General features: G+C 42.3%; 1 protein-coding gene across 5 annotated transcripts; it reads right to left on the bottom strand.

Moving 5' to 3' along the window:
* Nucleotides 1-1,827: 1,827 nt before the first annotated feature.
* Nucleotides 1,828-112,238, bottom strand: slc8a3 (solute carrier family 8 member 3). 5 transcript variants are annotated; one of them, XM_071498478.1, is made up of 8 exons: nt 111,944-112,079; nt 100,968-102,835; nt 39,197-39,303; nt 11,649-11,666; nt 9,371-9,495; nt 8,817-8,916; nt 5,771-6,043; nt 1,828-3,314 (listed from the first exon to the last, which is right to left on the bottom strand). In XM_071498478.1, exons 2-8 carry the CDS (start codon nt 102,746-102,748, stop codon nt 2,938-2,940), a joined length of 2,781 nt encoding a protein of 926 aa, XP_071354579.1. In that variant the 5' UTR covers nt 102,749-102,835; nt 111,944-112,079; the 3' UTR covers nt 1,828-2,937. The 5 variants fall into 5 exon arrangements, with proteins under 5 accessions (XP_071354579.1, XP_071354581.1, XP_071354580.1 ...); XM_071498479.1 differs by having other exon boundaries at nt 2,449-3,314; nt 5,771-6,040; nt 111,944-112,210; XM_071498482.1 differs by lacking the exon at nt 1,828-3,314 and adding an exon at nt 5,458-5,667 and having other exon boundaries at nt 5,771-6,040.
* Between the last annotated feature and the right edge of the window lie 8,631 nt (nt 112,239-120,869).

Consider the following 120,869-nt stretch of genomic DNA (forward strand, 5'->3'; position numbering starts at 1 on the left):
CCTGACACCCACACCGGCGGCTCCCGGCTGCGTCTTCACTGAAGAGTTTCAATCCAAAATAAAACATCACTGACATCCACTCATTACATAATGACCAGAAGCAAAGCTGTGATGTATAATCAAATTATCAACAAAACAACAACATATCTGAAGATGTAATCGTCTTGATTTTCTGTGTTCTGTGTTTTTACTATTAAAGCTGCACTAGTAGATTTTTCAAAATTAGCACTAAATCAGATGCCTATGTATAACATGGAAGGTGTTGCTCATAGTTATGACCTCACAGATTATTTTTACCCAACTCTGCAGTTACACACAGCTGAATAGAGCATTTGGCCTCTTTTAGCTCATTGTTTTGGGCTAAAAATGAGCTGTAGTATTGGACTTAAGTTGATCAGAAGAACGACCTCTATGCTAACGTTGTTCTGTAGCTGCTAATTGCATACTCTCAATAGGCATTTGCTAACACATTAGCCATCGCAACTTTACAGAGAGCCTGAGTGAACCTATAATTTGTTGGTTTTGAAAACTTTATTCAAAATAGTGCTGACACATGTAATAATGCAAAGTACTTAAAATGCAGCCCTGGAATATAACCTTGTTTAACAATATGTCATGTTATTTCCTACATTTCTCTATACAGGGAGGGTAATTTAATAATAAAATATTGTCATTGTTTATTTGATATTTCTGTTTTTAGTAACGTTTAAGCCCATAAGTCCTAGACAATAACAGGTTTAATGTCAGCAGAGTGAAGCTACTCAATGTTGGTTTAAATGACTACAGCTAGTTTTTACATGGCTTTACTAACATTAGGACGAGACGAGCAATGTCGTCATTTTTAATCAGCAGAAATTAGAGCTGGAAAAATTGCATAATTAGAGAACATTGGTGTTAATCATGGATATGAAAGAAACCAAGTTACAGTGATGTAATGTACTGGTACATTTTTTCATATAAGAGCTGTAGCTTTTTATATGCTACTAAATGAAGTGTTGTTTAAGTCTGTTAAGATCACAAAAGTTTTAACTTATTAAATAGTTAATAGTACATTTATTTTAAAAAAGTTGATTGTGAAACCTGATATAGATGAAATAAAACCATTAATTAGTTTGCACTGAGATACAGAAGCAGCTTTAATCTCGTGGCAGCAGGACTTCAGCTTCCTATAAGTTTAGAATATAAAAGATGTTATTATTCAAATTATTTGATTAAATGACAGCAAACACTATTACTGATTTATCTTTTGAGTCACTTTTCAACCTGAAGTGACACAATAATTACTGTTTTTAGACCCTCACATGGGTTTTCTGCTTTCCTCTGTTTAATGTTAGTGTATCCTGAACATCTTTAGGTTGTGAACTGTTGCTCAGACAAAACTTGGTGTCTGAAGACGTCATCCAGAGCTGTGGGAAACCGGGATTTACCCTTTTTACAAAGTTCTTACGTTTTATACACAAAGCAATTCATTGAGGAAATAATCTCCAGCTGAATCCGTAATGAAGATGACTGTTATTTGCAGCCCTAGTTGTGTTTTCAGCTCGTTCGGCTTTGGCCAAAAATCGACTAATGCAGCTTTAAAAACATTTATCCACGACTTTGGAAAGAGGCTCTTCAGTTTTTCGGCGGCTGAAATGGCTGCTCAGTGTGGGCAGCTGCAGCAAACGCCTCCTCCTCCACAGGCACTCTGTTCAGTCCATAGTGACACTTAATATATGGGCCTTTTGCACATGTACAAGTAGAAGTCTCCATAAATAGAACTATACAGCAAAGTGCATGGATGGAACAGTACAAAAATACCTCTGAATTTATCTCTGCAGCAACACGTTGTTTCTTGTTTTTGTTTTTTGTTTTTTTTCATTTTTCAGATTTCTGATTGAAAAGGTGAAAATTCGAGTGAGACCAAGATATCAGTAAATAAATAAAATACAATGTCATACTTTTACCTAGGCAAGATACATAACTCTTAGAAATGTGAAGACATCGTTCCAGTATATAGTTTGACCCCCCCCTCCCCACCCGCTTAGCCACAGCAATCCTCTGTTGTTAGAGCAGAAGGTGACCACATTTAAACAAATATTCAAAATATACAGAAAATATGGAAATATATTATATATAGATACGTATAGAGTACGGAAGTAATGTCCAGGGCAGTTTGACCATGTTCACTGTGTCCACCTCCTCCTCCCCTGCCTGTTTGAAAGGTGATTCATCTGCCAGTATGAACTGTCACTGTCGCTCCTCTTCTTCTTCGTGTGATTTCTGAGAACTCTGCAGTGCTCCTTAGGAAACTATGCAAAAAAAATAAATACTATGAATCCATCCCACTGTCACTCAACAACATATTTCCATTTATGATATAATCTTTTTCATATTTCTTAACATAGATCAGAAAATAGTTCTTTGATTCCTCTTTTGTGTGTGTGTGCGCGCGTGTGTGTGTGTGTGTTTATTTATTTTTTTGTTGGATTTATTTTTTGCGTTTTTATCCCCAAAATACTTTTTAAAAAAAGTCGTTCTCGTCAGATGTTGAGAAAAATATAGACCTCTGATTAACTCAACTCTCTCCGGATATAAGACTGCAGTCTCTTCCAGTGGAATGCAGGACCACCTCTCAGCATCGGCGTCTTCTGGATTCGGTGGCAACCCAATCCCAACTGTAAGCACACTCGCACTGGCTCAGGACAGCTCTCGTGTAAGCTGTCAGCACTAGAGGGCAGGATACACACCTCCAAGCATCCTTACAGAGGGGGTTGAGGGAGAGAGAGAGGGAGAGGGAGGGAGGTGTCTGGGAAAACCCCGGGTTTACCTCTCCTGTTCTTCCACACCTTGCAAGACTGACCCAAATTCCACAGTGAGAATTCACTCTTTTACCTCTGAAGTTGTACTTTAGACCCCTGTGTGTTTGTTTTCTCTCATGCTGAAGTCTTTCCTGTTTTAGAAGCCCTCTATATGACAGTAGGCCTCCAGGCTGGAGAAGAGGATGTAAAGGAACCAGAGGCTGAAAAAGAAGGCTGATGTGGCCAGTCTGTGTCCCCGGGGCCCGCCCAGTTCTCCTCCGATGTGGGCCCGGCGCCGGTAAAGCAGCACCGAGACGGCCAGGAAGGCGAAGATGGTGAAGAGAGTGACAGAGAAGGCCAGCGAGCCGGCTTCCACCACGAACGGCTTCCCTTTCATGTGCCAGTAGATGGCCGCCACCGACCAGGCCATGCCGATCCCCAGGAAGACGTTGACGGCGTTGCTGCCGGTCACATTCCCGATGGAGGCGTCTGCGTAGGTGTCCTGGACGGCTGCTACCTTACTGGCAAAGGTGTCTGTGGAGACAAAAGTCAGTTCCCAAGACTTTAACTTTGAGCAAATAATTTTAAATGTGAGCTAAAGGTTCATTCTTGACTTTATGAAAATTATTTGAAATGAATGGTTCAAGATGCATTTAGCAGCTTGCAGCTAATGTTTCAACCATATCTCATGGTCTTCATCATCAGATGGAGTTTACTCAGTTGACTGAAGTATGAACTTGGGTCACATGATAGCAGGTGGTGTTTATGGGGCAGGATGATTGTGAACCCAAAGATCTTTGGCATAGACTGAGGCTGACCTAACTCCATCTGCTGGTGGAGACCACAAACGTGGCTGAAAGCTCCAAAAAAAAAAACAACAAAAAACTAGGAAGTGGACCAGATATTTTGTCAAACTATTTCAAATGACTTTCTAATATATTTCTGATAGGATTTGTTAGGGAAACCTACTACCTATAAAAATGAGCCTGACTGGCATGGGCACGTAGATGTATTGATCCTGTCATAGGACAAACTCATCAAGGTAGAAAACACGGTGTTTTAAAGCCTCTGTGCGCAGGAGCTAAGTTTCGACTCTGGTGACTCCTCGTGGTTGCAAATTGATGACTTAGTAACTGGAAGTAATTTGATTACCTTTTCAGTAAAGTGTAGTGTAAGCTAATTATGATTCAGTCATTGCATTACAGTTAGTAATCCCAGTACTCTGACATTTGATGGTGGCCTATTCGCTGTCTTATTGGAAGTTGCCTTATTTAAATTTTGTGAGTTGTTGGTAGTTGTGCGGACATCATCTCTTTTTGAGTTGGGGGTTGGCGGACCTATAACTGAGCCTCTGAGGTCAGGACTTCCAGAGAGCTGCTGGATGGTTAAATTGCAGGGTTTTGTTTTCTGTTTCTATGTGTTAGATTCAGAAGAAGATGTGTGGGTGTGGATGATTTGGAGCTCCCCCCCCCCCCCCCCCCCCGATGCTAATGAATCTGAGTAATGAATGTACCATAATGAGTAATGTAACACACTGCTTCTGCTGCTGAATATTTAGGGAAAGTAGTCTTATTACTTTTCCACTGGGTAATATGTGATGAGCAGAACCAAAAAATACAGAAAAGCTTCTGTCATCAGAATAAAAACAGATGTAAAAAGACAGGACAATTACAAAAATTCTGCACACGGGGGCTTTGAACATCACATTACTGTTCAGTCCTCCACAGAGATACTTTACAGTTTTTAGTAAACAAAGGAGATCATCAGGACGATTCATGTCACATCATTTAAACTGTAATTATGAGAAGCCAAAACTGTTTATATCAGCCTCTTGCTGTAATTATAAGCTGGAGATATTAGGGATATTTGACAGCTACACTATCTCCCACTCCCACAGACATGCCAACATCCTACAACCTGTGGCATCTGAATAGAATCTGATATAATACAAGGATTCAATTCATTTGAAAGGAGCTAAACTCTGTTTTTCAGTATGTGACGCACCCAAAGTTTGTAATTTAAGCTGAATATCTGCTGTGATTTAGAGTCATACGGCCTCTGATCCTAGCAAGTACACAAGTACACAAGTACACAGAAGCCTACACACTAAGTTGCTCTGTGCACGTCCTCTTTTAGAGAGGTGAAGAAGAACTGATAAATAGTAAATAGTAGTAGTAAGTTTAGCCGTTAGCAAAATGTCAGCAATTTGTCAATACGCTACACTGGGAAGTCTGTGTAGCACTAGTGTTGGTACAACTAGAATAGAATTATTAGTTATTTATTTCAATATTACATTTTTTAATGATTATTTTCTATGACATTCATGTATCTGTTTAACCTGTTTAACCTGATCCAGGCCATACAACAACGGAAACAATCATCAATCACATCTGTACAGGGTCAGTAGTATACAGCTGTTCAAGTTTTTTCGGATCAGTACTCAGTATCGGCTGATACACAAATTCATGTATTGGTATCGGTATCAGTATCGGGAAAGAAAAAATGGTTTAAAGTGGGAACAACCATATTAAAAATAATACTTTCATTTTCCTTCCACTGGCAAATCTGCCTCACAGAGTCAGTTGGTGTGTGAAGGCCGGCAGTCCTCTGTGCTTCGCTCTCGTCTGTTCATAATATCTATAATATGTTTTCTATAACATCTTTTCTCCCCAAATAAAGACAGAGTAATGATTTATTAATGCCGCACATAGGACCTTTAATAACAGAAAACGCTGACAGAGTCTAACTTCTTGGTGACATATTGTTCCTGTCGGGTGAAAATGTCAGTTTGGAGGAAATAAGAATATCAGCCGTCTTGATGACAAAGCATGTTTGTTGCTTGAGAAGGTCTCAAAAGCTTGTGAAGTCACAGTTTTCTTAACCATAACTATAAAAGAAGAATATAATCCATCAACTGATGAACAGATTTACATGTTACAAACGTGAACATATTGACAGTGACATGTCCTCTCTGCTGCTGCTGGACTCACCTGGGACAGATGTCCCGAGCGCCACAAACACCACAGCAGTGACCGAGTCTTTGAGGCCGATGGTGCAGCCGAAGTGAGACGCCAGGTCACCGATGACGGCCGTGAGCAGGCCGATGATGATGATGGAGATGATGAAGCAGGCCCAGCCGTTCATGTAGTCTGTGGGAGGGACGCAGGCGAACAGGACCTTCCAGAAGACGGTGAGGAAGTGCATGACGTAGTCGAAACAGGACGGCAGCCGTTCTTCCCCCGTGTCCTCTTCGTCCTCATCTACTGGGTAGAAGTGGAGCCGAGCGGGGGCGGGGGGCGGCAAGGAGGGGGTGAAAGGTGGGACAGATTGAAGTGTAATGGGATGACAGGAGAGAGTGGAGCAGCAGGGAGGACGAGGAGATAACAGAATATTTGGGCAAAGATAAAGAGAGAGGGGTGACAGAGGGGAAGTAAATATTAAGAGACGGGATAGGGGGCGTGGAGGAACAGAGGGATGGAGGACGAGGAAGCAAAAGAGGGTATGACAAGGAAAGAATGATGACAGATGATAAAGCACAAAGTTGAGAGAGAGTGGAGAGGGAGAGAGATGGAAAACAGTGGCGAGATAGAGGATCGATGAAGGAGATAAGGGAAGACAGAGAGGGGAAGGAAGAGAACAACACTCACTTAAAATGGCACACTGACTTATTTTTCAGCCTGAGACATCATCATACAGTATCACTGCAGCCTGAGGCTGCTGTTATGTACACTCAACTTTGAATGTGCAACGAATACATATCCAGATTAATAACTGCCACAGGGAGAGAGCCATTTGTAACGAATTAAAAGAGCTGCATGTTTTTGCAAATGAAGTTTAAGATAAATATGTTTCACTGTCACTTTAGTTTATAGGTTATAAACTTTGGTTTACTCTTTCATATTCTAAGTCTTTAATAATTCAGGGTTTGGAAACTGGTTTCTCAAACTCTTCTCCACTAACTCGCTTTGTGGGTGAACAGCTCTCAGTATGAGGTTAGCCTGGGCTCCAGGCTTTTGGCTGTTGGTTTACGCGTGAACAGCTCTCACATTATGTCCCAAATCCAAACTGCAAACTATTTGTAAGCAGGTTTTGAGAATGTCAAGTGTTCACACTTCAAACCTGTCAAAGCAGACATCATGCACACTGTAATAAATGGGGTCGATTTTAGAGTGTACTGTTGATGGACACTACTCTTAAGAAAAACATTTTTTGTTGTATTATTTCCTGTTATATAAGTATATAATGATTAAATATATTGATTATATATATTGATCTTTGTAAATATAAAGCTAAAATGGTACAGAAATAGTTTGTAGTATGGATTTGGGATCATAGACTATATATAAAAAGTTTGGGATACAGTCTCAGTGTCTTCTGGCTGAGTTCACACAACGTCATTGTTCAATCCTGCCAACAAGGTGCAACAAATGCACCAAATACACTAAAAGTGCTGCATTCAGTCTGGTGTATTTGGTGTATTTGGTCGATGTTGTTGATGACCAACAGGTCAAAGGGAGATTTCCTAAAACATACAGATTTATTTGTTCTGTCAAAGTGAGTTTGAAAAAGAAACTGAACCTCTGTACACTCTCTGGATAAAAGCCTCATTTTCTAAGAGCTGAAAGTGTAAATGTAAGCGGCTGTCCTTTTAATTTGGAGTCCTGGGCGTCCTCTGTGTCCCTGCAGCTCACAGGAAACTCAGCGGACATTCACAGGGACACAGTGCTGATTCAAAGTGTCAGGCCATGTGAGCTGCATGCATTTTTCAACCACTAGTGGATCATGAAAAATAAAAGAGCACCGCTGGATTAAATATTTCAGCACCAAAGTGATGGGCCAAGGCCTTGGCGACGCTCACTACATGGTGGCTGTGACTGCGGCGGACGGACGGAGCGGCTGCTGCACTGCAGGCTGCAGGAGGATCTGATGCTGCGGCCGCCGCCTGACGTGATGGATGAGCTTCTCTCTCACATACATGAGATTATTCCAGCGCTTCAAGAGCTTTGCTTTCCACTGATATGAGTTTTTGGGAAGGAAGTCAGTGATAAACAGGACTGTGAGCTGATGATATTCTATAGCTGTAAGTTTGACAGTTATGTGGAAAAAACTGTTCAGTCCTTGTATTAAAAGTTTAGTGGATAGTTTGACAGTTTGAGAAATACACTTCTCTGCTTTCTTGCCGAGGTAGATAAGAAGATTGCTACCACTCCACTATCTGCACAGTAAATATGAAGCTGCAGCTAAGAGACAGTTTGCTTAGCTTAGCATAGAGACTGGAAAGTCAGCTAGCCTGGACCTGTCCATAAGGTAAAATAATCTGCCTACCAGACACCTCTAAAGCTCAACAATTAACACGTTATTTATCTTGTTTGTTTCATCATCGCAAAAACTGTTGGTCTTCGTGCTAAGCTAACCATCCCTGGGCTCCACCTTCATATTCAACAGACGTTATCATCTCAGCTAACTGTTGACAAAAAGCAAATAAGTGCCAAAAAAAGAACATTCATACTGTGGGATGATAAATTCTTTAACGAATGAAATCATCAAGATGAGCAGCTCTTTATGGCAAATTCACTCAGTAGTCATCATGTTGGCAGAGAACAGACGGCAATATTAACAATATGAGTCATTTTTGATAATAAATAACACGCCAAGACAATCTGACTCATCTATTATAAAACTTTCCAACCAGGAGGCACTTATAAATGCAAAAGTGATTCATAATTGATAAATAAATAAAAACAATAACATGTAAAGAAACTTTAATGAAAAAGAAGCTAACTCATATTGTGCACATATATTTGTGCCCTAATTTGTTTCTGCTCCTCATTTACATGTGTGGATGAATATGAAACTGCCCTGGGTGTTCCCCTGCAGCGCCCTCAGCATCACGCCTGACCACATGGAGCCACTTCTTGTTTACATGAAGTTTGCAAAAACATCTGAGTGGATGAAAAAAATCTTATCATTTACATAAGTGCATCTCTGTGCGGCCCCTGGAGTCAGAGCAGAAAACACAGTGGATTCTTACATTACCTGCGCTGACTGTGATGGCCTCCATGAACTGGTCTCTCCAGGAGTTCGTTCCCACCACCAGTGCCAGGTTGGTCTTCTTGATCAGCTTGTCCACTGTGCTCTGCATGACACAACACCAAAACAAGAACCAAATCCATCCATTATTTATTCTCAGTGTCCAGAATCTGCATTCAGAGAGACTGATGGAGAGAAATACACAAGCTCCACCACATGATGGCAGTGACATCCAGTTCCAGGCAGCACAAACCTTTTATTTGATGCATGATAAAAACCACTCACCAGAAACAAATATGGTGGGTATATTTTTGGTTGAGGAGGTTAGAAGATGCATATAAACCGTATCTCCTACAGCAAAACATCTATGTGGGTTGGGATGCCTCTGAATAGCATCCCTCTGAAATTAGAGACATGCATCTGCTCTTTCATGCAAGGTGGCAGCTGGTTAGTTAGCGCCATCTCCTCTCTGTGTGACTGCCCGGAAAACACCAGTTTCAGCTGTAATTATCAGGGATCTCAGGCTGCGTTGGCTCTGTTTGAAGAGGAACCTTTCCCACCTTAAACTCGTATGATTCCTCAATAATGACTTCCAGCTTGGAGTGTTCCCCCAGCACCGGTTTTCCCATCTCCGCGATCCGCTTGGCTTCCTCCTCGTCAGATGTCAGCTTCCTGTCTGGCACATCTGGGGCGGAGAGGGAGCAAAATAAAAAGGAAATCACAGTGAGAATGACGGCAATCAACATAAGAGGATGCTCAGGTGATTATCATGTGTCATACTGAGCCGCAGTATAAACATCAGAAGGCTGCTTTACAGGTGACAGCTTGAATTTATTCAGATTTTATAATATTCAGGTGATTTGTTTCATATGCAGCATTTAAGGCACATCTGTAAACAACTGTGAGATGGATTGTAGTACTGTTTACTGCATTAACACGTAGTACAAGAACAGCCTTGTTATGTAAAGGTTAGACAAACTTACATGCTTGACTGATCAACACACAAACACTGCAAAGGCAAATATTGGGTGCAAATCTTTTTCTTTTTGATTTCCCATCATTCACTTCTTCTCCACAAATGTTGGAGGTTACAATGACTTTCACAGTCGACATGTTTTAGGTTCAGAAATACAAATACACAAAATACATGTTTTCTCTCTATCCCTGATTATACTGAAGCCAAAGTGCTGACATCCACCACTGTGAAACAATGTGCTCTGCTATTAGACTGAATTCATTTTTTCAGTCTGACACTGTCTCCATGACTCAAACCAACTGTCACACCATCATCTTCCATTTTCTCATGAATCAAAGAAACATGTTGATTTAAGAGTTTTTATTCCTGTGAGATGACAGTTTGTCCAGATGCACGTACAGTATCTCGACGTTAATGTTCTTCATCCCACTTCTCTGATTGGTCCACTGTGTCTCTAACCAGCGAAGTCCTTAATGGAAACAGCACTGGACCAGGCGGAGAAATGATAGCTACTCGGTGAACTGGAACCAGCTAAATACAGTGGAGCACAAAGCACTGAACATGTGGATGGAGATCTAGCTCCATGACAACTGAGCAAACTCCTGATGAAGTCTGTGTGATAAGGTTGACAGCAAAAAAAAAAAGTAGGATTGGAGTTTTTTTTTTTATAGAGAATGAGCTTTAATGCTTGTTTGCTTTTTAATTTGGGTGAACTGGCCCTTTAAGACCAATACTGTATCAACATTAATCCTCACCACAGGTTTGCACAGCTGAGCCAACTGATGAAACCCAGCGCAATATGGTAACAAGCACTTTCAAGGCCTTCCATTCACTGTCAAAACTCTTCCAGGCCTTATTTCAGGTTTTCCATATTCGGACTGATTCCTGAGGACTGTGGACGTCCTGATCAATCCATCTCAGTGCCTATCAGACGTGTCCTGTGTGGCTCTGCTGCAGAAAGAAGCCACAGTGCCTCCCAGAGTTCCCGAGTGTGCTGTGAAACTACAAAGAGCTCCATAACATCAATTCTGTGCTGTCGAACTCTATCAAGAAGAGGCGGCTGCGCATCCAAAGGCCTCTCATCCTGCTGTGTCTGTGACACCCCCGCTGAGCCACCTGGTGCAGAGACCTTGTCATCTTTTATACGAGGGCCCCGAGTCCCAGCCTGCTGCTCTTTGCTGACAACACGCTTACCATTAAATATTAACATTGCCATTAAAGATCACAGCCAAGTCCCCTTGATAGGAGGACGTGTCGGCGAGCGCACACACACAGAAGCATGCATAATATACCGGTGCATGAGTGCCTGCACGCACACACACATACACACACTTTAAGGCTAAATCAATTACACACCCAAGACAGTGTGTACCCTCAAGTCCTGACGGGATTTCTTTTGCTCATGTTTAAAATTTGATTATCCAGCCATTCCCCTGCTCCGTGCTGCACCGCTACATAACAGTTTCCTTGACAAGGATGTTGGGAAAAATCACACAAAGGTAATTAAATTTCTAATTTGGGAACTGCAGGTTTTTATCTTGACGGTTATCAAATGTTTGTACCTTGCTCTTGACTTGAGAACATAATTTATGGATTTATGATTAATTAATCTTCTGATTAGCATGCAAATCCGTCATTAAGAGCGGGAGAGGTCAGCAAAAGAACATGTCGTTTTTGTAACAATGATAACAGAGATGCCATGCAGTTTATTTATGTCAAATCTGATATATTAAAGTCTCCATCTGCAGCAGAATGAAGCATCTAAACCATCACTGATTTCACACCGTGCACAGGGACCCTCAGATGTTCACAGAGGAGGGAGGTTAGTGGAGATGCTTATCGAGGAAGAGTGGACAACTTACCATCAGCTAACAACAGGGCTGTGGAGGAGAGGACACATGGAAGAGGCAGAAGAAGAAGAGGAGGAGGAGGAGGAAATGGAGAAAACAGAAAAAGCAATGAGCAGTGGAAATTGAAGAAAGAAACACTGATAAAGGATAAAAAAGTAAGTTAAGAAGAGGGAGAGAAATGTGATGGCCTCAGAAAATGCCCGGGTATTGACCCAGAGGTGTAAAATGTGTGGCACTGATTATGTGATGAACTGAAGGAGAGGAAAGAATATGGTATTCTGTCGCTTTTTATGGGCACGAAGGCAGAATTGAGGTTTATTAGAGGGAAAAATGTCCAATAGAAATCAACAAATGGTCGAATATTTTACGCCGTGAGTTCCAGATATGAGTATAATACTAATTCAGAAGTTTACTGCTCCCAGCCGAGTCAGATAAAAGAGTCTGGAGATAATAATTACACATGAACCCTTATTCACAAAGGTCACTACGATGTCATGTTGGATCAATGTAGGACCCCATCCTAAATCAGACATCCATCACATCATGATTGCAGCTCAAAAAATGTATTTACTCTTAGTATTAACTGAGCTTAAATAAAAAAATAAAATAAATTTCTCTTTTTTTAATCTTTCTATTTGTTTCCTTTTGCCCTTTTAACTTTTTTTCTTTAAGTCGCTGCTCGTTCTTGTTTTATTCATGCAGCTGCATCTCTATGTTCATTACTGAAAACTGCTAGGAGCAATTTAAAAGAAATAAATAATAAGTTCACATGGAAAAAAAAACAAAGCAAAAAACACAGAGCTTGTATTTAAATAAATTAAACCCCTAAATGTCAACAAAGAAAAAAATAACACGAGGTATACTGCAAATCGTATGCTAATAGTTAATTATAAGGAAAATAAAATTGCATAATTAAACATCTTACTCAGATCTTTTTAAATCAACCCTGAAGCAGATGAATTTCTTATTAATAATATGAATCATTTTTTAAATCCAGTGATCAATAATTCAAAATGCGAGAGAAAATCTGAACCGCAGGAAGTTGAAATACATCAAATACAGTGCAATTACTTCCTGGTTCCTGTTTTCATCATATAAAATAATATTTTTAGTGTCGCCTCAGTTGTGTAATTTGTTGTCCAGAATCCTGTTGGTGGATAAAACATGTATCATCTACAAATGTTGAAATTTAGCAGTGGGTGAGCTTTAAACTGTGTTACGTAAGAGCCAGTGTTGCCACTGTCAATATGGCAGAAGGGAGGATGACAGGATTTTATTTGACAGCTTCAGTCGGGGGGGGCTGTGAATAAACAACAACAAAACCTGCTTCAACCTGCCACCGAGAGCTGCCAGCCAGTCTGAAAGCCTTGTTAGCACGTTAGAGAGTTTAGTGTCTTGTGAAGGCCTAAATGCTGCTTCAGAGGCTTTTCTATTTATAGATATACTGTAACATTATAAAAGAAGCTGTGGATTCTTGTAATGTGTTTGATCTTAATAAGCACCGCGGCACTGAAAGTGTCAGACTCACAAACTATCTGGAAAATATTAGTTATTGGAAGCTGAGATGAAAAGACAACGATGGACTCAGCTATAAAAAAAAAAGCAACATCACTAAAACTGTGAAAATAGTGTGATTTACAGTGTGAGGGGACATTAAACACACACACACACAAAAAGACATGCTCAGCTCATTTCATCTGGACTATATAAAGAACGAAAGAACATGATGCAATGCAAAAAATCTGGACACACTGACGACACTGCAGTCGCTGACAGAGGTAAAATTTGACAAACCAATTAACAAAAAAACCAAACAAACAAAAAAAAACATGACTAAAACTAAAACGCTGCATGTTTCATATAAATTTAAAGCTGAGATCAAACCTCACAGAACTTCCCTCGTTCATTATTTGTCCTTGTGATTAGAAATTCAAAAGCAAATCCAGGCTTTGTTTGACTCTTTTCATGTCAGGGAACAATCAGTGAAGAAATTCTGGTCTAATACACTTTTTATGATGAGAAACTCGTCTTCAAACAAACACAGCTGGGGAGATTCTGCCAGTGGTTTACACAGTCAGTTTCTATCTTACTGCTAAAGCCTCATTATTATTGCTCCTTTTAAAATCCTATTTGATTTTAGTCCCATTGTTTTACTTAGGATTTAGCGCCTGGCAGGAGAGAGGTGGGTGGTTTCAGGAGGTGGTTCAGGTTGGAGCAGGTTGAATTTCCTCTGTGAGGTTTCTTCAGTTTTTTTTCTCATGTCCTTTTGAGCAATGTCTTCTTCTATCGTCTAAGAAAACTGCTGCTGCTGAGGAGACATTGTAAGTGATGCTGGACTACACTAACAACTGTGACTTTTCCACTGGAGCAGTCTGAGGTTGAGACCGAAAGGTTGGATTTAATGGAAGTTATTCAGCGAGAGGATCGATCTGAATCCCCTCGCTCAGATTTTCCACTCAGATCTGAGATCCTGGGCGAGGCTGCTAATCATCCGACGACAACCCTCCACACAGTGAAATAAAATATGCTGATGATAAACCTGGTGTAGATGCTCAGGCCCCTTCCTCAGCATTTAGATTGTGACTCTGCCTGATTGTTTATCTGCGCGCTGCAGCTGCAGAGCAGATCAGTGACACAGCACAACACAACACACTCAGAAGCCCATGGCAACGTGTAAACCATAACTAAATGATATGATTAAGAATAGAAAGAGGCTCTAAAAGTCATCGAGCGAGGAAGATAATTACGTGACAGGATACGCTGTGAGTGGATGAAGAGAGAGGCCTTTCAGCCTCCTCAGACTCAACTCTTCCCTTTGACGTCTTCATCATCGTTTCCCCCTCACATTCATGAAACAAGGACACACTTTCTTAAAGGCATCAGAGGCTTTGAAGGACGAAACAAAGCTGTTCACATCTTCGTGAATGGAGCGGCTCCTTCCACTGAGACAGGATAATAATTAACCTGTTTGTGTTTGGAGGCAGCTTATCAACTTCCTAAATCAAATACAGTCCACAGTTAATCATCATTAGTAGCTAAGTGCATTAATTGCTGTGGGCGACTTGCTTCATTATCATTAGTACTAGCCGAGCCGCGCTGGTCTGAAGCCAAGTGTAAAGCCCAGCTGTGGTGAGTCTGAGTGTCCACATACCAACATCAGTAATAACAGGGTGTCATTGGGTAAAGGCTGGAGAGGGAGCAGCTCACATGAGTCTTCAGATAAAGAGATACAAACATATATAAAGGCTCACAAGCACATACAAAAAGATTCAGGGACAAGCACACACAGAAATACACATCTAACAAGAACAGAAGAGTTCATTTTTGACACGTGTTGGTTGTTTGCTTAATGTTTAGTACATAAAATGTCATAAAACAGTGAGGAACGCCCACCAGTTTCTCACAGCCTGAAGTGATGTCATCAAATATCATCGTTTGTTTGACCAGAACTAATCAGTTTCCAGTGATGTGCAACAGAGAGAAGCAGAAAATCCTCACAACTTGAGAAGCTGGAGGAATATTTGCCGTTTGATAAGTGATGTAAACAATTCAATTTATTTGCAACGAAAATATCAGTTTGCAGAAACAGAGCACAACATGTCTGCAAAATATTATCCTTGCTATCAGAAGCTTCAACTAAAAGACAGAGGTGCTGTCAACAGTATAAACAGTCTTATTTACAGTGTGAAGGAAACTTTCACACACCCGCAAAGACACAATCCACTGATTTAATTCAAGTACTTTTTTAAAAACTTTCGCAAATACCTAAAGAACATAATGCAATGCAAGAGAAAATCTTACTGTAAAACACTGTTGTACATTAAAGGTGCCCTGAGGAGCGCCACAGAGCAATGATTTAATTAGAGAGGTCTCTGTGTTTGTTTAGGTCTGCAGCTTTATCAGCACACAAGGACACAAATACGGTGGTTTAATGTTATCCTGCTCATCAGATACACACCGAGAATCATCCATTCAAGAAAAACAACAGCATCAATTGTTGGTAAAAATAAAATAAAATAAAAAATGACTTATGTTTACATTTCAGGACTTGTAGTGGCTGTGTGATTTATGGTCTTTCAGGGGCAAAGGCAGAACTAGCTCGACTGTTGTTATAGAACGAACCACGAAGGAGGAGGAGAGGCTGGTGGGACAGGTGACCGCCTCGCTGTTCACCGTTTCCTACAGTCAGTGTTGGTTTCTTTATACCATGACGACAATCATTCCCCAACCTAAAGCAAGTAGCTCTAATAAAAACTATTTATATACAGTACATATTATTTTAACCATGACAACCAATGTTCCTTTACCTTAATCAATAATTTAGCTGCACCCAAATAGATGCTAATGTTGCTCTGTATCTGCTGGACGTGTAAAATAGGAAACAGTTGATAAGATCAGATCAATAAAAGGTCATATAAAAGGTTTGAATGCAAATATAACTGAGTTTGTGTTCAATAAAACTCTACAAGGTACCTTTAATTTTCTGTAGATTGATAATCAATTAATCGACTTGCACACATGCACAAATATATATACACTCAGACAACAAACACACAAATCTACACACACACACATACACACACACACACACACACACACACACACACACACACACACACACATATAAAGACAAACAGAGGTGTTTCGGAGACAGACTTAAAGTACAGACTGCACTCACAATCCAGAGGGTTGTCATTGTGCCAGCATTTCGATAGGGAAGATTAACCAAAGGGATATAATTGGAGGGGAGGAGGAGTGTGTGTGTGTCTATATATATATATGTGTGTACGTGTGTGTGTGTGTGTGAGGGGGTAGGGTGGAGAGTCTGTGTTTAAACGTTGTCATCATCAGCGTGTTCTCCTGCGTGCTCGGCCTAATCAGATCTGTCTCGTTACAAAAGAGCGAGTCCTCCTCTGGCTCTCGCACACAGCCGAGCTCTGAGTCACAGCGTCAATACGCAGCTAATGTTCGCCTTCTCTCTCCACAGCTCATTAAGACAGAATCATCATTTGACTTATCAGGGCTATTCTGGTCGCTGAGGCCAGGGGCGGATCTGGGCCTGTGCCTGGAGCGGAGCGCGTGGATGGGCGGAAGGATGGATGGAAGGATGGAAGGGTGGAGGAAATAGGTACAGAAGTAAAGAGAATCTGGTGGAGGCAGAAGATGGCTGGATGGATTTATGGAGAAAAGAGGAACAGGAACAAGAAATGATGGAGAGATTTCTGGAGAAAGAAGAAGAGGGATGGAAGGGATTGATGGTGGAAGGAATAGAGGGATGAATGAAGGGAGGAAGCAAGGATGGAATAGGGAAGAGGTGTGAAAGGATGGGAAGTGGTGGGGTGGATGGATGGATGGATGCTAGGTGGGGATTGTGAGGATGGATAGAGGGATGAAGGAAGGAGTGATGCTGGATGATGAATGGATGAAGGGACTGACTGAGAATCTGGTGGCTGCAGGATTATGGGCTGATGGAGGGATTGACAGAAACAGAAGCGGAAGGAAGAAAGAAATGAAGGGGGGAATATCTGATGGGAGAAATATTAAAGAAAGGAGGGGGGTGTGGAGGAACGGAGATGTAGAGAGTGGAGCGACAGTAAATAGATTTATGGATGGATAGAGAATAGCAACAGGGACAGGTGGAGGGATGATTGATTGAGAGATGGGAGGATGCAGGGATGAGTGCAGGTAGGAGTGGAGGAACTGAGGTAGAGAGAGCTGGGAGAAGGGAGGAGAGTTTGAGTTATGGAGGAGTGGTAAATGGACTGTACTTATAGTGCTAAACCTCAGCAGAAAAGTGCTTCACAGCGCCTCTTACTCACCCACTCACACACACTCACACACTCATGGCGGCACAGTTTCTATGCAAGAAGGTAGATTAACTATCAGGAGGAGTTTGGGGTTCAAGGAAACTCCTACATGGGGCCGGGAGGAGCCGGGGATCGAACCAGCGACCATCTGAGCCACAGCCGAAGCAAAGAACAGGATACAGAAAAATGAATGAACTAAAGGGCAGGAGGAGGGAGGGATGAAGAGACTTGTAGATATAGGAAAGGAGTGATGCAAGAGGGGCGAAGGCAGGTGATGAAACTTAAGAATGGGCTGCTGCACGGATGAGTAGATGGATGGAGAAGTGGACAAAAATGGAAAAAAGGAATGACTGCAGCTTATAAAAACAGAGGGATGAAATGATGAAGGGATAGTGGGTTATAGGAGAAGAGCAATAAAAAGATGAGGGAATCTGAAAAAGTATTAGGAAAGGAGGGATTGTAGGATGTAAGGATGGAGAAGGAGGAGTAGGAACGTGGAGGCTGAACGAGATGATGGAGGGATGAGAGGACAGGAGCTAGAACGGAGAGATGCAGACATGGAGAGATGGAGGTGTGAGTGATGTTTCTCTGTCCAGTCCAATTAAAGAATCTTCAACAATCTGCCGCTGCGAGGACGACAAACACAAACACAAACAAATGCATGAGTGAGGATATTTACACTCATACCACACATCCACCTACAGACATACTGACACACACACACACACACACACACACACACACACACACACACACACACACACACACACACACACACACACTGCACTGGGACCTCAGCAGACAATCAGAGTGTTTCCTGCAGCTCAGAGTGAGGCGTTAAATAACAACGGTTCAGGACTGCAGCTGAGCGGCCGCTGTCTCCAGTCTGCACTGCTGCTCCACACACACACACACACACACACACACACAGTCAGCCTGTGAGAGAAACGAGATGACAAAGACGGATGCTTCAGCTGCCTTTATTATCTTTCAATATGCAGGCTGTGTAACGTGTCCATCATCTTGTTATGCTGTATCCATGTTTCTGACGGCGTTGGAATCGGAAGGAGTCAAAACGCTGAGAACACGCCGTACTTAATCTTCTGAGGCGGTGCTGCTAGACTGAATGAACTGATAATTTAACTGAATGCTGGATGATTTCACTCAAGCATCCTGATGAAGGTCTTTCACGGCTGAAAAGTCATGTTTTTAATCTTGCTGAGCTAATTAAAGCCGCTACGTGTAGCATTTTGACATCAATAAATCTTTAACACATTCATTCTGAGATATTAGGGTGATTACTGTAAACAAATACAATCATTGCCAAGAAAATTGGCAGCGTCCTCCAGTCACAACACTGTATTTTTACATTGTTTGCCTGTGAGTTGAGTTTGTGGCACTAAGACTGTTCCACATTACTGAGCCTCTCACAGTTTAATCCTCAGTGAAGCGCCTTTAAAATGACATTTTGACGTTTCATAACATTAGAGACAGAGCTGCTAAATATGTGTTTTTCCTCATATGAACAAGTGTTTCTTCTCAGCTTTAGCTTCTCTTGAAAAACAATATTTTCAGATTGTGGAAAATATGCTTATTTGCTTTGCTGAGAGAATGAGAAGATTAATGTTGCTTCCATGTCTGTACAACAAACATGACGCTACAGCCAGCAGCTGGTTAGCTTAGCTTAGCATAAACACTGGAAACAGGGGGCTTAACTTTATAGTTTTAAATTTCTTTTTTGTGCTGAACACACAAGAGAGATATAATCTGAGTGAATTTAGTTAATTTAATGCAGAAACAGGCTAACTGTTGCTTCCTGTTTTTAGTCTTTATGCTAAGCTAAGCTAACTGGCTGCTAGCTGTAGCTTCATATTTACTGCACAGACATAAAAGCGGCACAAGTCATCCAATTTAACTTTATGTTTAGGCGCATTTCCCTGAATATCAAACTATTCCTTTAAGAAGGAAATGAGAAAATAAAATGTACCGACCATCAGTCTGCTATTAGATTCTATATTTGGTTTAACCCAAATAAATATCAACATCACTACATTTTCAGCCATCAACAGTGCAGAAAATAGACCCAAAGAGAAGGAACAAGAGAAAGATGGGTAAAAATATGGATGAGTAGAGAAGTAGAACAAGTGAAAGATCAAAAATAAAGGAATAAGAGAGAGGACAGGATGAAGGCAGCGATCCAGGGTGAAATGAAAGAGAAGGCTGTGGAGGGAGAACCACCAGAGGAACAAGACCCTTGTTAATATGAGAAACTGTCCTGAGTGAAACACAGCATATGGGCCGATTAGGAGAGTCTCTGGTGTGTCCAGAGGCCGGCTGGCTGGCTTTCTGTCTGTCTGTATGTCTGTCTGTCTGCAGGCTCTCCCAACCAGCAGCTAGCAGAGATACACACTAATGCATATTTTCCTCCAGTAGCAGAAACCATGGAAACACATGTATTGTATGTTAAAAAGAAAAATCAAATACTTAAATAGAACAAATAAATACCAAAACACAATATAGCTGTAACTGCTGTAGGCCTATATTGTTGTTGGGGGTTCAACAAGCTTCCCTCCCCCCTCCCCCTTCTCTCCGCCTCCCTCTCCCTCCATATTTCACTGCTGTTTTAATGCATCACTCATCCCAGGGCTCCTCGTCTTTCTCTCGCCTCCGCTCTGTGATTCGTCCGGTCCAGATGTCACGCTGGACACGCTGCGCTGGGTGGACCGAGTGGACACGAGCTCCCTCCACTTGTTAACAGTGTGTTTATTCTGCAGCCATATCAGCCTCGCTGCCGTGTCAGCAGCAGGCAATTACAGAGCAGATCACCCACCCTGATAATGTCATCAGACCAGGCCTCGCACACAAACACACACACACACACTCACACTGACACAGACGTGTATTTATACAGGTCACAAGTTCACTGCTCAGTCATCAGCATGTATATTCACACACTTATAACAGAAGTGATGGAAAGTAATCAAGCGCATTTACTTTTAAGTTCAACTTTGACGAACTTGTATTTAGATTTTATGTGACTTATTACTTGAGAGATGTGTTGTACTTGTAACTCCATTAGATTGGTTTGACAGCTGCAGATATTTGTGGCTTTTTAGATTCAGATTTTATACGTAAAACCTACAACTGACTCATAAACTCATACAAAAATAACATTGTCTTGGAGTTTTCCAAAAAAAGTCCATTGTCCACTTCTGCAGTTAAGGTTTAAAATTGACCCAGTTTTGGTCAATGTTGTAGCTAGACAGCACAGTTACCCCAGTTAGTTTCACTCACAGCCCATTGTTAGCATTGTTTCTGTATTATTGTTGGGTCACTGGATCAAAACGACCCTTGGGTGGTTTTCAACCCATTTGCACTGGCTAAAGATCACCTCTTATTGTGTTTGGTCATGTCAACCCTATGCTCAGTCAATGTCTAACCCAGTGATTATTAGTGTGAATCATTTAGGCACAAAAAGAAAAACTCATGGTTTGTGTTAAAATGACTACTTCATTAAGGTTATGTGTACTTCATGAGTACACTAATAGCCACATGGTTAAAGTTAGGGGATAATCACACTCAAGAAACAATACTGACTTTCAGTAGGAAACAGAAAACAACCTGCGTTAGAGTTTTGATTGTTGCTTGCCAAGAGTTTCAGCAATTATTGTGTTTACAATACTAGATGTTATAATATGTCCTCTGAGCGGTGCTACTTCTTCAGAGCAGACTAGACTCTACGGTGACTCGGTATTGGAAATTAATGATATGGTTGGGCCCAACTTGGGGCTAGCTGGTTAGCATGCTAACTTCAGTAGAGGAGAAAAGGGGAGCATTGGCGTTGCTTTCCCTGCTGGAGACAGCTCGTCTTGAGTAAAGGAATACAGGTTTCTTCTAGACCGGCAGGTAAACAGTTGTCAATGCTAACGTTGGATAAGTAGCAATCGCAAAAACATCTATTGCGCCTACGTTTTGAAGACTCCTTTAAAACAACATCAGAGACTAGAGATGTAATTGGAACGGCCACTAGAGACATTTGAACGTAAACACATGTCGTTTTTGGAGATTTAACCACTGATGCTGTTGTTTTCCTTGGGAGGAGAGTCCATACACAAATACTAATGCAAACTCTCCAGCAGAAGGGCTCTGTCTGTGCTGGATACTGTGCTGAGGTCATCAGGGAAGGAAGCGCCTCTTGTCTGCTGTGTGATGTATTGCGGCCACTGTGCTGACATCATTGATGCAACCCTGAGTGCTGATTAACAGCCCTGCCTGGTCGAGGTGCACAGATGGAGCCACGGCCGCCTGCGAGTCGTCTCATCGGCTTTTCACAGAGGCAGAGCCCCGAGGATCTGTCTGAAGCCCTCAATATCCACTTATCATACGCAACATTAATATCTGCAACATTATCATCCATATTCCACTGAGGACTGCAGTGCAACGGAAGTAACTTTTATTTTGTCAGTACTTTCATGTCTTACCCTCTGGGTATGAGACAGCTTGAGTATGAATATTTTATCATGTGTATTTAAGAATTTTGTTCCTAAACGAGACATCCTCTGGAATGGCTGTTACCACAAAATTAAAACAAATCATTCAGCAATGCAAGTCTTCTGTTGACACAAAAATAACCACTAAAAGCTACTGTTTATTCTGGAAATACTGAACAGTGATTTCATTCTATCTTTTACCTATTTACACCACTGCAGTTCACATGATCAGATTATGAGACAGCGGGTGCCTGGTTCAAGACATGTACAACCCTTCTTATACAGAGGCAAGACACCGATACTGGGAGAGACACAAAACGACTACAAACAACATGTTCAGTGTCTCTTTCACTGACGTTTTGCAGGAGAACCTGAACTCTCCCAGTGCTGCTGCTGGTTCAAACGCTGCACCTGAACTTCAGCATTTAGTTCACGCTGGAGATGAAGAGAGGCCGTGTGACGGCTGTTCAAAGCTTCCTGCCGCATCAGATCCACACTGACACCCCTCTGCACACACACAAGACAGCACACACACTGTACAAAATATTACAGAAAAAAGAAAAAAGGCTGAGATGCAGGTCTTATTTCATTGAGCAGATGTGCTCTGTTGTTTTCTTTTTTTAATCATATTTCTTTACAAATGTTGCTGTATTTTAATTAAATGTTACTGAAGCCTCAGTATGTGGTGCAGCTGCAATATGGTGATGGTGCTCGATGAAGAGTCAAATGATTATTTCTTTTTAGTTAAAGTTATAATCTTAAGATTTTCACCCAATTTCTGATACTGTTTATAGGCTATTTGGCATTCATTTGTAATTAGGTTTAGGTTTTATGTATTTACTCTTTTCTCTGTCTAGTAGTTTTGACTGTTAGTGGCAAAGTCTGGCATTCACAGTTAGATTTCAATTACATTCATGCAAGAGGGATTCATAGGAAATGAATGTAATTCAGCGTAATTTGATTTACAAACGTGATCAAGACATTATTACTTTTAAAGGGGCTATTCCTACGTTTTCTCTGACGTCGAACGTGATTTGACAAGAGCTTCGGTCACAGTCGCGTTTACAAGTTGCAGGTTACAATACGTCCTCTGAGCAGTGCTATGTCTTCAGCGCAGATTGGAGGCTTCAGTGAGTCGCATCAGAAAGTGACGAGATGAGCCACAGCTGCCTGGTTAGCATGAAGACTTGATGTAGACAAGAGTTAACACTGGTGTTGCTTTCCATCTCTGGAGACAGCTGTGTGTGAGTAAAAGAATGAAGTTTGATGCTGGACTCACAACGTTTCTTTTTGACTGGCAGGTAAACAGCTGCTAATGCTAACGCTGGCTATGTAGCAAGAGCAAATAGCTTGATTAACTGAGCTCAGTGACTTTCCAGGAAGAAATGTGAGCAGTCAGTTCAATCAGAGGCTCTGGTCTGTGCCAGCCACAGCTGTTCACAGACACACAAACCTCCATTCACACCTGTGAGGCGACTTCTGAGACGCCAGAAATAAACTATTCTGGTCACAATAAATCAGCAGTAGGAGAGAGAGAGAGAGAGAGAGAGAGAGAGGTGGAGCATTGCTGCTGTAAGAAAGATGCAAAGCATCTGACTCGCCCCTCCTCAGAGCGGGAGGTGTGTCAGTGCGGAGCGAAGTTGTTCTCGGGGGGAGCATGAGAAGGTCATCGCTGACACCAACATTAATGAGAGCCCATATCGAAGGTTGGTGCCCCTGCTGGCCCTCACCTGTGCGTTCAGACAGGCCTGACACCGTGGTGTGGCAGGTAACAGCGCGGCTCATCCATATCTCCATGCTGAGAACAGCCCCCACACACCTCTCAGGAACAATTACTGCTCTTCCAGCTCCTCATCACAGATGGTGAGAGCTTTCAGAGCGACTCCCCCTCTCTCCCTCCTCACTCCTCTATCTGGGGCTCATTGTCTCTTTGGTTGACTGTGTCTGTCTCTCTCCACCCTCTCTGTCTTTTTTTATGCTCAGGCTATTTCTGTCGCTCCCTCCTCCCTCCGTCTCTACAGCCATCCTCCTCCTCCTCCTCCTCCTCCTTCAACACGTTCCCTCTCTCTGTTTCTCCCAGCTCGAAATTCAACAGTTCAATTTAAATCCATTACACCTAAGCCCCTGACAGAGTGTGGCATCCATGGTAACCGTTACTAGACAACAATCTCTCTGCGACTCCACTTCCCCAGCGAGGCCACCGGCGGCAGGGAGATGCACCGAAGGCATGTGAGGCATATTGACACAAACGCTTGTGTCATTCGCTAAGTGACGGCCCCCGTCCTTCAACTGCAACCCCAATCTGGGAAGGGAAGAGATCGCAGCATAAATCACATCGACCTGACGGAATAAAAGGCATTTGTTTAAAAGCAGCATCATGGTGATTCAGAGGAGAGGAATGAATCTAATTCGATAACAATACGCCAGCCTTCTATTACCGTTCCCTGTGCACGTCCGCCCCTGTAACCCTCCTATCTGCTGTGCATGATGCTGAGTAAATGTGGACATGAATGCAGCAGCAGCAGCAGCAGCAGCAGCAGCAGAAGCAGCGGTGGTGGCTGAAGTAGCCCCACTTCATGGCCCTGTCCTTGAAGACAGAGTAAAGACACAGTAAATCACCAAAACGTCGTCTCACATCCTACTCTAACTTCTGTACAACAGCACAGTAATCACAGCAGAGAAAGTCAGCTCTGACCTCCACTCTTAGGAGGCGGTGCTGCAAGTATACACTGCAGTTCCACCATTGTCCCCATTCATGGAAAGTTGGGCAAACAATGTACATAAAGATAAAGATGCACAAGGAAAATATACAAGCTTATAATCACAATCAGGGATAATTAAAGGGACTGTTCATGCAGTGCTTCCCACAATAACACTGCATCGCTGAATTACCATTTAATTGCATGTTGATACAATCAATGCTGCTTTGACAGTTAGCTCGGCGCTAGCAAAGGGGGGAAAAAAACATCCTGTATTTCTTCTCTGGAAAGGAATGACACTGCAAAACAAGACATCTGCCTTGTATAATAAGTGACAACAATTCGTGCAGAAATGATTGGTGCCATTAAAGCATGACACATAACTGACTATTGTTGAGGTTATCTGAAAAACATTTTTTTTAAATATATTTAAGCTCTGATCCTTAAGATTTTCATGAACTGAAACCACATTTATGATATTATTTAAGGTCAGCACTTTGTCTGGAAGGGTTAGGATTAGGCTCTTCTACATTCATTACCATTCAAATTACCTTCACATATAAGGGATTCATGAAAAATGAGACCTGCATGTCATCCAGCTTAATTTTTTATCTCTCTGATTATGAGCCTTGCAGACCTTAGCAGTTCATTAGTGAGTGTGATAAGAAGGAGACTTCAGCTGGACAGCTAATGTGGGCTGCTGATCAGTCTGTAACGTTTGTGCCTGCTGACATTACTGCTTTGAGCAAAGACGTCATTGGCTGTATGAGACTAAGTTATCCAGAACTTATGGTATTCAAATGAATTAATGCAAATACAGGGGGCACCACGAGAAACCAAAAAATATAATGTTGTGTTTTCCCAAAGGAGATAATTTCATTTAAGTTGGACTTTTTTTCTGCTGCTGCTGCTGCTTCGCATTAAAAGCATTCAGCTGGTCGGCAGTGACCGCGAGCGTTCATCAAATACCGTGTCTGCAAAATCACTTTCAACTCAGTATGCAGCAAAATGAATGTTTTTTTATATTTGTGTTTGTGTTTTCTGTTACCTGCCTAGGAACTAAGGATGTATATTAACATTTTTGCTAATAATCTGGCATGTTCACATCATGTATTTAGTACTGATGTTCATTAACATGCATTACCCCAATAAAATAAACCAATAAATACCATAAATAAATAAAACAAAGACATGATTTTTAGTATTTTTCATCAGTTATAATATCACAGTGAGTGATGAGCCACTATGAGCTGTTAGATGAAGTCAGGTTGTAGTTGCTCATGACATGATGGAGGCTGCACAGCAAACACATCCACCAGTTGCTCCTCTTCTGTTAAATTAGCTGCTGAAAGAGTGTTTAGAGATCTGGGACCTGCGGTATTAAACCACACTTGTTGACACCAGTAACCAGTAACCATGGCTGTCACCAAATTAATCAGGATTACAACTTTAATAACACAAGTTCCCAACTTTTAAGGGTCTATTTTTCAATCAAAGGAAATCCAGTAATGTAGAAAGTGCATTAACTCTTCATCAGCTTCATTATCATGTCACACCCTGTCTGACATTCCTCCTTGTGACCCCCTGGAAGAAGTGGAGCTTTAATGAAGTCAGGGTCTGTGAATGCATGAATAGCACTGGGCTCCCATTTGAATTAAATCTGTTCATCCGTGCCAGTGTGATTTCTCTGTGGTGCTGAGGCGACCGAAGGCCCTCTGAGTCGTGACATTTGTGCCATGGATGGTGGAGCAGGCAGGGAGGTGAACACCCATCTGCCTACATCGCCGACCGCCAAAACCCAGTGCAACACGTAGGCTTCCACTGTAACCACCAAGGTGGGAGGAAAAAGAAAAGCATGCAGCGCAGGTCAGATATGTTTGTGATAAGGTCTCCCCACATGTTCCCTGTTGGGACGAGTAAAACTAGGAACACACACCTCCAGATCCTGCAATTAAACACATGAGCAAACACAGACTCACACACACAAACAAGCCTGCTTCCATATCTCAGACTCACTGAACGAGTCCTGCAGCTCAGGCCACCTGACACACAGTCCTTGGGGCGTACTTTTCCATTACATAATAATCTTTACTTACAGCCATGTCTTGCATGGGGACTAGTATCGGTGTCACACCATCCTAATTGACACATTAAAGTAATCCCTCTCAGATTTCATTATTAATTGTGTCATCTGTATTTAAAGACAGCCTTGAAAATAAGCCAAGAGGGAACTTTCCTGGGACTTTGCTGACAACGGAGAGGAGGTTTAAGAGATTTTAGAGTGAGGATAAACTTTTGTTGCCTCTGGACAGAGCCAGGCTAGCTGCCTCCACTTGTTTCCAGTCTTTATGCTAAGCTAAGCTAAGCATTTGCTGACATTAACTTCATATCTAATAGACAGTAATGAAAATGGTATCAATCCTCTCACCTAACTTTCAGCAAGAAAGTGGGAAAGCACATTTCCCAAAATATTTAACGTTCAAATAAAAGCTACCTGTAGCTCACCTGATCCAGTGCATAGTTCATATTAAAGGTCCCATGTTGTATAAACTGAGATTTTAATGTCTGTTTTTGATTATAACGCAGGTCTAGGTTCTACATTAATACTGTGAAAGTATCAAAGCCTCAGTCCACAGAGAAACACACACACAGCCAGTATTCAGAAACCTTAAAAACGAGCTGTCAGGACTTCTGGAACTTTGTGATGTCACAACAAAGCAGTCACTGCTCTCAGCCATGCTGAAATCTGAAATAAACCTGAAATCTGCTATATGTTTATTCAATCAAAGAGAAAACAGCCAATCAGGCTCATCAACCTGTTGTTACAGCAGGTCCAGAGAGAAGCCTGGGTTTTTCGTACACAAATATATCTTCTTATGGATATCAACACTCCAAAGAAGACACCAGAAAGGTGTTATATGTGGGACCTTTAAACTGAAAACAATACAACTCAGAAAAAATTTTACATTTTCATGTCTCATGTGAGGGAAAATTAATTTGGATTCTTTCCTCTGTATTGTTTAACTTTCCAGAAACCCTCTTAAATCTTCGGTGTGAATCCACCGCCACCACTGAACCGAGCCGTGGTTACAAAACAGGCCGAGGTCATGGGGTCACGTCTCTGAATCGCCTGTCAACAGGTGCTGAGGTTGCTCCATCTGCGGCGAGCGACACCTGTTCCCCATCGCTCGCTCACCAAGGTCCTGCTGCTTCTGCCGTCAGTCGCTGAAACAAGGGCAGGGCTCGCGAGCCTCTGGAAAACTGATTGTAAAAAGCACCAAGAGACAGCTCAAACGACAGGTATTAGCAGAGCAGCGGCTCCTGTGTGTCATTAGCTCAGGTAATAATGGATTTCTTTGCGGGAGGTTCTATTGTGTAATGATGCATATGATGGCATAAGCCCTTGTTTAACGACATATTAGGCCTATAGTGAATACAGTTTAACCGAGACTTAGGTAAAATGTGTCATTTGATCAGCAAATGACGGCTAATCCGCAGATCTTCAGATCACCACTTCCTGTCTGTCCTTGTGAGGCTTTCAGCAGCTGATTCTCTGTGTGACTGTTTGAAATACTCCGTCCACACACCTTTCCTCACTGACGCAGGGTAACAGATGTGTCCTTACATGCTGGTGTCACTGTGGGAGGCTCCACTGTACAATCAAGTGGATGGTAGCATAATCCATCCCACACACATCTATACAGCACAAATGATTCTTTTAATGTGAATGAATTTAACATGGAAACACAATAAAGGACAGAACACGAGGGAATTTTCTCTAAAAGCTACAGCAGCGATCGTCCTCCAGGCAAAATGACTGAGGTCAGAGTGATGCTGAACAGACCGATCCAGTGTCTGTGCTGCGTTACTGCCTCAACACTTCTACACTGTAAAATATGTTAAACTGCTTCAACTTAAAATCTAACTTTGCTTCAAAAATGTGAGTTAACTGAATGAAAGTTAAATATTTAGTTCAAAGTTCACTCAGGAGGAATAAAAAAAAAAAAAATGCTCAATACTAATCTTCATCATGACTGGCACCATTTTCATTATTATGACATGTTTTATTTTAACATGTTCTTAAGTTTCCAACATGTTGGAAACTACAAAAAAGTTGGGTCTCAGGAGAGTTTTATCTTCCAAACAATTCATACCTGCAAATCTGCACAAAAAGATTTGTGATTAATTATTTATTGTATAAGGAAATACAAAACGTAACAAAAATGCAACACAAAATTACATATATCTGGAGGGATGGAACATATGGAAAGTATAGTATATAAAGTATACTAATATATCAGGAGCCCCCCCCCCAGCCCCATCCCCATATAATCAGTTGGTTGAACTCTCAGCAGCACTTTTCAAATTAAAAGACGTCAAGTCATAAATTTTGAAGTGGCCTGATAATAAAAACTAGATATTTTAAGTTACTGACTTGAAATTCATAAAACATTATAAGTTTATTATGTATATTATATTTGCATTTATATATATTTACATTAAGTTAATGAAAAAAATGTTCGTTGATTCCACTAAATTTCAACATGGAGTTTTACAGTGGATACTTCAAATGCATATACACAACACTCCTCCTCCTCGGATTACTGTGAAGTTGCCAAACCAATCAGCAGCTTCACTCTGACCTACTGGCACATCCACTGGGAGATCCCCAGTGCCATCTGTAATGGCTGGTGGAGCTGGTGATAAGGAAACAGGGTCTTTATCTCAGCCCAATTAGGCAGCTAATTGATTCAATACCAGTCATTTAGAGTTCCTCCAGGCCCAGGATTGAACACTTGAGCCCTTTGAACAGACGTGAGGTCCCTGGAGGAGAGCAACCAGAGAGAGACTGCGTTCGACCGCACAGAGTCTGGAGATTATAATCTGGGTAGAAAGAAGCTTAATGAGTTAAAGAAGAAAACCATCAGGGGAAAATCTGAAGAAATAGACTGATTTTTAGAGTGTTTTTAGCTCATCAAATTTATCATTTAATGAGGCTGATCATTTTCAGAGTTTAACTAATGTTTACATCAATCGATTATTGTTAAATCTAAAGGAAGACGTCTAAAAATAGTGAAAAACGTCTGTTACAGCTTCTCAGAGGCAACGAAGACCAAAAGATATTGAGTTTAAAAATGGAGAAAACCTTCAACCTGAGAATATTTTTTCTTAAAAAATGAGTAATTGACCATCAAAATAGTTGCTTATTAATTATCATTGATCAACAAGGTGATTATTCAGCTAACTATTAAAGCTCTAATCATTTCATTGTCCAGTTAGTAATATTATAATATTAATGGATCACAGGATTGTTGTATCAATGTGATGATGTTCCTTAAACTTTAGATTTTTCATTCAGTGGATCAGTCAGAAACAGACGATCCTATTGGATAATTAGATTTCTGTTGAATTTACCGTTTATGATCCTGCTGTTTTTCACCTGTTCTGTCATTTTTGAACAAGTCTGAAAGAGACATCTCTGATCTGCCGCCGCTTTCATGGCAAATAAAGACAGCGTTCTGAGAAAGTTGATTTACAATATAATATATGATTCTAAGCAGTGGGGAAAGAAATCCTAACATTGTAATGACTGTAAAAATTCATTTATTATAGGAAAATTTAATCTCCACATGCTGAAGTTTATGTTTTCCTGCAGACAGATTTTACATTTCTGCATGTTGAGCTGATCTGCTGTGCACGCAGTAAAAGACTGAAATGAATTTGAATGGATGAACTGAAAGTGTACCAGCTGAACACTGTCTAAAGATTCCTATAATTAGTCACATTGCAGATCACAGATCACCAAATGTTAAGTGTTTTCCAGGAACATTCCTAAGAATTTAGAGCAATGTATCAGATCCGTGGAAAATTATTAAGAAACTACAGGAAGTGTTACTAAATTTACTATATTATGATGCAACTTAACAGTGGTGGGAAAGAACTAAGTATATTTACTCAAGAACGGCGTTTCAAATACAAGACTAACACAATAATACAAGCAGAAATGTTGTTCTAATGCTAGATTTGTTTCTGTATTTTTTGTCCAAATCACTGTGTCATAAAAAAACTATGAAACCAACTAATTAATGTAAAGTTTAGGCACTGAGATGAGGTGTCATGGCCGTATTTATATCCACTGAAGTGGTTCTATTTACAGTGATGGAGGTGGCCTTTCATTTCCCATGGTGCTAATCCACCACTGCCTCCAGCTTCCACTCTTTGTGAGCAGGCAACTTAACACTGTTCCTTGACACAGAGGCGACGCTGAGAGGAAGAGATTCATTCGAGGTCAGATTCGGGTTGACTGCTAACAAAGATGATGATAAGTTTGACTTTTAAAGCATCGCAAAGGCCACGGTCATGAAACTCACTCAGTCAGAGCCCGTGACCCCGGCAAAGGGAAATGTAATGAGCTCTAAGTTCAGGTGTCGCGTGCTCCTGGTTCTGTCATGTTGGAGGAGGCAGACATTATTCATGAGCTGATGAGTTGGAGGAGGCCGTGTGGAGGTTCACATGAAACCTCCAGCTGTTACTCCAGGTTTCATGAGGTTATGATAGAAAACCAAACCTCAGAGGGAAGCTGCTTTAATATTTTATCAATATTTAATACTGAAATACACACGTAAACCCCTTCCTCCTCTACATTACACATATTTACTCTTGTTCATGCAAGCAGTGAGTAAAGACAATCACTCCACTGTGCACACACACACACACACACCACACACACTTTGCTTTCTAAACTTTTTGACCTTTGACCCATTATAATAAAGCAGAGTCTGTTTGTGACCTTTTAAATCATTTTACAGGGCTAAACAAGTAAGAATTTCACAGGAGAAAAATCACTGAAACAAACAAATTTTCATAAATAAAGTGATTTTTTTCTTTTTCCTACACTGTGTTTATTATTTAACAAGACGGATTTTGATTTTCTCATTTAATTTTCAGTTTTTGTTTTTTGATTTCATTTTTCAATAAATGATAAGGAACACAAAATGAAACTGGAGAAACATTAAGTGTGCTTTTACAGCAGACAAATAACTTTAATTTAGCGTAACGAATTTCACTTGTTACCTCTGATCTTTTCAAGTGAATCTCAGATGTCTTCAGATCAGTTGCCTTACATTTTTGAAGCATAAATAAAGTAGATTTTTTTTCTTTTTCATCTGAATCATCAAGATCCCCTCAGATTTCTCTTGTGAGCCCTTCAGGTGGTTGGGAGCCAGACCTCAAAAGCCTCAGCAGTGTTTCCTGGGATGAGCACAGTGCAGCTCCGCCTGTGTTTCTATGTGTTACTCAAACGCTCCTCTGTATTTCTTCAAGCAGAGATCTTTGGTTTGGTGGATTAGAAAATGATTAAAACCACTAGAGCTATTTCCATTACTGCTACTGCTACCACAACTAATGGAGCTTTTAGTGTAAACCGGGCAGCACCACCCCTCAGTGGTTTGCACTGTCACCAGTTGTGGTGTCACCCGGGGCCTTTGCTTGTTTCCTCCGTCCTTAACTAACAGGCACAAAACTGCACTTGACTGAGCCACTGACCTGAACATGAACCTGACTGGTGTTAACCTCATTCCCTCGACAGTAACTTCACCAAAACTTGTTTAACATAACTTCATTTAAAGTCAACATTTCACTGATTTTAGCTGGATTTTTTATTGATTATTATTTTACATATTTAAACTACCACAACCAAACTGTTACGTCCCTTTTTCTTGTGGTTGCAGCCCTTTCACCGCCCTCCCACCACCATAACCACCACCAGTGTTGTAGTCACATCTACGGCTGCCCAGAGGCAATCTCCTCAATGTCTTTTTATGGGATTTTCTCCCAGTAAATTGATTTAATTGACAAAGTCACAGCCAAAGATCTTAAAGAAATACTACCACTGCTGTCACTGGTATTAAGTACAAATACAGTCGAGCTGCTGCCATTGATTCTGCTGCTGTTCCACACCAACAACACCCAAATAACAAGATACACCTGGACCACACCTGGACCACACGGTTGTGTTTCTCCAGCCCCAGTATACACCCTGGTCCCACGGCCCACATCCGGCCCATATACAGCATGATGGTCAGATGCTAATTCAACATCTGGACCAATATATTGCTGCCTGTATATTTTATATTGTATATTTGTATATTATGATATATTTTTACATTTTATATTTATATTTATCTTTCCATCTTTGCCTCTTAATCTTATGTTATTCTTTATTCTTTGCTGTCACATTTCTGGACGTGAGTGGTACTACTGTTAGTACAAATACTACGTCCACTGACATCCCACAAAAGTATATTTCACAGGCTGTGTTTCTGCTACAACATGTAGGAAACCATCCACTGAGGAAGGAATGAGGCTAGAAGACGAGACGGAAGCTGGATCCATCAGCGAGTGTGTCTAAAGGTTGAGGCGATGATGACGACTGTGAGCGGCACCGCGTTCATTTAAATTTTAGGTGAGCACTGTATTTAATTTGTGGCTCAGACTGATTGAAGGCCAATCTAATTTCCTGCAAAGTAATTTTGCTCTTTGCCCATTTACATTTCCCCAAACCCAGTCATACCTATTTTTACTCCACGTGAAGATGGAACAGTATAATGAAGACATCATTTTCTTACAGTGTGCTTTCAGTAATGTCCATTCAAACTTCATCTGTCCTGACTCTGCTGCTAATAGAGGACTTTAGAGTTGCTTTGGTTTTAGCATCGCTCCATAATATGACTCACAGCTCATTTGGAGGTAATGAATATGCGTGTGTGTGTGTGTGTGTGTGTGTGATGGAGAGAGGACTGGGAGAAGGACCTGGCCAAGCTCAAACAATAGCATGTGAAGTGCCCTTAGATGCCACGAGAGCTCACTGCGAGCGAGGAGGCTGACGGGTGGCACATTTCCCCACGCCTGGCATGATTTGAATAGAAAGTGGCAGGGGGGGAGATGGTGTACTGCAGGGGGGTGGGGGGGCAGCCACACATACACACACACGCAAGTGATAGTCTAACATTTCCATCACATACACAGGAACACACTCGTGCACGGAGGACTCGTCTTCATTCAGTTTTATGCACACATGGAAGAAACACACTCACACAATGCAACACGCCTCTGTACGTGAGTGATGATGACGCCACCGACTTTTTGCAGTGTCATTTGAAGGTCCCACGCTTCCAAGCCTACCCAATACTCTCCACCTCCAGACCACACTCCCTCTCCTCTCATCTACTCATTTTTTCAGACCCTTTAGAGCTGATATTTCTCTCCTCTGTCCTCTTCTCTTTCTTCTGTTTCTCAATCCTTCCATTCTTTATACTCTTTCAGCTGAAGTGTGTCTACTTCAGACCTTGCTCTGATTGTTTTTAGCCTCAGGAGGAAAACTCTCCATGTTCACCTTTTATTTAGTGTGTCTCATTCTGGTTAATGTCAATTACTCATAACATAACAAAATAGAAAAATAAGTAATCCGGTATATTTTTGCTTCTAGAGCTAAAAAGAGTTGCTGATCAATTGATTGGTCGATCGACTGAGTTCTTTATCAAGCAAAAAAGCAAAATGTTCACCAGGTTCAACTTCTCAAATATGAGGATTTAGCAGAGCCACACAAGCAACATGAAAACTTTTATAACTTATATTATTTAATTTATTTTATGTCCTTTTATTAATGAATAATTAACACTACTGTGATGATCCTGTCAACCACACTGCTCAGTGCCACCAAGCTACAGAGCAACATGATATTCGCTGATTTCAGTGCAAGGTAATTTTGCTTGTGCCTCAACAGAGAGGTCAGCGACTTGACTGAAGGCACTGGGGAAGGGCAGACACACGCTGGCATAATATCATGAACTCTGATCCTGTGGTTCCAGCCTCACCTGTCACTGTGCCGTCCTGTATTAACTGTAAGTACAGAATGAACTGGTCTACAGTCTCGTGCTGTAACAAATCAGTATTTATGAGGTCCTCTTGTCCTTGTGCTGTTTGTGTCATTGTGGATATATGATTGATGTAAATTACTAAAGAAAAAAAAAGGACATAGTCACAGTTTTCTTTGGTTGACCTCATAATGAAAAAGTATGGTTAATCTAAGTTAAACTGCTGCAGTGTGGGTTGATTGGTGACTCTGAATTGCCTGTAGGTGTGAATGTGTGCGTGATGGACTGGCGAGCTTGTTCTTGCAGCTTTGTAATTTATCCCATTCTACAGAAGTCCTGTATATAACTGTTCATTAATATTATATTAATATCTAATCATCATTTATCCACAGACCAAGTGGGACACGTATGTGTTTGAACAAAGCTGAAAAGGAGTCAGGTCGACCTGAAAATACAGGTTACCTCTGGAAATGTTGACAGCTGCCCAAATAAAAGAAGCCAAATAAATGTTTCACAGTTTGAGTAAAAACTCCACACGTCTGGCACAAACATCAAACATGCCTCAGCAGCCCAGTCACTTAAATAAAACCCTGTTCTGTCCTCGACCATCGTGGAAGTGACTCTGCAGCGTTGTGCAGCAGCAGCAGCAGCAGCAGAGTGGCTCGCCGGGCCACCTCACCAGAGGTGCTAATGGTATTGACCACTTCAGTATAAGTTAGAGAAGGGCATCGCTGTAGCCGGCAGTAAACAACTCCCGACTGACAGGTCAGGGTGACTGTTGGCTTGATTGCTTTCATTACTCACACACTGTCCAAAGTCAGACCTGCCAGCCTGGGACTCTCTCACATCTCCCAGATTGTGCCATCAGCATCAGAGCTGTGAGCAAATCTAGAAATGTTCCAGTGTGTGATGTAACTGCTGGTAATAAATAAAAAGATCAGAGAGTTAAAATGAGATCTGACAATTATTTTTGTGTTCCTGCTTTGATGATCCGTAATAGAGAGATAATAGGAAAAGAAACAAGAGTTACTATTTAAGTATCGTTGGTGGAGAGGCTGCTCGGAAAAATGGAGCAAGGCTGTTGCATATGGAAAGAAAAAAAAACAAACAAAACAAAGACTCATAGAATATTCATCAACGCTGCTCCTCCACTCCGGCTTTAATAAGGAGAAAAACAAACCCAATCAGCCCCACATCAGTGCTTATGAACAACAACATAATCGCCACATTATATATGAAAAGAGAGAAATTATCATATCATTCACATTGCTGCGATTTCTGCAGCACCTACTGCGGCAGTGGAAGCCCTCTGCTAAACACTGCCTCGTGTTTTCTCTAATTTCTAATCAAAGCGATTTCATCAGCACGAGCACATTCATAAAAGATGATCCTGCATGGGAAATAATACAGAAAAGCTTTTTCATTACCTCCTCATCACTTATAGATCAAACATTTATTACCCTCGATCAAACATTCATTAGCTTCTGCATTTAAAAATAAGTAAGTAGATGCATCTGGTTTCACTCGCTGTCGACACAGTCTGTGCTTTCATTAGCGGTGCGCTCGTCTTTCGAGGATCAGAATGGGCAAAAAATTTTAATCAGTTTTTGTAATAAATATACACAAATATGTCAACAGAGAGGTGGTGTAGCAGTGTATGTTTAAAAGATAGGGAACTACAGGCTGAGCTCTGAGCTCCTGGAGCCAGATAAAAAACACAAAGGGTTTCACTTTCTTTCCCCTCTTAGTGTACGACCCAAACAAAGCAGCTGTTTTGATCTCTGGAGACTAAACCTGGCCATTGGCATGAGTCTTCCTTAACACCACCTGTCGTCACCTATCCCCATCTCTCCCTCCGTCTGAGCAGATATCTCTCTCTGCCTCCACTTCCCCTACACCTGTTCTGTCTGTTACAATCCAGCCTTGTTGTTCATTGCAGTGAACTCAACAGTGCTGCTGCAGAAAACTGCAAGGAAACAAAGGACATGTAGGGAGGTTGTGAATGTGTTTGCACTATATGTTTTATTTCTGTTAGCACTTGTAGATGCTGCGTTTTCCCATTTTGATTGGCCTAAAAAAAATCTTACTGGAGGATATTTAGGGGCCACTGGAGTGAGACTGCAGAGCTAATCAACCAGTAACCACTGTACATGTGTCCTCACAGGAGTAGAATGATGAGGAAATGATACAGAAGAGATTTAAAGTGAACTTATGGATGTGTCTGAAATCACCCTCACCTCTCCCTGTGCAACAGACACTCAGTTTACTCAGTAGTGAGGAGTAATTAGAGATTTCAGACACTTTCTAATCACTGTAATTTTGCACCATTGCTGCTGGTGATGGTCATTTTCATTCATCACATTATGAGGTTGTTAGCAGAAGGTACCCTACATGTCATGGAGATTATGTTTTTGTTCTATTTTGGACATTTCTGAGAGCGCGATGCAGAACATAAATGAGACATTCAGTATTCAGACACTCATATTAAAAGATGGACAGTAAATTTAACACAGTATTTTGTATAGTAGGAGTGATTTGGGCCTTTTTGTTTTGTTACTGGCTGGACGACAACAGTAGGGGCGGCTCTGAATGTCGACGACTGACTGACTGAGTGATGAAGTTACACCATTGGTCAGTTGAATGCAGTGTGACTGAGTGATAAGGTTAGATCACTGGTTGGCCGGCTGATTTTTGGAGTTTCCTCATTGGTCGGTGCTCTTTTTTCGAAATGACTTAGCAATTTACTAAATTTATTGCTAGATTTCCTGACCTTTCAAACCCTTTTAGCAACTTTTTTTCTAATAAAGTGACCGGCGACAAATGTAGTGACTTTCACCAACCTTAGCTGCTTCCTGTAGAAGAGAGCAGTGGTGACATTAGTGACAAAACAAACAGCAAAATCTGTGTAGTTTGCTAAAGTGTGCTAGTTAACTTTGGTAACTGTAATTGTAATTGTAGTGAGCAATTGTGCATTTTATTTATTATGAATTCAACTTTTCATTTTTGCAAGAAGAAGAGAGTATTATTTCTTCTTTCAAATGTTACATCATCTTTAAGTTATAAGAAGTGTTCAAATCCATTTAGCTATAGACTGGGTGTTAAGGTTAAGATCAAAATTAAATTTAGATTTAGCTCAAGATTAGTCTTAAGGTGACAGTTAATGACTGGATTGTGAGTGTAAAGTAGTTAATGAAGATGTTAACCTGTATAATGATAACATGTGCATTTATATGTGTGTTAACATTTGTTGACTTTAGATTTCACATTTTAGGCATCTAATTTAGCATTAGTGTAATATTTTTAAATTCATAGTTCGGTGATATGGCAGCAGCCAAAATGAGATGTGTGACAAGCAGCTAGAGTGTGTGTTCATCTACATGTGTGTGTGTGTGGGTAAAACCTGTGCCAACACAGAGAGGGAACAAAAAAAAACAAAAAACAAGATGCATCACAGAGCAGCGGAGGAGTGTTTGGAGTGATGCAGCCATCACTCATAAAGACCTGCATAGTAACCGCTCTTCATCATGACTCTTACTCTGAGAACCCAGGGAGCCGGCACCACTCAGACAGCGCTGCCAGACCCAATAACGTAAACATAATGAGCTGTAGTGTTTGGAGGCAACAGCCAAGTGTTAGATTCTGCACCCTCCGCACCAGCTTGTGAGCCTCTCCCGTCCCGTGGCCCTGAGCGTGGTTAGATAACACTGCATTAGATAACGGTGTGCGAATCTTAAGAAAATGCCTGTCGGCTTCTTTCAGCAGACATTACCGGCGACGAGCTGGAAACAAGATGGCAAACAAAACTTATGATGAAAACTTGCTTTGATTTGAATTCTTCCACGTCCTGCTTTTATTTTTTTTGTATTCACCTTGCTGCAAAAGAAATAGCCCTGAAGACACGCTCGTTGTGCAGAGGAATACAATCTTGCAGTGAGTAACGTGGCCCCTGCCAAAGAATATATGACCTCAATATGAGCTGCACACCAGATACTATCAGGATGCTATCAGGCGTTTGGGGTCATGAAGCTGGACCTCCATGCAAACTGTTAAATTCAAACAGTCCAGTGTAAAAACAAAAAACAAATCAATAATCTGATTTCACCAACAGCGATTTGCTTGAATTATTCAGCCAAGGAGGCGCGTATATGTAAAAAAATAAAATAAAACAGCTACGAGACGATGCATTTAGGTAAAACGTGTCTTTACATAATAATGGCTACTTGCTCAGTGGGGATGGTAAATGATGGCAGATAGACTCCAAGTTCTCTATGCAGATGATGACGCCGTCTGGGGAGACTGGGGAGAGTGATTCTGCAGGAGTTTTAGATGTGATATGAAAGCGAGAGAGAGAGAGAGAGAGAGAGAGAGAGAGAGAGGGTTCTCAGGTGCACAGCGGTGTGAAAGCAGAGGGTAGCGACGGGTGAACAGGTGAACACCTATAAGGGCTTCCAGAGTGAACGTTCAGGTAAAGGGAGTGGACAGAGAGGAGACAGAGACGCCTGGGGAGAGACGCAGGCTACAAACAGTGAGAGGAAAGACACTGACAAAGTGTGAGGGCGAGAGACAGAGAGAGAGAGAGTGAGAGAGAGAGAGAGAGAGAGAGTGAGTGAGAGAGAGAGAGAGAGAGAGAGAGAGAGAGAGAGAGAGAGAGAGAGACAAAAAGACAAAGAAATAGGTTCAGTACTGCACCTTTCTGCAGACTCATGTCTACCATGCGAGGCTCGGCCAGCTCCAGGAAGAAGTTCTTGTTTTTCTCATACTCCTCATCGTCAATTATTTTCACGTGAATAAGTTTGCTGCAAGAGGGAGGAAAAGAGGAAGGGGCGTGAAAAGGAAAAGGGACAAAGAAGGACAGAGAGGGGGGAAGAGGGAGAGAGAGAGAGAAGAAGAAGAGAAAGGTTAATTTGCAATGGAGGGACTCAGGAAGTGCACTGTAAGTAGGATTAATAATCAGCATGGAAGAAAGGTTAGGAGGTGAAAGGTCAGCGGCCTGCCTCGTCACACTGACGGGGTTCCAGTGGGCTCACCGGCGGCCACGGGTGTCATGACAACCACATTTATCACGCCGTCTGATACGAGTGGAGCGGAGGGGTTGGAAAACGCACCACGGCGGGGCGGATAAAAGAACACAATGAACTGAAAACAGCAGCTTGTAATCAATCAGGGTGTAAAACGTGTAAACGGACATTTCACAAGGGCAAAAAAAGGTGAGTGAACGATAAATGAAAGAAAGTGTCGCCATCTAAATCGATTTTTACGGCTGGATGTTTCAGTCAGAACACTTTCAATGAGATGGCTGGCTGGACACTGCGAGGACTCCCCCTCCTCCGCAGGCGCAGCCGCGGCCGATGAGAGAGAAGCAGCTTGTTGCTGAGTTTATTTCTCTGGTTTGAGGAGAACAGCCCTTTAATGAAGTCAGATGTCTGGAGGGGTGAAGCTCTTTGTCAGGAAAAAGAGCTGCGTGTGACATCATCACACAGAAACAGCTCAATATGGCACCTCAGCCCCGGCGGCGCTCTCACCACTGATCGCCCTAATTGATCTTTTTAAAGAGTTATTGACGAGCGCAGGCAGTTAAGTGGTCAGTAGGTACCCAGATGTCTCTGCGCCTCAGCTTATCGCAGTGGGAGCTCCTGGAGGAATAGCTCCATTGAATTCAATTGGACTCAAACGCATCACCGCACCACCTGCACGTCATGCACATCCCACCGCCTGACGCCGGAGAGCGGAAACGAACCGACAGCGGCCAAGACAAGTCATGACACTCGCTGCATCCGCTCTCTTAGGCCTCAGAAAGCTTCCCCTGCGAGCGGCAGACGAGTCAACAATAGTCGACAGCGGCGCAGCTAGCCCTGAAATAGGAATGACATACTTTATTATGAGGCTGACATCTCATGGGAAGATGCTTTCCCCTCTTCATCCAAGCAAAAATACCATTTTTACGCATGTTATTTGGGAGAGCGTTTGGAAAGCAGGGGTTCGGCTAATAAGATAAGTGGCACAGCAGCATTCATTATGGATAGCTGCTCATGTATCATGAATCCAGTCAAAAAGCAGCTTGTTCCCTGACATCCCGCTGATGTACACCGTGACATAAAGCGAGGCCCGCGTCAGTCAAAGCACTGACACACATTCTTTTGAATACACCCACACACACACAGCACAAACTCTGTCTCTCATACACCCACACAAACACAGACATTTATACCCACAGACTCTCACGCTGCACTCACCATGTTTATAAAACTATTAATCCGAGCAGCTCCAGAGGAATTAAATGTATGTCTTATTGCTGCTCTAATGCATAGTTAAATCCCTTTCTGTGGCCACTGCATATGTGCTTGAGTGTGAATCCTGCCCGCTCGGGGGGAGACCACTATCTGAGATCCTGTTAGTACATTACACACAGCAGAACAATCCATCTCTCTTCCTCTCACTTCACGTCCCACCGGCAGGGCTTTCCTCAGATTGCCGGGCGAGATGTCTGCAGTGCCGCCGCCTGGAAAAGTAGCTCGCTTTTCATCAGGAATGAGAAGAGGAAACACTGGAGTCTAATGGACAAATGGGATCTGACAAACACACACACACACACACACACACACACACACACACACACAACGCCTGACTGTAGTGGGGAACTGCGGTCTTGCCTGACATGCATGTTCAGGCACGGATATAACTGCAAATGCAGCCTGTATGACCATGTACACATGCAGAACACAGCCATGCACTCAACAGCGTGGCTGACTCACACGCTATGGTGCCCTGCAGAAAACAAAAGAGCTGCTGGACCCCTGTTCCTTCCCCTTTCTGTGCCATATAAACAGCTTTTTAATGCAAGAATACCACCGGTTATTTGATTAAGCACATTCATTTAAGTATATGCAACAAACAGACACAAAACTGAAATGATGAAGGTCCTGAAACTACATTTCACAATACACCTCATAAAGTTAATGTGGTGAACATGTGAGGCAGCGTTAGCGTTCATTTGGAGTCGTGTTCCTAGACGCCCGGCGAATATATTTTTAGCTCTGATTTGGTCTCCACCTCTGCCTGAGGGAAATATCTGGTTCTTTAGCTTGTTCCAACCCAGGGGCTGCACCCTTCGGAGGAGGCAGTGTATGAAGGCCGAACCGAAATGAGACAGTCTGAACTACGGAGGATTCTCCCCTTGTGTCTCCAGCTGTGCCCACCCTCACCGTTTCGTCGCAAAGCATGGCTCCTGTCGCCTAGCAACCTTGACAACTCTCTGTTTTAAGGCCCCTGGTTTTAACAGTTGTACCCAATACTAACATTTAAAAGAGTAATCCTCTGGCTCTCTGTCTGGATCCTTTGCTGTCATGTTATTTTCATTACTGGCGCGCAATGAATCTTGGGATAGGTTGAGCCACAAAGGATCCACCAGTTGGGGACGGTCTAGTCGCAACACTGTGACGCAACCTGTCTGCAATTGCATCCTCTGAAGGATGTGGCCCCTGAACTGGGACACAGCTGATGTGTTTGTTCGCTGTTTGGTGCTGGGCTGGTAGTGTGCAGAGGGTTTTTCAGAGCTTTTTATCTGAAGACGACACTGAAACAATGTGAGCAGTAAGACTGAATCAAAACACTAAAGTTAGAAGCTGTAAGAGAAAAACAATGAGCTGAAAGATGCTAAAATGCTCCATAGAGCTGAAGGGAACTGCAGCGTTGGGTAATAATGTTCTGCAACTCCTGTCACATTATGCACAGTAATTTCATCCATTGTTCATATAAAAATATCGATTAAAGCAGCTTTATGATTGTGCAATAAAGCAGGACCCACCTGAAGGTCCTCATCATATCAATTAATTGACTTCAGTCACATGCTGTGTACTGCTGAACACATTTTCAATAAAATTAGCACCAACTAGTTAAAACACAGAAAGCCTGGAGCTGCTGGTTCCCTTGGGGTTTTTGGATGCGGGTGCAGCTGCCTGCGTGGTAACCTAACTTAATTTAATGACAATGTCTCAGAGCAAATCAACATTTTTGAAAAGTTTGATGTCATTAAAGTCCAATTAGATTTGATCCTGTGCTTGGTTTGGAGTTTGGTTAGGTGGCCCTAATTTGACATGGGACTGATGGAAGTCAATTAAAAACAATCACGTAGCAATCAACAGCCATGTTAGCGTCATGGAAACATTTGAGCAGTTGCACAGTATATTACACCTTTGTGTTACATTTCTCTGGAGCTCGACAACATAATTTAACTTGTCAGCAACATTGTACACAGTGGTGTACCTGCAGTTAGTTGTGATGAAACACACGGAGCGAATGGAGCTCAGTGTTTCTGGAAATTTAACAGATTTGTGAAAATGCAACATGACACACATGCTTATTTTGTTTATATCGGACAAGTTTGACCTGCTTTACTGAACGCATACACACTCACTGTACTGAATATTCCCACGTGACATGAACGCAACTAGAACTACAACTTTGTTCATTAAGAAAGGGAAGATACTGCAACGATAACGCTGACATGGAGGGAGATGGACATAAGAGAAATCTTCCTGAATCCACCACCTGTTTGACCCTCCGACCTCAGGTCATTAAAAACTACTGTGAACTGTGTAATCTGAGTACTGGCATTTTATCTTGTCCTATAAAGCGCTTTGTGTTTGAGACGGTGCAAATACATAAAGCCTATTATTTATTTTTATCATAATCACTTTATTTTTTTTTTTTTTTTTAACTGAGTGATATATTTGGTGCAATGTGTTTTTTTTTTAACTTACATTAACCAATTAGGAGAAGCACTAATTTTATTGCATTTTAAATACAATTAAGGCTTTCTATTCTATTCCATTCGATTCTATTCTATTCTATTCTATTCTCATACATACAGAATACAGGTGATTTACTGTAATTGTTCAGTACAGTTGTATTTTACAAAGTTGACCCTGATTCAGTAACAATAAGTGCGAGAGAGAGAGACACACCCTCACTTTCAACATGGATGTAGCCACTCACACACCAGCCTTAATCACACACACACACAAACACACACTGACAACCACACACATGGAGCATTGTGTGGGGAACATTAAGCAACATTTGCATTTGTCTGTGACAATTATCAGTAATTCACCCATCTATCCCAACATCTGGCAGCAGCCACTGTGGAAGCTGCAAAGAGCCACTGTGAACGTGTGTGTGTGTGTGTGTGGGGGGGGGGGGTGATAGGGATACAATCAAACACCTGCTGTGCACACAAACACAAATCAGAGTGTGGTGTTTACAGGGACTGTCCTGCTGTTGCTGTGGGTGCAGTGGATGGTGGCGTGTTATGAATGGTTTTACTGTGGTGTGTTGACAGAGAAGACGCAGAGGGTGTGACAGTGCTCACATATACAAACACACACACACACACACACATCCTGACTCACAGGTACATGCATGCATGCTCACATTTCTCCATTGCACTCTTTATTTACGGTGTCTTGGTGTGACGTGTGTTTTACTGTTGTGTCTGAGCTGCTGTGATTCTGGTTCTATCAGGGGTGTAACACACACGTTCAGGGGCCGGAGTGAAAGTTGAAAAAAAAAAAAAATTGGATGGGATTTGTGGAGGAGCAACAAACAGCATGAATTTATCATGAGCGTTGTCTAAATCTGTTGCTTCGGCTTAATTGGTATCACTTCATGGCGTTGCTTCTGCAGACAGATGACAGGCACTGGCATTACAGCACGTTATGTAAAGACAGCAATGGCTTCTTCACTTCTTTTATATCATGAGATATGATAAAACTTAAAAGCACTAAATAAATATACAACACTTAACAGTAACTATAAAGTACATTGAGACAAAAATAGTCACTTGAGTCCTCACAAGATTATTTTTATCTTGAGGGAGAGGAGTGAGGTGGGTTGAAACCAGACTATAGTGTTGCATAAAGCGGCCTCACAGCACATTACTGAGAAATCCCATGAAATCCAACCTGCAGTAAAGTAAAAAGTAAGTACAATGAAGTCATCTCACAAGTGTTGTCATCTGTTAAGCTGAATTACACTAATGTGTCAAAATTAACACGATACTGATTTATTGATGCTAACATGCTAGACATCGCGCCCTCGGTGTGGGAAGTGCCACTGGGTAATGACAGGCGATTAGAGGGTTCACACCTCCGCTGCCCTCGGCCAGCGGCCTCCTGCCTTCCCCGAGTCCAGGGCCGACGGAGGAGGGAGAAGAAGTGATGAAAACAGTGAAGGGAGTGAGACATGAGAGTGGAGGTGGTGCAGCAGAGATAGAGATGGAAGAGGCTGAAGCAGATTGTCTTTCTCCCTCTGTTCCGCGGCCAAAAAACAAACTGCGGCTGAAATCTGCTGTAGCTTCCCGCCTCCTCTCCACTTCCCCACGCCTCTTCTTCGACAGCAGATTCACCGCTTTGGTCTCCTCTCTGGCTTTCGTTCCACAAACACTAAATAATATAACCGCTCCGGAGTGAAACCACTGTGCTGGTGTTACACATCAGAGGGAGGGAGGATGTACGATATCCAGTCTCCTCTTCCACTTTTGTCTCGTCTGCTGGTGCAGACTGACCCAAAAATCTCTTGACTTTTACTCTGCAAAGTCTGAGGATTTTCACAAAAACTAGGCAGACGTGCACTCCAGGCTAGAGCAGGAGCAGCCGCTAAAAATGCTGCAATTAAGTACGACCTTTCTTTTCTCCCTCCGTGGTCCCTCTGTATAAAACACCTGCTGCCACCGACCTGGGCCCTGGGCTTTCTGCGTTGAACTAAGCACAACCTTTCCAAATTCTCTTGGAAGTTTCCTCTGCCTCCATCTCTTCCCTTAATCTACTGAGTGCTTTTCAGTCGCTTTTCACCCTCACGCAAGACTGAATTTAACCACTGCTAAAGCACATGTGGAGGGGCTGAGGCAGGGTTTTTAAACAGCACACATTACTTCCACTTCACCGCAGCCTGGAGGCTTTGATGGTGGCAGGATTACATGGAGCTGTGTTCCTAAAAAGTTTTAGTAGAAAACATAATCTGCATCTTGCTTGATGTAAACCAATGAATCATAGACAAGAAAACATGACATGAAACAATCGTACAGATGATTAAAAAACAGCCTCCACAGTTTCAGCCCTCTAAGATCACGGGAACGCCTCCACTCAAAATCCCAAATAAAGTCAAGCCAATAAAGAGGACAAGGGGGGGAAAAAAAGGCCCCAGTGCCTCGTGGGAAATCAGTGCCTTAATTAAGCAGGCCTGGTTTCTGTCACCAAGTGCAGGGATTATGGGCCTCGCTCATTATAGTCCTGATTATTGCTTTACCCCAGCAATCACAGAAAAAAGCCAGTAAACACATTTATCAATGATTTCTTGCCAATCTGATGACAAACTCGTCAGATTTAATATTCCACACCCACAAGGCCGATACCACACGCCCCTTCCTCCCCCTCATCCTCATCTCCTCTCTCTCCGTGTCTACTTTATTTCTTTTCACCCAGCGAGGAAAAACAAATCAAAGCATACTTGACCGGCTAACAAAGAGCTAAAACTTTTATAAACAAGGAAGTAAAATGGCGTCTGGACTGCTGACGTCGGACATCAATATTACATAAACCAAACAGAAATGAGGCGCGTTGTCGCACGAAACTCTCCACTCGGCCACTTGTGAATCTGCCGGCTGAGGCCCGAGCCAGATGCAGTGGCTGTAATTACGAGTTGTTTAAGGGGAGAAGCGTGAGAGTCGTGCGAGTGCAGCGGTGCCAGATGCCGTTTGAATAATACATGTCTGCCAAAGTGAGTCTCAGTGTGGACACTGGATCCAGAGAGAGAGAGAGAGAGAGAGAGAGAGTTATGCACTGTGTTTCCCAAATCCACCAATATACAAGATGCAATGTAAGTGTCCCTTGTTATGTTCAATCACAGTGAGGCGACGCTGTGGCCTTGTACTGAAAGAGACAGTCATTCATCCAGAGGACCCAAATTCAAGCCCCCATTTTGGCAACTGTCCTCCCTGGTGAAGTGTCCCTGAGCCGCTCATGAAGGGTGCGATCACATTGGAAGCAATTTTAGAAGCAGGTGTTTTGTTTTTTTTTCTGGAGGGAGATTGATTCTTGTGCTGTTTTTGCACCAAGATGGAGAAAGAAGACAGGTCCAATCAGAACAGGCGACAGATGAGACCTGCGTGATGATTTAGAAATAATAAAAATGGAAAGCAGACCCAGAGCTGCTGTTAATGATGATTCATTAGTGACATTAACATTAATTTACCCGCACAACAAAACATCCATCTCATGGCTTCACAGAGAACAGTCGGTATGATCTAAAAAGAAAACAGCAGGCACAGGGTTCATTTACATCCCTTTTCATGTTGTAAATATGAATTTCTAATGTTCACTGAGCAACATCACAAACTGGAACAGTTAATATGAAGATTATTCAATATTGTTATGTTCATAACCTAATTTTCCAGTCATACCAGTCTCCACATTAACACCAATACATTATACGTCAATTATTATGTGTAGATATGTTCAGTTTTTATGATTATTTGAATAATGAAGCCACAAAGATCATTTAGCCCTTGGATAAATAAAGCACATGCATTTAGCCAGTGCTGAAAGCATTAGGAGAACAAATTGTGTCATTCATTAATTACTCAAGATTTTCTTGTGTTAGTTTCTGAAATGATTGATCGAAGATTTTCAGCTTTTTTTCTTTTCCCCCAAGAGTTTTTTTCATTATAAATTTGGTATCTGCGTTTTGAACTGAAGGTCCAACTCTACTGACAACACAAGTAAAAAGTCCTGGAGCCGGTTTCACAAAGATAGACTTTGACTGTATCTTAGATATAACAGATAATCTGATAAATGTCTCAATTCATCCATTGCACAAAGCAGCCGGACAGTGGCACAATGAATTCTGGGTAATTTAAGGATTTTTTTTCAGGGGAAAAAAAATGGCAGACAGAGGGAAAGCATCCAACCACTCTGCTCTGTTTCCCCCCAGCAGATAATGTTTGACTTTTGGAAGAATTCAACAGCAACCAGGACTTTTTACTTGGGAAATTCAGCAAAGATTAAAACAATAAAAGCAAAACTCTGATTTTGAAAAAAAAAAAAAATGCTGCGATCTCTAAAAACTCTTTCCATTCTCATTTTCTCTCCATAACATGTGAGCAAACCACAAATTATCAGCCATGTTTTCCTCTTTTTTGTTGTTTGGATGCTACTGGTCAGAGCAAGTGTCATTAATTGTTACCATTGGTCTTGGGACAGACTGAGCCCGGAGGTAATGTGTCTAATTTTCATTTTTGACTTCCTGTCGTCACCAACCTCACATCCTTGTCTTTCCTCATCACTGATTGGCTCTTGCTTTCACCCTCACCACCAACAGTTACCTGACTGAGTTCACCTGGTCACTAAGTCACTGTTCTTCACTTTTCTGATTAAAATGCATTTCTTTGAGAATTTGAGAATAAACCTTTGTCAGTTGTTTTTTTTCTAATGCCGACAGAAATGGTTGAGGGACTGTGGTTACAGCAAATAAAATATGGTTCACATATGGTTGGGATAATAAAAAACTGCAGGTCTTCGATGGGAGGAACCAATCATATCCACCACCCAGCCACCACACCTTTTCCAGCTTTACTACACACAGTAGTAATATGGACGTAACACCTGGGGGACACTGAGCTTGCTGGTCGGACAAAATGAGTAATTTAAGCTGCGCTCTGGGAAACTGTGATTGGCATTTTTGACTATTTTCTGACTCATTAAAAGATAATGAAATTAATAATTAGACGCAGCCCGGCGCTGGGCTCCGCTCTGGATTCACTCCCTCCGCTGTGCCGCTGACCTTGGCTCCATTCTGCCTGTTTTGGATCCAAAAAAGCAGCCATAAATACAGTCTGCTGGCTTCAAAGCAGCCAGTTAGAAACCAATGGTTGGTGTCACATTCAGCCCGTCCACTATTATTTACTGTCAGTGGCATCAAAAAAAAAAAAAAAAAAAAAAAGCTCAGCCTTCAGCCTGAGCAATCGACCCCTAAATCGCTATGAGCTCAAGGGACACAGAGCTGTAGTTGACACTGCAGGAAGGGTGAGGGGTCAAAGCAACAGACTGATCAATAAAGTGTTATATGACTTCACAATATCAGTTAGAGGACACAGGTGGTGGATTGTGGGAAATACACAAACATGCAGATACACAAAAGCAGATGGAAAGGTGAAGCTTCGCAGTGAAGTGCACGCTCCTCTGGCTGACGACATGTGGCTCATGATGAGAGCTCGCAGCGAGGGCCCGGCCAGGGTTATTAATACCGCTGCAAAGAGGAATCATGGGTAGTCACGAAGCTGGCCGTGGAGTCACATTATCCGAATTCCACGGCGGGAGTGCAGCTGTCCCTCCGCAGCCCTCTCACCTTCCTCAACACGACCCCGTGGTCTGACCCAACCTCAGTGGGAACAGTAAATCTCTCATTTAACTCACCTAGTGGGCAGCCGCTCAGATTACAGTGTGTGTTTGATTTCAGAGCATGATCGAATGTGCCCTCGGGGACAGGATACGTCTCTGATCCCGTGGATCTCTCACATTCTCAGGTCTAGGACTCAAATGTCTTATTGCTCCCGACCCCGCTCACATTTGCTGCCCTCGCTCTTACTTGTTGTCATGGATACAAAACCCCCTTTTTCACCAGCTCTTTTTCCGCTCTTTCCTGAATGCGACACACATGACACGCGACCACTTTCCGTAAAACTTCAAACCTTTTCCATTTATTTCTATTCATCCGGCTGCACCGAGCTAAACAGCACAATGAACGCGTCCCTGGAGGGAAGAAGGAGTCCTAACAGGTTTACCTCTGTCTGCTGACACACACTTCATCTGCGACACGCACACACACATCAGCCTCAGCAGCTGATGCACGCTGCAGGTGGAGGCAGGGACGACCAGGCGCAGCTCGCTTCCCGCGTCCTGTCAGATTACACACTGTTACTCCAGCCCTTAAACCCACTGTCCAAAGACGCCAATAACACTAGAGAAAGGCTACATGTGCCACCTTTGTGCTGCAACTGTAACTCTCTCCTTTTACAACAGGGAGGTGCCTTTCACTCCACAGATGAATAACACAGTAAACAACAAAGGGGTGCGGAGGATAAAGCCCCCTCTGCAGAGGGGCTGTCACCAACGACACAGTACACATCCTGCTTTGCATCAGTAAAACCATGTTCAACACCGACTGGGTCTCTGTTTTTGTGTGTTTTGTCATAACAAACAGTTATTAATTAATAAGCTGAATGACAGAAAATTAATCTACAACAATTTTGATATTCAAGTGACTGTTAAAGTCATTCATCAGGCACAAACTCATTAATGCTAGCTTATTAAAAATGAGCGTTTTCTGCTTCTCCCTTCTTTATAGCATGATTATAAAGTGGATCTTTTTAGGCTTTGTAAAGTTAAAACTATGAACCTGAAGTTGCCGTCTTAGCCTCGAGGAAATTGTGATAAGCATTTTTCACTATTTCATGTCCTTTAGATCAAACAACTGAATAAAACAAAATAAAAGCTTAATTGATGGTGAATATGAAAAAAGCTGCGGATTTAAAGTCACCCTCTGTAGTTGTGGAGCACTAGTAACGATATGGAGCAGTGTTTACATGAGTGGGTTCCCGTTTTGCTTGCGTTGTGCGTGCACAGGAGGATGCACAAGCATGAAATGCACATTCCTGTCAATGGTTTGACATCACTTCACTAACTGATGGGTGGAGGGGAGGTGCCTTAAAACGCATCAGCAGCAACAGAAGTCAAAGAAGAAGAAGACAGAGAACAAGTAAACGTGGAAATAGACAAGTTTTGCAAATGTCACTGTGAGGAGGAAAATGCACTCAACACCTCCAGGGTACACACAGTTCATTTCAGAGAGAATCAGTGGATGTAAACGGGAGCTTTTTCAATTTAGATTTTTCAAAACCTTGTATAACAAGGAAGTTTAAAAAGAGCTATTTCATTTATATCATTGATGATAATAATTGAGGCTACAGAAAATTATCTGGGTAACATAATAGTTTTCAGAATTTAAATGGAAAATACCAAACATTTGCTTTTTCCAGCATTTGTTTGTTTTGTATGTGTTTTGGATATTATTGTATGTTTATTTAAGAAAATATGATTTGAACTGAATAACCTTAGGTTTTGGACTGTAGGTCAGACAGAAAGAAGTAAGAGATTTTCAACAGACATTTTGTACTATTTTGTAGACAAATTGATGAATCTATTAATAAAGTAAATAATCGGTAGGTAAATCGATAATGAAAATAACTACTGGTTGCTCAAATCTTGAAATTCATCACCTGATCCTTTGTAGCAAACACCTCCCATCTGAAATTAATACAGCTGAAAGATGCAATAACAATTATTCATCAAACAATTCAAACAAAAAGGTCAGAGCAAGAAATCTGGCCAGACGACAGAGAAACAGAGAGACTTATTAAAGACGGGAGGGATATGGTTGGAAATAAAATGTTCTTTCTGAAGAGGTGAGAGACCCGATCGAAACAAAGGCCTGACTAGGGGAGGAGGAGTGGGGCTGGTTGGTTTCACTTGTCATGCACCCTTGCAACAGTGTCTCCATAAAAACCTGCCGACTGCCAGAGCTGAAGGAGAAAAAGACAAAAGGAGAAGATGAAAACAGAGGGAGGACACTGAAAGGTAAGGCAGAGGACGGGGCAGCAATTGAAAACACAGACAGCCATGCTCCATATTTTCTGAGCCAAGAGCAAGGCGAGCTGCGGGGGGGTGGGGTGGAAGTGAGCTATATTTTTTTGGATGTTTGGAGCGAGCCCAAAGGTCCTCCTCTACAAGGACACAATGCAATAAAACACTCAAAGATGAAGTGTCTGATAGGGGGCGACAAGGGAGGGAGAGGAGGAAGAGAGGGAAGTAACAGAGGATGCAGTCAAGCCTCCAAAATGAAAGCTGGAGCAGCACCCTGGTGGGGGTGAAGGAGATGGTTGGGCTGAGGGCAAGAAATGCACGGGGGCTATTCTGGGTGTCGGGCGTGGATCTGTGACAGCTTAGAGAGTCGGAGCCGGACAAGTCAAAGCGCCTGCAGCCAAATGACAAACACCATCATAAATGAATGACTGGGGAGAACGACAAGCTTCCCTTTGCATCAGGAAATAGTAAATCTGAGAAATGTAGCGCACTGGAATAGTAAAGCATGACCCTTCTTGTCATGTATAGAAACAAGGCAAAAATAGAAACGTGGCAGTGGGTGTTGTCCTCTACATGGACTGAAGGTGTTGCTCATGGCAGGGACGGCTTAAAAACTGTCTCCTGGGAGTTTCAAATGTAAACACTTGTTTTTCTGGTGCCACTTTAAATCATGATTTCACGTTTTTTATATTTTCATATGAATGTAACAAATAAAGTGTGAAAATGAAACATTGGTGTTTAGTGCTGGACTCCAAAACAAGACATAAGCTGTTAGTTACTGAGCTTCAGAGGGGCTGCCAGGCAGATTTTATTTAACTTTGTACAGAGTCAGGCTAGCAGTTTCCACCTATTTCCAGTATTTATGCTAAGCTAAGCTAAGCTAAACACCTGCTACCACTTTATATTTAGCATACGGACATGAGAGTCTTCTCATATAACTTTTCAAAATCATAGAACGATTCCTTTAATTAAACCTTGCTATTTAGCATATATGTATATTAATGTATATTAATGTACATGACATTTTTTAATAGTGTTTATTACTTTATTTCAACTATTAATCCACCTGTAAAAGCAACAGGTGTGTACAAACTTAATGAATGATTGAAAATGCAATATAATGCTGCAAAATATTTTTTTATATTAACAGAAAATAACAGAACAACAAAAGTCTTTATAATGTTAAATAATTACATTTATTTTATGAATTAGATGTAAGAAAGGCTGGAAACCAACTAGTTGTTCCGACCTTACTGAAAGGCAGAAGTGTTTGTAGTTGATCTGAATGGCCTCACTGGATGTCTGGTTAAAAGTCGGCTATCACAGAAGCTTTTAAATATACGTGTAACGGCTCACACTTCAAACAGACTTTCCTCAAAGGCATTCCCACTGTTGCACTGTGGATATCTGTCTTCACACTTTATGTCTTCAGAACTTTTCTGATTTTGTCTCCATTTCTAACAGAGCTGAGCAAATTAAACTTTATACATGGCTTCATGTGTATGATTCCTAAATCATATAAACTCCCTGTCATACGAGCTCTGTTTGAACAGTAATACTTTTAACATAGTCTCATTATTCATTAGCCTTGAAGCTCCATGAGCTAGTTTCATGGATTTAATTCATTCTCTGCTTTATATGTAAAGATACAGAAAGACACCATGTATGACTATGAACACTGAAGCTTTTCTCTCCAACAAAATGAGACAGTGGCTGATTTCACTAGTTAATAACTGTTTTCTGCTCGAAGGTGGTAATCAGTTAAATGAGCTGCTCCAGTGTTTGGGTGGAATATAAATCTGTGAGCTGTTGAGCCTCAACTCCACATGATTGAGAATCACTTCTCTACAGTGTTGTCATCAGTATCAAAGTCAACACAGCAGAAAAAAAAGTTACTCATTGTCTCAATAATTCACTTTTGAACACAAAACATTTCATGAAATTGACCAGAACTGCCTATAAAACATGAGCGTACCAAGATATGTGACTTCCATTGAGCAACTCATAATTTATAAAGAAAACAGAGGTCATGACACTGTCCACAGGGGCTAAATGTGATATTATTGATGCCCGTACAGAAACAGGGTCAGCTACAGAGGAACACTACAAATGCTGGCTGGGAATCAGTGACTGGCTCAAGGACACTCAGTTTTCAACAAGGGGCTTGGACACAAGGCTCATGGTTTTTATTAGTTTTAACAATCTTTTTGTTAAGATTTATTCTTTTTACTTACAAAACCCAGGTTTAACTTCCTGTTGCAAGAGGACACCGACAAACAGTTTACAATGAGGGGAATCCTCCTGTGATGTCGACTCAGAAATGCTCCTGGTCATAGGAATGAAACCGAGAACAGTTCACAGAGAAGGGGCGAATATGCTGCTTGTCATACTTCAGAGTTTAAAAATGACAAAATTGTGGCAAAATGATTAAATGTTTTTGAAATCGCTATGATCAGTGGGAGTGAAGCAGATCTCTGCAGATTGTTTGGTATCAAGTTCAACTTGCAAATTTGCACCGTTGACCAACTGCAAGCTGTCACAGCACTGATCTTTGAGAAAAACTGAATCCAACATGGAGGACGCTACTGTAGTTTATGTTGCACCAGAGTTTCCAGACAGTTAAGGGACAGGAGCTGAAGGTTCACCTTTTGGATGAACTTAACGAGCTAGCTAATTGGCAGTTACACAGTTAGCAAGACAGCTAGCTTGGATAGCCTTTTTCAATAACTCTTTATTGAATTAAATTATGCACGAACAAAATTTCTGGAGGGAGAAAACAGCATAGTGCAGAGAAAATTCAAAGAAACTTTGGTAAGAGAGCATGTTCAAGACTTGTTAGCATGTTAGCCATTAGCTTGTTAACTACCATGGTTCACTAACTAGCCTCAAAAATAATCCCTACTTCACCAAAACTCATGCACCAAATTTTGCTGTGCCACTTCCTGGTATGACCGGGCCTTAATTTCTTATTCAACTGTGATAGGAAATAAAACCTAAAGTTGGGTCATCACATTAAAATAGTTAATTACTAGGCCATCCTTTCATGTGACTCTCTCACTGTCACTCGGCCTCTCTGTAGCTCTGTTGCTCTCTGCAGGACTCGGGCAGCTGACCAACCCTCAGCACACGTTTCAGCATTCAGCAGCGTCGTCTCTGCTCTGCTCTGCACAGTGGTGTCACTACACATGCTGCGATTATTTCTGCATTTGCTGACAGAAATGGAGGAAAAAAACTAAAAAAAAAAACAAAAGAAAAAAAACAGCGTCACGCCTCAGTGAGTCTCTAATCAAGCAACAGAAAGCATATTTATGAGTGTGACTATGTGTGAGTTGGTGCAAATGTTCATATGCATTATGTCTTTTTGTGCGTTCTCTGGATGTCGCCACACGGTGTTACAGTTACAGTGGAAGGAGCAGATGTGGGGGAGGGGCTGGAGTGTGTTACTGTGTTTGCATATGCAATTGTATTTCTATCTTTGTGAGGACAATCTGAGGATATTCATATAAAAAATTCAAATTGAATGACTTAGAACCAATAGACACGCACCGTTTGATGAGCTGTCGTCTTTTGCATTAAGAGGTCACAGGAAAAAAATGTTGGAATGAAGGTCCTCACAAGTGTATAGACCTACAGCTGTATGTCAATGTAAAGTTTGTGTATTTGTGTGTGTGTGATTGGTTGCCAGTGGGGGTACATTCGATTTGCAGCAGACACAGAAAGACATCACTGATTGAGAGGTAGATGACACAGGAAGGATACACACAGCTCTAAAAATAGTCGGGGACACAGATTTTTTATGCAGGGGGGGCTTTGAGGCTGTGTGTGTATGTGTGTGTTTCTGTGTGTGTGTGTATATGTGTGTGACCCCTGCTTCTCTTACATTCAGTGGCTACAAGCATAGACACATAACACAGCCACACACATTAACACACACTGACACAAACACTTGAAAACACACCATGAAATTATGATCACTATTAACAGCCTGGGGTCCTGTGCACACAATGCTCCTGCACACACTCCACGACACACATACATATCAGGCCTATAGCTAATTTTTACACTGCAATTCTCTACAGTACATCACAGTTTTGTAACCTTAGGGCTGGCAACCAATGTAGTGTCTTCAGATGTTCAAATGGGTCCGTTGATAAATTCCTAATTATACAGAAATGACTGCGGAACGTCTTCCAATGGCCTTTGGGCTGCATAGAGCCACTATAAATGCTGCTTGGCTTGCCAATGATTTTCCATTGAGCATCTTAAGAGAGCAGCTTCACTTGTGTCCTCTGACGGATTAAAACACCACATGTAGTCTACACACCCAACATAAACATTTTCCTTCACGGTTATTGGGGTCGAAGGAATTTTCTGGCCTCAACACGTGGCTGCTTGCCAAAAACAAAGGCTGTGATCTCCTGCTTCATGCTTTACATTAATTTACACCCCTGCTACTCGCTCCTTAAACTGCAGCGCTGTGTGGCAAGCAGGTGCAAGGTTGAGTGTTTGGTCAGCGGGCAGGAGGGTTGGGTTGAGGGATGGGGTGTTAGCAACAAGGTTAACCTTCTCTGAATCAATCCTCCTCTACGTTATATATGCTCTCGTCCCAGTGGGTGCTGAGAGATGAATCCACCAGAAGAAAAGAAATCATGTTAGAAGGTGAGTGAGAGAGAAAGGCTGTGGGGTTTGTCCCTGAGCAGATGTACTGCAGGCAGCTGCAGGTTAGTTTAACCTTTTAAACTCTTTATTGTTCTTTACTTCTCCACAGTGTGACAATATGAGTTTGTTCCAAATAATAACACATCATTCTTAAACTGAGGCTGCGTCTCAAATCTCACATGTAGTACACTGTGTATAAATATACTCACTGGCGTAGTGTGTGAATTTCAGCAGGGTGGTGCATTCACTGGAAATAACAAATGCATCTGTATCTGCTGCATTATTTTAGACACATTCCCCAAGTTTATGTTACAAAGCAAAGCACGGGGGGGGGGGGGGTCAAACCTGCCAATGAACTTGAATATCCGCCTCTGGGTTGTACGCCCCCACTAACCAATCCAGTGGTAGTTAATTAGCATGTGAAATCTTGAGTTATGGCCAAAAACATGTTTTGTGGGGTCACTGTGAACTTGACCTTTGACCACCAAACTCTAACCAGTCCCAAATCAACATTTGTGCCAAATTTGAAGGGATTACTGAGATACTGTGTTCATGCGAATGGAAGGGATGGATGTATGAACAGAGGACGACCCGAAAATATAGACAAAAACAAAAAAATACCAACGCGACAACCTCTGGAGCTGAGAAATTTTGGTAGAAAAAACAGTTTTGGTCTCTTTAGCTAATTTCCCTCTTTGTGGCAACTGTACAAGGGTGAATTTTCTTATACAACTCACCCCTTTAAATTTTATTAAGGCTCAAAGTTATGCAAAATTGAGAGCGTGTCTGCTTTGACAACCGGCATGCACCTCAGCTCCACACATGCCCCACCTTGTTGCCCATTTTCAGATTGCCATGATGGCGATGGCAGAGCAGCCCAATCTCCAGTGATAAACTGACTCTAAAACAGACAATGAAAACAAGAGGACACTTGCCAGCTGATCACCCACAGGTCCACTACACAGGTGAAACACAGTCTGTTTACATGGCAGCATCACTGATATATAAGATGTATTTTTCGTGCATCAGTCCGGAGCGGGATACGGGTTACATCATAAAGTCGCCATTTGAAAACTGAACACGTTACAGAATCCGATAGAATAAGTGACTGTCATGTTCCCCAGTTACTGACGAGGGGTTTGGCCTGTGATGATCACTGTCTTCACCTCGCAGCATCACAGCCTTTGGTTCCCTTCACGCAGTCAACGTACATTTACACTGTACATCTGACAGCTCCCTCGACATGTTACACCTTTCTTTAATGCACACACACACACACACACTCAACCCACTCACACACAGTGACAGGGAAGACCGGGGGAGGGGTGGAGGAGTAACAGCGGAGGAGAGTGCTGAGATGAGCCAGGAGAGGAGGATGATTCGACATGTAAGGGAGGAACCCTCCTCCATCACGGTGTGTGTCTGGTCTCTGATGAGATTATTGGACGGCTCCCTCCCTCCTGGCCCTCCGCTGTGTTGTCTTAAAAAGATTAACCACACCATTGTCTCTGCCAATAATGACGGGATAAAAGGGCCACTGCCTCACAGGGAAAGTTGAAATGCTCAGCGCTAATTCCATCCCATGGAGCGTGTTGCCATCATCCGTCCCCCCCGAATCCTCATTACCATTAGCTAGCAGCGTGGGAGATGGGATTGGACGCTGGAGTCGTGCAATCTGTCTGCTAAGCACAGACCAGCAGGGAATTTTCTACTATTTTACCTGTTAAGACAAGTAATATTTTCAGCAGGTACAAACCATGGTGTTGCTAGTAAAACCAGCAGAAACTTGGGTTGATTTAAAATAATTCACGCCACGTCACATCAGTAACGTCTCAGTGCACAGCTGAGACGAAAACAACCCACATCTACCTGAGCACGAACACGAGCCGCAGCATCACCTTAAAAACACACCTCCTCTAATTTATTCAACTCTAATGAGGTTTATTTAACTAAATCCATTTCCTCTGAGGTGGGAAGTAAAAAATATTCATGAAAAGTGTTGTGTATTATTATCATAAGGTGACAGGAGATGTTTTCAATAAAGCAGGATTAGATGAAAAAATGGAATCTCTGCAAGTTCATTTCCATACTGCACAGCTGAAGACAGTGGCTATATACAATTTATAGTTAATGGGTTAAAACTGGAAAACATCCTTATTGTTTGCTTCAAAGTATAACTAGGTTTTCATGTTGATTGTTTCTATTAAAATATATATATATATATATATATATATATATATATATATATTGACTATACAGACAGAGAACAAAGAATAAGAGAGGGGTACATCATATAATCATCATATGCACCAAATCATGCATTTTATTTTTCAGAATAAGTTACACAAACTTATTCTGTACCAAAACATGAACAGTAAATTATTACCCATGTTTAAAAATCACATCAAATTCTGGCTCCACTTCACTGGCTGTCTGTAAAATGTAGAATCAAACTCAAAATTCCTCCATTATAGAAAACCTACACGAGCCCTTGGTTAATTCATGAAATTTTAATTTCCTATTCTTCAGGCAGGTCTCTAACATTTTCTAACCAGAGCTTGTTGTCTGTCCCTTGGTTTAAAAACAAACAAAACTGAAAAACCAAGGTCGTCTCAGCTCTCTTTGCCTCAGATCGCTCAGCATTTGCCCTAAAAATGTGCTAGAAAAATAAACTTTACTTACTCTCTTGCGAGCATCCATCGTGGTTAACAAACTGGTATCTTTGTTGACTTTGACTTACATTGCTTCCTGGAGGTGAATGATTATTACCAACATTTCACTTTCAATTATAAATAAAGAGGTTTAGATAATCTGGCTAAAGTGTACAATCATCCGACCACTTTGTGTGTCTTTTCCCACAGGATTTGCTTGTAGTGATGTCGCTATGTTCCCGCATCTAAGCAGCAAACCTAGTAAATGTTATGCATAATTAAAAGAAACAACCAAAAATAAGACCCAAGTTGTAATATGGATATAAACGTACATTGACCTAAGGTTCTGCGGGATTCCCAGACATCTAGCACAAAGCCCAGTCGCCCATCTGCTCTGTTACTCTTTCATGTGGATCCACTGCTGATTCCTGAGCATTAAAGCCTTCTGACAACCTCCGCTTTGCTGCTGTTACATGGAAAGTGCACTAAAAGGCTAGCTGGTGTGCAGCGGGATATCTAAAACAGTCAGCCATGTGGAAGGAACATGCAAAGGGCAGGGGATGAAGTGGAGGAAGTGAGGGGTGGCGGAGGGGTGAGGATGGCTAATGCTGCCCTCCCATATACCCGAGGGAAGAGGGGAGAGAAAGATCAGTCAGTCAGTCAGTCAGTCAGTCAGTCAGAGGGGGTTCTGGCTGAGCTGCATTAAAGTCCTCCGGGACAGAGGAGGAAGGGCATGAATGGTAGGAGAGGTGGAGGAGGGAGAAGAGAAGACGCAGTGGGAACTAAAATGATCGATCTGTCTCTCCTCACTCACTGTGACATTTGTTGAAAACCTCTCGAGGACGAGCTCTACAGCTGTACATGCCTATTCAATTAAGATGCCTGCCTGATCTTTTGCTTTTATTTGCCTCCGTTCTTCCGTTAACATCCCTACAGTACCTTCATCTCTTTGTCGCTGTAACCTCCCTGTTTGTGTCTCGCCTCTCTTCTCTTTTTTGTCATGAACGCTGCAGAAACAGAAAATGAAAGGAAAGATTCCTGCTTTTTAAACTGGGTGAACTTTGGAGTATTTACTGTCATGTTTTATAACTTAACTGCATAGAAACGGTGAGCAAATAAAAAGTTCAGTTTTGTTTCGCTTGCTTCCTCGCAGTTGCCAACAGTAAATCTACTCTATAACTTTGTTTAAAAGAAGTAATTTAACATTTTAGTTAAATGCTTGGATGAAAGGATTGATGCCACTGATTAGCCTAGCTTAGCATAAAGACTGGAAGCAGGGGAGTGAGGCTACGTCCACAATACTAAAGCAATCTCTGAAGCCTGCTCCATATCAGAACAGGTCTCCATCCATACTCTCACACCTGAATACACATATCAAATGACACTTCAAGTGCACGGGACAGATTGTTTGCTCTGCAGGTGGTTAGCTGCAGAAAATACTGTGAATGAGGAACAGCAAAGGCAGCTGCAGTGTTAAAATACAGAGTTTATCTGAACAACTGCTGCTGGAAAAGACAACGAGGTCAGTAACACTTAATTAACTCATACTATTAATTTGTTACTAGTGTTGCTTTCACCACTGGTAGTATTGGCTGATAAGGGCCAATCAGGGAGCGACTGTGGGTGTCTGTCATCGTTTCCAAAGGTCTCTGTTGTTGCCCGTCCAGACTACAACGAAAACTCAGAGTTTGCAAACTAAAACTGGGTCAGCAGCGTTTTCAAAAGTCTCTGTTTTAGGGCCTTAGATGAAAAGATTGATACCACTCTAATGTCGGCGCAAGGTTGGAGCAAGGAGCTGATTAGCCTAGCTTAGCACAAGACTGGAAGCAGGGGGACACAGCTAGCCTGGATCTCTCAGTCAAAAATACCCCAAGATTTTACGAGTAACAGTTCATCCATCTGCTCAGTACTTGTGTGCTTCATCTCCGCTGGTCACTATAACGACAAGGCTCCAGGAGGTCAATGCCCCCAGTTATTGATCGCCATAAATCATTTTTTACATTACTGTTTGTGTAGAGGTTGAAAAACAGGGTACGAAGTGTTCATTCGTGAGGGGGATTTAAGCTCGGGTAAAAACCTCATCCGGCTCTGGTAACAAAAGCAAAAAGTATTCCTCATATTGCTGAACCTTCCATCCCTCTAAACATCAACAAACATTACAAGAAGCCTAATGTTGATGCTAATGGCATCTAGTGCTTGCTTACAGTGTAAATGACTGCTGTGCTTAAGTTGCAGTCACCTTGAGGTCTGTGTTCGACCAGGCAGTAACATTTAGTGCTGCCAAATTGGCCCCCATCGTTCCTGCTTCATCAGGAAGCAACATCTAAATTTAGGTCCTGGTTCCTCCATCTGAAATGCAGATGCAACTCCTATAAGAGTTCCTAAAAAGGCTCCTGTGATCCAGGAAAAACTCCTGAGGTCAAAAAGTGCAATCTGCTGCTTATTGTTTCCGTTCAGCATCGGGAGGTTGCGCTTCTCCGCCTAAATGTATTCTCCTGGTGCACCAGCAGCCTCCCACCCGTCAGGCAAGCTGAAGCAAACGCTAAGAAGTTTTTGCAAATACTGTCTGACCCTGGTCTGACTTTGTTTCATATTCATGCCCCTCCCCTGCTGTTTGAGCTAATCCCTCTTTACAGTATGTGTCGTCTTCCGTCCTCTCTTGTTCGTCGAGTTTCTTCTTTGCTCACTCTGCGTGACCATGTAATTCAGCCTGAACAATACGGCGCTGCCTCCTGCAGCCGTTCTTCCTCCACTCCTCTGCTTTTCCCCATGTCCCCCCTACTGTGTTTGTCAGGAATACAATGTGTCAGCGCCCAGGGAGAGAGGAGGGGTGGGGGGTGTGGGGGACACAGCAGGACGCCTTAACAAAGTGTGGCAGGGACAATCATGGGGGATATGGTTTGCCCCGTCCAGCCAGCTTCTCCTTTACCATCCTCATCCTCTGTTTCCTTTTCCCCTCTACCTCCTACTCCTCTTGCCCTCTCTTTATGTTCATCTTCTTCCTTCCTCCATATCTGTTTCTGTCCAGGCCTCCATTGCACTCATCACATCCTCTATTTCAACAAATGCTTCTGCTCACATTTACTTTATTTTCCTATCCACCCCCCGTCGGTGACATTGTTATTTTTAGATACTCTTGGCGGTGTGTTGCTGTGTTTCTGTGTGTGAGTTCAAGACGCCGACCTGATTTCGCAGTGATTTCCATGCCAACTTCATTCCCACCATCTCCTTTAAGAGCGGCCCCTGACGGGGGGAATAACACCTGTTCACAGCCCCTTAGGAGCGCCGGCTGAGCCGAATACAGAGGCGGAGCAGGGAGGGGGGAGGGAAATGTGAGGAAGGAGGGAAGGAAGGAAGAGGTTGGGAGGAGAAAAGGAGAGGAAGTCGGTATCCCCCAGCTGCCCACCCCCCCACCCCCACCCACCTACCCACAGTGAAGCCTGCCACTCAGCTTGAGATGTCTCATTCAGTGTGCATGCTTGAGGGATTAACCTCTATCAAAAGGAGGTCGATGCTGGAGCCAGTGGAACAACGAGAAGAGCGGGAAATAAAGGTGTGGATATGGGCTTATTTCTGACTGACAGTGCGTCCGCTGCTGTGATCAAAGTCACAGGCATCACAAGACAAAAATAGACGAGTCATTTTTCGAGACTAAAATTCCAGCAGAGTGACAGTTTCTATTCTGTTCAGACTGTAAACACAAGGTTTCCTATATAGTGCTACCGAAGAACAGTGGAAAACCAACAGAACTAAAATTGCAAACCTCCGCCAGGGACAAACCGTCCTACACATCTGTCTAAAATTGAATGGGTTCTTCCCTGGCCCCTGCCCCGTCCCTCCACCAAGTTTGGTGCAAGTCAGTTCAGTAGTTTTTGCATAATCCTAATGACAAATAAAGAAACTAACAAATAAACCAAAGATGGGAAACAAGGCCAACGTCAAACAATATACACCAGACTTTAACTTAAAAAATTCAAATTCACAGTAAATGTTACAGATCTACCAAAACATTTAATGGGTTCTTCCGTGACCCCTGCCCCATCCATCCAGCAAGTTTGGTGCAGATCGGTCGAATACTTTTTGTGTAATCCTGCTGACAAATAAACGGACACGGATGAAAACATAACCTTCCTGGAGGAAGTAACAGTTCTGCAAAATGCAAAATGTAGCAGCCATGAACTGTGCCCAAGCCAAATTTCTCCCATGGGGACAATAAAGTTTAACTCAACTCAACTCAACTCAAAACCATGAATTTTAATTAAAGTGCCAATATTTTCAGCTGTACTGAAGCTCCTTTTCACAGTGAAGTGCTAATCACTGGCCCAATAGAAGATTAATTAGAATTAATAGAAAATACCTAAGAAAATAAGTGTCCAAGACAGAACAGGCCAGTTTAGCATCAGGGTCAGATCTCTTGGACAATGAAACTGCCTGCTGTCCCTGACCTCTCATCTCTCCCTCTCCGCGCTGTTTCCTTCCATCATCCCAAACCACTTTATTCAGTCACCAGCTGTTTCACACATCCAGACCTCCTCCTCCTCCTCTTCCAATCTGCCAGCGAGGTACACAGACCGCCTGCCTGCTATATCCGTCTGGCATGCAACGGACACTTGGGTTCTCCGATCCACAGCCCTCATTCATTCACTTTGAGCCAAATCCGCAGCGTCCGCGGCGTCATTAGTTAGCCACCATTAGAGTTATGTGTCTGTCTCTGAGCGGGAGGGCGGCCAAACATAGGCTGATGTAAATCCACGCAAACGGGGACGACATGTGGCCAGAGGGGGAAGAAACGTGGCCGGTGGGGAAGAGCCGGCAGACATGTTTTAAATGAGTGTCATCTGATCAGGGCGGAGAGTTTGTCCTTCAACAGCAGCTCAACCCTCGGACACAGCATCGCTATGGATACTGAACAAACATGTTTAGTGCATTCAGTGAACAGTTCTTCCAAAGTGTTGTATTTTACAGGCAGGATGGTGCTGATGACTGCGGCTCCACCGGGAATCCAACCCTAACAATGGCAGCATTGTTATTACACAAGCACAGTGGTATAAAAACACTGTGACTGTGACTGGGAAAGATTCTTTTTGCCTCTCCTGCTGAGGGTGAATTCTCTCTACCTCGCTCAAGAGCACTTCAGCAGAGATACAAGATTAAAAAGGGTCAAATGACTTTGATTAAAAATAGAAATCAACGCACTCAGCTCACTCTTTTCACTCCATTTAATGGGTTTGGGTTGGACAACCAGAGAGCTGTTTTTTAAAGTATTGGCATGCTTTGTTTCATAAGCCGGGTTTCCATCACAGTTTCCCACAATATAGAAGCTATTTTTTTTAAAACAAAGTCGACAAAACACAAAAACACAATCACAAATGTTCTGTGTTTCCATTGAGTGATGTTATGTGAATAAAGCTGGGTTTTCTCCTCTCACAACCTTGTTCCAATTAAATATGACAATGGAGTCGGCCTCTCATGAGCAAGCATATCATTTTTTTTATAATCTTCAAAATTCATGTGTTTCCATTACTTTTTTTTAAGTTTTCAGTTTTAACACACCTATAGTTTGTCTAATTTTGTTTATGCAAGAACCAAGAAACCAAGAACATTCATACACGCAAACTGTGCGTGTATGAACAAACATGTTTAGTGCGTGTACCTTTCTCAGGAAAGGTTGTCAGCACATCTTCCTAACATTCATACCAATTAATTAAGTCAGACTTGTTTGCACATTTATGTCACCTCTATGACTTATTTCTAAGCAAGAGAGTTATTGTGCATTATGTGATTGTAAAGTCTTGTGTAAACTGATTCACACAGCTATTAAGTAAAATAAAATCATGTATAAACAATAAGGAATCTCAAAGCTGAAAAACTAAATTCATATCAAATCAAAAAACAGTTTTGTTAGTTTTGTACAATGCAACACTGCTGCCCACCACCTTTTCATTAGAAACAGAGGAACAGTTACATTAACATTTGTCAGGATCAGTGTCAGTCACTGACTCTGATTATTTACTTGAGTTCATTGTTGATATTTCAGGTATTTTACATATGTTAGTAAACTACTAAGTATATCCCTGACTCTTTTCCACTAGCCGCCCCAAACGTTCACACTTTGTGTTTAGTTGCCAGGTGTGGGAGGTGTGCACAGTGTTTGACTGAGTCTGGCCTCCACGCTCTCCACTTCCCACTGTGATGCAGCCTCCGCCAGCTCCACACACACAACACTGCACATCCACACACGCTGCACGAGGACAACTCCACTCATTCACTGAAACAAGCCAGGTCATTGCTCTTTCTCTGTGTCTCCCTGTCCAATGCACACACACACACACACACACACACACAAACACATGGCACTCCCTCTTTCAGCCTGAGAAAGCAATGGCACTGTGATCTGAGCAGACCACCATGACCACAGGGACCAGTGCTCTTATCTCAGGCCTCAGTGAAACACAGACACAGAACAGCACCTTCATGAAATCTGGATGAAATACTGAGGGTAAATCTGGTGAAAAACAAGTCATTCTTCAAACGTCATATATGTTTCCTCAACTTTCTTAGTGCCACAGTTTACAACTCACCAATATTTCATCATTTATTGCCATCTGTCTCCACCTTATGACTCCTGTTTAAAGCGAAGCACATCTATTCATCCATATGTGCAACCCTAAAACAACCTTGTTTTTACTCCCATGTTTCCCAGTCTGCAGCGGCTGGTTCCCCCTCCCACAGTCCTCGTCACCACTGGCTCCTTTGCTTGGCCTGAGGTGACTGATGAGTGCTCTGTGTATCAGTCGCACCAGCTGCTTCTGTTCACGCAACAGTAGCGGCTGCAGAGGGTCATGCTATCCCACCATCCACCTGATCGAACGGTAAGAGCCGGTAGAGCAGCAACAAGGATGAGATCCCTCACTGGTTTCCCGCCAGCAAACCCTGCCAGAGGACCTGCAAACCTGCACCACCCGGGCGGCAACAAATATACATAATGCACTTTTCAACTTTAAACCTAGTTTGTTGTTTTGCTCTGATTTTTCTCCCTGTGAAAACAAACACTGACAAACAGATATTTCCAGAGCAGTTACAGAGGAACAACTTTCAACTACTGCTTGTACCAGAGTATCAAAAATAGGCCAAGTTTTACTTCAGGATCTAAGAGCAAAGGTGTCTTTTGAGACAGGAGAGCAAAACCAAGATCTTAAATTCTCCCCTGACAGGATGCACATTTGCCCTGAATGCATCGCAGCAACGATTTCTGAATTTGCAGACTTGTTTTTCGAAAATGTAACTATCCTGCACATCAGCATTCAAGAGCATTGTGCTCTTTTCACTCACCACACACATTCTGTTGTTTGCTTTCCTATTGCTCTCCCCACCTACAAGTTGCTGAAGGCCATTCTGGAAAATGTAAGAAATCACTTGCTGAAGGATACAGTCGACAGGGTGAGTTGAGGGAAAGTGGGTATAAATCATATATTGTTAATATATGATGCTTTTGACTTTAAAGCTGCACCATTCACTGCTGCTGAAGTCACACATGTCGGTCACTCATAAAAACTGCAGAAACTCAAAACTTCCAAAATAAGCAAAATGATCTTCTTTGCTTCTGACCAACAACAAATGTGGTTTGGGACTGCACATCCTGACTCAGATGGTGACACAATGTCATGTGATCAACAGCAAAATGGTAAAGAGGAGGAGGAGAGAGAGGGGAGGCTGGGTGATGTCACTGCTAGTGACTTTTCTATTAACAAACATGAGTAATGGACCATGTATCTGATAAACAGAAGTGCAGACACGTCCAGAAAAACACTGACTTGGAGGGAAGCTGTGGGGGTGGAGGAGGGGAGGCTGTGCAGCCATGCGAAAGGTGTGCATGCATGATTATGTAAGACTCTCTACTTTGGCTTACGTGCGCATGCATGTACCTTTGGCAGTATACACGTGCAGGTGTGTGTGTGTGCGTGTGTGTTCATGTGATATTCACTACATGAGCTCAGTGAGGAGCAGCAGCATTAGAAGACTCATTAGCATAATGCAGGATGCAGGGAGAGATGCCATGTACTTCATTTGCTTCTTCCTGATCCTATCTGATGGTATGTGTCATACACCCCCCTCCCACTCCTCCCCACCCCCACCACACCCCCACCACCACACATACACACACATACCTAACCATCCACTCTGTCCTCCCTCATTTGCTGCTTTTATTCTTCCTCCTGCCATCATTCATTCCTTCCCTCCACTCTGTTCCTCCCTCCTTTTCACCTTAATGCTGAGACTATTAGGCCATTAATCACTTCAAAACAAACAACATTAAATTAATCATCAATAATTTTTATTGTTGAGTCGTTTATTAAGCAAAAATGCCAAATATTCCCTGTGAGAATTTGCTGTTTAAATCATTGTTAAATTAATACCACTGGATTCTGGACTCTTGGTCAGACAAGACATGTAATGTCATCTAGGCCTCTGGGAGCTTGTGGTGAGTATTTTTATTTTTTTCCCCAGATTTAAAGATTAAAGGACAAATAGATTAACCAAATTTAAAAGCAAAAATAACAAAAACAAAAGCAAACAGAGAGTGATGGGGGAAGTATTGAGATTTTTTAGGGACGTGAAAGTAGAAATGTCAAACTATGAAAATAATAAAACAACATAAAGTAGAAGAACAAAAGTATGAAGCCTACTTAAAGCTTCAAAACTGAAAACAAGCTGCATGGTGGTGTCAGTCAGTGTTATATTATACTACTGAATTATTAAAGATTATTTTAACAAATTTGTTGCCAGGTAGTCAGATAAATGCAGTAGGTAAAAGATAAAGTATTTCTCTCTGACGTGTAGGGGAGTGAGAGTATAAAGTATCATGGAAGTACCTCAGAACAGTAAGTAACAGAGCAGTACTGCAGTAAATGTATTTAGTTACTGACGGGTTAATCAGGAATGAAAATGATCGTCGGTTGCAGCTCTAACCTGCCTCCCTCTCTCCGTCTCTCTCTCTGCCACCTCTCTTCCTTCCCTCTTGTCTCATCTGGGGTCTATTCGCCCATCTAATTTCCCTGCTTCCTCCACCGCCTGTCATGACCTATCTTTGTTATTAAACATTAAAATGTTGTCTGCCTTTTTGCTCTCATTAGACCGAAAAAAAAGCGAAGGTAGAGACACACAGCCACATGAACCTGATTCAAATCTGCAACATTGCAAATACATGGCACACGCCTCAGTCGGCTGAACTATGAGGACACCCCGTCTAATTTCTATTGCTTCCTCCGCTGCCTCTCGTGGCCCGGCTTCGTTATTAATCTGACACTTTCCTTCCCCCCGAGTCAACACTTTCTCCGCTCGATATTGCCTCGCCTCGCAGCCAGACGAGAGGAAGGAAAAAAACCACACATATGCGTTTTGAATTTTGACACAGAATGCCATCCCAGACCACTCACATCCAAAATATTGGGTCAGTCCTGCTTGAATGAAAGGATGGAAAAGAGGAAAAGCAGATAACAATGTCTTTGTGTGAAAACAGTGACAGAAAAGAGACATGCAGGGAGAGCACTGCTCCCATGTCTGTCATCAGCATCAATTTGTGGTATTTTAAAAGGAATAGTTTGACATTTTGGGAAATAGGCTTATTGGCTTTCCTGTGAAGACTTGAATGGCAAGATCGATACCACCCTCATGTCTGTATGAAGATACAAAAGCAGGCTAGCATAGCTTAGCACAAAGTAACAAAATCTTCCTCTAAAAACTCAATAATCTAGATGTTATATCTTGTTCCCTAAAAACTGAAGTGTAAAAAAAAATCACATTTTGATTTTACAGGGGTTACCGTGCCAGTCTTTATGCTAAAACTAAGCTAAGCTAACTGGCTGCTAGCGGCAAAGTGTAACTTGTATTTCCTACATCATGACACCAAAGAGAAGTGAATTAGTTTTCTGTTCATTTTTTAGACTAAGTTAGATGTAGCATGTGTAACGTAGCCCTCAGCTACTGTTTAGCTTACTGTCTAGCATTGTTAATGTAGGTGCTTGGTGTATTTTCAATGTAGCTTGCATGTTAGCTTGCTAGTCAACCTTATTTGACACACATGGGTCAAAGATTAAAGGAAAAAAACAGATGCAGATGTTTCCATACAGATGTAATGCATAATACAAGCAATTAACATCCTGCCTTGCTCTGTGACATGAATAAATAATGCTGAGCAGGGCCACTTGACTTGGATTTAGGATCGAGATGACAAGGGGAAAGGAAGTAAATGACTTTGAAGAGAGTTTCCTTTTAGGTCATGAATGACAGGAAACTCTGCCACCGAGCATTTGTGCATGTGTCCTTGTGCTGTAGTACGAAGACGAACTAAACGTAAAAAGGGCAAGAAGCTGCTCGGATCCATTTATTTGGGGAATATACAGTGTGTGTGTGTATGTGTGTGTACACATGGCCAATCACTTATAATACACACTATCAAAACACTGATGGACATCAGAGGAGGCTTGAACTGAGATATAATTAGAGAGTAGATGGTACACATATAGGCACATACACTCACACATACAGTTGCACTCACATACACACAAGTATACATGTCTGTGTGTGTATGTGTGTGTGGCTAACTCAACAGCAGCATAAAAGGTCACTGTTACTTGCACTGCCTTGAGCAATATGTAATGATGTGTCACTGAGATGTCAGGCCCAAAACTACAGCCACTGGAAAACCCTCACCGCGGCTGCCTGTCAGTCCCCGGAAAAAGACACGGCCGAGCTGCACAACACCTGCACTCACAAACGTAAACACACGCATTCATGCATTTTATGTAGTTTTGCACAATGCAGACTTAACTGACACATGCATAATGCCCCATTCTCCCGACACACAAACACCAAACACAGCCTCATGGGCAGCCGCCTGTGACCAAACATCACTGTGGAGCAGCGGAGCAGTCCCTCCATGACGCTGGCTAACTGGCGGTTTCCCTCGACTCAGCTGCAACAGTGAACATCAAACCCGGCCTCGCACAATGACTGAGCCCGTGTGCACAGCAGAAGCCAAGGCAGGAGCGCCGTTACCAAAAAGCTGTATCAACAACAGCGTGATAGGTCATCGCTCTGCTGCCTCGCTGTGTAATCCAAGATCAACAATAATACTACACTGCTTTGTCCACGCCTGCCGTCGTAATCCCTGGACAGGTTCCAGATGTAATTTCCTGATTGACCTGAGATGGTTTTTTCCATATTAACAGATTTGAGAGCTTGGGACATGCATGCAAGGTTTGTACATTGGATGGGGTCAAGAAAACAATGATGAAAGAGGCAGGTTTTCAAGCTCACAATGCAGGAGTTTGGCAAAGACAAAATCACGACACCAGCTGGGATTTTAAACCAGCTTAAGTGAATTTAGTCGAAACAGAAAGATGAAAAACGTGAAATAATATTCAAAGGAGCTGGACACGTGTTACTAACACACCCACTTTACAATGGCACTATCGAGGATCTGCATGCAACAGACTGTGTCCCTGCACCACATGAGGCACAGCTGTAACGGCTGAATAAATAATAAATGATTTTTAAACATATAACTGTTATTACCTCCATCAATTAGGAAATGTGTAATCACCTGTGTCTGTTGGTTTGTTTGTCAGCGGGATTATGCAAAAACTACTGAATTGATTTGCAGCACTCTTGGTGGAGGGATGGTGTATGGCTGGGGAAGAACCCATTCAGTTTTGGGGCAGATGCACATCATTTCCTAGAATTTGAGGTTTTTCATATGAAGTCTGGTGTAAGTTGTTTGACATTGGTCTGTGCTCTACTGAGCACATTTTCTACTTTCAATAGCATTGCTCTGATTATAGTTGTAGTTAGGACCTGCTTCAAATTTAAATACACTCTTTCCAATGGCTGTAAGTACTTTATTTTTTACTTTTCAATAGACCGTGGATTGAGGCTTTAGAGAAGCACTTCATGGTCGTAAACTTTGGAAAAAGAAATACTTCTTCACTTTCTTGTCAAAAGCTACATGAGAGGATCAACACCATTCATATACGGAGCTGAAGCATTAGTATGAAAACAAGGGGAAACAACTTCCCTGGCTCTTACCAAAGTTCAGAAACATACCTACCAGCACATCTACAGCTGCTGTAGCTCATTGTCTGAGATTCTCCTAGAATGTAACTCCTCCCAGAACGACAAACTGTTGGTTTTACATTATCTGTTTTGTATTAATTAAACAAACAAGTGACCACAATCAATCAGCAAGTTTGATCATTTGTTACTAAATGATATCTGAACTTTGGACCAGTCCTCCAGTCTTTAAGCTAAGCTAGGGTAATCATCTCCTGCCTCGACTCCAAACTCAGCATAGAGAGATGAGGGTGACAGTAATTTTCTCATCTGACTAAAAAAGAAAATAAATGTATTTCCCAAAATATCAATCGATTCCTTTAACCCTCAAAAAGTGTGTTCAATAATAATCAATGGAGATCAATCAATCAATCAATCAATCAATCAATCAATCAGGACCTAAACCTGTATCACCGGAGATTCAAACGGATCAGTTATTTATTTCTGTATGAAATGATGAGTTTAATGATGAGTAAGTCATTAAATAGACTGGATGATCTTCATGTGTATGTGTGTATTTGTGCTAATACTGGTCTATGTTAATAGTAAACTTTAATCTTTACTGACCTGAATTAAAATGATGATAGACTTTTATCAAAGTTCATTACTCTGGTACATATTTTCAGTCAGCCGTTATCTCGTGCTGCGTCGCTACCACCAATGTGTGTCAACCATCATTTGCATTGATGATAAACTTTAATGCAGCCACTCTAAAAGTAGAGGCCATTGGGTTTAGAGCAGTACATTAAAAATTAAAGTATTTATGAACTGGGTGACAGTTAAATCTGTAGTAGGCAAAGAAAAACATATTTTCCCATGATCCTCATAGCGTAGATGTTGCAGGTATGGGGGGTAGTGGCAGGCAGCGGAGGAATCCCTCTGTGCTCTGGCAGCGTTTGGCCGGGCCTGACAGTCACTGAGGGAGCGAAGTGAAACATGTTCCCTGAGGTGCCGACACATTTCTGTCTCCAACCTGTGAAGTGCTGGACAAAGCACACGCAAACACACTCACACATGTACAGCGAGCGCCGACATGAATGCGCACAGATGTTGACACACATTCATAAAAACTCCTGCTGTTACCTACACACACCTGCAACCACGCACAGGGGGATATTTAATGCCCGCACACACACAGATGTAGTTTTTGCACAACAGGAGCAGGTATTAGTAACAAAATGTATTTGCACCTATTAAGACATAATTACAAAAATTCATCACCCAAATCTTTTCCCATTAGCTATTTTCAGCCTGTGCTGGGAAGAAGGTAAAGAGGGAACTATTTGTGCTCATCAGGTCCAGTTACAAGCTGCAGATACAACATTTTAAAGAACTGTAGGAATCACAAAGTACGTTTTATCAAATCTAGTCACTTAAAAAAAAAAAAAAAAAAGTTTCTTAAAATCTATTAAAAACACAACAGTGAGGTGCACAATGTTGCACTGAGTGACATGTTTCTTCATTACTATAAATCTGGGCACTATAGTTTATTTTGAGCCAAGCCCACATTCACTGTCCTGCTGCTGTAAATACTCGAGAATCAAATGTGTACTAATCCGCAGCTAAAAATAGTCCCCAACGCATGCACTACGTACTCATATTTAAATAACTTTTGATACAAAGTGCAGAGCCCAGCAGTGTTAGGAAATTATTGAGCCTATAAAAAAAAAAAAAAATTTAACCGTATATTTGTGACCCATTATTAAAGATTGATGTCTTCAGTGGGGAAGAACAGGCTTGGGAGTCATAGACAGTCTGAGGAAGTCAGACATACTCGGAGACGGATTTAGGAATTACTACTAGTGGTCTTTTCACAGGATTTGCTGACAGTAACAAAACATGCATGGTGAAGCATCAACAGGCAACACTTCAGATTGAGAATTTAACGTCTAAGGTTTTGATCACAGACAAATTAGAGCTACAGCAACTGTGCTGAAGAAGCACAGACCTCTCCGTTCGTACGCCCGTGAAGACGTCTTTTATTACCAAATACAACTGGTGAGCAATTCAGCTGTTTTAAATAGCTGCACATCAGCAGCTGCTTACAGTTGTTTCCCTAAGTACAGTGTTTGAGTCACGTGAGATGCTGGCACCTCTGTGTGTCAAGCAAAAGTAATTAGAGGTGATAGCGTAAGCAACTTTCCACAGAGGTAGCAGGATGCTGTGCATTCAGTCGACACCGTTTACTTTTTGATGACTCTTCAGATGTGGCGTTCAGCTCGTGTAGCACTCGATCACATCAAACACACACAGTGCAGAGAGTGTGGGCTATTTCTGAGGCGAAGCCAGATGTGCGTCCACAGAGAGGCCGAGCTGTGATTTGCTGAATGCGACGGGAGAAAGGGGATTCCTGAAGCACACTCTGCACTGATCCCACTCAAGTAATCCAGAAATGTCATCTATTCTCAAATTATCTTGAGGAATGGGCCAACACAGATGAAGAGGAGGAGGAGGAAGAGAAAGAGGGGCTAACAAGAGTGTGGAGTGGAGCTCACTATGGGATCAGAGGCTTTAAAAGGAGAGAGGAATCTGTCTGAGAGGGTCCCTCATCCTCTGTTTTGGGAGGAAGATTTCTCTTTGTCCCTCTTTTCTCTTTCTGATGCTGTGTTTCTCTCTCTTTACTCATCAGTTTCTCTTATTCTCTCTCTGTCCTTCTCATCTTGTCTCCTCCTCCTTCTCTCACCCTCATTTCTATCATTCTTTCTGCCACTTTTGTTTCCACATTTGTTTTCTCTGTCGCTCTGCCCTCCCTTTTTTTTTGCCTCTCTTTCCCCTCCTCCCGCTGCCATGGCTGCAGAGTGTCATGGCGAAGGGAAATGAAGGTGAGGCTAGTAGAGAAGAAGACAGATGATGGGTGTGGGAAACAGACAGAAAAGCACAAGGAGGGGAGCGGTTGAAAGGGAAGAGAAGATGTGGAGTCAAATATATAATGAGGCAGGGAGCACCTGGGAGAAGATGGAGACCGGGGAGGATGAAAGAGGGGTGGAGAAACAAGAAAATGTAGGGGGAGAAAGATAGAAAGCAAGAGAAGGAAGATGTAGGGAAGGGAAAACAGAGAGCGAGAGCAGCAGATAGAGGGAGGAAATGCAGGAGATGTTTTTTCCCCTTCCTTTTATTTCCCCCCAGTGTCACCCTGATTATATAAGTGCCACGTGCTAAAAATAAAGCCTGCAGTACAAACTGTGAATGTGAGGCTGTGTGTGTGTGTGTGTGCATCTCCATCTCGCACACGCATCCCTGCACTTGATGCTCATAACAAAAAAAAAAAAAAAAAACGCACTCAGATGCACACTTACACACACACACACACACACGCACACACACCGGCCGAGCGACAGTCACGCATCAGATGGAGGTGCACATGCAGCGGCCATGAGCCGATGAGTTCGCGCAAAACACATTGATGCATGCACACGTACAGCCCAGCCCGGCGAAACCGGGAGACGGGCTCAGATTCTCTCCGGTTGCCATGGTGACATAGCCTCCTTCAGATGGAGAGGAGAAGCGGTATGACTTCCTGGAGGGACAGAGCAGAGGCGCTCCCACAACTAGCATGCATCACATCATCCTGCCCGCTCTTCTCCTCACTCTTCATCTTCTCTCCTCTTTTTCTGTTCTGCTCCTCTTCCTCTCTCTTCTACTAACCACTAACCCCCCCCCCACCCCCCCACCCCCCCACCCCACCCCACATCGCCATTGTTTCATTTGTCTCATTTTGCTTTTATGTGCGTTTACTTGATCCCCACCGCTTATTCATAAATCCCATCATCAGCCCTCCGGAGAAGCCTCGCTGGCTCGGGGCCGGGCGCCACAGGGCTGACGCTGTGGTGCCACCGGAAGCCCGCGGATGAGGCTGCTGAGGCGGCCGCTCGTCCCCCTTCCCACACCTTCATCAGTAATCTGCTCATGTGCTGTTTGTGATGTGCTCCCCTCCATCCATCTCTATAAGGGCCTGGCAGGCACGAGACAAGGGCCTCTTAGAGCCGGTTTCATCGGTTTAAGCAGCGCCCCTCCTGCGGCCGAGGACCACATCACATCAGCTTCCATCAGTACGACGCCCGGGGAGAAGGAGGGTGTGTGGGAGGCTGAGTGGGAGGGGTACTGTTACTAGAAACATGTGATCCATCCTGCTGACATTTGGAGCTGTGGCGAAAGAGCAGCGACCCAAAAAACTAGCCGGGGCTCAGGTGATATATGATTTTTTTCCTCCCTAAACGAAGGCATTTGTTCAAACACTCACGTCAGTTAAACACTACAGGTGCCGCGCTGTATGAGCAACCCCCCCCCCCCCAAAATAATGGTGATGCACATACAGTAGATCTCTCACACTCCTTTTCTCTCTGTCTCGAACACTCACACACAGTCTATATTTACACACACACACACACACACACACACACACACACACACACACTTTGCAGTTACATCACAGATTCCCTAGCAACAACTGCTGTGCTGCTGCCATGATGGAGGTCCACTGGAGAATTGGCTGTACTCAAAAATAATGCCTAAATACATAAAAACACAGCGAGAAAAAGAGGAACCAGTAAATAAATGTGGTGTAGATTAAAAAGGAGTCGGCTCTGTTTACTTTTTCTTTTTCTCACTTTGCCTGCTGAAGGAGAAGAAGCTGATTTGGACGACTGAGCCCGTTTATTCCTCCGTTGTCCATAAACACATTTGCACAGTTGCACTGAGTGACACGTTTCTTCATTATAGGGAACATGGGCACTGTAGTTCAGTTAGATTCAATCGCACAAACAACTCTCTGGATTCTCTCTGGAGCACAAAATGTGTATTAATGCGCAGCTGAAAGTAGTTCCCAACAAATGCACTGTTTGAATAAAGTATCTGAACTGCAGCTTCTTTACTGTGAAGGAGCGAACTATAAACCTTTCAGATCCGCCTTTCAAGACCACAGGCGGTGAGTATTTGGTATATATATAGATTTCTCTACTAGGTGCAGTAGTTTGCATGGGATATAATAAAGAGTAAATATCAAGGGTGATTTTAGTTGACCAGCTAATTGGTAGTTAGCTAACATTGCTAACAGGGTAATACCATCAAATCAAGACTGATCAGATGTGTCAGTAGCAAAACGATCAGCTCCCAGCTAAATCAACACAGAAATTAACCACGTCAAACACTATTTTCTCCTCAGACGACGACATCGTCTTCATCTCTGAGAAGCAATCTGACATTTGCCCGGGACCTTAGGACGCACATCATGAACCTCAGGTGCCCTCCCGTTACATTCATTAGAAAAAATACCATCTGCTGTGATGTAGCCGTTTCTATAGGAAAGCTTTTTTAAACCATCATTGCTCACTGCTCACTCACTGCTCCAGCCCTCATTGCATACCACAGATAATGTTCGTAGTGTATATTGTATCCTTGGGTGATATGAGCCTCGGCATGAGTCCATCCTGTGGATGGAGAACTCATCCACATTTGGTCACGAGGCGACTCTGGACGCCTTGTAACCCTATAGCCTCCCAGGCGGCCCCTGGACTACATTAGAGGAATGTGCTGACTTTACTCCTTCAGCCTGTGGACTCTCTTAAGCAAATGCACATATGCAGATACACTACAGTGCAGAGTCAAACACGTAGTAGATGCGTCTAAATATCCACGCTGTAGGCATTCACACACGTATCTCCTTCTAACAGGGACGCCGGGTGTAACTGTAACCACGTAGCTCACCTTGCAAAAATCCCCTTCATCTCTTGTCGCCAATAAAAGCCTGGATGGCTTCCCAAAGGTGTTATCATATAGCCAGCCATCTACACATTTTACTACTCATCCCAAAGTGCCTTGTACAGTGAGTAAAATGCTGCCATGGCAGTTAGTACAGACAGATCGAGGTACATGCATCCTGCAGCTCCTATACGTCTGTTAGCATTACAAAGCTATTCATTCAGACTACTTCACAGCCTGTGAACAATGCAGACAGTCGGTTATGCATAAGTAGACATGGCTTGGCTGACATTAAGACAGCCTGACAAAAATAAACATAAATAAATGCTAAGATTTTATTCTCAGGGCGTCTAAAAATACCCAATTTGGCATTGGAACTTCAAGCTGAGGGGGAAGCTTGTACCCCACCAGCAGCTCTTATTTTTCCCATCTCTACGACTCTGTGTGCTTCTGTCACATCACGCATTTGCCTCCCTCGCTCCCTGTGTTTCCCGCTGTCGCACAAGCCCCGTCTCCAAACCAAATCAAGAGGCCACAGAGTCCCATGAGCTCTCCCTTGCCGTTCCTTCCTTTTTGTCGAGCGCCCCAATTATAGCCACGTTCAAAGACTGGACCCTCACACAAAGAGAACTCCACACACTTTCATTTTCCATTCATTCTTATCCAAAACAACTTTGTGGCCCAGGAGAATAAACCGGGAGTCTTACATGTTTGTTTTATTTCTTTTTTTTCAGTGGGAGACAGTGGGTGTTCAGAGAAAAGAAAATGAAAAAGAAATATGTGTGTTATACTGTATTTTTTGTTTTTATGCAGGAGTTTTCACAAGACGCCACATATGAGGAAGAATTCATCTCAGTTTGAGCACATATCATCTCTGGAAACTGTGGATGTCAAAAATATTGTTTGTACTCACAAATAAATAAATGCAGGCTGAATTCACAAATTCACAAAATGAAACACAAGAAAAACAGTGTTTGAATTAATGTGTTTACTCGGGCTGCAACTTATGGTTGTTTTTATTATTGATTAATTCATCAGTTGTTTTTTTCAGTTTACCAATTAACTATATACTGTATAAAATAATGATAAAAGTTCATCAGAGGTTTCTGGGAGGTCATGTCCTCAGGGGGTGGGAGTTACGGTGGTTTTAGCAACAGCTCGTCATGTTTACACCTTTTATGCCCATGATTTTTAAGAAGAAAGAAAATGGTGATAGATGCTACATTTAACAAAGCTATAATAAGATAATTGAGGTGGCTGCTTTATTTGTTTCCATACCTTTTTTTTTATGAATATCACATGTATCACGTCATAAAAATAACAGACATCACATAAGTAGAAACAGCAACAGTCATAATTAATTGTGAGCCACGTGTTTGAGTCAAAATCAAAAGCAAATTACTTCCTCGAACGAACACTTGTGTTAATTCTCATACATCTGCTGCTGGAGATGAATCGTTGACACTTCAAAAATAACTTGTGTTTGCAGTTCACAGTGAAGATTAAACCACACCATCACTTCCTGCGCTGACAATGAGATTCATCAGCCTGAGTATTCTTGGGGTGGCAAACACCTGCACTAATCCAGGTCTGAATGATGTTCTCCATCCATTATATGATGATTAAATCATTACCCCACCCCCCCACTCCCCGGGCCCCCAGTCACATCACTGTTATGAACCAGACATTCATCAAGGCCTCGCCATTGCTTTTTTGGCAGGAAGGTGAGCGCTGGGAGACTGAGGAGGGGGAGGAACATCCCTGCTACACAGCTACACAGCTCCAGAAAGTGGGACATGATGGTTAAAGACCCAGTGACCCGTCAGGCTGCCGGTCACACACACACACACACACACACACACACACACACAGACACACACACAGGCCCTGCTGCTGCTGTAGCTGAAGAGAGGCCAAAACTCAGATATGAATAAAAGGAATCTTCCTTCTGCAAAATCAGTATTAAGGGTCGGTTCACCCAACAGAAAATATATATTTTCAAAAAGCAACATCTTTTTTTACAGACACATAATTTTGAAGTATTGAGAGCACTAATTTTAACTTTTACAAAACCAAAAGTTTGAGGAATTGATTAAACTGTATTTTTATCTGCTCTAACATAGGAAACAAATATTAGCATGTCCAGCTAACCAGATTCCTTCCTACAGTATTAACCTCACACAGACTTACTTCCAAGTCCAAGGAGCACATCAATAGCATGATGCTCATCAAAAACATTAGTTAGTTAGTTCGTTGGTAATAATGTTAGTTAGCCTGACTCCTAAAAACTTAATCCTAACCAAGAGCATATTTGTGATTCCTTTAACAGTCGGAAACAGACGCAGCTTTTTCAACTAACTAATGGAGCTAACGATTAATTATTAGTTGGTGGAGACAGCGATAATTTCACTGGCTGGACACGAGAAGCCGGCTCTCGTTTACCTCTGTCTAAAATCAGGGACCCACTATTTCAAAAGTGACCAGTCACATCACTGACTCAAGACTGGGTCACACCAGCCACGACGCCTGTCAACATGTTGACCGTCTGACCCGAGAGCACTCGGTGGTCATTACTACGTTATTACCAGTGACAGCTGGGCTGGTATTGTCTTCACCTTGTGAGTGTGTGTGTGTGTGTGTGTGTGTGTGTGTGTGTGTGTGTGTGTGTGTGTCATCATGGGAAAATGCGCTCCAGTAGACGTGGGGACCACCAGAGAGGACTTTGGCAGGGGGCAGCAGGGATGACGTGTTTCTGTGGGCCTGAAAGTTAACATCACCCTGGTTCCCTTGATGGAGAAGCCAGTGGGATTTTTCCATCGGCTTGTGAAAGTGTCATCACTTTTGTTTGTCACAGAGCTTAATTTCTGCAATAATCCACATTTTGCTCAGATAATCTTCACAAATGAACTCCACTTTTATGATTTTCAAGCCCGAATACAATCACAAGAAGTAAAAAGCTAATATTCAGCTATAAACAAACAACACCTCGGTCACATGACTTCATTGTCACCACCACTAAGCTACCGACTTGTAGCTTGATTTAGCTCTTACCTCTCTTACTCTCCACAGGTGTGAAGGTGAGATCAAAATAAAGGCAGAGCTTTGTGTCCTCCACCCCATGAGTACTGAGAAACCGTGTAGCTGGAGACCATTTTACTATGGGATCAGCTGCAACACCCAGTCGTCATTACTACATTATTACAAAACTACTCCAGCACTAGCACAAGCACACACACGAAGACTCACAAAATGAAGGCAACACCAGCCATGCTGTCGCGGCTGGTAAACATTGTGCTGTGTGAGAACAGACGGTTAATCACAGTAGGGTGGGGACCGGCAGCTGAAAATCAGGGCAGATAAAACCCGAAACTATCAGTAAGGCTGGATATGTCGAAAGGTAAGTGAGAAATGATGGTGTATTTTTTATAATGTGGGTGAATCAGCCTTTTAATGTTAAAGTTCATTCCTCCAGTGCTTTTAAACATTGCTGGCAAGACTTTTTTTTTTTTCCAAAACAGCTTTTCCAGGGTTTTGGAATGAAAGCTTTCAGCTGTTGCAGCTCGCTGCCACTCCCATCCTGCATCTGACAGCAATTAAAGCAGCCCATCTCACTGAGGCTCCTGTTCAATACCGACGCTTCCACCAGGCACTGCTTTGAAACTGTCACTTCTCTGTGCATGTGTGTCTGTCTGTGTGCGACTGACAAAGACTGAGACAGACGGCAAAAAAAAAAAAAAAACCCTGAAAGACATTAAGATGGGTAGAGAGACATAAAGAGGAGATGAAGGAGAGACAGGGAGTCTAGCCAAAAGAGAGAGAGAGAGAGAGAGAGAGAGAGAGAGAGAGAGAGAGCAAGAGCGATGTCAGACAGAAGCAGTTTGTTCGGCTTCACGACGGGGGGACACTCAGAGTGGAAATGGAGTCTGTGCTCTGCCAAAGGTGAATCCCTATTTATGGGCCGCAATTATCATTACATAAGACCTCAATTATTCAGCTGCAGTTCTTCCAGGCTTTCATCTATTAGTCAGAGGCAAAAGAGACCTATCAGCTCTCACACACACAACCAGTGAACGCCTGAGTTTCCTCAGCAGCTGTGGCCGAAGCCTGTCGGTGCATCTGAACGGTAAACATCAGGAGTGCATACGTGTGTGTGTGTGGGAGTGGGAGTGGGTGGGGGGTTTATATTACTGCTTTTGTGACACAACTCTGTTTCATACCTGCAGCTGGAGGGAGAAAATCTACAGCTTCTTATGAAATCTCATTCCCGGCGAACAATCCCTCATCAATCTATATCTCCCCCAAGTCGGAGCCGGCCTTCCCTCCCCTCCGGGCAGCACATTTGTTCTGTTCTCCTTTTGCTTCGACCATTGCTGCATTCATCAGTAGGCAACAGAAATTCTATACCACTTTTTTTCCCCCCTTATTGACATTCTGATGAAATGGCCTGGCCATAGATGACAGGCAGCAGATTCCCATTAGCCAAGGCTGCCATGCAGGGCGCTGCTTCCTGAAGACAAGATATACCATGTTTAACCAGGACCAGGAGCACCTCCATCTCAGCTGTCTCACCCTCAAACACACACACCCCCACACACGTACACACTCTTATCCACAGACCTGCACTCCATCTTTAATCAGGGCCGACTCCGAAACAGGCCGAACTTCAAACATCATAAGATTAAAAGTGTCGGCTTCTGCCTTTATCTTGACGCCAAATTATCTTGTCAAAGTCCGCGTGGTTGTTTCGCTCAAATGAGGCACCAGATGACTTTAAACTTAAGGGGGGGGGACGACAGTATAGCATTACAATCTGTAATTTTGACAGATCGACACCGCTGTAATTGCTCAATTAACAGTTTCATAAATAGTGGCAAAAGGAATTAGAGCAATTTTGAGGATGTCAAAACATCAAAGGACAGATTTTCACAAGAGGGAAGATGAAAAACAACTCAGGCTTCAGAACGAGCTGTTTTAAATATCTCAGAGGATTGACGGCTGCAAACCAGAGCACCGAGAGCGGGAGGGAACGCGAAGCATGAAGGAGCGAACGTGCCTCCGCCTCCAGCATGTAAGACGTGAGAGATGCCTGCGTTTCTGCTCACTTTGATGTCGACATCTATAAGTCACACAGAAATTGGAGTTTTTATCTTCGGTGACTGAGAAGTAAAATAACAATTTGCTTTTCTCTAATGTGATCTCTGAATAATAGTCATGAAAATGTCTCAGAGACTTTATTTCAAAACGTTATTGTGTATTCTGTCTATTATGTTAAGTTTGAAGTCTAATTACGGAATCGGTTTAAAATGTCCATTCTCCAAAGAAAAAAGAATTAGCGTCATTACTGTACAGCAGGTTTGGAGTCAGTTCACTGTGCAGTGTAGGAAGTAAATTATATCCGCTCCTAATTACAATAATCAATTTATAACGGAATTACTTTACATTAATAATTTTTTTTTTTTTTTGTGCAGAAACCAAGGTTCTGTGTCTTTGTTGCACTTAGAACAAACCTTAGAAATTGATATAATAATTAACAGATAATTAGTTTTAAGAAATGCTTGTTTGCTTTCTGTTGGAAAGACACTATACATGACACAACAGCCTGCAGCCAGTTATCTTAGCTTAGCACAAGGACTGGAGACCGGGGGGAATAGCTAACTTGGCTCCAAAGAAACTAAATCTGCCTAGCAACATGTCTAAGACTCACAAATTAACATGTTGTATCTTGTTCGTTTTAATTGTGTCAGTCATTGTATAAGAGCTCATCCGTATAAAATCCAAAGTGCAGGTGTAAGGCGGATTTTGTTACCTTTCCAGTCTCTGTGCTAAGCTAAGCTAACTGCTTGCTAGCTGTAGCTTCACATTTAAAAGCCAGCTGTGAGTGTGGTATCGGTCTTCTCAGTTAACTCCCTTCTAGACGGCGAAGCAGCAAATTTCCAAAATCTATTACTTTAAGTCACAGGCTCTCAATCTTGTTCAGACAAAGACTTAGAAGCTAACGTTAACAGATCTGCAGTGTGAGCGTGCTCTTTGATGTTGCACGTGTCCCCCGGGTCTTCCTTAAACTGAAAAACCGTCCATACAGTTCTTTGAAAAACTTGATAGAAATAGTTTTTACACGTGCAAAACTGAGTCTTGCACTGAAGGCTTTTAAATTTCCACACTACTTTAAAAACAATGTGTAATTGCGAAAACTTAAAACACAGTCACATGAACGTTATTCTGACGAAAAAGGAAAAAATGACTCAAACAAGAGGAAATAGTGGGTTGTAGACAGACGTGGAAAGGGGGAATGCGACACTAAAGACCATCCACTGGGACCGTGTAGAGAGATCAAAGAGAATTCATAGCATTGGAAGTTTTAATTAGGCCTGTCTAAGGCCTCGCTGCCTTCTCGTTATGAGGTCTCTGACAATGAGCAGAAGAAACACGTGCTGCCTGTCTCTTTCTGGTTTCAAAGACCTGGCTCTTCCCCCGACACCCACATTGGTACAGTCCTGTACCGTTCAATGGGAAGCATTCGTTCCCCACCGGAGCCACTTGTGGTACAAATGGACGCGCTCGTGGCGCAGCGAGGTGCTGTGGACGAACGTGTCGGCCTAATCACACCTGTTTTATATGTGCGTCACCGTGTGCTCAGCAAGAGGCTGCTGGTTAGTGACTCTCACATCCAGACCTGAGTGCTCTCAGCTTGGATGTAAGGAAAGTGACAGGAATATGTTTCCTCACAGGGTATATTTAGAGGAGACAGAGCAAGCATGCAGCTTAGCGCTGAGACAGGATGATGACGGAAAATAACATGGGTTGAGGTGATGTATGGCTTTACCCACAGAGTAAGTGCATTTGACATTCAGCACGTCGCAGCCCTTCATGTGTAAATGTAGCAGCAGGCACAGGTTGTTCGTCTGAAGCGGCTCACCAACACTGCTCCGTGTAATCTGTTAATATTTATGGAAAATATGAACATGTAAAATAAACATGAACGTGTTTGTATCTTGTCAACCACAGGCCCAACTACTCGTACCATAACCATCCTCTACAAACTGCTTTAATTAATTCTCATGTAGTCAGTCATTATATTAAAGTTCCTTTCTTTTCAAATGATAGAAATCTAATTTTAGACTGTTTTCAAACTCCCCTTCCTCTCTGACAGTCTGGAAAAGGCCAGCCGAGGCTGAAATGTTGCTGAATATCGTTATTTTGCAGGATATCGTTTTCTTTTTTTAAGTTTGTCATCAACCCAAAAAATCTCCCACACGTTATCGCGCACACAGATCTGCCTTCTTTTATCTCATAACGACTGAGGATTTTCATGCTGTTGGTTGCTCTAATCAATGCTTGTCGTGAGGAAATCCGATCCCACCTACAGCAGCCCGGCCCGTGTGTTCCCTTCCTCCTCCTCCTCCTCTTCCTCACACCTGGTCAAGCCTCATCAAATCTGCCAACACGCTGCACAGAAATCTGAGGGGCTCAGCTCTCATTTTCTCTCTCAGTCCTTATTCTCCCGCTCTCTCGTCCACTCGTTTCCACCTCTCTCTTTATCCGTCTCCCATGCTTTCTCTCATTTTCTCCCGTCTCTATCATATGCGAATTTCTTCTCTTTTTCTCAAACACACTGTTTTTCTCTGCCCATCATTTCTTCTCCATCATTATCCTCCTGCACCTCGTTCCCTCTGACGCCTTCCCCGGGCCTCTCCCTCTCCGTCTCCTCTCCCTCTTCATCTGTCTCCTTCCTTCTTTATCCGTCCCCATCTCTTCTTCCTCCCTGCGTGTTTTATTTCGCCACAACCTCAGCCCCCCCGCTGTCCTGTTGCTGCCTCGGTTGGTGGCGCGTTGAAGAGCGCTGCTACACCGAGTTGGATGAAATCTAACATGACAGGTGCCACGACTGCAGCAGGAAGGCAAATGTATTTTTTGGAGTTTACATCCAGAAGTGACACCCTCTCATTTCCTTTGACATTGGTCTGAAGGTTAGAAAGGTTTCATTCCCTATAAATACTGATGTTCAAAAATATCCTATAAGTAGGCCACAGAAGCTGGGAGCGCCCTGCACTTCTTAAAGCTCTATACGCTCACATCCTGTTAAATTTTACATTTTGTGAGCAGAGTTGTGAAAGAGATAAGATGAGCCAAAAGGAGGAACCAGATTTATAATTCAATACGTTTAAATATGTGATTTCAACGTAGCTGAAACCAAACCAAACAGTCACTTCCAACAGAGTCAAAAGCTGAGCTAAGCTAGTTAGGCTACTGCTACTCTGCTAAGGCTAATTAACTAAGCTAATTAGCATTGTTTGTACTCTCCTAAACTGGATTAGGCTGCTGTCTTATTTATGTGGGATAACCAACTAAATTACTAAGATGTTAGTTTAGCAAAATGGACATATTTTAATTGTAGGGCACGGTGTGGGGAGAAAGTAACCTTTAGCTAACGCTAGCAGTGGCTATCACCAGCTCTTGCTTTAGCTAGCTGTGTGGTTGACAGTTTACTTTCTAGTTGTAGCTGCACATTTAACATGCTGTTTTCTTTTGATCTCACATGTCTACACTATTAATAATATACATATGTATAAAAGTGTTAAACTAATGAACTTAAAAGCTCTGATTGGACCTTTAAGATTCAGAGTTGTGAAGAAGCTAGTCCAGCTACTCATTCTGTGAAGCTAGTGCTAATGTTAGCTTAAGCTGCTACCAACAGTTTAAGTTTAATCCTTAATATTGTTAGAAGAGACTTATGAATGTCACTTATGTATGACTGAGTATGTTAAGGTCATTATCCCATTTAAAAGTTGTACAATGTAAAGTATTGTTATATCTTAAATAATGTGAGCGAAACTGTTCAATTAATCGATAGAAAACTAGCCTGAATTTTCTCTGACTGACAGGTTCACAATAACGATTGGTTGAATTATTATTATTATTCTGTGGACCACAAGCACACACCTCTATTTAATTAAGAATAATGCAATTTCATAATTTCATAACTGTTCAGTCCCATGATTAATCATCTAGGCCATTGATGGAGGGAAAATGTCTTACACATTCTCTGGGTCTTGCATTTGAAATGTGAAGATTTCTCTGTTATATGAGATTGTAAGTGGAATATCTGGTTGGAACAAAATTATAAAAAGAAGTCACCTGTTGTGTTGGTCATTTTCCAGTATTTCCTGATATTTTGATGACAAAAATCGAATCGATTAATCGGGAAAAATACCCACAGATTATGGAGTAATGAAAATGTTCATTACTTTAATCCTTAACGATCTCTACTTTCATTTTTAACACAGCAAAATATGTTAACAAATCATCAGGAACTCCTCTGTAGGAAGTCAGTGCAGTATGTACATGCTACTATGATCATGAAATTATCCATTCTGTCAAATGTGCAGTTTGAACCCACAAGTTTGACACCGGACCAACGCCACAGCGCTGTGATGTTGGTCCGGACATCTGAACAGCCCTCAATCCAAAGAACAATTTACAGGTTGAGACAGAAGTAGGCCAACATCTATAAAGAGGGGAAGGCACATACGGAGGCACTGCTGAGGGCTTAAATAATAAATACGAACGATGGTGGGAGTGAGAAGAAATGAAATGGAATTAGAACAATTCAAATGAAACGAAATTAACGCTGAAATAAACGGGGGAGGGTGGAGAAAAAATAGAAACATGGATAAGAAATCCAAAGAAGGTTGCTTGGAAATAGGCTGAGAAAGATAAAACCAAGAGAGAAATGCGAGGAGGGGGGAAAGAGCATAAGTGAGCCAGGAACAAGGGCCCCCAACACGATAAGAGACAAAGGAACATGAAAAGAAGAAAAAGAGAGGGACATGAAAGGGGAGATAGTGGAGGAGATTAGGTTGAGTGTTGTAAAGAGAAAGAGGTCCCGCAGGCCTTGGCAGAGCTGTGATCCCAACAGCGTAACCTCTTCATCTTTCGCCAGCTCCCTCGACATGACAGCTCTACCCATCTCTGGACCCCAGAGGGGCAGCATGGGCACATTTGTTTGCCAAACTGACCCTCCATGGCCCCCCTACCCAGCCTCGACCTCCATTACTGAGCCTCTGGCACGACTGGCCTTCCCACATACATGCATGTGGGCTTAGGTTGGTGACCAACAGGGGTCTAGCATGGGACTGGACCGAAACCACTGCAGCGACAACTTGCAGAATCTGTCTTTTAACAGCTAATGTCACCAAACCAAACATATTCATAGATTTGACAATGAACCGCTAATTTTGCAAACATTTTTTTGTGCAACAAGCTGTAAACAAAACTCAATATTTTCACTTTAGATGTTGTTATGGTTAGCGTGCAAGGAAACATTAGCAACATTAGCATTGATTTTGGAGCTCTGTTTCTGGTCACCTGATGAATTTCAGTTAATTTACCAATGAATCCACCATATTCATCAGATAGTTGCTAACTTTGCATATCTGCCATTTAGTGTTCAACAGCACACCAAAGAGGGTTTTAGAGCATTGCTGCTAAAGACAGCTGACTGCTGCAGAGGCTAAAAACAGCACTGATGAGAGCAGTGAGAGTGAACCAAAACAGTAAAGTCGGGGCTGAGGAGCTAAACAAGTCAAAAACTTTGCAGTAGAAGTATTTTAGTCTTGAATGCAAATCAGCATGTTTCAATTTTTTTGTAAAATTAAGGTTTATTTTTCTTGATTGTGATGTAACAACCTGCCTTACAGATATTTCTCATTTAAAGATGCAGACTATTAAATTCCTGAAACAAGAAGATTTGAATTGGTCACAGCTGATATATTCCTGCATTCTTTACTGTACTGGCAGATTTATTCACCTGTTTAAACAAAATAAGGATTTAAGTCAGAATCCTGATAAGAATTTCTTTTACAGTTCAATAGTGAAATAAATTTAAGATCTATTGAATGTAAACTCTGCACATTTGAATTGAAATTGTTCAATACCTGTTGCAGGAGAAGAGAACAATTCTGAGGTCTTGGTATCATATTATTTAAAGAAATGCTAATTCCATGGGTAAAGTGAAATAATACAGAGAGCTTTATACAAAAAAATATCGCCAAAGAGAATAAACTCAAAGAAGAGGTGGCAAAGACATGACACAAACATCAGACGTCAAAAAGAAGCACTACAGACATTTCATCTCTACAGTTTTACATCGAAGATTCAAGCACTGCTGAATCTGAACCCGACGACCTTACATTCACCGAAACATAAAAACCGACTTGAGGCAGGTGAGGCAGCGAAAACCTCTGATGGCTAAGATTGTGCAAGTTTTTTTGAAGGCCGGCTAAAAATGCATAAAACAAGAAAGGAACATAAATATGAAGAAACCTAGTGGGATTTATAAAAAGCAGCTCATCCCAAAAGAGAAAAATTTAAGCAATGACAGAACTGACACCAAAACTCAACAAAGAGGAGACGTAGATCCGACAAAATGTATCGACAAAAGAGACGAGACTGGATCTGAATTTGTCTGATTGAGTGAGTGTCTTCTTCCTGTTCTGCAGAACTCGTGAGGTAACCTTTACCTTCAGCTTCTTTACGCCTCCCTCTGGCCTCCGCTTACATCTTCCTGTCAAAACGCCATGAACATCATTCTGCGCTCAACTTCTCCTGCCGTGATTCGTATTGTGCTGTCTGCCAAAATCCTTGGTGCTTGGAGTCATCAGACAGCATTTCCCCCTGTTGTGAGCGTGAGTGGGAGGGATTTACCCTCTATTGCCACATTCATTCACCATTTGTAGAAACGGCGGGAGCAAAAGGAGGCGTCCTCTCTGAGTTTTGAGGGTGATGTAAATATCATCATCCAGGAGAGAATGGAAAGGCCTAAGGGGAACGTGATGCAGAGCATAGGTTGTCTAATAAGTCTGCTACTCCAGCATCAACAGGGAGGATTTGAGGGAACACAAAAGATACATCTCCTCTCCTGAGTTAACCTCTCTGTCCTACCAGCACAGATGCAGCAGGAAGAAATAACACACACACACACACACACACACACACACACACACACACACACACACACACACACAACCCAGCCAAACCCTCTCCCCGGTGCCTCGGGGAGAGAGTTTGGCTGGGTTGTGCCTCAGGGGTCTGACTGTTTTCCTCAGGGAAGCAAAGTCGAGACAGAAGGAGGAAAAAAAAAAAAAAAAGAAGTCGATGCGATGATGAACGAGGGATGTAAAATAAAGATTCCCTTCGACTGATTACAAGAGTTTCTGCACTGAGATTCCTCTGCTGCTCTGGTGCCATCGCTCTTTTGAAGACGAACCATCACACGAGCTCATCAAAGTGTCTCTAGTCAGCAACTGGCTTTTAAAGCAGGAGATGCTTCTCTGCAAATACAGCGAATCCATGATGATGGTATCTGAACCAAACATCCGGTCTACTCTTTCAGCTTATTATTCATTTCTTTTAATCGCTCGTGCTACAGCAGCAGCATGCAAAAACAATCTCACAACTGCAGCACATTCATGTCAAACTGGAATTACTGTAATTACTAGCCCAGTTCAATAGACTTTTAAATAGAGTCCAAGTCAACATCTGAGTCATAATTAGGACTGGGAAAGTCAGATTTTCCTCAAAGCTCTGATATAGCTGTCTTGGTGCTTCTATAACATGAACCCAAGTGAAAATGGATGCTTCACGTCAGCCAAAGTGCCTCGTTCAATGCGATTAAACCCAGATTTAACAGATATGGTGTTACGTTTTTATTGCACTCTATTTTTACCCCTCACGTGGCCAGTTCTGCTGTCACTCAACTGTCCTGAGTTACCCTGTGACATGAACACTGACCAGTCAGACCCATCATTCTGACATGACACAAACACGGCAGTGGGCGCCATTGTTTTTTACTGTAGTTTCAGTCAGTGGGTACATTTCTCCATTTCTTACATGTCCTTTAATCTGGTTGTCCATTCTTGTCTATCTTCGCCGTTTCACATTTCCCTAAGACTATTTAATAAGTATCTGTGTCCATAATGATCCAATCTAAACAGAGGAACCTCACTGCAAATAAAGGCAACTTTTATTGAATCATAAAGAATTCCTGCCGGCTCTGTAAAAGTCCTCTTGCAAAGCGGGAGGCACTGCATAACTTAATTTAGCTTTACAGCACAAATCAAGTGATTTCTTAAAACAGCTGATACATGAATGTTTAGATCATGCCTGCTTTTGCACCACAGAGCTGCTTCCCCAACAAGAAAATGATGAGAAAGGAAGGGGGGGGGGAGGCATGGGAAAGGGGATGAGGGGTGGGGGTTGACGTGTGGGAACAGGATAGGAAAGGGTAGCGAGGAACTACTGATGCATTCTGGCGCATTTTCTGCTGCAGCACCCCGGGAATAATATGGGGGAGCGAGTTCCCCCTAAAGGAGGTCCCCTGAGCTGCCCGCAGAGCATGCTGGTCCGGCCTGACACTCGAAGAGAGGGAGGAGAGGAGAGATCACAGTGAGTTCAATGTCTTTCGAGAGAAAGAACACCCCCACTGCAGGGATGGAGGGGATGTGGAGAGGGGAGGCTGCCACAAGCCTGATAATCAAAGACAGGAGAAAGAAAAAAAAAAATCAGACTTGGAGTGGTACAAGCCCCCCTTGTGATTTACAGCTGAACAAAGACTCCTTTTCTTTGACTTCAGAACCCTGCTTTTGTCAAGTCCACAAATCACATCTCAAAAAAACCCAGTGTCACTTTCCAGAGCTGAACAGGGAGCTTCTTCAGATGCCGGCTGGATTCACCAACTCATGACAGGACGGCGCTTGTCTGGGGTCAGAGAGCGCGTAGTGGAGGGTATCAGCCGAGGGTTCACGGCACTAATGCATGTCACTGACTGACTGACTGACTGACTGACTGACAGACAACAGTGATGGATTAAACAAGACGCCCTTAGAAACAAAAACAAAACATTTCATCCATCTAGAAGACAGACGAGGGTTTTTTGCTCGATCTGCCTCTAAAAACCAAACCTCTTCACCATCCCTCCTATCAAACAGGCCCAAAATTAATGATCATTTTAATTCCACATTTAGCTATCAGTTGTTTTTAATATGAACTGATTGTTTAGTCAATAAATGTTAAAAAATATTAAATGTTCCCAGAGGCCAAGACGGCTGTTATTGATCAATCCAGAGCTGAAACTATTCGACAGAAAATTGTTTGCCAAATATTTTGAAAATAGATGAATCATTTAAAACAGTTGCTTCCAGCATCTTAAACAAACGATTTACTACTTTTCTTTGTTCTTTTTCTTTTTAATTAATCTCGTTGGGTTTTGGATTGTTGGTCAGACAGAACAAGACAACTGATCATCATTAATGACAATGATCAATAGCTGCAGCCCCAAAATTAATATGCCGAATATTTTGTCAATCAATTGATTAAATGTTTAGAAAAAAACAAGCAAAAAAGCAAACATCAACTATCAAAATTAATTTTTGAAATTTTTGAATTGCCAATTAATTTTCTATAGATTTTCTATTCTATATAGTTTTCTATAATTTAAACAAGTTGTTTTGTCCAACCAACAGCCTAAAACCCCAAAATATCCTAATCACAAAGCAATGATCAAATCCATTGTTTGACTGACAGGTGATATCTGGGGAATGAGGTGATGCCACAACACGCAAATCAAAACCTTTGTACAAACGGTCAAATGTTTTTCTTAAAAAGAAAAAAATCCTCCACTTCATTCATTCAGCTTTACTGATGCTCAAAAGCCTTCAGGGTTGCTCACTGAAGCATTTTGTTTATTGGTCAGACATCAAGTGCCGTTGGCCAGATTCACACATTCAAATCATCATTCTACATCTGAAAATTTGCAAGCACACCTTGCACACATATGCTTTTCTGTGACTGTTTCAGGCATGAAAAACAAGACAACGGCAGGAAAAAAAACACCTAAAAGCCGACAGCTTCCCTCATCTCCTGCAGCTTTGTGCAACTGCCCCCCCCTCGCCGTGCTCGGCCCAACCTTAGCTCCTCTCACAGTGAGCTGTATCGATTACTCGTCTTAATGCTGCTGCGCCGTGCGTGGAGGAAGGTGCTGTGGAGCAGGACTGACCTTTATCAAAGTATGCAGATGCTGGTTGTGGGTGCAGGGGCAGGAAGGGCACCTCTACCGGCACCCCAGACTGTCACCCTGGCAGGCAGGGAATGAAACAAGAGCAGCAACCTGTATTGAGCGCACCCCTCTTCATCCCTCTTTCAAGTGCAAACCTACCTACAAACAAAGTGAACTGTTGTGTACAGCTGCAGAGACACAGCCGGAGGGCATCAAACTGGTTTAAAATAGTCCCAGTTAATGATTGGCTGTATTTTCACTATAACTGCAACTGTTTTAATACTTGATTAATAGTTATAATGTAAGTAATTTGGGTAATTTTTCCATTTTACTTAATCGGCAGATTAATCAAAATAAAATTAATCATTAGTCGCACCATTAGTCCAAACTGTCTTCAAACTGGATTTTATTTTAAAAACATTTTGTCATCACACTGTTGTGAAAAGTAACTGCAACCAACAGCTATTTTCATTATCGATTATTTACCTCATTAATCGATTAATTTTTGTAAAATCTCCCTAAAATGTCAAACAAAGTGAAAAATTCCCATCACAAGATGAATGTTTGGTGATTCTGTGACTTCAACTGATTGATTATAGGAAGGGAAATTTACTATTTACTTTAGCTTTCTTCTTTCAGCCCACACCTGGGAATCAGATCATTTTAAGATGCCAAAAAAGAGAAATAGCTAAAATAAAAATAAAAAAAGCTGTGAATTACAAACAAACAAAATTGCTTTTGTTATTGTTGTTTTATGTTTTTTCTCCACTATCCTACGAACACCAGCCCTCCAGTGGGTAACACAGGCTTTCTATTAAAAGTTTGCAGCCTCCAAAGTCAAGCTGAAATAACCCTGATGACATCACGATGACACACTTCCTCCACAGCCACAACAGACATTAACAAGCTGAGCGGTTCTCATCCTGACGGGTACACTGACCTACATGTGTAAAATCAGTGGAGTGCCTCTTTTAATGAAAAAAAAACATGTTTTTTTAATTATTATTTCCTTTCCTTGCTTTTCCACTTCTGTTGACACAGTTCCACGGTTCGTGACTTCAAGCTGCAGATATCACAGCCAATAAAAAGCTCCCACATATCCTACTTGTCACCTCGAGGAGGCCGACTTGAGAAGTTTTTCCCAGCAGGCAGTTCCTATTTACAGCACATCTGATATGACTGAAGGCAGCATCAGAGTACTTGAACTGTCTACTCACAAACTAGCTCACACTAATTAAAGAAATATATCTTGAAACCACAGTAAACTCAGGTTTGAGGCTGCAGATGATCACAACATCGACTGTGAGCCGCTTCCTCCACTGTGCAGATGTTACAGTGGATTTTGTTTGTTATGCAGAAGAGATCTGGATTCAGATACAACAGGTTCACAGCAAGATCTGGGTCAGAATCAATCAGCAGGATGGTAAAAACTAAGCAAACAAAAACATGTTTATTGACTATATGAACGTAAGTATCATCTAGAGCCAATTACAGTTTTAAGATCAGTTCACACAAGTTACAAAAAAAAAAACTAAGCCATACAGATAACTTTAGTTAATTTGTTCAGGTTTTAATATATTTATGTCCTAGACTTAGACCAGAACTGATACTTGAGCAAACAAGGGACAATAAATAAATAAAAAATAAATAAAAAATAAAATTCCAAATACTGTTAGTTAAGTGAAACATGGTGGAATTGTCTTGGTAAGGATTCATTTGGTGATTTTCAGGTAAAAAGTTAAAATAAATAAAGTTAAAATAAGGCCAAATGTAGTTAGAAAATGAATATTTTTTGGCCTCCTTAGTTACATATAAGCATTTAAATATATATTTAAACATATATCTTATTTATTTATTTATTCAATACTCCAGCAGGTCCTAAACATAGTCATTTGAATGCTGTTAAAACAATAGTTACATATCTGTGAAGCATCTAGATGTTTTTCATTTTTCAAACAACAAGTCAGTGCTGAATGGTGTAATTTATATCAATATCTATAATTAATCCATCAAATATTTCAGTCAGTCTGGAACAACTGACCACAGGCTGACACATCTCTCTCCAAAACGTCCCTGTTGGTCTGGATAATCAACAGAAAACACCACGTATAGTTTTCATCTGAGCTGGAACTTAATAAGCCCTTTCTATAGAAACTATTTACATGATTGGATGCAATTAGGGGGAAGTGAGAAAATATGTTTGGGTTTTTTTGTTATTTTGGTGAAATGGCCCTTTAATTTTAAGACAATCTTACTTATATGCTTTGATTTTGGCCCTGACTCCATATTCAGCTTCATGTTCCTCAAAAATGAGTTGATGAGATTTATTTACAACAGTGTTTTATTTTAATAAACATGTTATAAATGAGTGTATTGATTAATTACATAACATTTTATTCTGAATGCTCGAAACACTGACACAGAAGTATTTTTGTGGGAATCATCCCCTTCATGCAGCATTCAAATTCTCTGACGGATCCAGCCAGTGAAAGTATTACCATTTTGTCAACTGAGCAGTTAAAATAACTTTTCAGAGAAACTTCTTTAAAGTTAGCGCTATCAATCATCATGTAGGAGCAGGCGTCATGTCATGTTTTTTTCAGACTGAAACAAAACAATAAAACAGTGTTTATTTGTTAAAACGCTGTAGCTAAACGCTTTGACAGTCAAATGGGTCAAACTGATGCACTTACCTCGATCCTAACTCTATTAGGCCTGAGAGTCTGTCAGAAGTTTGGGGAGCTTGAATATATGAACCTCAGTCAGATTTACGCACAAACACTCGGGGGGAGGCACGGAGCTGGCGACACGCCCTGCACTGAATTGTGTTATAAATAAGCTTTAACTTAATTGCATTCCCCCAACTGGGAGGAACAAACGCAGGGCCAGCATATTTATTGCCACTCAACCTGTGCGTGAGTTAGTGCCTGTGTGTGTGTGTGTGTGTGTGTGTGTGTGTGTGTGTGTGTGTGTGTGTTTCTGTACAGTGTTTGAAGCAGGAGCCAAAGTGCAACAGCTACAATAAGTTTGTAAAGATAAGAAATGTTCTCCTGAGTCGTCGAGTACCTGTATGTCCTGTGTGTGTGTGTGTGTGTGTGTGTGTGTGTGTGTGTGTGTGTGTGTGTGTGTGTGTGTGTGTGATGTTTGTGGTACAGAACAATTTCGTGCCATTTTATGACCAGTAACTGTCACTAAGGATGCGTTCACTGCCCCACAGAGGGTTTGTTTTTAGCCATGTTAGCATGGTGGCTCAATGTTGGTCAACCACTTTGGTTCAGACTGAAATATTTCAGCAGCTGTTTGATGGTGTGATCCCTCACCTTCGTCCCCAGAAGATGAATTCCATTTATTTTGCTGATTTTTCATCCAGCGCCATCATCAGGTCAGATTTGAATTTATCCAGTTCTTTGGATTATGACCAAATGAAACTAATGACATTCCCATCAGCCAACTTTAGCATTTAGCGCTAATTAGCAAATGTTAGCACGACTGTACCTCAGTACGACCTCACAGAGCTGCTGGCGTGTCTGTAGACTCTTGGTCCGTGTCTGAAATCACTCAGTAATCACTATATAGTCCACTATGTAGTGTGTTTACCATTTTGTAGTGCTGTCTGAATGTATAGTGAGAATTATCAAACCCACAATGCATCAAGAAAAGTAGTGTACAACAGATGGTCACTAGCCAAGCAATATATACCATCATGCATTGCACAAGACAGAAAAACAGTGCAGGGAAAATTTCCCCAGTGTCCGAAAATGTTTTTCCATTTCTACATAGAGCTCCCTGGATAGTGAGCGGGGAGGAGTGAATGAGTGATTCCGGACACAACCTTAGTCTTGTTACTTTATTCATGTCATCTTCAGTGGAGTCCTCATGTGCTCTTGTACAAAAACCAGTGGATTTGGAAAAGACACACTGTTACAGTTATAACTGGATCAAAACTGAAAATGTTTTAGGTTAAACTTGCAGGAAACTGCTGTTTCAGCTGCGTTTAAATAACTATATTTAGAACCTGCTTCACTATGATTTATAGAATGAAATTTGATTTGTTCTCCTTTATCTCCCAAAATCTCAGACCAACCATAAAAAGAGCCTCATGTGCGTCAGTGTGACTTTTGTTTACAAGCCCTGGTTCCCTTTTAACCAGACGAAAACTATAATGAAGCAAACACAAAAATACTACAAAACAAACTCCACCACATTACCAAAGAAAACAAAGCGGGATTACACCCCGAGGCCCAGTGAAAATACAAAGGCACATTCCAATTATTGAGAGAACAGAAACTGTGGGACTAGCATGAATAAAAGAACAGAAGTACAGGGAATGTGATTAGCGGAGCTGCGGATGATCCTGGTTGTGTGAGAGGTGCTGGCTGCAGGGTGGTAAGCTAAACCTCAGGGGTCTATTCCAGGACGTCTGAGAAAGTGCTGGCAGGGGGCGAAAAACGGAGCGGTCAGCAGGATGAGGATCAGCGTGGACATGTGTTCTGTCAGTCAGGACACCCAGAGGGGTGACAGCTACACATTCCTGAGATATCAAGGAAATAGGTTGGGTGAGGGCCCTGCAGGAACCGGAGGAGGTGGGGCAGGTAGCAGGGGAAAGGGCAAATCTGTGCATCTTATCATGAACATATCGCCCCCACCCTGCATGAAGCTATTTATATAAAAATATAAGACAGGTTTACAAGCGCAGGAGAGTCGTGCTCACACAGCGTGACCACAGTGGCAATTACTTCGGCTGATTCTGGCCTGTCCGCTGCACACCACTCATTTGTTTATGAATCCATCAGCGCCTAGTTAAACACCCGGCTCTCCAGGGAAGGAGCTCCTCCACCTCACAGCTGTGTTATCCTCACTCAGTCACAAAGCCTGTAACCTTTATCCTCTTCATATTCTCCGCAGCAAAGTGAGTCTATAACACTGGTTCCTGACCCCCCCAGAGGGTCTCAAGATAAATGTGAGGAGGGGGTCACAAGAGGATTAAAACTTTTTTTTTTTTTTTTTTAAAGTACTGCTCTGGGCTGCATTTAAAGACTGTTGTCAGTGCTGATTAATCTGCAGATCATTTTCTTGATTCGTTTTATCTCTAAAATGTCCATCAGAGCTCCCCAGAGTCTCTCTTTGTGCAGCTCAGTGTGCATTTGTCAGAGACTAAAGAAACCACTTTACCTGATAATCACACCGGAGAAGCTGGACCAAGACAATTTTCACATTTTTTCTTCAAAATTACTCAAAATAACAAATTGTTTGTCAACTGATCAACAAATCGTTGCAGCATTAGTCCTGTTAGACACAACATCTTATTTCTTTCATACTTTTCTCTATTTTTTTTGGTTTATTTCTTGTGAAACATTGCATACTTTTTACAATATGAAAAGGGAAAAATCATCCTCGTGCTGAGACTATTAGTCGAGTCATAAGTTAGTTGAAAAATTGTGGTACTGATTCATCATTTAAGTCATTTTTCAGCAGAAATACTCAGACCTCGTTACCTGTTTCCAGTTTCTCAACTGTATGAATGTGCTGCTTTTTCTCTGTCTCATATTACTGTAGATTAAAGATCTTTGGGTTCTGGACTGTTGCTCTGATGAAACAAGCAATCTGAGGATGTCACCTTGGGCTCGGGGAATTTATTAGGAGCATTTGTAACTGTTTTCTGGCACATTGGAGTTAAAACGATTCATTAATTAGACACAAAAATAATTAAGAGATAGAAACTGAAATTGTTAGTTGCAGCCCTGCTCTCACGTCCACGCTGAGGCAATAAGCTGTGATCACAGGTCACATGTGGCTTAGATTCTTCATTCATTCATTCATTCCTGTTAGTATCTTCTAAATGAATAATGTAAACAGATATTGCCTCACTGCCTCGTATAAGCCATAAAGGCTGGGAACTGCTGCTCTATACCCCCCCACAATGTGTCCCTGTCTTTAGCCTATGAGGAAGCCTTTACCTCAGAAGTGGCTTTATAGGTTTGACCGCCATAAAATGTACATTTACGAAGCTTGTGGAGCCTGGATGAGGTTCATATCTGTTGGCTCTGAGCTGAAGCAGCACCACCAAAAAAAAAAAAAAAAAAAAACTATTAAACTTCATCCTTCGTGCTGAGAACTATTGTCTGGCTAAGAATTGGAGTGATGTATTCCAGAGCTCCAGATTAGGACTGTAATAAATTTCCACTCTGGTTTGATAACAATGGGCCTAAAGTGTGTCAAAAGAGATTGAGAGTCAGTGCCTCATAAAACAGGGTGAGAGGGAAAGGAAGAGCATGAGTGCTGAAGCATTATGTGGTCTAATTGTCCTAAAGATATCAAAAAAAAACTTGCCCTTTACACAGGGAGCGCACTCTGTCCTCATTTATTCATCGCAATTAACACTCAATTAGCTGCTTTAACCACGTGCCAGGGAGGGAATCCTTCTGTAATTTGCAAAATGGAAATAAACATTGTCATTGTCGGTTTCCACACACACGCCACTGGAGTGGAATATGCATGTAAAGTCAATGGAGGCAAATAAATTCTGTATTTTTTTTTTGTTGTGAGCATTAAAACGACCCTGAGGAGAGCTTTCCAGGCAGCTGAGGAAACATCATTGTAATTACGCCTTTAGTGAATATTCTACACATTCATCCCCTTTGTTTTGTGTATGGAAATGTTCTCATGAATCTTCTAGTATGCTTCTGGATGAAGCTGTCACTTCCACTGTTCCTCTTTGTCTTTTTTCTTTTTTTTTATGGATGCACACAGAATCTAATTCATCACTATCCGAGTGTAATTATGGAAATTTCTGGAGATTTGTTGGGAGTTCTGTAATAGCAGTCTGCCATTGCTACACAAGATCCACAAGTCTCTGAAGGAGGACGGGAACATTTTCAAAATAATGTGCGAGCGTGCTCATGCATATGAACAATTTTCATTGTTTTAACTGCTTAATTGAATAATGTCCAGTATGTTTTGAGTGATCACATAACATTTATCATTGCTCTACAGTGAGTACATTAATCAGCGCTGACTGTGGGAGTTGCAGTAAAAGTAATCTTGTTTATTTTGTACCATTTCTGTCAGTGTGGACAATAAAACTCTACATTGTCAGTGTACAACTGCACATTTATCAACGTGACTATTTCTTTGACATTTATTCCACAGATGGTGATTTTGACGCTTATTATTTAGTTATCTTTTTTTTTTTTTTTCACGCAGCCTATTCTCTTCACTGCCGCTGAAAATGTCAAGAGTTTGCATTTACAGCTGATTTAAAAGCAACAACATGATTTTAGCTCTCAATAAAAGGATTAAAAAGGTCGGATATTAGGACCTTTGTCCCATAATGAAGCTTTGTTTCTGAACTGTAAAGAACTGGAGGAGGTTCAAGCCTAAATGCTAAATGCTAAATCTGTCTGTTAAATATGAAACTACAGCCAGGAGATAGTTAGCATAGCTTAAAATAAGGACCAGAAACATGGGAACAGCTAGCCTGGCTCTCTCAAATGTTCAAAATATACAGCTACCAGTTACTAATGAACACACATTATCTTCAATTTAACATGTCACAGGTTATGTCAGTAACTTCCTCAGTCTACGCTGGTTGCCTGGACAGAAATAGCAATATTTAGCAAATTTTAGAGCCACTGGGAGGAGGACAAATATTTTTCACTTTGTTAAAATGTATGTCGAGGGAATTTATATGACTGAATAAGAGGGGTGGCCAAATCTCTTCAATACTGGTCTTTACTGTTCAATTAAATGTTCAAAAACAATAATAATTACACCAATTCTTCTCCCAGATCATTAGCATTTATTCACAGTGTCTCATGTTTTCCATTTCTAATAAATGTAATATTCAGAATCTGACATAATTTAATAATTTCTTCAACACAAGCCCTTACTGTTATACTGAAGAAGTAATTATTCAACCATACAGTCAGATTGTGCTCCCAGATCACTACTTGTATTTCTCAATTCACAGCATGTCACATTGTGCGCTCTCACATCGGAGCAACGCTGCAATGTAAGAACATCTAACTCGCAGCACAACGTGCAACACAATGAACTGATCGATAGAAGCAGCATTCCCTCACAATGCCAACAACATCACGGCAGTCTCATAATAATAGTCATTCTCCACATCTCTCCCCTCTGCTCCCCCGGCAGCCTTCAGGCCCAGCCCAAAAAGCCTCTCTCACATAAATCAAGCAAAACCCTGAGAGCTCAGCAGGCCCCAAGAGCATGCTGATCACCCCGACACTCATTCCCCCGCCGCCGGTCTCCCGGGCTGCCTCAGCCCTCAGGAACCCACACCCTGGGGCACAGACCCTGCCAGTCAGCCACGGCCTGCTGAGAGGGTCCTGATTGGTCGGGGAAGGGAATGTCATGGACGGATGTCACTTTGATTCAGTGCCTGCAGACTGATGTGTGAGATGCAAGCGGATGCAAGCTGTGAAATAAACAAATCAATATTTCACAAGAGGCGCAATTCTGTACACATGCCAGCATCCCAGAGCACTGCATTACATGCATGGGACAAAACGCTGTGGTATTATGTCATATATTGCCCCAATGCTCTTTGTATTACAGTATAGTATGTTGCTATTATTGCAACAAATATGCCCACTCAGCTGGTAGCCTATGTGTTTTTGTCGTGCAGTATCGTACACAGATGGTACAGTTGACAAGACTAAATAACACACACAATTTACATAAGACGTTACTACTATGAACAGAGGCTTAGGACCAAACTGTAAGCTCTTGTAGCACGGCTGCCTCCAAAAAGAATCGAGCCCCCGATCTTGTCACTCATGTTATATGTTACATCTAAAAGACTGCCATGAACCTGAACCTGGCCTTTGACCTTTCCTGTAACTCTCCCTCTCTTCTAATATCCTCGTTCTGTTCCTCCCAACTGCTCTGCTTCAATTGAAGCAGACATCAAACACAAACAATAAAAAAAGAAAAGAGCATAAACCCAAAGTTCGACAAAACAAAAGCAGCAGGGATTAGAGAAGCAAGGGAAGGGTTACTTAAGGACTTCCTGTTTCCACGGTTGTGTGACGAATCCGAAAGTTGAATCCCTGTTGCGTGCGACACACACGGGATTGCTACCAAAGCACTCTGATGAAAGCTAAATCTCTTGACAGGCAAACAAGGGGATATAGAGAGTACACTGCCTAACCATGTAAAGAAAAAAGCATTTAAAATTCACAGTGACGAGTGCAAACAACACACGAACAGGTTACCAGAGAACGTTCTAAATTAAATTATGTCAAGAGGCAAAGGAGACAACATATTTGAATCAAAAGCAGGGATGAGACGTGTATCTGGGAGACTGCCGAACAGCTTTGAAGGTAGCGATCATATCGTTTCTTGACAGGTTTACCACTATCAAACTGTAATTCTAAATCAAAGCACACAAATCAACGGGATGCAAAAACAAGGACACAAAGGAAATCGCTTATTTATGACTCCTAAATTCATTTCATTTTTCAATAACCTTGGGTGATTAAAAATCAGGTAATAGCCAATAATAAATTGCCAACAACACATTAATGAAAAGCAGTTGCCCCACAACCATTAGAAAAACAGAACTGCTGTCTTACCACGTCTCATCGTTCTTGAACTCAAGCTCTCCATAGGTGTCTTCAAAGTCCTCCCCTCCTCCTTTGGCGAGTCCCTCCATGGTGCGATAAGGCACAATGACCGTCCCCCTTGCTCCAGAAGTCCTCAGCACTTTCACTTCCATAATACCGATGCTCTCACTGACATGCGCCGAGTTGCTCTCAAAGGTGAAGATGCCAGAATGATCGTCATCCAGGATGGTCACAGTGGCCACGGTGGGGAAGCCCAGCATGGCCTTTGGGTACGGGAGACTGTTGGGGGACAGCACCTCATCCTCAGTCTCCAAGACACGCAAATTACTGAGGCGCACGAAAAAGTGCTCGTCCTCTTCAAAGATGTCATCGTCTATGATGCCAATGCTTATTTCCTTGATCATCTCCCCTGGTTTGAATACTACTGTACCCTCTGTGAACTCGTAGTCAGCCCCAGCATTGGCCGAGCCGTCCTCTGTCTTATAATCCACGTAGATCGTCTTGTTGATGTCGCCACCCTTTCTGGTGATGGTCAGAATGGCGGCGCCACAGTTCTCGAGGCACTGGTAGACAGCAGGCTCAAAAGCGATCCTTGATACGTACTCTTCTGGTTCCTCCACGTGCACCTCCTGCACGCTGACACTCTTCTTCGCCTGTTCTGCCACGTGTTTCTTCAGGATATTTCCAGCGCCTGTCATCATGCGTGTAGCTTGGATGCGGTAGAAGGCACGGCTCTTTTGCTGATGCGAGAGAGCATAGTAGTTGGCCATCTCGACCAGCTGATCCAGCTCTTTCTCCGGATGCTTCTGCTTTAGATCTTTCAAGATGCGGATCATGTCGCGCCGGGACTCGTCCACCTCCTTGCTCTCGATCAAACCGATCAGATTGCTGGCCGCGCCTCCATCCATGAAGTGAGAGTTGACCATCTTGCCGTCCATCTCAATTCCCTTGGAGCGTTCAGCCTCCGTCTCGATGATGACGCCCCTGTGTTTGTCAGTGCGATACTTCTTATGCATGAACCTATAGAAGAGCAGACGTCTGTCCGCCACCCAGGCCAGGACTACACATATGGGGAAGAAGGCCAGCGTGAGTAGACCCTCCCAGACTTGGACAACGTTGGGAGAAAACACAGCCAGGATCATGTAGAGCCAGATGTAAGCAAAAATGCTCCAGCCTGCAGTGACAAAGAACACTCGGAGGTGTTTGACCTTGCGTACCTCTCCTTGGGGAATAACAGACACACAGAGGCCAATGATGACAAACATATTGAAGGCTGCACTGCCGACAATTGTCGAGGGCCCGAGCTCACCAGATTTGAACCCATGTCCACAAACCTCGATTACAGAAAGCATAATCTCAGGGGCGGACGAGCCTAAGGCCATGAGGGTGAGGTTGGAGACTGTTTCATTCCACACCCTGATTGTGGTGGTGGTTGTTTCCCCATTGGGCCTTTTGATGACAATTTCCTTCTCCTGGGAAGTGATAACTTCAATGGCCGCCATGAAGCGGTCAGCAATGATGGACACCCCGAGAAACATGTAGATCAGGGCCACAAAATACACGATGACCCGTGCGATCTTGTCTCCCATGGAGGGATCCTCTGGATACCATATGGGCAGGATGATCCCTGTACGACACTTCGAGTTCCCCTCACAGGTTGCATTGCTGGGACTGAGCAGAGGGCTCGGAGTGGTCCGGGCCTCTGTACAAAGGAAGGCCACAGCCACAGAGACCAGCCCCAACCAGAGGCAGGCTGACGACCCTGGCTTTACAGGCCTTGAACCCTCCATGCACCCTCCTTCGTCTCAAGGGTCCTTACCACACTGACGGTCCCTCTGGGATCCAGCACTGGGCTGTGCTTTTTCTCCACCCACCACCTAGGACACCAGACAGAAACAATAAAGATTATTTGGGTGATATATTATATCTTTATCTTTTACGTGAGAAACAACATCCAGACAGGGACGACAGTGATAAAACAATTGTACCACATTGCTTTGGGCTTTCTTATTCGATAAATGAAGGCATCTATTGCTTTATTAATATATAAATATTTATTGTACTTACTAAATGCAGTAACAATTCATTAATTTTAGTCACATAATTAAATAATGAAGGCAATCATATAATGAAATGATTATCCAACCTTAGGGTATTTCCTCATTATTTTAAATCCCAAGTTTGAGGAGTAGTAGTTGTACAAATCTGTAAGACTGTGTAACGCAGGGTGGAAAACACAAACTGTCTGAGCAAGAAAGTAAATTCTCTGCTTTATTTGGGAGCACAGATTTAAATGATCCCAGTTTCCCCCTGTAAGAGTTTCTACCTCCTATTTATTAAACAGCATAGTCATGAGACCTTGATGTTATCTAAGAGGGGCGGGCTGGAAATCATGTCCCCATGCTTAGAAATTCATGAGATTTTCAGGTCTGTAAACCACTATGTGAACAATGTAGATAACATTAGTTTAATAAAATCATAGCCTGTGGGCTCATTTCCAATCATAAAGTTTATTTTCAGTTCAGATGTGGATACGAGTGCCCAATAATGTGGATTTGAGCGTGATTGTCTGAATTCTCAGGGGTAATACACAGCTCTGAACCAAACAGCTCGTTCAGCAGGCGTGCAATGTTGCCAAACTAAGCACTGTCCAAAGTGTCGCATTGGCAAAAAAAAAAACAAAAACAGCAGAGAGGAGGCAGGAGACCATCAAGAGGCAAACTAAAACAAAAGGTACAGATGTCCCGTCCAAATTCATTATATACTGAGCTCTAAATGCAAACTTACCACTTCCGCAAGAGAGAGCAGCATTACAACAACAATGCAGACATTGTCCGAATTCATAAAAAGCTCAGGCTAAGCATCTTACGCACCTCGTCAGCTCTCATGAGACAGGACTTCACGATTCTTTTGATGCTAACAGCTGAGGCCAAAGGCAATGCGAGAATAAAGAATAGTTAACCACCCCAAACTTAAAAGATGTAACACAGGGGATTTATCACTGAGGCTCTCTTTTCAGTGGTATCTGTGATTATTTAGTGGTTCGGGAGGGTGGGTGGAGCCCCTCTGAAGCCTCCACCTCACCTTTGGGCCCATGAGGCACAAAGGCAGTTTAGTCTGAATTAAAGTTATCTCTTCAGAGAGATACAGGCAGTGTGAGTTAATCAGTCCCTCCTGAATTCACTGGAGGATTACATTTCTTTTATTACCATGACAGTTGTTTCCCTTTGCGTTTGTTGAGCTTTGTCTAGTTTGAGTCGTTTTTACATTTTGTACCTGAAAGTGCATTCTTGTGTTCTGATTCCTGGTTAAAGGGTTGATTACCTCTGGGGCCGCCTGCACTAAAATGTGTACAGTATATACACATGGCACTTTGAGGCACTTTGGATAAAAGCATCCATTAAATGGCAGATGTTATGCTGTGTAATGCAGATTTCTTATTTGATTTAACTCCTACTAGGTACACTGGATCTGAAGACTTAAAATAACTCCAGCTACTTGAAGTCCCAGGTGATATTTTTGGAAATTATATCATCCAGACGGACCACTGGCCAGTTTGGATAGCTGACAAAATACTTAGTGGAGGTGTGGATAGTCAAACTGGCATATTTGAAGCACTCACATCTATTTAAAAGCCAAATATTTACCCTGGAACCTGAGCAGTGTCAACACACACCTGATGTCTGCAAAAAAAAAAAAAAAATACTAGAAAAGTTTCAATCAGCATCTTCTGTGCAAATTCAAGCATTAGCAAAACCAATCAATCTATTCTGGAATTAATTATTTCTAATATTTCTAATTTAATGGTTCACAGGAACAAATAATTGCATCACTGACTGTGTTATTATGATGCCTTTTGTGGGCTCATAACCTCAATAACAGTCAGAGACATACGTCCTCCCAGAACTGCATTTTTTTTTATTTTTAGAGGTAATAAAACATAAAAAGGGAGGATATCTCAGCTCAAAATGAAATTCCTTAGATGTTAAAAAAGATGTTGATTGCAGAACAGCAGGATAGAAAAGGGAACGACAGCAAACGGGAGCAGAGGCAGAGACAAGGAACTTAAATTTAACCGAATCAGCAGAGCCATTTATATGGACAGGAGCCAGCCATGCAACCCCTGTGAGAACTGACAGCGCTGAGCACAGACAAAAACAACAGGGAAATAATTGAGTGACAAAGTTGTTCTTAATGAGGAAAAAGGTTTTGCACTGGTTTGGAGTTTTTTTTTTTGTTTGTTTGTTTTTTACCAGTCTGGAAGTTTAAAACAGCAGGCCAACCTACAAGAGCCAACTTTTAAATAACCTGTACATTGTTCAGAAATTACAGTTATAAAATGATATCAACATGAACTGTTCAGTTTGCAAAGATGAAAAACTGACAGCAGAGATGAAAAAGATAGTGTGAGCACAGGAAGGCTGAGGGAGGAAATGTTTTTCCTGTTTTAGAATCAGAGCGGCAGTGCTGCTGACCAGCTAGCTTCTCCCTGTCTCTTTTATTGCACGGTGGCCAGCCAGGGTGGATGAGCAGAAACTGCAATGAGGCAGAAATAGACGCAGCATCCAGGATTTAAAGGCTAGGGGGAGCCTATCAGTATGCAACAACCTGGGGATGGGAATGATTAAATGACCGGTCATTTAATTGTTAGGTGATATACTTGTGGAAGGGTTAGACCAACATCCCCTCATATTTTAGACCCAATAAAACTACGTCAGCACAGCGTTGTAACCTTGCTCGACCTTTCTATTTTTAGACTAGTCAAATGACAAGCAACATGATTCAGAATCACTGCATTAAAACTGTATTTTAAGTCGATAAAGCAAACTTCCTTGTCATCATTCAGTGTCTCTGCTGACCTGATGAATGTAAATCCAATATTAACTCTGTTTTAGGCTGTTTAGGTCTTTAGCAACTCCTGTGGGAAATATATGGCTCTCTAGCTGTTAAATGTTGCATCATATCCACCAGCTGGCTGGCTGACTCTGTCTGTCTACTGTTTGGTGCTGGGAATGTAGTGTGCTGTCAGTTTTTAGATGATTCCAGTCGTTGGCTGAAAACCAAAACAAAACAGCTAAAAAGATGCTACAAAGCTCTGCCAAGCCGAGGGGAACTTCAGAGGCTGTGGGTTCATCACAACCCTGTTCACATACAAATAGTCTTAAGGTCGATTGTTAATATAAAAATATTGACTATGGTCTCGTTAAATGAGCTGAAATCCCCCATCCCTTCAACATTTGACTTTGATTTCCAGCAGCTTTAATGCAGACAGAGGGAGACTCTTGTGTTCTGATGCGTGAATGAGTGTTATCAGAATATGGAAGGAGGACAGTGATGAGAAAGAGTAGAATCTGCTCGGTCTGCCTTCCCAGGATAAACAGAGGTAAAACAAAATGGCAAACAAACCAAATACCCATGAATCCAAGAGCAAACTACCAGAGTGACACAGAGAATTTTAAAGATATAAGGCCATACAGTAACACTGGACAGAGGGAGTCAATTGTCTGGTAATACCTCCTGCCTGGTCCCATTAGGTTTATAAATTTCACAAGCCGAATAAAATCATGCTCAGAGAGATTATTTTGAAACTGTAAACTATAGTTGTGCTCGTTTCCAGGTCTCCCAAAAGACAAATTATATAATACACACTACAGTTTGCACTATTCTAAGTAATAGTTTTAATTATTTTAAGGATATGTGATCAATTTATTGCATGTAAAAAAAATTCCTCATCTTTTCAATTTACCCTCATTACTGCCTAATAATAATATAATATGTGCCACAACCACCTCCTCTGCTACTGTTACGCACTGCCTCACTAAAACTACTGATACTACTGCTGCTACTTCTACTACTCCACCATTACTCCAACTAATCCTCCTACAAAACCTATAATGCAGCAATTTAGCATTTCATAGCACTTCCATAACAAAAGTTCCATGATGACCTTGTCTCTGAAAAATTACATTTATATACATCTAATCTGCAACAGCAAGAAAACATAATGCTGCCCTGATCATGTCTTTTTTATAAAGTAGGCTATAATTTACTCGGGGTACTTGGTTAAAGATTGTGACATTAGTTTTAAACTGAAAAGTCCACGATGAAGAAACCATATAGACAATTAACTGAAACCATGATCTCAAATCTAATCAAGGCAGCAATTACACTTCTCAACAGAAGCTAAATTAGCATCATACAAACTAAAGTATGTAACTTTTCTCTAATTTTCTTTAGTTGAATTATGCTTCAAATAGTCCTGGTCCAAAATGAACAAACTAATCTTTTCTACTGGTATTTTTGTGAGTTCAAGGAAATAGACATAAATAAAAATAGACTTATTCTCTAAAGTCCAACAAAGACAAGAGGTCGCACCTTCTCCCACCTATTCAGCTTTTATATGTCACAGGACTCACTGTAATGAGAGCATTACAACCCTAAATAGTGTCGCAAACTCAGCCAAGTGCTGTGTGACATAGTTTAGTTTTAAGCACTGCAGGTGGTGACTGACTGGCACGTCTGCCTCTCGAGTCTTGAGACTGTTCAGTACTACAAACCGGTACAAAACCATAGACTTCACTTGTCTGATGCTGCCACCAGTTCTCATACAGACTCCCATAGACGCTGAACTGAAGCCCGTACGCCGAAGACTGCAGACCAGACCTCTTAGGGGGATTCGGGACCAGATTCATTCATAAACAGCAGACTTAGTGCCTGTTAGCTTGTTATCCTGTGGATATTACTCCTGATTCCTGCTGCCTGTGGACTTTGGAGAGACTCACTGCTGCAGTTTGGTTAAGTTAAACAACCTTTAGTGCCTGTTAGTGTTAATAATTAATAACATACAAGTTTTGTTTATTTACGGTAAAGGCACACAGGTAGCATCAACACAGCATTATCACGGTAAGTTAATTAAAACAGTTATTCACTTCATAATTGATCTGCTTTATGTAGCCTACAGCTTAATTAATACTTTGGGAGGATAATGAAGCATATTGTTCAATTTCTACTGGATATCAGGCGCATATCAGGCCACTGTGTCCTGCACTATTGTGGCCACAAAGGTCAATACTCGAGAAATTCAAAATAATCGACACATTTCCTGTCCAAAGCTGGTACATAAAATCGCTCTAACGTCCTGGCACTGTTAAAGGCTTCTGTGACCCAGACTCACTGAACAGCCTGGCAGCAGTGCAGAGATATTCCCGTCTAAATTTTATGAGCGAGTCTCAGCCCTCTAACCAGTCAGGAAGGCCAGAGTCAGTGGTGGGGGCTCACAGCTGTCAGTCAATATGTGAACATGCTTCTGGTCTAATACTCCTCACACACCAAGGCCTCAGACTGCTGGAAGACATCACTACGGCTGGCTCACAGGTTAGCAAGCTCCCAATTCCTGCTTTAGCTGGTGGGCTGAGTGGAGCGCAACGTAACATATCATAACTTAACGTAAACTTGTCAGAAAAATCATCGCCATTAAAGCAGCCGATTAATTTACGCCTGGTTCAACTGTATCTGGAAACATTATCTGGATAATGGCGGCTGTGCCGCAGACCTTTGGATTTATGCCTGGTGTTCTCATTATCTTGATCCTGACAGCACTGATCAGATCTCAATATGCAAATTAGTTAGACAGGGTCGTTGAAGTTGTCGACAAACATAGCGTGTCCCAGATTAAGGAAAGTGATGCTATGAAAGGGGCATCATTCATTTATAAGTCTTAAGACTTTCCAGCTACTGTAGTTAATTCTAGGCAGCGTGAGGTGGGAGGAGGAGGGGGTGGAGTTAGACGACCTTTTAATTTAGCAGGGTTTTTTTTTTTCTCAAAAATTGGGTCACACTGTTCAAACTGCATTTATACCTGACTGAGACCTGATCACAATATGAGCCAGATCTTCTGTATATGTGATCTGATCGCACTCGATCACGATTAATTTCCTTCTCTGCATCAAGATACAAATCATATGTTAATGAGAGGTGTTAAGGCTGGATGTATAACCGACACAAGAGGTCAACAGGAAACTGGGTTTACATTTTTTCATTTGCTTTGTGAAATAGAGCGATGGTGAGTTACATACAGGTAACTTATAACTTCACTCTGCTGTGTTAAAAAACTGAACTCTCTTCAACTTCTAATCTTCACCCTCAAACTTGCAGCCGTCAGACACATGTAACACAAGCAGACAGTCACAGTTCTTGTAGTTCCCACGCCAGTCTCCGTCGACCCCACAGCCTGATGTGTAGTTACATTTTTGATGATGCGCATGTCAGCTACGCACAGAGACCCCGTGGGTGGCGTAGCCCCATAACAGAGGTATAAATCCACCTTAAAGTGATGCTCCAAAAATCTGGGAACCTACAATTCCCATAATGCAACTCCATAGCGTCTTTCATTGGACTGGTAAATGCCCATGTGTTACAAAGTCAGGCCATTTGTCAATCTGAGATAACCCCGATGACATCATCATATATAACCATGATGACGTCATCATATATAACCCTAATGACATCATCGGGGTTTTATATGTTGACTTTCAAAAGTTCGACAGCCACAAAAGACTCAGAGTAAACCGACCTAAAATAATCCTCTAACAAAATTGCGATGTTACATCATTGCTGTCAATATACCTAAAAGTAACTGATCAGTTGATTGATTGATTGAATGGTTGGTTGATTGATTGATCGATCATTTAAGAGAGCCAAACACATAATCTTAGGCAAAGATGTGAAGCTCATTAAAATGATTACATTAAAGCGCTCAGACAGGCTGTTCAGGTGTACAGTATGACCTCACAAGGATTTCCTATTGATTTTCTATCTAAATATTGACTTTCTATCTCAACACACATCGCAGTGAGTGCTGTTTGGCGACGGAGAGTGAACGGCCTCATTTCTCTATGTCTACCATCATTAGAACCGTGACCCCTAAATTAGGAGCAACACAAAACAATTTGCATACTAATTACAGTTTTAAGGACTGTATTTTGCATTGCGAGTGTAGGGATGGACTAATCAAGACTGTTCAGAAGCAGCTACCACAAAGTATTAAAATCAACTGAAAAGACTAAATTGTTCATTAAAACTGCGCAGGAACTAAAGAGCCGTATTATAACTGACATATCGAAGTTCAGGGTGAAGTTCAGCTTTGACATATTCCAATTAAACCTGACTCCGACCTCTTTGACCACAAATAGTTGAGGATGAACCCACTTAAACTCAATTTAAACAACTTTTAACCACTTTATTCTTTACAAATATAAAGACGCAGAAGTCAGCGATATTTGCTAAATCAAATATCACGAATATTTGACTTAATACCTGCGGCTGCCATACTGTTTTCTCTGCTAAACCAGGGGTGGAGGATGTGGTCTCTAAGAATATGTTATGGTAATGGCAATATCTTGTTTTATATCACAATATTGATACTGTTTATTAATATACTGCATCTCCCAGCTAACGGAACAATAAAAATCTATTAATGAAGGTTAGGATAATGAAGGAAGTCTATTGGAGGCACCAAATTCAAAAAATATAGTTCATGTTTTTCCTGAATCCTGTTTTTGTGACGGTGGGAGCAGGTTGAAGCAGCGTGCAGACACAGACAAGCACCAGAGTCCAAACTGATTTAATTCCTTCAGCTTAACAAGCTCTTCGGGCACTTTTATCCCATGAGAGGGGGTTTCTAATAAATATTAGCAACATCAGGAATTTGTAAGTGTGTTTCAAGCTTTACAGGCTTTTGTGATCAGGGAGGAACCTCTGAGAAAACAGCTGGCCAACAGAACATCACACATTTATCTGTCTTAGAGCTGAAATAATTAGCAGATCAATCAATTAGTCAATCTACGGAAAATAGGCAACAATGGTGATAATTAATCATTTAAGTCATTTTTAATAAATTCTCTGGTACCATCTTTGAGAAGCCAAATATAAGTTTATCTCATGTTATTAAACTAAATGTACATTTAGTTTCCTTTTGGACTGTTGAATGAAACCAGCTCTGTGAATATGCCAGCTTTGCCTTTGGGAAGTTGTGATGGGAAATCTTTGATTATTTTATGAACCAAACAATCGACTAATCTTGGAAATAATCCACGGACGTGCAGCCCAGTAGCAGCCCTCATCAGTCTAACTCCAGATGACTTACATCTCTAAGACTGAGACCTTGGATTCTAATAAGAGAGGCACATATGAATGATTTAGTGCATCTTTAAGCGACCACCACCATGCACCCCCCCCCCCCCCCCCCCCCCCCCCGTATGTCCTGCCTGCTGCAGACAGCGTTATGACTGAGGCAGTTGCTGAGAGCGGATCTCCTTCCCTTTCCCTATTTTGGGAAGAGGGTCTTGTTTAAGGAGGCTATTCGAGATGCGCGTAAACATGGACTCAGCAGACACACGGAGAGCCTCAGCTGTTCCTGATTAATCATCGTGGGGCCGACTTGCTCACTGTGCCGGTGTCAGTGCTACCTGAGGGGGGAATCCCTGCAGGAGCACCCGGAGGCCCGCAGTCACTTACAGGGTGCACATAGGCCTGCGTGTGTGCATGCTTTTATTGTGTCTATAAATTAAACTGTGAACAGTGGCAGGCCAAGCGAGGGAAGCCACAGTCACAGCAAAAAAATAAAATAGAATAAAGACTCGTGGATAAAAGCTGGAAATCCAGGTGCTCAGCCAATCAGCAGCGAGAAGGACTCGGCGGTGCCGTAACCACCGGGATCCGTTACTTGCGTTGACAGACGCCAATTATTTGAATGGCACACCCATTAGACGGTATCACGAATCCCTTTCAGCCCGTTGCAGTGGATCCTATGTGCACAGTGACGAGGGGCAATGGGAGCAGACAGGCAGGGTCGAGGTCCGGTGGCGGACCCGCACCGACCGTCATCTGCTGCGATCTGACAGCTGCGCCGGGTGCTCCACTCATTACCCCTCCACACTGTTTCATTCCAGTCAGTTTGCATCATGCGTTGCTCATCGGGAACCTACCTGGATCTGTATTCCGGGGAGCTGATGTAGTGGCTGTGAAACAGCTCCTGTGCGCCTCCTCCAGCAGTCTCACACCCGGCTCGCTGTTTGGACCCCCGGAGCCAAACGTGCTCCTCGGACCAAATTCCCCCGGTGAAGCCGCTCCGTCGTCCTCATGTACGGAGAGCCAGGTCTCCCCCCGCCTGCTCGGTACTGGTGATTGGATCAAACCGGCCAGAGGTGATCGCTTTGCGTCCTCTGCTGCCTCGGCGCCCTCCTCCCCAGATCCTCCCTGTCTGACGGACTGACCGGGTCGCAAAGCTGTCAATGACGAGGGAGGAGGAGGAGGAGGAGGATGTGTGTGTGTGTGTGTGTGTGTGTGTGTGTGTGTGTGTGTGTGTGAGGTGGGGGGGTCGGTATTTTAAGGTTGCACCCTTGGTAGGAATGGCTCTTCAGAGCCCGGCTCTCCCTCCTCCTGCCAGCCGTGAATCAGCGCTCTCCTCCTCCTCCTCTGTCCGCTGCGGTAGCGCAGGAATACGCGGTGGCTCCTGTGGGTCCGGCCCCTGCTGTAGAGCTGCTGTTCGCCGGCTCCTCTCCTGCACAGAACCGGCACATCGACGTGATATCCGCCGTGCGCACCGCCTCCGAAGTTGCCGCGGCTGTCAGCTGGACTTTGCGCACCTTCGGAGGAGCGCGGATCCGTCCCCGCCTCGGGGAGAGTCACTGCAGAGGAGCTTTATCTGTGAGTCGTCATCCGCGGATAATTATTAGCCAGTGATATGATATTAGGCCTCTTCTCGCCCGGTGGAGGTGTGAAATGGTTGCGCCCTACAGCCCTCCGCCCCCCATTTGTAAAAGTCACACGGACAGGCTCGGTTAGGCGCGCAACTACGTCACCATCAGCTGAGAGAAGAAACCTGCAACACAAAGCATGAATATCACCCAGGCCCACAGCCCACCATGACCACTGAGCACGGGGGGGGGGGGGGGTAATTAAGGCATCACTTGCTGTTGCACCTGTATGTGTGCACCTTCAGACAGAAGCTGCAGGAGATCTTCTCCTGGAGGTAACAAAACGTTGATGATGTTGTGTTATTGAAATGTTCATGGTGCACACAAATAGGCTGTGGTCTATTTTGAGGAAGTGTTGCCTACGTAACATCTTAAAGTAGCTAACAAGGAAAATTTAAAATGACAAGACACATTTTTGAATCCACATCCACAACCACATCTTAGGATTTTATATAATAACTGCTTATCGACGCATATTCCACAGCACTAACACCAGATCAAGTCCACACTGGACAGAAGTGTCCGTCCATATCAGCCAGGAGTCATGTCTGTGGCCCAGAACCTACAAATCTATTCATATGATTCATACTTTAATTTAACGCTATTAAAGTGTTAGAAATGTGACAAGTAAAACTATAAGCTGTGGTGTAAAAGTTGAAACTGCAGCACAAACAACAAGCATGGACGGATGATGAGAAAATGGGGCCCTGGGCGCAGAAGGGTAAAAGGCCCACCACACTTCCTATACAGGACCTCCAGAATAAAAGTTTCACAGTCATTTTGCATTTGTCTGTGGTCACTCTCTTTAGGATTGTTTAACTGAGCTCTGTGACTTTCAAATAGGGCTGTCAAAATTAACGCCCTAATCATCGGGATTCATTTCAAAATACTTAATGCGTTAAAATAAATGAACGCAATTAACGCCGCCGCAGTTTAGTTTACTTCCTGCGTGGGCGCTGACCTATGACACAGAAGCCCTGAGACTCATCCCTGCAGCCAGAGAGGAGCTGAGATGGAGACGAGCATTGAGCGAGTTTTAGGCGGAAAATTTCAATTTGAAAAGCTGCTCGACGCAACTATTTTGAAGCAAAAGTAATACGTACAACTTGCAAAGCCGAATTTAGTTATCACAGGAGCAATTCGTCATTACAATATCCCCTTAATGCAAAACATCTGATGGAAACCTGGTTATTTTTTGGCACAACACAGATCAAACATTTATCTTGGCGCATACAAGATGGTGATTATCTCAGTTGAGCCTTGATTTTGAAAAAGTTTCCTCTACATAGTTCTGTGTTTGGTTTTGTGTTAGATGCTAATAAACAGTGGTGTTTGAACTATACACCCTTTGTGATTACTCATTAATTTAGTGATTTATTTTACATTTAAAAAAACTCATGTCTGTTGCTACAGCCAGCAGCAAGTTAGCATAGCTTAGCACAAAGACTGTAAACAGGGGGAAACAGCTTTGTCTTGTTATTTCATTAGGTGTCTTGTTTTTGACAAGGCAACCTAACAGCAGCAACAAGACTCCAGAAAGTCACAACACCTGGAAACAGTGGTCACATAACTCCCCCATTTAATAATTAAACCCAATTTAAAGAAATATTCATTAGTAAATTAACACAAATTTAAATTTTTACCCCCAAAATGTCAAACTATTCCTTTGAGCAAATCCTCCTCAGTGGCTCCCAGAGTTCAGGCACATCCTCACCATCCTGTTTGCCTCTTTGTGCCCCCTCTTGCAGTTGCATTGCACAACCCAGTGATCTTCCACCCCCTGTTAGATGCATTAGTGGCCAGTAGATAATGAGCTTCACTGGGCACACAGTCCTTGATGCAGCGCAATCACCCATAACCACTGCTGACAAGACAGACGAAGCCCCAGAGACAGGAGCAAAGCGGGAGGATGTTGACACTGCCACCACCTCTAATTACAGACCTGAAGCATCGTGGAAAAAGATCTTAAAAGTCCCAGGGCAAACCAAACTGTGTGTAAAATTAATACAACTATTAAAACGTCTTTAAAATTAATTAGCAATTAATCAATAATGAATTATAATTAATCCACCCAGAAACAACATGGAGAGACTTGGCGCAGTCCTCTTATTGCAGTAAGCAGAGTCTCTTCTCTTTTGGGACGGAGCCTATATGCAAAGCAGGAAAAAATCAATTGGGTCCGATTTTAATTACATAGTCCGGCACTGTGGCACAGAATCTTATTAGCCTGTTCAGATTTCCATGCTTGTTAAATTCAAATATGAAATTCAAAAAACAATCACTTCCAAAATGGACCGGGGGGATGAGACAGGCCAATCTGGTCAGGCAGCACCCCCCATCACCACCACCACCACACCCATCCGCCGTCCTCCACTCGTCTCCTTGTAATGCTGTAATTAGTATGGAGAATATGGTTGGATGTTTTAATGAAGTTTTCTTATCTGCAGCGGAGAGGGTGGAGGCGCTGGGCAGACTGCTGTGCAGGCTCTGGGTGTACCTGCTGCCTGCATGCGTCGTATGATTGGAATTCAATGCCTGCTCCTGCCTCGCTCATCAAACTCCTGCATGCGTTCAGTGGTGATTAATGGATTATACTTGCAATCAACACGCCGGGCCTGCCTGTGCTTCCCACTGAGAGGAGCCGCACTCACAAGGGCTGGAGGCTTGATGGCCGTGGCCCTGAAACTGACTGGCTGCATTGATTCTGTGGAAGTAAAGCAACTTCACCCATCCTCTCCTTCCTGTTTGTCCCTCAGTGTGCCTGATGGCGGTCGAGAACCTGGATCAGTTTCATTAAAACGTCTGGCGTGCAGCAGAAGCAGAAAATCTGGAGCAGAGAAACGATACAGCAGAGCACAAGAGAATACTGCTGCACTTGCACTTTGTGATTTGTATTTTCTCTCTCTCTCTCTCTCTCTGCACATGCTGATAATTTGTAGGCTTGAGTTGCAACAACTTCAGTGGTAAAAAAAAGAAAAAAATAATAAATCAGTCAGGGCCTGGTGGTGAGAGAAAGAGGGAGGGAGGGAGGGAGAGGTCATCAGGGGAGTTAACACTGACCTCACCCCGGGGCGACGTCCACTTACCACGGTCAGTAATGAATAGTGAACTTGTGAGATGAGAAAGGTAAAAAGTCACCTCACATCAGGATCTGAAGACCTTGAGTCTGGAGGTGACTTCCTGTCGCCAGGGAAAGTTCATGCTTGGAGGGTGGTGTGATGGTGGGGGTCAGACACAGAGCAAAGCGCCACGTTCCTTGGAGACTCAGGAAAAGAGATGCAACTCCTAACTTAAATGAAAATTTGGTGCGACTGAAGAGTCAGTTAATGCAAATTACACAAAACACTTGACTCAGCTCCAGGTCTATCCGGCCGTGCAGATGGTTTTGGTTTGGTTTGCTCTCAGACATCTCTGCTGTTACCCCAGCAGGATGCAGGTGAACTGAATTTCATGTGGTCACCAAAATCAATTTAAAGATCTCTCTCCGGTGGCCAAGAGACGGGTGGTCCTGTCGCTGTGGGACAGTGGTTCCCAAAGTTTTGTGCTGGTGACCCCTTTATGCAAAGTATGGGTTGTGAGCAGTTCAATGAAAGAATGATTTCCCTTCTCAGGTTGGTTAATTTGCAAAATTACTTAAAACTATCATATGTAAAAGATGAAAGAAAAGTCTGGAAAATTAACATGATTTTGAGAAGCAGAATTTGGTGTTTTCACATTTCTCAGCAAAATTCATTCACGCACCCTGGTGATTTGCATGAAATGGTGCTGGAAGCAGTATCGTCCATCTGTGCTCTGACAACTGGACAAAAGTTGACCCTTCTTCATTTGCAGCCCTGACTCCTGTGTTAAACTACTGCAAACTGTGCTGCGTATCTCTGTAGAGCAGTTTGTGCTTCAGCAGAGCAGGTTCATATAAGATGGTGCCACACAGCTAATGTAATAGCCTCCTGAATTTTTGACTCTTCAGTCCTCTGTTCCCTCAAAAGCTCAGCTCTGCCAAAACACTCTGCAGCTGCCCCGTGCCACAGATTCACATGTCAAAGTTCACCAAAGAGAAACTACATGAAAGATCCACAGTCATCTTCATCTTCAGGGGTCAGTAGCCACAATGGTTGGCAGCCTCTGCATCACAACATCACTGTCGTCCCATCTTTCAAACCTGCATGCAGCGCCTTGATATGTGGGTATGTACATAATCACACTGAGAAGAAGAGCTGGTTATTCTTCATATAACGCTACATAACCTTGACTCCCCTGCACCAATAAATCCTCTCCTCAAATAAAACCCTGACAGTCCATAAATACACAGAGTACAGTGCAGATAGAGGGGAGCACTAAGCTTTCACACTGTATGTATTCTCAGCTCCAACAATATCCATAGAGACCAGTATTTGCACACATATAGTATAGCCTGTCTACGGAGACTGCCACTACTGCAGCTGCAGCTACTGGAGCTGAGCATTCAGTGGTTCACTGGTCTGGAATATATTTGCAGCGGAAGATGGGTGAGAGAGGAAAACCCACACCGACTCCATTACACCAGAGACACAGTGAAGATGAGTGCAGGGCACTGGACTCCACACTCATCGCTCCTGAATGGAAGAGAGGCAGAAAGGAGGGATGGAGGGAAAAGACAGGAGATCAGGGCGGAGAGGTCAGCTCGTCTGAGGGTCTCGGGCCCCCTCTCTGCACGACAGCCACGTCTCCATAGCAACGTGTGGCCCCTGCCTCGGTCCTGGGGAGAGTGGAAGTGACGGCAGCGATCTGTGCGCGTTCCGTCTGGCTCATTATGTGGGGAATGAAGTGAAACAGCCAGGGGGTGCATTTGTTCTGCGTGGACTACCCCTCAGCTGCCAAGCGTCTGTCTATTTATAGAAATGAAATGAGAGAGAGAGAGAGAGAGAGAGAGAGAGAGTGGGGGAGAGAGGGAGAGAGAGAGAGAGAGAGAGAGAGAGCCTAAATAAAATAAACACAGGGGTCATTTCCCCGCTAACTTCCCTCCCTCCTTCCATGTAGAATAAGTCTATTTTTCCTCGTTTGATGCTGTAGCTCTCTGTAAGTGACATTTCAGTGAGTCAGTGGGGGGGTGAAGGTCGAGGCTCTCACTGACTTCAGAGACTTTGTTTTACTATCTGGGACGAGAGCCTGTGAAAATACAAAGCTACACACCAGGGCTGCGACTTCAGATTATTGTCATTATTCATTTATCTCTCAGTTATTTTATTAATCACTCAGTCTTTAAAAATGTCCTTATAGCTGCACACAACAACCTTATTCTGCATTACCAACCATTTATCCAACGGTTGTTTACGTCTTATAAATACTAAATAGGGGAACTTAGAGTTGATATTTTTAACTGATTAATGACTCAAATGATTTTAACTGTTGCTGATTGACAAATCAATGAATCAGCACTTACAGCCTGTACACATTTGGCTTCATATATAACTCATAGTACACAAAGTAGACAAAATGTTCTGAGACGAAAATACTTCAGTGATAATACACCAAAAAACAAAGTTAAGGTATTCTTGTCAAAAATGTGCGTTCGTATTCTGAGTTTATGATAAAATGTCCATCAGCTGATAATGGATTATTCCAAAACTCTTAAATATTAATATGAGTATCAACCTCTATAATCCAGTATCATCCAAACTGGTCCCTAAGAAAAGGATCTGAAAATTTCTGGCTCCTAATGGCATCATCGAAGTCTGCCGTGGCCCGTCCCCCTTCTTTACCCAAAAAAGACAAACTAATCTTAAGGATTAAAGCTTCAAAGAGCAGATGAAATACTTTTAGTAACAGGGGTGTATCTTCAGTAATGAGCTTCAGATGCATTCAGAAGATGTCTTCACAATTCATCAAACTTCCTTTTCTTTCCATAAGCAATATCTGATTGGTTTCCAGCCAAGGTTGACCCCACACTGTCTAATGTCCTGCCCCAACAGCCTGTTCCAAGAGGACACACATCACATTGATAATAAATGCTAATATATGTCATAAATATAGTTTTGTTTGAGGATTCACCAGGAAATCCTCAGACGAGTCTCAGAGTATTTCGTATTTCCTCACTGAGCTGAATGATCATGTCTCCAGTCTTTGTGAAAAATGTCTTCTTGTGAGTGGTAATTAATCATCATCTGGAGTGTGTGAGAGTGTGTTTGGAGTCGGGGATTTCTACATTCACTGAGGGCCAAAAAGACTGAGTGCCGCCTGCTTCTTCTGCAGAGTGTTTCCACATCGGAGCCGTGATGATCTGGCTGCAGCAGTTTGATTTGATTGATTCATGTAAAAAACCTACTGACGGGGACCAAATCTGAATGATACAGGAGCCCCGGAGCTGCACAGGGGACACCTGAAAGATGCTAAGGTTTATTTAGTGTTTCAGAAGCCCAGTTCATATAGGGCCCAGAATTTCAACCAGCTACATGATTCTTCATTAGTTCTCCTGCTCGCCGACTTGGTAAATATTGAATTTCATTTCCCCGTTTTTAGCCTTGTCCGATGAATATTTAATGACGTTTTCTTGCATTTTCAAATGAAAAATTGAACAGCACGTGAAGGGATGGGCCTTTTTCCAAATTAGGACTCCAGCTCATCATGCATCCTGACAGGTCACTTACAATATCAAGGCCCTAAGGATTGACCCATTTGTGCCTGTGACGACTACACCCATAGAGCCGGAGTGTGCTGTAACATATCTTCTGCTGCAGCGAGCTCAAGTCTCCTTCACATGGTTCATTTGAAGTGGGCTTTATAGAGAAGCTGTGAGGCAGAGCAGCGTTGCACAATTAGTGAGGTTACGGACGGTTCATCAAACACACGCACACACAAACACACACAAACACACAGCGAAATAAACACAGGACTGAGAAATGACTAAACCAGAGGAATACTTCGTTTAAAGTGCAGTAGAGTCTGTCTGCAGCATATGGAGATACGGAGATTTGACATACATCAAAAAACAAACTACCTACCTATGAGAGAGGATGATTATTTTGTGTATAAATCCAGACTAGGAGTTTTCAAACCTGGGAAACTGAGACTGGTACCACCTCCATCAGCTACACTTATTTACATTTTGGCAATTTAGCATCATTAAAAAATTATGCAAAATTTGTTGTGCAGACAACTATCACTGGAAAACTAAAGAAAATCTAAAAAAGATGATTCTCGGGCAAATTCTGGAGTTATAAGGAAGGTCTTTTTTCTCTGATTTCAAGAGTTTATTTGTGAAATATCAGGAATATTCTGCCTATAGTGATATTCTTGGAAATAAATGTGTACTATGTTATGAGTCAAATAAAAAAAAAAAGGGCTACAATACTAAAAACAATACTAAAAACTACAATAACTAACTTCCTGTTGTTTTCAGAACACCTGCATGTACCTGTCCCTCTGCCTCCTCCTCAGCTCTCCCACGTCACACTGGGAAGAAACATGTAGGAGACTCAGTTTGAAAACACTGACAGTTTCTGGAGAGCTTTGATTGTTGATTGTTCTACATGTAATTAGGAAGCATCATAATGGAAACAAAGGATCAGAGACTGTGTTCGTGCTGATATGAGTTGTTCTGAAAGCTGCCACATGAGAGTCAGGTTTAAATGATCTGTGCAGTTAAAGTGAAAGGGTTATTTTGAGGGGACAGGAAGTCAACCACCCTTTCCTGTTTTAAGAAGTGGTTTAAGTGCTGATAAGTTTCCTTCCTAAAAATCATACTCGTTGGGTCCCCAGTTGTTTTTAACCTGTATTGTCTTTATACAGACCACAGTAGATGGCATGAAATTGGTGTAAGTTCAGTAGAAATTAGGCATTGAAGGAAAAATAATTCAAATTAAATTCATGCTTTTCTGAGAGTAAAACAGATGTGCATTACGATTTGCTGCCTTTTCAGTAACAGCTGGCTGACGGTCAAGATTCATCCACTTCCTCCAACACGTCTCAGTGTATGATAATAAAAACACGTCATGTTGCTCCGTCAAACTGAGGGAAATTAAACCACTAGATAGAAGTTCCTCGCTGTGGTGAAAACAGCACGGAAGCTTGACTGGGAGCAGATATGTGACTGCATGTACGAGTATTTGCTTAATCCACAAAGCTTCTTATGCATTAAATCACATTAAAGAACAGCACAAGATGTTATTGATTCCTGCAC

Source organism: Trachinotus anak, unplaced genomic scaffold (assembly GCF_046630095.1).
Source record: "Trachinotus anak isolate AG129_WGS33_773 ecotype Australia unplaced genomic scaffold, CSIRO_AGI_Tana_v1 ptg000015l, whole genome shotgun sequence".
Classification (NCBI taxonomy): Eukaryota; Metazoa; Chordata; class Actinopteri; order Carangiformes; family Carangidae; genus Trachinotus; species Trachinotus anak.

What these genes read in the sequence shown, in the direction of transcription:
- slc8a3 (XM_071498478.1), bottom strand. Translation starts at nt 102,748, where the DNA reads ATGGAGGGTTCAAGGCCTGTAAAGCCAGGGTCGTCAGCCTGCCTCTGG. An exon ending in TTCAAGAACGATGAGACGTG is followed by an intron (nt 39,304 to 100,967) that starts GTAAGACAGCAG and finishes TCCCTCTTGCAG; the next exon opens with CAAACTTATTCACGTGAAAA. An exon ending in GCTCGGGACATCTGTCCCAG is followed by an intron (nt 3,315 to 5,770) that starts GTGAGTCCAGCA and finishes TTGTCTCCACAG; the next exon opens with ACACCTTTGCCAGTAAGGTA.